Genomic DNA, 144,179 nt, shown 5'->3' with positions numbered 1-144,179 from the left:
AGGACTAGCTTTGTGACAGAGTAAAGTATCAACAGTTGAATAGTAAATGAAAGAATGACGTATAATCTGATTAATTAAGACATAGTTACAAAAAAAAATTTTAAAAAATGGTGCTAGATTTATTGGACTATAACTTGGTGTATTTTAACTTCTGGCTTAGAAGAAAGCCAGAGAGAAGACAATGGAGGTGTCAGAGAGCATTTTGATTTTAAGGGGCTCCCAGTCACAACTAACTATATAGGCAGCCAACAATTTGTAATTTCTGATAGTTTATTAACTGTATTAAGAAGCAGCCGTTTAGATAGGATGCATGAGTTAATTAGATAAAGAAAGTATATAATGTGATATCTGGGGATGGTTCATTAATACCAGAGGCCAAAAAGGCTGTTATCACAGATTGTTTTAGTCTTGTTGGAGTGATGGGGGCAGCAGTTTGCTTGCTAGCTGAGGTGTAAGGGAACTCTTCCCTGGGTTTTATATCTGCCTGATGAGGAATGCTCAATGAAAACTGTGCTCCAGGGACTGCCTGGTGAGAACTGTTGCCCACAGGGACTGCCTGATGAGAAGTCCCAAAAATAAATATCCTCTCCTCTCAAGTACCTACTGTTATATCATCTTTCTGGAGACGGGTAGCTTGCGCTGTGTCAATCTATCTGAACCTTTGGTCAATGGCCATTGGAGAGCGAATGAACTTCAGATTACCATTGTCCCCTTACTTGCTTTTATTCACAGGTTGGTTTTCATTCCTAAGAACAAACCCTTCTTATTTCCAAAACACAATGCACTGATAATTGGGTACCTTTGATACCACATAAATTGTTCAATGGGCATTGTGGTTGTGGGTATGTTCGCCAAGCTGGGAAGTTGACTCATAGATGCTTCGCCCCCTGTCTAGGTGACATCTTCAGTGCTTGGGAGCCTTCTGTGAAGGGCTGTTGTACTGTGTCTCCTGGGATTTATGGTTCCGTTCCTGCTGCTTCTGTTGCGGTTCCGGTTGTTCGTTGTAGTGGCTGGTACATTGGGTCTTGGTCGATGTGTTTGCTAATGGAATCCATAGATGAATGCCATACTTCCAGGAATTCTCTGGCTGTCCTCTGTTTAGCTTGTCCTATGATCGTTGTGTTGTCCAAATCGAATTTGTGGTCCTTGCCATCTGCATGCATGATTACTAGGGACAGCTGGTCAAGCATTTCGTGGCCAGTTGGTGTTCATGGCTGCGGATTGCTAGTTGTCTGCCTGTTTGCCATGCATGGAATCTCTGTAAATTACATTAATCTTGCACATGATGGGTTTCGGGTCTTTTGTCCTGGTGAGTTGTCTGAGCAAGGCTGTCGGTTTATGAGTTTTCAATGCAGAAATCTGGCTGTCAGTTCTGAGATGTTTTTTATATAAAGTAGTGCGGCTAGTGAGTTAGGTCATGGCATGTCTTCGTTATGTTGTTTGTCTGTTAAGCATCTGCGGATAAAGTTGCAGGGGTATCCGTTCTTGGCAAATACTCTGTAGACGTGTTCTTCTTCTTCCCTTCGTAGGTTGGGAGTGCTGCAGTGTCTTCTAGACAAATCTTTACACAAACCTTGTTCAATGGGCATCATGACATCTGCATTTCTCATATCTTTTCCCTGTTATTTTTCTGTGCAAGAATTTTGGGGAGTTAATTACTGCTATAATAGTTGTTAAATGAAATCTGGTGCATATAGTAAACACAGGAAAATTCTGTTTAAGGGGACATCAATGTCCAACAAGGATGACATCCTACAAGGCTGGTGAGTATACAACATGAAGTAACCCATAGAAGATAGAAAAGCACAGCACAGAACAGGCCCTCTGGCCCACAATGATGTGCTGAGGATTAATCCTAATGTAAAATAAAATAACTTGACCTACGCACCCCTCAATTCACTGCTATCCATGTGCATGTTTAGTAGTCACCTTTCTCCTAATATCTTCAAAATATGACCGCTCGTACCAGTCAATCCTGTCCTGGGGAAAAGTCTCAGGTTATTGACTCTATCTATTCCACTCATCATCTTGTATACCTCGATCAGGTCTCCTCTCTTCCTCCTTCTCTCCAGAGAGAAAAGTCTGAGCTTAATCAACCTTTCTTCATAAGGCAAGCCCTCCAGTCCAGGCAGCATCCTGGTAAACCTTCTTTGCACCCTCCCCAAAGCCTCTGTATCTTTCCTATAGTAGGGCGACCAAACCTGGACACAATATTCCAAGTGTGGTCTCACCAGGGACTTGGAGAGCTGCAGCAAAGCCTCGCGGCTCTTAAACTCGATCTCCTTGTTAATGAAAGCCAAAACACCATCTGCTTTCTTAACAACCCTATCCACTTGGGTGGCAACCTTAAAGGATCTATGTATTTGCACACCCAGATCCCTCTTTTCCTCCACACTGCCAAGGATCCTGTCTTTAATCCTATATTCAGCATTCAAGTTTGACCCTCCAAACTGCATCACTTCGCATTCATCCAGGTTGAACTCCATCTGCCATTTCTCAGCCCAGCTCTGCATCCTGTCTATGTCACGCTGCAGCCTGCAACAACCCTCAATACTGTCAACAGCACCTTCAACACTTAGTGTCATCTGCAACTTTACTAACCCATCCCTCAACCTCCTCATCCAAGTTATTTATAAAAACTAAAAAGAGCAGATGCCCAAGAACAGAGCCCTGCAGGACCCCACTCAACACTGACCTCCAGGCAGAATACTTACCATCTACAACCACATTCTGCCTTCTGTCAGTCAGCCAATTCTGAATCCAGCTAGCTAAATCTCTCTGTATCCCATACTTCCTGACTTTATGAATGAGCCTACCATGGGGAACCTTATCAAATGCCTTGCTGAAGTCCATATACACCGCATCCACTGCTTGACCTTCATCGACTTGTCTTGTCACCTCGTCAAAGAACTCAATAAGATATGTGAAGTATGACCTGCCCCTCACAAAGCCATGCTATGATTTGCCAAGTAGTCATAAATCCTATCCCACATAATTATTTCCAAAACTTTGAAGATGTAAGACTGACTAGTCCTTATTTGCCAGGGATTTCCCTGTTATCTTTCTTGAAAAGAGGAACAACATTCGCCTCCTTCCAATCCTCCGGTATGTCTCCCGTGGAGAGTGGGGAGACAAAGATCCTCACCAGTGGCTTAGCAACCTCCTTTCTCACTTCCTGGAGCAGCCTGGGATAAATCTGGTCTGGCCCTGGGGCCTTATCAATCTTAATGTTTTCCAACATTTCCAGCACATCAACTTCATCAATCTTGATCTGGTCAAGCCTGTATCCCAGCTCCTCAAAGTTCTCATTCACAACAAGGTCCCTTTCCTTAGTTAAAACTGAAGCAAAAAACTCATTTATGGTTTCCTCTATCTGCTCAGACTCCACACACAAGTTCCCTCTACTATCCCTGACCTTCTCCCTGATCATTCTTTTATTTCTCAGGTATGAGTAAAATGCCTTTGGGTTCTCTCTAATCCTTCCTGACAAGCCTTTTTCATGCCCCCTCCTAGCTCACCTCAGTCCATTTCTGAGCTTCTTTCTAGCAAGCCTGTAATCCTGTAAAGCTGTGCTCGACCCTTGCTTCCTCTACCTTATGTAAGCTGCCTTCTTCCTTTTGATGAGAGGCTCCTCTGTTCTCATCATCCAAGGCTCCTTAATCTTGCCCCTTCTTACCTGTCTCAGAGGAACAAATTCATGCATCACTCATAACAACTGCTCCTTGAATAGTCTCCACATGTCTACTGTGCCCTTTCAGATTCCTCCCAATCTGTACTTCCCAACTCCTGTCTGATAGTGTCATAATTTCCTTTTCCCCAATTAAATATCTTCCCTCAGTAATTGCTCCTTTCTCTCTCCAAGGCTATGTTAAATGTGAGGCAGTTGTGATCACTTTCACCACTTTCTCCCACCGCGAGATCTGACACCTATCCTGGCTCATTGCCGAGCACCAAATCCAAAATGGCCTCTCCCCTCATTGGTCTGTCTACATACTGACTAAGGGAACCCTCCTGAACATACCTGACAAAAATGGCTCCATCTAAACCATCTACACTTTGAAGGTTCCAGTTGATATTGGGAAAGTTGAAATCACCCATAACAACAACTCTGCTACACGTGCATTTTTCCAGAATCTGCCCACCTATGAGTTCTTCAAGCTCTCTACTGCTATTAGGTGAGCAATATACACCCCCTCCTCTTTTTCCACCCTCCTTGTTCTTTTTAAACATTCTAAACCCTGGAACATCAAGTAACCATTCCTGCCCCTGTGAAACCCATGTCTCCGTTATGGCTACAACATCATAGCCCCAAGTACTGATCCATGCTCTAAGTTTATCATTCTTATTTCTGATATTCCTTGCATGAAAGCAGACACACTTTAATCGATCCCTTTGTTTCATCATGTGAGAAACCTTCCCAATAAATTCACTACATCCTGTCACTACCCTATCTGCAACTGTTCCCCTCTCAGATATGTGGCTCTGATACCCACGTCCCTGCCAAACTAGTTTAAACCCTCCTGAATCACAGAAGCAAATCTCCCACCCAGGACATTTGTGCCCCTCCAGTTCAGGTGCAACCCATCCTTCATGTACAGATCCCACCATCCCCAGAAGGTATCCCAATGGTCTAGGTATCTGAAACCCTCCCTCCTGCACCAGCCTCGCAGCCATGTGTTAAGCTGCATTCGCTGACTGTTCCTCTCCTCATTATCCCGTGGCACCGATAGCAGACCTGAGATCTCGACTCTACTCATCCTGCTCTTCAGCTTCCAACCTAACTCTCTGTAGTCACTTTTCTGATCCTCAATCCGTTTCCTGGCTACATCATCAGTGTCAATATTTACCACAATTCAAATAGTAAGTGGGATAAGTTAACACCTTCTTCAAATGTCTCAAAAAGAGACATTAGCTAAAGAAAAAGTATCAAGCCAATGCGGAAATGGGTCTAAAAGAGACAAATTATAGCCATCCCAGATAAACATAGAGCATTAGCCTAGCTAGGAGCACAGCAATGAATAAACTTACATCCTTGGCAGGTTATTAAGAACTAAATTTCGACATACAACGTATGAGGCTGTGCATTTTGGTAGGAGGAATAAGAAGATTACATATATTGGATAAAAAGTGTTTAAACTGGAGTTAAGTGATCAAAAGTTACAAATCATGAAAAGTAGTGATACAGATTAATAATTGAAAATGAAAACACATTAATGGGGCTCATTTCTAGAGAAATAGAACTAAAAAGCAGAAAAGTTATTTTTAATTTATATACAACCATGGATACATGACACTTACAGCACTGTGAATAGATGTTGTGCCATTATTATAGAAAGGAGACAGCGCCACTCAAGATAATGCACAACAGCTTCACAAGAATGATAACTGAAATGAGGGATACACTTAAAATCAAACTTGGTGGGACTATTTTCCTTTTTGGTGATATAATAGAAATGGTGTTTGGGCTGATGTAGGAAAAATGTTTCCCCAAAAGTGGGAAAACATCATTAGGGGCACAAGTAAATGCTAGTTACTGACGAATCCAATAGGGAATTCAGGAGAAATACTCTTATCCAGGGAGTGAATTCAATGTAGAATTCACCACTACAAGGATTAGTTCAGATTAACAGCATGGATCCATTTAAGAGAGGAATGAATCAGAAGTTATGCTGATATGGTTAGATGAGGAACAGTAGATGTAAACTCATGTGGAGCTTAATCACTGTTCTAGGCACGTTGAAATGAATGGTCCCTTGATTGTATAGCACAGCAATGTCATTCTGTGTGACAGCAATCTTAAATTAAATAATAAATCACTACCCTCTGCTATGTAATCTATTGGAATGTATCCATAACACATTCCATGGCCCTTTCGTTGTCAGATCAAAGCTTCGTACAGGTCTTGCTAAGATCAATGTGCTCATTTATAATTCAAACTTCCTATTAGTTTTCTGAGACAAATTTGCCCACATGATTTCTGCAGGTCCTTTCTACATTTCAATGGAGAATTGGATGATATTGTTATAATGATAAACGTTTGGTTCCATTATGGTTGCTTTTTGGGTGACCAGCGTCCCCTGGGAAAGTGCTGCTGCATTCTGGGATAGGGTAAAACAGGAACGAGCATCTACGTGTGTTACATGGAATTAGAAATATAACACTAAAACTGGAGAGAGTGTCACATGCATATGCAGCAGTTACAACTGAAGCTAATATAACACTGAACATATCAACTCCAGAAAGTCAGCCTCACTCGAGTGCATCATTGAAAGATGCTTTCGTGGTGGTTACCAGATCTGAATATGGGAATCAAATACTTGTTCAAAGCCCACTAACAGTTATTTTCAAATATTCCATCTGCCTAGCTATAAGAAAAGTCCATTCATTTCGATGTCTACAATGCAATAGACTGTTAGACAAATCTCTGCCATCAATTCAAATATGTCTATTCTCTGCATGCACTGTTACCTTGAATTGACTAATGTATTCATCATTCTCTGTGCAAAAGATGAGACAAATTAACGATGTGTTCCATCTCTTCTCCTCCAAGCATTGCAGTTTTGTATTCAAATTCCTACAAGTTCTGGGTAGCTCAATTTCTAATGGGTTTGTCTTCAAGTTACATTTACTTCCTCTTCCCAACTACAACAACTTGCATTTATTTATGTAGTGCCCTTACTGTTACAAAAAGTCCCAAGGCACAAATTAAGAGTGTTCTCAATAAAACCTTTGACACTGACTCGCACAAGTGGGAGGAAAACAGGTGACCAAGAGCATCCTCAAGGGGACATTTCGACAAGGGATTGCAGATCTCTGGGCCGAAACAGCTGAAATTACTGCAGCCAATAGTGCAGCCATTAACATCAGAGATCCAGAATTGGAGAAGTAGACAGATCCACTTGGGGTATCGATGACTAAGTGGCAGCACTTCCATCACGTACTCAGTCAGCCAGAGGGCTGTATGTTCAAAAATGCTCAACACAAGATACAGGCTGACATTCCAGTGCAGTATTAAAGGAGAGTTGCACAGTCAGAGAGTTGCACACCTTAGCCATTCCTAAGGTGAAACATTAAATTGCGAACCTCTCTTCTTTCTTAAATGGATACTGAACAACCCATTTTGATGAAAAAATGGTGAATTCATCTTGACATCTTGCTCAATATTCATCCCTCAAATAAAACAGAAGACCAGGATACTTGTTCAGCGTAGATTGTGGGATCCTGAATGGTCTCGACAGGGTAGATGTGAAGAAGATGTTGTTCCTTACGTGAGGACACAGAACTGGGAGCATGGTGGGAAGGGTAAGGAGGCATCACTGCTCAAAGATAAGGAGCCACCTGATATAAACCAGAGCTGAGGTGCAAGTCTTTTCACCCAGAGGGTTCTGAATCTTTGGAACTCTTTTCCTGATAAAGGTGGGGGAGGCAGAGTCCTTGAACATTTCTAGGGCAGATGCGAGAGATATTCTGAATAAGCAACGCTGTTGAAAGGTCATCAGGGATAAGTAGGAATGTGGATTTTTGGTTATAAAACAGATTAGATACAATCTTGTTAAATGCAAAGCAAGCTGGAATTGGGGGATGACATAATCCTGCTTCTTGTTCATAGTCAGTGCTATGCTGAAATTGGCTGCCACATTTTGCAACGGTAATTACACTTCGAAAAGCTTTAATTGGCTATAAAGCACATTGGAATATCCTGAGACTGTGAAAGGCACTTTAAAAGTACAAGTCTTTCTATTTTTCTATAACAAGCTTTGAAACAGTTGTTGGTAATTCAAGATAACTCACTGAAGCAATCAAAGTCTTCCAATTACAGCAATTAAACTTGCCTTGAAGTTATTTGGTGCCTTTATGCATATATTAAAATTTATGTACCATTGCTTCTTGTAATTTTTTTAAATGCTGGGATTTAATCCATTGCTGCTTGTGGCATTTCACTTAGTTTGGTAACAGAAGATCCTATCAATTTTGTCTCCAACTTTGCTATATCATTGGGGTATCAGCTCAGTTCAGTTACTGAGTAGGGTTTACCCCCTCAATAATCTATTAAACCCAAGGCCTGTCTTCCTTTTCAAATAAGTGTTTAAAATCCCACAACACTACATGAAAAGGGGTGATGAAGGGCTTTTGTCCGAAACATCGATCCCATACCTAATGGAAGGCTTTTGCCTTAAACGTCGATTCTCCTGCTCCTCGGATGCTGCCTGACTTGATGTGTCTTTTCCATCACCACACTGTCGACTACATGAGAAACCTCAAGCAAAAAGGAAGGCTTGAACTTATTCAGCACTTTTCAAGCCCAACCAGATATTTCAAAACATTTTTGAGCATATGAGATTTTTTTTTAAGTGCAATCACTGTTGTCACTTGGAATACACAGTCAAATTGCACACAGCAAGCTCTTACAAGCAGCAACGTAATAATGACATTTTTATGATGTTGTCTTAGGCATTAATATTGGCCAGGATACTGGCATAACATCTCTGATCTTCTTCAATAGTGGCTGGATGGACAGATTTGCATAGGTTATGCCGTTCAGCAAATCCATGTTGATATTTATGCTGTACTCAAGCCTCGTTCCATCTTCCCTCAGTTAAGTCTATATTATAACCTTTTATTCCTTCCTCCCTCAGATGCAGCATGGATGGACAGACAAAAAGCCATTGTCTGCTTCCTGCTGCAAATTCTTTCTCCTTGCTACCTTCTTCATGACCATTTTCTAGAATAGAACCAAACCATTGCCAACCTTGGTATCCTCCTGAGTCATGAACCAAGTTTCTATCAAATGGACTGAGGCAGGGGAAAAATGACTCATATTATATCAACAGCTTTGTCTTCCAGACTTGATTGTTCACCTTGGTGGCTCATCACCCCTTTGCTACCCCATTGGTGGCCATAGCTACAGCTGACTACCCTGACACTCAAACATTCCTCCTCCCAAAACCATTTTTGTTTCTGACTGTCCCTTTGTAATTTTTTTCTACATTAAATCTACACAAGGGAAAGTCGTTGTGAAATGTTCTCTTGAGCAGTAAAACTCTGTGGATGAAGAGACAGTCAGGATTTATGAAAAGGATAAATCTAGCTTTGAATAGATGATGAACTAAATGTGTCTAATTGTCTCAATCATCTGGCATTGTTTTGTGTGAACTGGAGATCTCTAGGAGCACATTTTCATATTGTAGATGAAAGGGGAAATAAATGTAATTCCTCTCTTAATTCCCTGCCAGCCCTATAAGTCATTATATTTGCTCGGTTAGGTACCTTTGCATCTACTTTGAATAGTATAAATAAATATATCTTTCAGACAAAAAGGAGTCCCAAGGAAGTTACTGTACAAAGGAAAAGTTGCATTAAACTTCATTTTTTTGTGTTCTCTGAAAATTACATGTATTTCCATTCTTTAATTGTTGCTGAGTTAAAATGCTGAAACTCCCTTCTAAACAGCACTCTGGCAGCATTTGCATGGCAGAAGGCAGCTCACCATCAGCTACTCAAGACAATTAATAATGGGTAATAAATGCTGGCTTAACCAAGAACACCCACACCTTACAACTAAATATATATTTTTTAAAAGCCCTGAAACTATAGCAACTCAACTGGCGACATTAATGTAATCGACAATTATTTTCAATTTTTCCTGAGTTACATTTCCTTATTTCCAACAAAACTGGTAAAATCCTCCTCGGAACTCGGGTCAACGTTCAATCCTATACCAGTTGGAGTCATTAGGTGAACACACGAGAAGTTGACTCCTGATATCGTGCTTGACGCAACTGAAGGATCATTCTTCAATTAATTTTATGGAAAAATTCTCTGATGCGCCAGAGAAGTTCTGAGTACTAGAGAGATATGAGGTACAATAAATAGTAAATACAACTTTCCATCACGTTGTCTAGAGCAGGGAGAAGGAGAGAATGCTGGTTATATTTTTGGTTACTCTCTCATCCAGGAGGCTAGATTGCCACAAGGAACAGTGATCCTATACTTTGACCAACAACTACTACGTGGGTCTTCAATATCCTGTAGAATGCATCGCTCCTTCAACCTTTAACGTGGGAAAGCAGGAAGAGCAAATGAATAAAGTCATAAACTTCACGGCTATTGAGTGTTTCTAAGTATTCCAGCTCTTAAAAAAATCAGGAAGCGGATTCTAGGCTCAGCTAGTTCCTGCAAGAATTTCTGGAATTAAATATAAATAGTAATCACCAAGGTTTAAACAAGTCCCCCAGGAATATTATTGAGCGTGGTATCAGCAGCTGGAACATAATGAATCCCTTCTTACATTTTTAGACAATTGGAAGTAAAAATGATGAGAAATGAACAAAACTTTTTAGCCAAAAAGTAGTCCGAAGGAATTACAAAGGGATAGTGCACTTCATTTTCTGTCAATTACATGCATTACTATTCTTTAGAAAGTAAAAGTAACTTCCATGGGACTTCTTTTTGGTTAAAAAAAATTGTTCATTTCTGATGTTTTCTAGCTGTGTTGCTTCAAATTGTCTAAGGATTCTTGAATAGATTCATTAGTCTCTATAATATTGCTGATCGCATGCTCGCCATGGGAAATTACCAAAAGTTACCTCAGGGCAGTTTTCTGATCAACTCGTGGAAACTGTCAAAGTTCTTCCTTTTCAATGTTTTTATGAACAAGGAGCAGAGTTTCAAGATCTGCTGGGAGATTTTGCTCACGGAGATGGAATATGGTAGGCCCATGAACCAGTAGATTGAACAGAATATTGGAGATGACCAGGGAACTGTGCAAACTCCTTGCTCCAGCTTTCTGTATTGTAAGCCTGGAACGAGAGATAAGATTTAAAAACCTATCTCTCTCCACAGTGCTGCCAGACCTGCTGAGTTTCTCCAGCAATATCTGTTTTCATGTCTTTCAGATCTCCAGTACCTGCAGTTCGTTGTTTTGATTTGTTGGAAATGATGAAAACTATGTTGACAATTTTAACCATTAATAAAGAAAATCATGCATTTAGATTTATAACGTAAGATTTTGTATCTAAGGAATGAGAGACTTTATTCTGCACATGCAAGAAATCAAAATAACCAAAGTCTTGGTTTTGATTAGGTTAAAACAGAGAACAGGCTTACTTTTCAACAAATATAGAAAACTACTTTTCCAATTAAGCCAATGCAACTCTCCATCTGCCTGCAATGGAGGAATGAAATGTGAGAACTGAAGAGAGCTTTCCATTCTAATTATGAACTGGGGTAAAATCACATTGTCTTACAGCTTCAAGGTTACATTCCTTTCCATTGTCGTGATCAGAGATTGCCCACTCACAGCATGTGTGAAAACATGTGACCTCTAGATACAAAGCAAGCATCTATTGAAAACATTTTGTGCAGCAGAAGAAGCAATTACTCCTCAATAATAAAGGTTCTATACAACTATATTGAATATCGATTTAAATGCAATTAAAATAGCTTAAATGTGGTCAGGTCAAACGACCACCTTTCATGCTGAATTTCCAATGGTTTTGTGATTTATAAGTGTTTGCAAGTTGCAATTCTTCTCTCAGTTTACTGAAACAGCAGAAGCCAGGCTATTCAATGGCTGGCTGATCGGTGTCATCAATCATTGCCCATTCGGAGATCGATAATCTACCTGCAACTTGCAAATGGCTAGATCTCAATGAGTCATGCTAAACCTGCAATCTCACTGGGGGGGGGGGGAGGGGAGGGAGGGAGGGATGTGTTTCTCATGCACGCTACATTCAGGGAATCTATGGTTCAACCACAAATCCTGAAGTGAACAGAAGCAATTGCTGATTGGAGTAGCTGTGAAATGGTGACACTTTGAGCGGAAAAGAAAGCTAGGCTAATATTTAAATAATATCTTTTTTAACCTCAAGATACTCTAAAGTGCCTTACCATTAATGAAATACCTCGAAGTGTAGCCATTGTTTTAAATGTAGCCAGTGTGGAGGCAGGCCATTCAGCCCAAAACGGCCCTCTGAAGAGTATCCCACACAGACCCACCCCATAACCCTGCAGTTCCCAAGGCTAATCCAGCCAGACTGCACTTCCCTGGACACTATGGGCAATTTAGCTTGGCTGATCCACCTCACTTGCACACCTTTGGACTGCGGGAGGAAACCAGAGCACTCAAAGGAAACCCATGCAGACACAGGGAGAATGTGTAAAGTCCACTTAAGACAATGATCTGAGGCTGGACTGGGTCCTTGGCACAGTGAGGCAGCATTGCCAACCATTGAGTCACCATATCTTGCAGCAATTATCCACCAGTTACACCAGTTTTTCAACAGGGTGCATAGGATCTGTTCCACAATCTGAGAGAACAGTTAAGGGCCTAGCTTTAACAACTCACCTGAAAGGTAGCAGCTTGGTCACTGCAGATTTCTATCAGTGCACTGGACTTTGTGTGCAAGTCTCGAGAATGGGGCTTGATTCCACAATTTTCTGATTCAAAGACAAGAGTACCTCAATCTGAGCAACAAGGTAACATTCCTTAGCATGAAAGGAAATGCCTCCTGCATCCGTAGTACCTGTGCATAGCTTTTCTTCACAGCTTCTAATTCACTGCACCTCAATTTACTGCTTTCAAATTTATTTTATATTAGTTTTGCTACATTTGAAGATTAAGATATATCACAATCTCAGTGAAACGCAACCCTAGCTGTAAAGTTAATGGGTTTTGAAAGTATCTGACAGGAGAAACAATGTTAATAGAATAGCATTTATGATGAAACCATTCTTCCAGAAGTATTTATTTTTACTTGAGTCAGTCCACAAATAACTAATATTAAATTCTAAGATTTATTTGTCCCATCTCCAAATGATTTGACTCATATTTGATAAATACATGTCATCAACATTATTTATCTCAGTGGATTTCATTGCATTTCACAAGAATACATTATTACAGTTTAATGGGATGTATCATCTCAATACTTAAATCATTTCGTATTTAATTTTGCCTGAGTAGGAACAAATGTCAGAGTTTGGACAGGTTACCTAAGTTCAAAACAATGATCCAATTCAAGATTTGTATTTGAAAAAGTAACTTAATTAATTCAATGAAAATCAGTCAAAATCTACGGACACAGCTCATGATTGATATTCCGACAAAATTGACATGTTTAGCTGTTAAGTTGAAACAACATGTACCCTTTGCCTACCAGTTTAAGTGCTCTGGTCACTCAGTATCTCTGATTACTTATGCCAGTCAGCTACAGTGCATTGTCCCTCTCTGAGCTGGATTTCCACTTGCTTCGGTTGTTGCTGTATATCAAAGTGCTTCTCTGTGATTCTCTCGTGGTTCATCAATTGGTCAGGGTCAAGTGTAAACACTCTGGCATACCTATCAACTCCTCCAATTTACTCTACATGTCTTTTGGGACCACCCTCAACCTTCAAATGCAATTAAGTTGCCAGCTTTTGTGAGCAAATAACAGGATCCACATTCAGGGAGTGACTTTTACATTGATTTCTCCACTGCAATGATCATAGGTCAGATCAGAACCAAGCACGTATAATATTCCAAGTGTTTCAAGAAATGGCTTCAGGTAAGAATTCATGCATGGTTTTCTTTCATCAAATCAGAGATTGCCAAGAATGACATTACTCAGGCTGCTTCTCTTAACGCTAGGGAGTTCATTGATAGGAAAATAAAGAAGAACTCATTAGCTCCCTGTAGTAGGCTTGAGAGTTGTGCTGCATCTACATACCATGTGGTGATTACAGATTGACAAAAAGCCCCCAAGCTGTAAATATTGCTGCTACAGAGTGTCATCATAAATGTCACAAAAGACCTTCAATCCTTTTTTTCCCTAGCAATAAAACTATGCAGAAGATTCTGATGAAAACTAATGTCTTGAATTGATTCATAGCATCCCTACAGTGTAGAAGCAGGCCATTTGACCCATTGAGGTTGCACTGACCCGCTGAAGAGCATCCCATCCAGACACACTCCTCTACCCTATAAACCTGCAATCCCCATGGCTACCCCATTTTTTTTTACATCCCTATACACTACAGGCAAGTTTAACATAGAACAGTACAGCAGGTTTATGCCTGAGTGCAATGCAGTAATTCCAGTAATGCACTTTCCAAGATGCAATCTGAAGAGGGGGTGGCACGACGTTTCGTGCTGCTGCCTCACAGCACTAGTGACCCGGGTTCAATTCCAGCATTGGGTGACCGTGTAGAGTTTGTACATTCTCCCCATATCTGTGTGGAATTCCTCTGGGTGCTCCAGTTTCTTCCCACAGTCCAAAGATGAGCAAGTTATGTGAATTGGCACAGGAATGCAAGGTTACAGGGACTGAGGTTTGGAGGGTTGGCATGGATTCAATGGAATGAATGCTCTGCTTTCACACAGTGGGAGATCCAAAGAGAAACTGGTCATCTCCATTAACTGGACTTGTACCTCTTCTGCCAAAGTGAAGTTGTCCCATATTCCACTAAATTCATTATCAGTGTCAAATGGCTGAGGGTAACCATATGAACACTTGTTGGGGAGGAACTGTTCAGGTCAACCACAGCTATGTTTCTGCTGGAGACATGGTCAAGGGCAAAAACTCCATAAATTATTTGTAATATGCTAGCAGTCAATAGTCCTGGCAAGGTCAAAGGTGGATCACAGTCATGATAGAGCTCAGAGTGCCAGAATCATAACCATCTTGTTGAGATGAATTCAGTGAGGTTTCCTGTGTGGGCAGAGCCCCTTAACCTATATCGTCAGCAGGCAACCAGATTCAAGGGCAACAACTTGAGTTTTAAGCTCTTCACGCGTCTTGGAGATTACACACCTCAATATTTATGGCATGACAGAAAGTGGATGCTCATGTCGAAAATACTAATAATCGCACCATCTTGGATGTACCTGGACCAATGAAATTGACCTAACAAGTGTGAACGATTATTGAAATTCAGTTTAAAAAGTCCAACATATGAGAATGAGTTATCATTATTTTTCAACATTTTATCTTATTTTCTGATATCCTCACAGGGAGAGCCCTGCAGCCATTTTGTTCTCCATGTCATTGTGCTCTGAACACCCACTGAATGATGGGATAGTTCGAAGCCGCATGTCCCCTGTACCTGCTGATCTCACCTGTGACCTATACAAATCTCTGGTGCATTACAGCTAACACCACTCACCCCCAAAAGCATTTTTATTCAAACAGATGAGATACAAAAGTTCTCTGACCTTGAAATGTCAGGTGAATGCACCACAGGGGATGCCTCGACCAGTCAGTTGCCATTGTTAGGGCTGCATGGGAGGACAGGCATAGCTGAGGAGCGAAGGAGAGAATGCTGGAGAAATTTAGCAGGTCTGGCAGCGTCTGTGGAGAGAAAACAAACAGGGCTTTGTGTCCGGTGTAACTCTTCCTCAGTGGCTGGGGAGAATAGTTGCAGTTAGGGGCATTGTAACTGCAGCTGGGGTAACAGTCATGGCTAAGCAGTTGTGTTCCGACAGGGAGAAACATGGACCTGTGGACATACCACTGCAGCATGCCATTGAGAGCCAGCCATTGGTTGGTGATAAATAGCCATGTGTAGAGTTCAGCCACAGGAAAGTCAGTAGTGATTGTGATAGTTGTGGGGTGTGTCGGGTAAGAAATCAATGAAGCCAGAAAGAGGGACAATGGACATGCTAGATTGAAGTGTAAGGGGATCTGTTGCACGAATTAAATTTACTTGCCTCATTATTAGATGGGTAGACTGTCCAATCACTCAATGCATCACTGCTGTTCAATGTTCACAACCTCATTACTTTTAGCATGTATAGAACCATCCCACCGCCCCCCCTACCCACCCCCCACACCCAATGTACTGGCTGTGGAAGCTGGGGATTCTGTTTGGTATGGAAACCTCATCAACACTGATCCCTGATCTGCCATCCCCAAAAGAGCTGAACATGGGGAAGGGACCAGGGAAGTTCAGGGACAAGATGCTGAAGATAAACAATCAATTTTCTTTTTCTCATTCCAACCAGAAACACAAAATATGGCACTGACAGGTGCATACGCTGGTTGTGAAGCAAGGCTATGGAATAAGTCTTAGCCTGTGAAAGAAATGTGAATTGTTTTGTGGAGCTGTGCATCTTATAAGTGACAAGTAATGGACTTGACCTATTCAGAATTGTTGAAAATGTGTTGCTGGTTTAAGCACAGCAGGTTAGGCAGCATCCAAGGAACAGGAAATTCGACGTTTCGGGCCAGAGCCCTTCATCAGGAATTCTTCATCCTGATGAAGGGCTCTGGCCCGAAACGTCGAATTTCCTGTTCCTTGGATGCTGCCTAACCTGCTGTGCTTAAACCAGCAACACATTTTCAACTGTGATCTCCAGCATCTGCAGACCTCACTTTTTACTATTCAGAATTGTCCAAATCACTTTATTCATATTCTCAACTGCACAGGTGTTCAACTGGCAATGATCACTTCAAAACCACACCATAGGAAACATGAATTGAGATCATGGTAAGGGATAAAACTAGACTTTAAGCGAGCAAAGCTGAATCCATTAATACTGATTTATTTATACAGTTTTTCTGAGATGGGGAAGGAATTTACAAGCATGATACCTGGAGTCCAGGGTTATGAGGAGACATTAAACAAATGAGGCCTATTTTCTCTAGGATTTAGAAGATTAAGAGGTGATCTGATCAAAGTCTTCAAGGTATTTATAGGAAAAGAGAGAGCAGGTAAAGATAAAGTAAATCTGCTGATTGGGGATTCTGGAACGACGGTCAGAGACTGAGAAATGGAGCTAGATTGTTCAGGAGAGATGTTAAGAAACCATGGTGGTGGAGCGGGGTGGGGTGGGGTGGGGGTGTTGGTGTTTGGAAGTTTCCCACAAATAGCAGTGGATGCTGGATCAGTTATAATTTTAACTCTGAGATGGATACGTTTTTTTTTAAGCAAAGGATTTGAAGGACATTGGCCAGAGAGAATTAAACAACAAATCAGCCATGATCTCATCGAATGGTGGGACAGGCTGAAGGGGTTGAGTGGCCTATTCTTTTTCCTATGAATTCACTGTCCCACAATGGAGTGTAACCCCTTGGCTGGATCCCACTGCTGAACATGCCCACCAATGTGTGGCCTCTCCCACAGCTAGATAGCAAGCACCTGCAGCTCTGGGAGACTGAATAGCAAAACAAAAATTGGCCGGTCAGAACGACCACAACCTAAGCTGGAAGCAATTCAGATTATGTGGGTGAAAATTCCCACACGGGAGAAAACAGCAAGCACTCTGTTTCCACCTCCAGTCCCAGCAGCAGGCATCACTGAGTGCAGTGAGGCAAGTGACCAGGTTCCTCAGCAAAGACTGTAGCCTTGACCACCCCAGCTGAAAGGTGCAGCAGATAATGACATCCAGAGACACTCTAGCCACAAGCTGAAATGACACGGATGGCTTATGAACAAGTGTGGCACAGTAACATCCCAGCTCCATACATATAAGAGCTGAATTGTCCCTCTGTGCTGGAAATGGGGTGTGGGGACTTCACTCAATTTTTGACAAACAGCATTTGGTCAGGCTAGATTCTCATCGTAAGTTAGAGAGAGGCCAATGCTGAAGCAGGAATATCCATGGAACAACCTGAGTGGCTTTGCAGCTAAGACAGTTTCAGGTTTTTTTGAATGGGAAACAAAATAAGAAATTCTGCTCTCAGCTGCATTCAATTAGTTTTCACTGGGCCTTGGGCTTCTTTGAAGCAGTCATAGAAAATGATGTGTTTTACTCTTTCCACTACTGTAGTTATCATTCCTGTGAAAGTGTAATTTCCATGCAAGGTAGTCACAGACCTGGAGGACAAAGCTTGCATTGAGGGTAGGACAAAAAGTGCAAATTTGACAACTACATGTCCCAGAACACCAGTGCCCAGCAGGATAGTTATTCTAAAGAAAATAAGCATCCTTGGGACATGCAAGGTGACATTCCTCACTTGGAATATAGAACAGTACAGGCCCTTCAGCCCTTGTACTGGCCTTTTATCCTACTCTAAGATCAGACTAATGTGCTTACCCTTCATTGTATGATCTTCCATGTGCCTATCCAAAAGCCACTTAAATGTCCCTAATGTATCTGACCAATGGCATGGCATTGAACACAGAGGGCATACATACAAGAACAGAGTCACAATTGGGAATGGCAAAGAAGATTTGCGATAAGTACAATTCTTGGAACAAGAATGCTGTGGTTTCTGTTGTTGATACAATCACAGAATTATCTTACTGTGGCTGCATAGTCCTCCAATCAGCTGCACTGTCGCTGTATGTACAATTGCATTTCCCACCTTTCTGAACTGTAGGCAGGACTGAGTTGAACTTCTACCATTGACACATGTCCATGACCAATTAACAGTCTGTAGTCATTTGGAGAAACCATAACTTGACTCAGTGCATGTTGCACTCTGTGTGAGCATGCTGTCAAGGCGAGTATGTTTATCAGGAAGCAGCCAGATAAAATCACCAACATGGATTTCAGGGGAAGTCTTCTCTGGCGAGATCCATAATAAGTTGTTGACAATAAACACACACAGTTCTAGGACTCAGTGCTGTGGTTTCATTTCAATGCAAGTTTTAAAAAAAATCCAGAGTTGCTCATATACAAAACTTCTTTTGCAACTGTTACCAAATCACTGTGATATTCTTTCATGTATTAACCACCACCAATAATTTACTGTGTCCCCACTTGAATAATTTATATGCAAAGCCTCTTCAGGACAATGCGACAGGTGAATGAGACAGGGAGGGCGCCAAGTCAAAATCAAAATGCCATAGTCTTAAGAGTTCGAAAGGGGAGGAATTTATTAAGTGAGTACAAGAAAAAAGAGCAGCACAGTGGCTCAGTGGTTACCACTGCTGCCTCACAGGCCCAGGTTCGATTCCAGCCTTGCGTGACTGTTTGTGTGGAGTTTGCACATTCTCCCCGTGTCTGCATGGGTTTCTTCCGGGTGCTCCGGTTTCCTCCCACAGTCCAAAGATGTGCAGGCCAGGGGAATTGGCCATGCTAAATTGTCCATAGTATTAGGTGCATTAGTCAGAGAGAAATGGGAGTGGGTGGGTTACTCTTCGGAAGGTCGGTGTGGACTGGTTGGGCCGAAGGGCCTGTTTCCACACTGTAAGGAATCTAATCTAATAACTTCCTTATTCGATATGTGGATGTACCTACCAGAGAAGGAGCATTACCAGAAGTCCTGTTGGGAATTAAGACAGAGCAAGAGACTGAGGTGTTAATGGGGGAGCACTTTGGGGCATGTGGTCACAATTCTAATAGTTTTAGAATGGTTATGAAAAAGGGTAAACCTGATCTAAAAGTTAAAGTTCTAAATTGGAGTAAGGCCACTTGTGACGGTATTGGACAGGAACTTTCAAAGGTGATTGGAGGAGGCTATTCACAGGTAAAGGTAGAGTTGGGAAGTGAGAGGCCTTTAAAAATGAGAGTTCAGAAACAGTATGTTCCAATTTATGTGAAGGGCAAGGCTGGTAGGTGTAGAGAATACTGGATGACTAGAGAAATTGAGGCTCTGATCAAGAAAAAGGAGGCACATATCAGGTGTAGACAGCTGGATCAAGTGAATCCCTAGAGGAGTATAAGGGCAGTAGGAGTATACTCAAGACAAATGAGGCAAATCAAAAGGGTAAAGGGGAGATGAGATAGCGTTGGCAAATAGAGATAAGGAGAATCCAATGAGTTTATATAAATACATTAAAGATAAAAGAATACGGAGAGAACAGGGACCCTTAAAGATCAATGTAGCCTTTTGTGTGAAATCGCAGATGGGGGAGATACAAAAAGAATATTTTGCAGCAGTATTTACTGTGGAGAAGGACATGGAAGCTAAGGAACTTTGGGAAAGAACTAGTGATGCCCCAAAAAAAAAGTACGTATTATAGATGAGCATGTGATCTAGGTCTAAAACCAGGTAAAGGTGGATCAATCCCTGGGATCTGATTAGGTGTTTCTCAGAGCTTTGTGGGAAGCTGGGGAAGAGATTACTTGATCCCTTGGAATGCAGGTGCATAGTTCCTTGATAATGGAGTTGCAGGTAGACAGAATGGCAAAGGCGGCATTTGGTATGCTTACCTTCATTGGTTAGAACATTGAGCATGAGTTTGGATATCATGTTGTGGCTGTACAGGACATTGGTGAAGCCACATTCAGAATACTGCGTACAGTTCTGGTCACCCTTCTGTAGGAAGGATGTTGTTAAATTTGAGTGCACAAACAATTTACAAGGATGTTCTCAGGACTGAAAGGTTTAAGCTATAGGAAAACACTAAATGGGCTGGGCCTTTTTTCCCTGGAGCATTGAAGGCTGAGGGGGGACATTATAGAGGTTTATGAAACCATGGAGGGGCATAGATAGGGTGAATAGCCAAATTATTTATCCCAGGGTAGGGGAGTCCAAAACTAGAGGACATAAGGTTAAGGTGAGAGGGGAAAGATTTAAAACAGACCTGAGGGTTTATTTTTCACATAGAGTGGTGCATGTACGGAAGGAGCTGCCAGAGGAAGTGGTGGAGGCTGGTACAATTACAATATTTAAAAGACACCTGGATATGTATATGAATAGGAAGGGTTTCGAGGGATATGGGCCGAGTGCTGGCAAATGAGACTAAGTCAGATTTGGATGTCTAGCCACATAATGAGTTGGACCAAAAGGTCTGTTTCTGCGCTGTGTGACCCATAGTTGGAAGGGTTTCAAAGAAAGGCAGCTGAAAGGCAAGTAGTAGGGCTGGTCATCTGACATTTTTATCAGAGCCTATGGCAATAGCCTTTGTCGGCTGTAACCATATGTCCTTGTAATGAAATCTTAAATTTTAAGGCAGTTATTCTCAGATTTCTAGGTATTTTCCATAATTGCCTTATCCACTACAAAATATAACCAGTCACTACAGTCTGCACTGATATACTTCAGACACCTCTAACTTGCCAATATTCAAAGATGACCTGGTTTCTCTTGAGTTGACCACAATGTCACATTATCTTTTTTACCCTGGCTTTCCATCCCTTTGTCCACCCAGCTGTCTTGCTGTCTCCATTTACTCCAATTCCACCTGCTGTTATCAGCATAAATCCAATTTCATTCTGAAGAAGTGTCAGGGGACAATAAATGTTAACTCTGCTTTCTCTCCACAGACGCTGCCAGACCTGCTGAGTTTCTCCATAAATTGCTGTTTTTGTTTTAGATTTCCAGCACACAGAGTTCTTGGCTTTATTTTTACAGCAGATTATCTTTGCAAGGTTCATGGGTCAATACCATCAAGAAATGTCAGTGATGAGTCAGATTTCAAATACACCATCAACAATTGCTATACAAACGCATAACAACAGCCATGCAGCACATTCATTCTGGTCACATTATTGGAGGAGGGTAGCTACAGACCTGATGGAGATCCATCTTAAAGATGCTGCTTTTGGTTATCATTTTTATGCATTACTGCATTTATAGGTTGTATTGGTTGTACTACTATAACTTTATAGATCTTTGCCATTTTTTTTGCACGAAATAATCAATTATTTTAAATATTTTGTACCATTATTTCCTTGTTGTGTTTTTTATTTTGCCATTTTCAATGAGTGAATGGCTGATTGAATGAATGCAATGTTAATTGATGTCTTTTGAGAGCTTTTGATACCTTAATTAAAAATTTCTAGATATCTTTGAAGAGGCTTATTGCTTTTTGAGCCAATAAGCGTTACTCAATGTCTAAAGTGCTTACCAGCTCTTTGATTATACACAAGTGCCATCGTTCATTCCAAAGAAAAACATTAGATTAGTTGTGTTATTTCTAAGTGCATTTGAAGCATAGTCAGTGACAATATTTTCTGCTAGGGCATTTCCAATTTCACCATTAGCATTAAGAATGTTATGACTGCTTTGAAATTTGAATTCCACTTCTTTCCCCATTAATATATCAGTATTGTACACACTTTATGATTTTAATATGGCTGAGAAAAAACAATGAGATTTTACATAGTATGCATGAGTTGGTGGCTGCCACCTGGAAGTTGTACTGGGGGGGGAGTCAGGCTTCACCTGCAGTACAAACAATCTCTGACTTTGGCAGCACTGGGTAAGTGGCCCTAGAATGTGGATGTTAGGATTTGGTGATATAGGTGGGGCCGGGTGACTTGAGGTTTGGGAACACTGCAGCAAAGGGAGAAAGCCTTACACCCAAAGCAGCAGATAGGGCAAGGGAAAGCAATTTTTAAAATAGTTCCATTTAAGTGACTCTTCTCTCTAGTATGAAGAAATGCTCTTCCTTACAGCTCTTACTAATTTGAAAATGTACTTTTTTAATAAGCATAACTAGTGAAGAGAAACTGAGGCTTTCACAGGATAATATTTTCTACATTTTGTTTTAAAAAAACTTTTTATGTTAAGGAAAATCTCTGTATTTTTGTCTTCTTCTCAACACACTTTGTATTACAGATTTTATTTTCATGCTCGTAAAACATGAGTCCAGCAGTTTTATGCTAGGATTGTTGAACTGTTGCTGGTAATATTCAAGAGTTGAATTTGCTAAGATAGACCAGGCCTGGGGACCTTGTAATAGCTATTAATTGGAAAGAATTCAACTGAATCCCTTAAGGAAAGCAGAGTCACTGTGCCTTTAAACCTCTAAATCACAAGATACTTTTCGCACTATGAGATTAATTATTTTAGATCTCTCATGCCATTATCTCTTTTGCTGTGCTTTAAGTTCACTTTCTAAATTATACAAGTATTTACAAAATCAAATGGTCTTTACTTTTCAAATTACAACTTTTATCAATCTATTCATCATGACTCAGCAGTTTGACTTCACACTAAAGACCTTGAGATCATGCATTTACTCAGCTTGGTGTCAGCTATTCCTGTAAGTTTGATCAATTTAAACAATCACTGTAATTTCAAAATGTAAGGATATTTCACACACAATTGAACATGAAGCAGAATCCTGATCTTCCATGAGAATGAACTGAAATTGTGGAAGAATGCAAATGGATTATAATGGTGGAAATTAGGTAGTCACTTAAACATATACTACATATATGCAGAAATAACAGCTACTTCAAATTTTCCAATGCTTATATTTAATACTACTCTTCACAACACTGTAATCATACCTTATTAAATAAAATCTATACTAGTAACTTGTTTCCCCGACACAATTAGATATGTACTCAAAGACTGTCCAGCAAATATTACGTACACTTAATTTTAAATACAGCTGAAAACCATTCATTAGAACCAGTTTATAACTTGGCTATATTGGCAATCTATAAACTGTGAAATGATCTTCAATATTCAAAATTTTGCTTAGCTCTATAGCAATGAAAAGGGTAGCTTGAGATTTTTGAGATGACTTCCATTAAGTCTGTGTCACTGAGGCAACACTAATTACATCACAGGCACACAATGAGCAGTAAAGTTTAAACCAAATTGAAGCTGAGATGACAAGTCTACATTTTATCTTAAGCTGGCATTTCCACTTTTTGCAAAAATGGCAGCACAACTGTGTAATTCTCAGTGACTCAGACACAGTTTAATGAAAACTTTTGAACAAAAATAAACTATCAGGCAAACATGACAGATAATGCCACCACCAGGACTTTCATCACCATTCTCTGAAATCAGCATGACCAGAATTGCTCCCAAAACTAATAAGGAAGGCAATTTTATGTCCATGATTTTCAATTTTGTGTAGTGGTACTACTGGCAATTGGGATAGAGGCACCTACCTGATTACAACTCAGTCCTAATGTCCCCATTTTGCCATTCAAATATTGTGATATTCTAACAACTGGGAGATATCCTGTTATTTTGCCCCTCTCAGCTATATTCACTTAGCATTCACATATTTTCAGAGGTATTGTTTGAGTCGGTTTTGTAGCACATAATCTATTTCAACAAACTGGACTGGGTTCATTCATTCTAGTTCATGACTGCTTTGTACCTCTCCTTCCCATTCACCTACCATGGCTCCACACCCTTTCAGATCCAACAAAATTTCGTTAATGCCAATCACACATTTGTCAAGAACGATGTGATTTCTAAGTGGTAGTAACTATCCTTTATGATCTGTAGATTGAAGTCTCAAATCGCAATTTGTTCTTCTGTTGTCAATCTGATGGGTAACCTGAGGTTGAAGATATTTTCTTTGAAATGGTTCAGGGGTGAAAAACAATAAAGATGACACATTCCTTTCATTTCGCAACTTGGTAATAGATTGTAAAAAAAGCTTTGTTATAAAGCATTCCAATAAATATTATCATTTTTGTAAGGTGTTCCTGTTCAAAATGAAACAAGCCAATACAGGCTTATAAACTCACAGTCAATCCATATTGCCATACTTCAAAAATGAATGATAACTCATGATTTGTATGTTACATTTCTTGTCTAATTTTAGAGTTTGAATTTTGGTTCATGAGATGGTGAAGGTGGTGTAGCTGGTCTTGGAAGTTAGACCTGTCCAAGAATCTAAACTTTTATTTTAAAGGGAGAGAATGCATTGATTTTATTTCACAGGAATAACCAGATTTCAGATGGGGCAGAAATCTGAATGGGGAAGCTAATGCTGAAAGGTTCATTTTTTAAATATTGCATACTGGCAAAAACAATGAGGGTTATGTGCAAAGAATAAACTTTGTTTAAAAGGCTTACTAAGTTAAAATGTAACTACTGCTGATTGAGCCTGAAAGTGTTATTCACTGATAATAATACAGAATTTATTAACTCAGATAATACAATCTTTAAGTTGCAGTGACACATACATCGTTTGGTGTGGTATAATCTCATGGCAAAAAAATACTCAAATGCTCTTTTCCTGTATCCTTCACAAAAGCAGAATCAAAGTAAAACAAAACAAATCCAATAATCAAACATTACAGTATCACAAAACTGGGCGTGCCCAAGTAAAACTAAAGCACAGGGGGAGGGAACTGGGGAAGACCATGGATTGTGTGAAAGAACTAAAACCTAGAAATTATTGTTGGGAGATTTTGCAGACAAAACATGTAAAAGCATTCCTAAGACATTTGGTTCTTCATAATGTTAATGCAATTTTCCAATTTCGCCAACATCAATTGCTAGCCTATAGCTGTATAGGAGAAGCTAGAGATGAAGATTGTTCAAAGCGCAGTTATATTACTGACTATATGGATCACAGCTGCATGAACAAAATAAAACATACCTGGTAAGTAATCAGTGTAAATGTATAGTACAGCACCTTTGAATTTTTTTTCTAACTATTGAACTGAGGAGAAACTTTGGAACTTTAATACTAGCTTGGGAAGATTGTAATAAGGAATCTTGTGTCTTTTAATGTGTCTTTGTGTTTCAAAGAAGCAGCTAATAAATAACTGCACGCCGCGAAACACATTCATTCCTTTTATTCAGCCATCATTTTCAAGAAACAAAAGCACATGAAAAATAAATAGCTATTCAGTAAACATTTCCACTAAAGCCTTTAGCTTTGAGGTTCAAGCATCACGATTAGATTGGGAGCTGGAAATTCACGTTGACTTGAGCTTCTTTGGCGAGTGAAACAATTTCTGAAAGTTTTACAACCTGTTTGCAGAAAGGAAAAATGAAAATGTAGTAATTCCATAGACACAAACATTCAGTATATTATAGCAATGATAGATTTCTTCAAAAGCAAATTGAAAACTAACAAGTCACTTTAATTTTTTTTTAATAGATTTGTTCTTATAATTTGGCGTACTGAATATAATTCGGCATACTGAATACAATTCATGCTGGTAGCTATTCTTGGAAGCATATTTGTTTTCAATAAAAAAAATAACGACTATTACAATCCATTACAAATGATTACCAAAACGTGTATGAAATGGAATCAGAAAATGTGACAGCACAGGAGGTGGTCAGTCAGCCCACTGTGTCTGTACTGGTTCTCTGTAAGTTGTTCAACCAATCCCACTCCCCTGCTCGTTTTTCTGAAGTCTATTTTTAGCCCATTAAGTACTTATCCAATTTAATTTTGAGTGTTACTATTGAATCGGTTTACATCAAACTATCAGGCAGTGCATTCCAGATCTCAACAACCCTTTGCAACAACGGTTCTGAATTTCTCCTCTGGTTCCTTTGTCAATCACTTTAAATCTGTGTTCTGTTCACTGATCCTTCTGCCTTTGGGACCATAGGATAAGATTATTTTACGTTCAGTTAATGGAGAGAGGAGTGGGTCAATTTTATACAATTTAAATAACGAACATGAGGGCATGAAAGAAGAGTTGCCAAAAAGTGAATTGGGAAAGTAACTAAAAAGAATAGGTTAATAGACATTTAAGGGAATATTTTAAAATAAATAGAATACATACATTTCAATTAGCAGGGAAAATTTCCAAGAGATGGACCCATGGTGGTTGATGGCAAACATTAAAGATAGTAGTAAAATTAAAGGAAAAGGATATAATTATTCAAAGTTAGGTGACAGGTCATAAGATCAGACAGATTTTTTTAAAAAGTGCAAAGAATTGTCAAAAAATTAATAAGGAGGGAAAAATTACAGCATAAGCAAAAGCGAACCATTAACAGAAAAACACTGGTAGTAAGAGTTGCTATAACTATTTAAAGAGTGAACAAAGTGAGTGTTAGTCCTATAGAACAAGGCTAGAGAATTAATAGTAGAAAACAAGGAATTAGGAAATGAATTGAACAGGTATTTTGCATCAGTCTTCATTACAGGGAATATAAGTGACATCCTAGAAGCAGTGATAAATCAGGAGATGGGAGGGAGAAGCTCAGGAAAATCACAATCACCAGAGAAGTAGTACTGAATAAACTACAAGGAGTGTGGTTAATGTTACCTTTAGGATAAGTGGCTGTAACAGCTTCTAACATCTTTTCCTATGACAGATGTTAGCTAACTAGTCTGCAGTTTCCTGTTTCTATCTCCCTCCTTTTTTGAGAATGTTACTCTCGTTACCTTCCAAACCACTGAATAATGTGCGCTGAGGATAAGAATTGATGTACTACACTTCAATTTCCAGAAGGCATGTGATAAGGTGCCACATCCAAGATTCTTACAAAAAAAATGTTCAAGTTGTAGGGGTTAGCATATTGGCATGGAGGAAGATTGGGGGAAACTGAGGATACAGATACTGGAGATCAGAGTTAAGAGTGTGGTGCTGGAAAAGCACAGGTGGTCAGGCAGCATCCGCGGAGCAGGAGAATCGACATTTTGGGCATAATTTCCTGATGAAGAGCTTATGCCTGAAACATTGACTCTGCTGCTCCCTGGATGCTGCCTGACCACCTGTGCTTTTCCAGCGCCAACTCTCGACGTGGATGTAGACTGGCTGGTTGTAGGAAGCAGAGAGTAGGTTTAAAATGGGTCTTTTTCAGGGATTGGTGCTGGGACTTGATGAAGCAAAGACAGGTAGGAAGATAATCTGTGAAGAGAACTCAAGGAGGTTACAAAAAGATTCAGATAGATTAAGTGTCTAGAGAAAAATGTGTCTAATAGAGTATAATGTGAGCAAATGTGAACTTGTCCATTTTGGCAGAAAGAATAAAAAAAGCATGTTATCTAAATGTTGAGATATTGCAGAGCATGGAGATGTAGAGCGATCTGGATGGTCTTGTGCATGAATCACAAAAGGTTAGTGTCCAGGTACAGCAAGTAATTAAAAAAGCTAACAGAATATTACCTTATATCACAGGGGGAACTGAATACAAAAGTAGGGAGGTTACACAACACAGTGGTAAGATAACATTGCAACAATGCGCACAGTATTGGTGACATTATTTAATGAAAGATGTAAACATGTTGCAAGCAGTTCAGAGAAAGTTTACTAAACTAATTTCTGGAATGGGTGAGCAAGATTGGACTAGCTAGGTTAACATCTGCAGGAGTTTAGAAAAAGAACATGATGTGACTGTTCATATAAAACTCTGAGGGGTATTGACAGAGTAGATGTGGAGAAAGTGAGGACTGCAGATGCTGGAGATCAGAGCTGAAATATGTGTTGCTGGAAAAGCAGCATCCAAGGAACAGGAAATTCGACGTTTCGGGCATCAGCCCTTCAGCCTGATGAAGGGCTTATGCCCGAAACGTCGAATTTCCTGTTCCTTGGATGCTGCCTGAGCTGCTGCGCTTTTCCAGCAACACATATTTCAGAGTAGATGTGGAAAAGAGATTTAATCATTGGAAACTGTAGGACTCAGGTTGACAATTGAAAAATCAAGAGTTGCCCATTTAAAACAAAGGTTCACCAATTCTTTTTTCTCTGAGCTTCGAGGTTTTGGAAATCTGCTTCCACCAGAATAGAAAGATTCTTGTTAAGCAACCGTTCACCACTATTTACTCATCTCCCAGCAGCTGCATATGTAAACTTTCATATTTGCCCCTTATTTTGAACATCCCAAAATCTTATTTCCTAATTATTCTTCACTCAACTTATTTCTCCTAGTTCCCTGTGTACTTCATGTCTCCTCCCTAATGTTTCAGGTGAGTGTCCAAGAGTCCCCAGCCAAATAAGTTTGAAGTCTCCCTAACAATCTAAGGTAACATCCTTATAAGGACATTGGTCCCAGTACTGTTCAGGTACAACCTGTTCACCTTCAATAGGTACTTCCTTCTACACAAACAGGATATACAATTTTTTGTGGCTCTATTAATATACTCCTCTAACAAAATGTATACACAGGACTTAGAAGTCTCTGTGAAGCTAACGAAGAACAACACCAGTCCTGCCATCAGTAAAGAAAAAAATAATGCACAAAAACATTTGTTTGTATTTACGTTCATGTACTTTGCTGGAGAATTAGATTAGATTAGATTACTTACAGTGTGGAAACAGGCCCTTCGGCCCAACAGGTCCACACTGACCCTCCAAAGAGTGACCCATCCAGACCCATTTCCCTACATTTACCCCTTCACCTAAGACTATGGGCAATTTAGCATGGCCAATTCACCTAACCTGTACATCTTTGTGACTGTGGGAGAAAACCGGAGCACCCAGAGGAAACCCACGCAGACACGGGGAGAATGGGCAAACTCCACACAGACAGTTGCCTGAGGCAGGAATTGAACCCAGGTCTCTGGCGCCGTGAGACAGCAGTGCTAACCACTGTGCCACCCTAAAACCAATTGCATTTGTTTATAATGCTAAAATTGATTCCTATATCTTCTTGGCAAATTCCTAGAGTTTCCCCACAAGATTTTTCATGAGTCTGCTGGAGGGCTTAGTGTCATGATATGAGTGGTTTAATTCTCAATGGGGTTAGGTGGAAGAAGCAAATGTGCCCCTAGTGACCTGTTTATACTGCAATCATTGGCAATTTAGCACGCATAACAATGAATATTACCATTCGAGCTGCATCGTCCAAATCATCACAGGCAAGGATCTTCAGGCTGCTCGCAGCAATTATTGCTTTTGCATCATCGACACGTGTGCCTGAATGACAAACAATCCAATAAAGTTGAAACAATGTTTTTGTCAAAAGACAGTACTCTTGTACAATAAAGTCCTCAACTGGTAACTGGTGCCAAGATTTTTCAATGCACTAATCTCCTCATTTCTCTCCATTTTCCCCAACAACACGCTGTGGTGAAATACTCTCATTAGTGGCCAACAACTCCCATTAACACATTGCCAATTTAACTGATGGCTTAGCTTTGCCAGTGTACCAATCAATTATTAATTCTTAGTTCTGCTAACTAAGAGCAAGAGGATTTTTTTCACCCAGGGGATAGAGAAAAAGCAAAGAAAGCAATGAACTGCCACAGAGAAAAATCAGCACATTGGTTCAACCACTCTATTTCCCCAAGTCCTATGACTATATGGAGATGCAATCTAAATGGACAACTGGAATCTTCTTCAAACTACTTTGTGTTCATGCTTAAACCGTTCTGATGCAGGACCTGAACTCCAGTGGAACTTACTTGAGCTGGTACAGTAGTTCTAACAAAATGGAGGAATAGTTGGCAGCTTTTCCTTTTGCTCTTTTCCACACACTTCCGAATTTTGAGATAGGCAAGCACTGCATGTGTGGAGTGACAGAAATATCTTCCTGCAATGCTGCCTGCAGACAGGTCACTGGAAGACTGTTAAAGCAGCAGTGCACCAAACAGAAGAATGATTGATTCAAATAGAAGAAAGGGATAGATTGAGTAATTACAAACCATTCAATTTGGCTTTTGTGGTATATACGCTATCTAAAAAATTCTGAGGAACAGCACCAATCCTCACTTAAAGGTAGAGATTAATCAAGATTAAGCAACATGGATTTATCAAGGGATGATCATTTCTGAATAATTAACTCCTTTTCGAGGACGTAACGAAAAGGATTGATGAGTATTTGATGCAGTCTATATGATTTCAGCAAAATAGAGTCATAGAGTCATTGAGATGTACAGCACGGAAACACACCCTTTGGTCCAACCTGTCCATGCTAACCAGATATCCCAATCCAATTTAGTCCCACCTGCCACCTGGCCCATGTCCCTTTCAACCCTTCCTATTCATATATCCAACCAAACATCTTTTAAATGTTGAAATTGTACTGTCCTCCACCACTTCCTCTGGCAGCTCATTCCATACACCAGAATTGCACGCAATATTCCAAAAGTGGCCTAACCAATGTCCTGTACAGCCGTAACATTACCGCCCAACTCTTGTACACAAAACTCTGACCAATAAAGGAAAGTATACTAACTGCCTTCTTCACTATCCTATCTACCTGCGACTCCACTTTCAAGGAGCTATGAACCTGCACTCCAAGGTCTCTTTGTTCAGCAAAACTCCTTACCATTAAGTGTATAAGTCCTGCTAAGATTTGCTTCCTCAAAATGCAGCACGTTGAATTTATCTGAATTAAATTCCATTTGCTACTTCTCAGCCCACTGGCCCATCTGATCAAGATCATGTTGTAATCTGAGGTAACCCTCTTTACTGTCCACTACACCACCAATTTTGGTGTAATCTGCAAACTTACTAACTATACCTCTTATGCTCACATTCAAATCATTTATATAAATGACAAAATGTTTTGGACCCAGTACGGATCCTTGTGGCACTCCACTGGTAACGGGCCTCCAGTCTGAAAAACAACCCTCCATCACCACCCTCGTCTTCTACCTTTTGTTTACATTCGTAATAAAAATGTCTATTATAGTCATCTGTATCTCATGGTGCATAGTCAAAGAGACATACAGCATAGAAACAGACTCTGGGGCAGCATGGGAGCTTAGTGGTTAGCACTGCTGCCTCACAGAACCAGGGACCCAGGTTCGATTCCAGCCTCGGGTGACTGTGTGGAGTTTGCACATTCACCCCTTGTCTGTGTGCGTTTCCTCTCACAATCAAAGATGTGCAGATTAGGTGAATTGGACAAGCTAAATTCCCCATAGTGTTTAGGGATATGCAGGTTAGGTGCAAGAAAAAAAAGAAACAGACTACTCGGTCCAACCAGTCCATGCTTACCATGTTCCCAAACCAAACTAGTCTGATCTGCCCACGCTTGACCCTTATTCCTCCAAACCTTTCCTATTCATGAACTTATCCAAATGTCTCTCAAATGTTGTAGCTGCACCTGCATGCATCACATTATCTGGCAGTTCACTTCATACATGAACCACTGTGGGTTTAAAAGAAAAGACTGCCCAAGTCCTTTTTAAATTCTTCCCTTCTCACCTTAAAAATATGCCCCCAGTTTTGAACTTCCCAACCTTAAGAAAATAAAACATTGTCAATCACCTTGTCTATGCCACTCATGATGTTATAAACCTCAATAAGTTAATCTCTCAACCTCCTATGCTCCAATGAAAAAGTCCCAGCCTTTCCAGACTATTTTACATTTCAAACCATCAATGCCAATAACATCCTGGTAAATCTTTCCTGAACCCTCTCCAATTTAATAATAGCCTTACTATAACATGGCAACTAAAACTCAGCCAGTACTCCAGAACAGCCTCACTAACATTTTGTACAACTTCAATATGACATCCCAACTCCTATATAGAAAGGTCTGAGCAATGAAGGCAAGCATGTTAAGTGCCTTCTTAACTACTGTGTCTACCTGTGACGCAATATTCAAAGAATATGTACCTGAACACCGAGGTCTCTCTCTGTTCTAGGCAGACTATCAGAAAAGTGAAAGGTTATAGAATCCAAGGACATGTGGAAAGTAAGATTCTAAAGCGTTTAGTGACAGCAAGCAAAAGGTAATGCTCGAGGGATGCTTTTGCGAGTAGAAGATAATTGCCAGTGATATCCACAGGGTTAAGTACTAAATTCCCTTTTATTTTCATGGCATCTACCATATGATCAAGATGAAATAAAAATTGCTTGTGTGGTTAATATTGAGGAAGAAAGCTATAGACTCCTGACAGTTATAAATGGACTAGTTAGCTGGCCACAGAAGTGAAAAGTAAATTTAATTGGCAATAATGTGAGATAATGCCTTATGTAAGGCACAGAGGCAAAGGATTGGACAATAAATGGTAAAACACTGGAAATGCTCAGGAACAGAGATTCACAGTTGGTGCCTATGTCCACAGATCTCTGAAGGGAGCAAGACAAGTAAATAATGGGGTTAAGATGATACACAGGAAACTTTCTTTTATTAGCCAAGGCACAGAACATAGGATCAAGGAGCTTATGCTACAACTGTACAAATTATTCAGTACATTGCAGCTAGAGGATAGTTCTGGTCAATGCTTCACAGGCAGGATGTGATCATACTGAAGAGGGCACAAAGCAGATTTACAAACATGCTGTCAGAAACACAGAATTTTTAGCCATAAGAAAGAATCGGATGGGTTGGAGATTTTTTTTCCCTTTGAAATAGGGGAAGCTGAGGAGAGATTTAATTAAAGTGTGTAAAATGAAGAGAACTTATTTCCTTCAGGTAAGCAGTCAATACCAGAGTTCATAAACTTCAAGCAATGGGGAGAAAGCTTTGCTAGATGGAGTTACATCACACTGCAAATTTTTGCTATAAATTCTGTGTTACGATCGAGCCCTCCACAATCACCTGATGAAGGAGTGTCGCGCTGAAAGCTAGTGTGCTTCCAATTAAACCCGTTGGACTATAACCTGGTTTTTAACTTTGCTAGATGGAGGCATTGAGGAGAAATCTATTCTCTCTTCAGGCAGTGGGGACTGAAACTCAGCCTGGAGGGGTGATAGAAACAAATGCAAAACAAAATTGTATATTCCCTGGAAGTGCCATGACCCACAAGACAATGAAACAATAAAGTGCAAAATTGGTGATCAAGCTGGACAGCTTTTTATTGACTGGCACATGCAGGGGGATGAATGGCCTCCGGTTTCCAACATCAAATTTAAATCCTCAACTTCCCTCAATTAGTTAAATGCTTTTAATTGATAGAAACTAAGGAATAGGGCATAACTATAAACCAAAAAACAGATAGACAGCTGCACAGTCCATTTTCTCTCAGCAATGGCATGAATCTGACATATTCATTGCATAAGAAAAGAAATAACCAGAGTTAGCTGAACAAGTCCAAAGCCTCAGAGAGTAGAAAAATCAGGCAAATTGGCAAGGCATCCTAAAGAAAATCTTTTCTGACTGGCAAGTTTAGGTTTGTATTGTAAACTAAGAGCATCTATGTTTTGGCCTTAAGTTCAAAAGAAAACTCTTAAGTCAATTAAAAAAAGCACAGCTTTTATTCCTGTGGGTAACAAGAGTCAATGTCTTCAGACCACATGCATGGCCATTATTTCATCGGAGGTCCAGCAAATATGGCATTTGTGCTGTTTTCCTATTTGCTGGTTTACTGCATTTGAAGTTTGTTGGTCTGCATTTGGTAAAGACCTGCTTTTAGTACTGTTTAACTGTTGGATAACTTCCACATGTGTATACCAAAATCTATTAATATCAACAATCTAAACACACAATCACACAAACCAACGCATTCTGGTTAGCAGTTATCTGATTAATAACATAACAACTTAGATCCCCCTCGGCTTCAAAAAACTCAAGAAATATGAGTGCATCACTGCAAATTTCCAGAAAATTAATTTTATAACAATTATGTACGCGTTTTGGAAAGTAAGAGAAGCTATTAGGTATTCAAAAGATCAAGCTATAACTGCATTTTGCATATATTATATTTGTCAATGTGAAATGTCGTAAATAGTATATAACAACTGAAGTCTTTCATTCAGTTTTAATCAAAGTGGCAATTCACCACCATCTTTTCAAGGGCAATTAAAGACAATAAAATTAATCACCCTTCTGTTATGTCTATGGTTCCAGCTCTGCAGTAGGAAAAGAAATTAAAACATGAGAATGAAAATACCATTGGTCCATCCCCTGCTTATTCAATCCTTTTTCTCTCTAGAAACACACTGTGAACAATTTGTCTTGGCCTGTATATCTCTCAGCACATGTTAGTCTAACTACAAAATCCACCAAAATCATTATTTCTAGTAATTATTCTACTGCCTTCAGAAAGTATTGAATATAAGCAGCAGATTTTGCCAAGAGCCAGTAATTTTTCATTGGGTAGTTTCTAAAATTAGTGTTAAGAATTTAGAATTCTTGCCCCATCTTTCACTCTAACTTCAAACTGTGAATTCCATATTTTCTTTCTTCTGCACCCTAATGTTAACTTCAGATTTACCCTGACTGCTTTTCTAATCTGTTTCCTGTACTGGGCATCATCCACTTTTACACACAACACAGAAACAGGCCAATTGGTCCAAAGGGTCCATACCAGTGCTTGTCCTGTATATGTGCCTCCTCTCACTTTTCTTCTTTTGACCCCTTGCTGTCTGTGCTTTGTTACCACATGGAAAAGATATCTACAGAACAGCTTTATATCGAATGCCTTGATTTGGAGAGCAATTTGTAATGTGTGCAGTGGAGATAAAACTTTGTAGATTCACAGGATTTCAGGAATAACTTGTGCTGCCCACCAATCTCAACCTCTTCTACTGTGAACAAGGTAGTGAAGAGTGAGCTGAGCAGGTAGGAATAAAAGTGCCCATTTACTGTCCATTTCTGACTGTCCAAACACAGAATTCGTGTTCCCAGCAGATGAGATTCTGCCTCTCAAATGTGAAAAATGTAACTTTTGTCATCATTTTTGTTTAAATTACACACACTGCAATTTGTGAAATTGTTTGAATAGCACAATCCATGCAGCAATTGACTCAGTAGTATAATACTAGGAACTATTATTGAACAAGGCTAAAACTCTGAATTAGCTTTGTCACTGTGGATTAAAGAGTTTGTTTTTTTAATTATTGACTGGGTCATAGACTGGAACTAATTTACAAGCATGTACCCAACTGTCTATTTCCCTTCAACCTGTTCAAGGAATTGGCCACAGTCAATGTCCAAAGAAACGGTACGTGGTTTCTGAGTTGCAGTTTAGTCTTGCCTATAAAAATTGGTGGTTGCAGTTCTGGAAACAAGTTTGAGTTTGAGACGATTCTACTGTCAATTGACTTGCCCTACATTATTTTCTCATCACTTCTCTCCAAAGATGCAGTCTAGTTAATGGTCATATGTCCGGACATGCACTATTACCAAACTGATCGTTGACAAGGAAATATCGAGAGTTTTAAAATAAACTTTAGGCAGATCAGTGAAATTGCGAAGCCTAACATAATACAATAACTAAACTGTTCCTATTTTCATATGTAGATTTTAAAAAGGAAATATTATGTAATGCATTATGTACACTCTTGCCTGATAAATCTGCCAGAATTGTTTGAGAAAGTAATAAGCAGGTTAGTACAAGAACAGCCTGGACTTCATGAAGGACTTCGACAAGGTGCTGCACAGGAGGCTACTGAGTAAGATAAGTGCCCATGGTATTCAAGGCAAAATGCGAGCATGGATAGAAGCTTGGCTGTCTGGTAGAAAGCAGAAAGTGAGGATAAAAGAGTCCTTCTCAGAGTGTCAGCCAGTGACAAGTGGTGTTCTGCAAGGCTCAGTGTTGGGACCACAACATTTTACTTTATATATTAACAATATAGGTGAAGGAACTGGGGCATTCTGGCTACATTTGCAGATGATACAAAGATAGGCAGAGGACAGGCAGTATTGAGGAGGTGGATGCTGCAGAAGGATTTGAAAAGGTTAGTAGAGTGGGCAAAGAAGTGGAGTACAACATGGGAAAGTGTGAGGTCATGTACATTGGCAAGAAAAATAGAGGAATGGACTATTTTCTAAATGGGGAGAAAATTCAGAAGTCTGAAGTGCAAAGAGACTAGGGAGTGCTGGTCCAGGATTCTCTCAAGGTAAACTTACAGGTTGAGTCAGTAGTTAGGAAGGCAAATGCAATGATGGCATTAATTTTGCGAGGGCTTGAATATAAAAGCAGAGGTGTACTTCTGAGGCTCTACAAAGCTCTGGCCAGACCATATTTGGAGTATTATGAGCAGTTATAAGGAGAAACTTTTCAGCCAGAGAGTAGTGAATATGGAATTCATTGCCAGAGAAGGCTGTGGGGGCCAGAAAATTGAGTATATTTAAGACTGAGGTAGATAGGTTCTTGATAGTCATAGAGATCAAGGGTTATGGGGAGAAAGCAGGAGAATGGGGTTGAGAAACCTATCAACCATGACTGAATGGTGGAGAAGATTCAATGGGCTGAATGGCCTAATTTCTGCTCCTATGTCTTATAGTCTTAAGATAGAATGCTGAAGCCGTCAGTGCAGAGATACCCAGGAAGTTCAGAGAACTTATGATAAATACATACTATAGAGAAAATGGTGCAAACTCTTATGTTGCCAGAAGAATCCAAGAAAACTTCTAATGCACTGGCTACTGTCACAAAATGTAATTGTACTATTAAGATTAACAAACTGCCATCAGAGCATTAATCTAACATGAAGTGGGGGTGAAATAATGGTGAAAACTAAAGGAATAGCTGTGGAGCAATAATTTACTCACAGTAGGCACAGAAATAGGAGGGGAGGATTCTGCATAACAAACATCTCAGAATATTAAACACTTTTCATGCTTTTTCAGAAAATAAACTTGCAAAACGAATTCTGATTAGTGGAGCTGGGAGGAAGTCACAAATATAGTATACAAGGTCTGTACTTTAACGTGTACTGCTGCGAATCTATGCTGATCTGTGTGTCAAAACATTTTTCCAGTAGACAGAGTCTAGTCAACAACAGTAAAACTGATCCCAATTTTAAAATAAGTATTTTTGAGGAAAGATCAGGTAAATTAAATTCTATGGTAAAGAAAAAAAGACTTCTTCAAAATGTAGGTACAAGTAAATGATACATGTAAGGTTAACATGGATTATTATTTCAAAGCTTACCAACAAAATAGACTCAGAAGAATGAACATTTAGCGGAAAGTGAATTTAGAAAGACACAAAGGAAAACCTTGCCCAAAATACAAATGTTTTGAATGAATGGGGCGGCACAGTGGCTCAGTGGTTAGCACTGCAGTCTCACTGCACCAGGGACCCAGACTCGATTCCAGCCTCAGGTGACTTTGTGGAGTTTGCACATTCTCTCTGTGTCTGCGTGGGTTTCCTCTAGGTGCTCTGGTTTCCTTCCACAGTCCAAAGATGTGCAGGTTAGGTGAATTGGCCTTGCTAAATTGTCCATTGTGTTAGGTGCATTAATCAGAAGGAAATGAGTCTGGGTGGGTTACTCTTCGGAGGGTCGGTGTGGACTTGTTGGGCTGAAGGGCCTGTTTCCACACGGTAGGGAATCTAATCTAAACTATCCAAAAAGCAAATAAAGACAATTATTTTTGGATTGCTTAACCTATAATCAGATACTTGATGGGGAAGTTCACTAACTCAAGGGATGAGGCTCCGTGTGTAATAATCTCATGGATTGTGTCACCTCCAGAATTTCTACCCTAGTCCCTTCTATAGACCAAACCCCAATACATCCTTACAATTTCCCCTTCCTTTGAGTTCACAAGTCCAATCACTTTGTCCTTCAGCCTTGTGCTGTCTAAGCTTCTAATCATTCTATTGCCTCAGTGATGCAACCCTCAAACACTGCCATTAACTCTCATCAGATGTCATTTCTTTACCTTCAAAGCAGATCAAACTGCCACACTCAATCCTACCATTCTCTGAAATTTCTGCCTGTAACCCTCCCACTTCCTTTTTAAGATCATCAGACATAACGGGGGCACAGTGGCTCAGTGACTAGCGGTGCTACCTCACAGCACCAGGGACCTGGGTTTGATTCCACCCCAGGAGGGGATGGCCTAGTAGTATTATTGCTGGACCGTTAATCCAGAGACCCAGGTAACGTCCTGGGGACCCGGGCTCGAATACTGTCACGGCAGATGGTGGAATTTGAATTCAACAAAAATACTGGAAGTAAGGGTCTAATGATGACCATGAATCGGGTGGCATGGTAGCACAGTGGTTAGCACTGCAGCCTCACAGCACCAGGGTCCCAGGTTCGATTCCAGCCTCAGGTGACTGTCTGTGTGAAGTTTGCGCATTCTCCCCGTGTCTGCGTGGGTTTCCTCCCACAATCCAAAGATGTGCAGGTCAGGTGAATTGACCGTGCTAAATTGCCCACAGTGTTAGGTGCATTGGTCAGAGTCTGGGTGGGTTACTCTTCGGAGGGTCGGTGTTGGGCCAAGGGGCCTGCTTCCACACTGTAGGGAATCTAATCTAAAAAAAATCCATTGTCGATTGTTGGAAGAACCCAACTGGTTCACTAACATCCTTTAAGTAAGGAAACTGTCATCCTTATTTGGTCTGGCCGACATGTGATTCCACAGATTCACAGCAATGTGGTTAACTCTTAACTGCCCTCTGGGCAATTAGGGATGGGCAATAAATACTGACCTAGCTAGCAATGTCTTCATCCATGAATGAGTTTAAAAAAAAATTTAAAACCTCAGGCAACTGTGTGGAGTTTGCACATTCTCACAGTGTCTGCGTGGGTTTCCTCCAGGTGCTCTGGTTTCCTCCCACAGTTCAAAAGGTGTGTAGTTTAGGTGAACAGGCCATGCTAAATTGCTCATGATGTTCATGGTTAGGTGCATTAGTTACAGGAAATACAAGTAATAGGGTAGGGGAATGGGTAGGATACTGTTCTGAGGGTCGGTGAGGACTTGTTGGACCAAATGGCCTGTTTCCACACAGTAGGGATTCTAAGATGAATACCTTCCTGATCAAATTCTTTTTGTGAATGTTTGTGAAAACAACATGTTTCACTTTCTTGATTTCTCTGCAAACTTCAAAGCTTTTCTATCCACTGTTATCCACTAACAATATCCACACAAATTGATTAATAAATCTCCAGTTAACTCACAATACAAATGTAAACACCATATCAATACTGCATTTTTTCTGGCTCCCATTTCCCCAAACAGTGGCTGTGCAACACACAAGAGGAAAGGGTGAAGATGCATAACAAACAGGCACTATCAGCACAGGGGAAAGATGATTCGATTTGTTTTGATTTATTACTGTCACATGCATTGAGATACAGTGAAAAGTACTGTTTTGCGGGCTAACCAGACAAAATCTACCTTACATTCTTACATCAGGGTAATAGAACAGAATGCAGAATAGTATTACAACAACAGATCAACTGTAATACATGAGGGGTCCATTCATAAGTCTGGTAACATTGGGGAAGAACCTGTCCTTAAATGTTTCCTGTACATAACCAATTACCAAGGATTTGAAACTTATGAATATTCTCACCTTGCAATCGAACAACAATGGGAATTTTCATGTGTAGATCTGAAACAGCAGTAATGATCCCTTGAGCAATTATATCACAACGCATAATGCCACCAAAAATATTCACCAGAATTGCCTGAACCTGCAAGTGAAACAAGGAATTAAGTAATTATCTGACAGCATTTTTGGAAAGAAGCATTACAGCAAATAAAACTTTCTGATTTATTACTGAATAATAAGTCTCTTTATCATATAGTCATAAAGAAGGCTTCTCTGTGAATGAAAGATATAAATGTATTCCAATATGAATGATATTATACAATATATTTTTCAGATTATGGGTTTTAAGTTGAACAGTGTAATGGTACATTTCATGGGTATACATCAGTACAAAGTTTAAATAGTAGTGATCTGAAGTTACATTTGAGATGTAAACGGATTTATACATATATTTTCACATCATTTATTCTCAGATGGGCTTTTGGATTTTGAGTTCGTAACCTATGGGTTTTGAATTCTGATCTTAATTAATTTGCAGGTATTTCTGCAGCCCTGGTTAATTCATTTCAAAAACAGTTTTGAGGCCTAGTTTTGGACGTGATGAGTTATTGTGCATCACTATGGATTTCTCTTTATTTTAAACTGATTTGCAAACCAGCAAGGTGAATATTGAGGCCTCAAGGTTCCTCAGAGATCTCTAGAACTTTTCTTAAGATTAAGGGAAAAAAAACCTTTTTTTTCACTTTTACTTTTGAGTAGTTTTGTGACTCTGTAGATGAAGATTGCTCTAGGATTGGTGAGATGGAAAGTGGAACTAGGAAATTATGTCAGAATAAGAAGTTAGTGATAGTCCCAGCGTAGAAGTGTTGGAATAAAACCCTTAAGAGGTTACTTTAAACTGGATATATTTAAGGTCAGGTGTGTAACAGTAAACTATACGAAGTTCCAGTCTATAAGTTTAAGTCATGTGATCTTAACCTACCGAGATGTCAGAAATGGCAAGTACTGTTTGAGTGATGTTTATGAGCAGTATATAGGTGTATTTTTGGTTACCACACAAAAACCTTTTTTTCTTTTCAATTTGTAAACGAGTATTTTGGGGATTAATTGGAATACATTTTCACCATGTATTTTAAAATGTATGAATATGTGTTATAAGTAGGTAATTTGGCTTATTTTAGTTTATCTTTTCTTTGTTAAAAATCATGTTTTACTGTTAAAGCAAAATCTACAGCATTGTATTTTTATGTTTCAGTGAGAGATATCATTAAAACCAAAACAAATCAAAGTATGATCTATCAAGCCTGAGATCTGACTTGTCCAGTGATGTCAGCTATTTGTAACACATCTTCCACGTTTTGATAATGAAAACTTCTTGCTCATTTATTTCATAGGCTGAACAGTTTTGGTGCGATAACTGAATTTGCCTCAAGTTTTTTTTAAATCATAGAACCCCTACAGTGTGGAAGCTGGCAATTCAGCCCATTGAGTCCACACTGAAACGATTCTATGACTTTAAGAAGATCCTGTGAAGAGGTCATCAGAAGATTCCACCCCGACCCTATCCCTCTGCTTATCCCTGGATGGGCAATTTAACATGGTCAATCCATCTAACCTGCGCATATTTCGACTGAGGAAGGAAACCAAAGCACCTGGAAGAGAACCATGCAGACACAGAGAATGTGCAAACTCCACACAATCACCCGAGCGTGGAATCAAACCTGGGTCCCTGATTCTGTAAAGCAGTAATGCTAACCCCAGAGCCACCTTGCCACCTATGGATTAACATCACTACACAATCTGAAGAAAGGGACAGCACAATGATGGTGCAATATTTAATGTCCTGCTGGCTCAAAGTGAAAAGTGCTGTTAGGTTGCAACTTCTCTGGGCAATCCAATTATAAAGGCATTCTCAAATAAAGTTACAATCAACAATCGCTAATAGTCTGCAGTTCCCAAACTAATGCAACAAATTGGTCAGAGAGATACAAGTTATTGTATTTTCCCTCCTCAAATGAAAACATTAGAAGTTCTGTGGCTGTCAGCTGACGATGTATGGACTGGATAATTAAGCACAAATTTCAGTTTAGGCCACACAAGCTGTCAAGATGGATCACAGCCAGATCATGTAAAACAAAATCAGATGCAAAGTACAACTTTTACTTCATAATTAAGGTGGCTTTCGATACAGTAAATGAGCAAGAACTGTTCCTCTAACAAGAGGGTTAGTACGCAGAGGGCATGGATTTGAGGTAATAGTCAAAAGAACCAGAGTGGAGATGAGAATAATTTTGTTTTTAAATAGTGAGTTGATGTGATTGCAAACACACTCATGAACATTGTAGGGAGGCAGTTTTATTAGTAACTTTCAAAAGGGAAAAAACAACAGAAGTGGAGAAAGTGTGCAGTCAACTGGATAGTTCTTTAAAGAACCAAACAGTAGTGAGTGGCCAAATGGCCTTCCCCTGTGCTATAGGTTTCTGTATTTCAAAGGTGCCTCAATTCCAAGCCCAGACAAATTAAACCAGCATGAATCTGCTACCTGTATGCAGAATCTCTAAGTGAGGCTGGTGCCATTGTGGCATCAAGGTATTATAACTATAAACTGAGATAAGGATTTTTAAAAGCTTCTCCTGTTGGTTTTTAATCTTGGACATTTGTAAATAAAGGACTAAATAAGAAAGAGTAAAACTGGTATGGGTGAAAAGTCACAATGAAAAGAAAGCACACACAAGATTCTGAAATGCGCATAAAATGAAAGAGGAATGTTATAAAATTTCATAAGAAACCAATGACATAGTGTTACCATGATGGCAAAATCATTACTCACTACAGCATAATTATGTATTTTTTTAAAATGCAAGGAAATGATAAGCATTACTGGAACACTCAAGCATGTCATAGGAAAGTAAAGTTTGACCTTTTGACGAGTCAAGTTAAAAAAGATTATTTAAAACGCCAATGCTTTATCATTAGCCCTCTGGGATATTCTCCTTTCTAGAACTTCTGAATCAATTGATTCTACCTGAGATCATTTGCTGCTGAGACCATACCTAGGGTAACATCAGATTTGAATATTTCAATGTACACTAAACTGGCTTCCTATATTCTATCCACAAATTTGAGGCATCGTCTGATTTGCTCTTCACCTTGTGCTTTCTGATCTGCACTCATTCATAGTTAAACCAGACCTCAATTTTAAAATTCGAATCTTTGTTTTCAAGACCCTCCAGAGCTTCATCCCTCCCTAACTCTTCACTCTTATTTTAATATCCTCTAAGATAATTGCATCCCTCTAATTCTGACCTCTTGAACATTCCTGAACTGTCGTTGATGGCCTGGGTTCTAAGTGAATTCCATCCTGCACCAATGGTCTTTCTGAGTGCATCTGTGTAGTAATCTTGGTGAATAGGGCTTGATATTTGGAGGGGAGCCAGGATGTGATAAAAAGAGTAGAAAACAAGGAGCCAGGCAAGACCTCAGAATCTGTGAGAGTCTGAGCTTCAGACAGGAAGACATTTTCACATTCATCCATTTGTCCATGGTAAAGATTTGGCCGAGGAGTGACACCAGCTAGCCTGTAATGGGACTGGTGAAGCATTTGCTCAGTAATCAGTAGCTTTCAAGCTTTTGATAAGTTAAATAAAATCTCCATATGTGGCTCAGTGTCAAACTTTTCTTATAAGTTCCTTAAAAACATCTTGGAACAATATATTTTGGTAAAGGCATAAATAAAATTTTCCCACTCAACTTTCTGTCAAAACCCACAAGGTCTGTTGCTTTTAAAGAAGATTCGTAACTTACAAGCACAAGTGAATGACCACTATGTTTCTCAGCAACTAACTTTAAAAGAAACAAACTAAGAAAACCTTAAGCTCTGGCAGTGCTATATAGAATCAAAGTGAATCAATTTGACTTTATCATGTCGAAATTCATCCGCATTGTAATGAAACACAATATCAATTTCAAAAATAAATATCAGCTCTGCTGATAAAGTGTTGTTTTACAAAAATCTAACGAGCACTTTTCAATTATTGACAGGTTTAAGGAGATAGATGAAGATCATAAAAGCCAATTACACAAATGCCGCATTTCCACCCAATTGGATCCAAGTCTATGCAGCCTTCAGCAAACAGTACTTTAAAAAAACTCATGATTGCACTTTGAAATTTTTTTGCATGGTTATATTGAGATGTACTTAAAAATAGAACGTACTGACTGAATGAGTTTACTACCACAGTGAAGTGCTGGTTAGATAATTTGGGAGGGGGTCCTAAAAGAATGTGTAATGACAAGAAAATTACACACCTAATTTAGAAACAAAAACTGTCAGATCTGAAATGTTATTTATGAAAAAATACTATTTCCTCAGGTCCAAAGTCATTAAAAAACTCACTTGATTCCTTAAGCAAAATCAAAAGTGAATACATAAGGTATTTGTCAAGAGTATAAGTTTCCAAAATTTGAATTATGTTTAAAATGGTACTGTATTGTAATTCATTGGGTAATCTGTAACCAGCATGCAGAAATTAGTTACTACAATTTAGAGAAGGAAATTGAATTCAAAAATAAAACTTGCATTTTGATAATGTCTCATTGAGTCTGCAGGACCTTCCAAAATATCATGGTGGCATAGTGGTTAGCACTGCTGCCTCACAGCACCAGGGACCCGGGTTCAATTCCTGCCTCAGGCGGCTGTCTGTGTGGAGTTTGCACGCTCTCCCTGTGTCTGTATGTGCAGGTTAGCTGAATTGGCCATGCTAAAATTGCCCGTAGTGTTAGGTGAAGGGGTAAATGTACGGGAATGAGTCTGGGTGGGTTGCTCTTCGGAGGGTCGTGTGGCCCTCTTGGGCCGAAAGGTCTGTTTCCACACTGTAAGTCATCTAATCAAGGAGATTAATGAACATTATCTTCTCTGAAACACTATCTTTTTGGGAAGATTGAAATACTTATGTAGAGTTCCTGATTATACAAATTGTAAATGGAGCATTGGAAGGAATGTGCTTGATGTATAAACGATATTCCTTCCAAGTTGTCCTCAATTCTTGTACAACCACAGGTAGTCTTCTTGGATTGTGATTTAAGTACATAAATGGAACATTGCACAAGGTCATTTATTACACATCCAATTAGTGTCATACTTGATGTAATAAAACTAGAAGTGGACAACGGACACGAAGGTAAAATGGGCATGAACGAAATAAAAATACGCAGAAAAAAAGCCGAAGTCTAATGGGGCATGCAAAAGTAATCATATGACAATTAACCTCAATGTTGCTTCTGTGCGCTGGTTTTGAATGGCCTGTCAACAATTACAGAATAAGGGTCAGAGAATGACCAAATTCATCACAAACTCTGAAAAAAAACCTTTAACTAGAACAAAACAAGGATCATCTACCCTTCAATTTATCTTTCAGTAATCAATACCTTTGTGTGTACAACCTATACTTACATTGTAGTAAAAATCTTCACACCTAAATATTCTACTATCTAATAATATATTCTAATAAAAATCTTCTGTCCATGAAGTCTCACGTGCCTTTTTCACCATTGAAAATTAAACCTCCTTCTTACATCATTACACATTATAAGCACATTTGTTAGACGGTCTTTGCTCTTCAAGTCAATAACTCCCTTTGATGATAGACCAAATCTTATTGTGCTTAATCATATCAAATAAAGTCAGTCAAGGATTGAAGAAAGTGAATTTCAAAGAATTTGAAAGAACTTAAAAGCCATTGCTGGCATTGTCCATGTTAATCAAAAGTCGTGAGGTGTGCAAAATTAGATTTTTAAGCAAACCTCACGAATCAAAATTCTTGTATATTATTCTTTCACAACATTTTAAAACTTTTGATAAGTTCCACAAAATAAGTCTACTGTGAAATTAAAAAAGTCCACCATCTCCCTATCGACATTAAAGTTTGCTGGCTGAAGTATAGCAGAATGAAACAATTTTATATTTGACAGCTGGCACAGAATTCTAGCAGTCTGCAAGGTTAGTGATTAGGTTAGATCATAATCCATGTTTTATAATGCTAGTAAAAGGAAGTAATACTGTACTGACAGGAATTTTATTCAAACAGGCTAAACACGCTAAATATCTAAAGGTATAAAAATACACAAGCGTAGGAAAACAATTCACAGAATAGTCGAGAAATAACTCCAAAGCTTTATTTACACAAATTAGATAATTACAAAACAATAGAAAGGTTTCACAGAATTGTTGCTGTACCACAGGAGGCCATTCATGCCTACATTAGCTTGTGAGAATATACTTACTTTTGTTTATACGATACCTGACTAAATATGCATTATTTAATGTCGCTGCTTAAGTTGTCAGAGCTCATTAAAATTTTTATTTAATTCTGACATAAGCAAAAAGAATGCAGTGTCACTAACAACATAAAAGCAATTAAGCCCCTTCCAAAGCTTGAGCTCCACAATTTCATATGTACCAAACAAAGTCAAGAAACAGAAACACAGCAAGAAATGCATGGGTAGTGTATCCAGAACGCAGAGTATATTGCCTGAGATTAGCCAAAACCATAATTTGAACACAACTGCATAAATTTGAAATCTGAAATAAAAATAGAAAGTGCTGGAGAAACTCAGCAGGTCAGGAAGGTCTGTGGAGACAGAAGTAGAAAAAATGTTTTGAATCTATTGCACTAATATGCATTACATGATTGCAGGTTTGAGTGCAAACATTCTGTTAATATCACATGAAGAGGATTGATGAGGGGTGGACGTCAGTATATAGTAAATCGACTTTAATAAAATGTTTGACAAGGTTCCCCATGAGACAGTGGTTAGCAAGGTTAGATCACATGGAATACAGGGAGAACTGGCCATTTGGATATAGACCTGCCTCGAAGGTAAAAGACAGAGGGTGGTTGTGAAGGGTTGCTTTTCACACTGGAGGTCTGTGACCAGTGGTGTGCCACAAGGATCGCTGCTGAGTCACTACTTTTTGTCATTTATATAAATGACTTGGATGTGCACACAGGAGGAATTGTTAATAAATTTGCAGATGACACCAAAATTGGAGGTGTAGTAGACAGCGATGAAAGTTACCAAGGAGTGGCAGATGCGAGTTTGATTTAGATAAATGCATTTTTAGAAGGCAATCAGGGCAGGACTTACACACTTAATGGTAAGGTCCTAGGGAGTGTTGCTGAACAAAGAGACTTTGGAGTGCAGGTTCATAGTTCCTTGAAAGTGGAGTCTCAGATACATAGGATAGTGAAGGCTGCGTTTAGTATGCTTTCCTTTATTGGTCAGAGTATTGAGTACAGGAGTTGGGAGGTCATGTTGCAGCTGTACAGGACATTTTTGGAATTAGGCTACATTTGGAATACTGTGTGCAATTCTGGTCTTCCTCCTATAGGAAGAATATTGTAAAACATGCAAGGGTTCAGAAAAGATTTACAAGGATGGTGTCATGGTTGGAGAGTTTGAGCTATAGGGAGAGGCTGAACAGGCTGGGGCTGTTTTCCCTGGAGCTTCAGAGACTGAGGGATGATCTGATAGAGATTTATAAAATAATGAGGGGTATGGATAGAGTAAATAGATGAGGCCTTTTCCCTGGATTGGGGGAATCCAGAACTAGAGGGCAAAGATTTCGGATGAGAGGGGAATAATTTAAAAGGGACCTAAAGGGCAAAATTCACACAAAGGGTGGTGCCTGTATGGAACGAGCTGCCAGAGGAAGTGGAAGAGGAAGTGATTCCTGAAGAAGGGTTTTTGCCCGAAACGTCGATTCTCCTGTTCCTTGGATGCTGCCTGACCTGCTGCGCTTTTCCAGCAACACATTTTCAGCAGAGGAAGTGGTGGAGGCTGGTACAATTACAACATTTAAAAGACATCTGATTGTGTATATGAATAGTAAGGGTTTAGCTGGATTTGGGCCGGGTGCTGGCATATGGGACTAAATTAATTTAGGATAGCTCGTTGGAAAGGACGAGTTGGATCAAAGGGTCTGTTTCCATGCTGTACATCTCTATGTCTCTACATCAAGGATGTACATTTAAATGGTGAACAACAGATTTTGATGGGTTCATCTCCAGAGATAAAGAGGGGTGAGGCAATAGTGGGATTTGAATGGAAACATGATCAATTTCATCTGTACACACTGCATTAGTTCACAAAAATCCCATGCCAACACAATTGCAGTTCCATTACCAAATCACTGCCAAGTTAAAGCAATTGCACATTCAATGGAATAAACCCATGGTCAACCTATATGAGGGTAATGTGGAAAAGAAACAGAAATATTAAAGGTAATTCACATCAGTATTTACTCTGTGCACTTGCCCTGCAGGAACTTCTTCTGTCATACTCGTTACAAAATAAAACATGGGTCCAGAATTAATGACCATTTTCTCCCCGTGCCAGCGTGGGTTTCCTCAGGGTGCTCCGGTTTCCTCCCACAGTCCAAAGATGTGCGGGTCAGCTGAATTGGCCATGCTAAATTGCCCGTAGTGTTAGGTAAGGGGTAAATGTAGGGGTATGGGTGGGTTTCGCTTCGGCGGGTCGGTGTGGACTTGTTGTGCCGAAGGGCCTGTTTCCACACTAAGTCTAATCTAATCTAATCTAACCTAAATCTTCTCAGACACAGACTAAAACACATTTGCTACTAATTCAAAATCCAAGTTCTAAAATATATGACATTAATCATATCATAGCTTCTCCAGATATTCCATTTAAGTGAAGTACTTTGTATCGTTCTGGTAAATCCCTCAGGTTTAGCTCTGTATTTCTATGCTTTTTTTTAAATTGTTTGCATTGGTTGATGAATGTGGATTTGACGGTTTGCAAAGTTTTATTACACTGTGATCTTATTAGTGAATAAATCCTAAATTAGAATATCGCACTGTGTTTGATTCATTAACTTTGCGTGTAAGTTACTGGCAGTATTTAACCTTTTTTAAAAATTATCTTCTTTGAAACTCTGATTACTTTGAGTCATATCTAGTATACAATGATCAAAAGCTGCAACAGACCCACAAAAGTCTAGTCACAGTAATGATGTATCTGTTTTATAAAGCGATTTCTGTTTTGCGGCAATAAAAAATTGATTTTTTTTCAGATTTAAATATAAATGCCTTAGATTTTGGTTATCTCAAAGAACTGCTGATGGCATAATCCTATTACCACAGAGATTCATTGTTAACCAAGGTTCCTGCTACACCATGCAGGTTGTACTAGATTTTCAAGTACATAATTGAAAATAAATGAAATTATGCCCAGTGGGTATACATAAATCACATGGGACAAGTATAGACCCTGTTAATTTGATCTTTTGCTGCTGAATACATTTTGTGAAGCATTTACATTAGCTCTTTGTACAAACCCACACTCTCGGCTTATATTTTACCATCAATCTCGCATTCATCAGGACTAAGAAAGAAAGAAACAGACTTGAAAAAACAGCAACTTACACAGCATGAGAAGTAGATGCTGATTAATTATGCCCATTGTTGGTAGACTGATTGGTCAGCATGTTGCAATCAGAAAACAGAAGAAACTGGCAGTCTCCACAACCCCAATTATATCAATGAAAATGATACAACGTATGCACAAATTTCTTTGGCTTCCAAGGGTTCCATGTATTAATATACACTTTCTACTAGCAAGTGCAAATGCATCAGACTGCAAACCCAACCGATAATTTCAAGATTTACACTGGATGCCAATTTAACAGTTCAGATTATTTTTTAAAAAAACGTGTCCAATAGCAGAACTACATCTAATCTAATCAGGCCTTAAGATATGACATTGCAGAAAAAATACTTATGTTCAGTTTAATACAGGCTTTCATAATTTGTATGGTAGATGCATTCACTATTTTGCTTCATGTGATGAGTGAGGGAACAGAGACTTGGGCTAAAGAACAGTTAGGAATAGAGAAGTTTTTGAAGAATGTGAAGGGAAATAGAAATGTTGAAGACACAGTTACTTTCTAGAGAAGTAGAACCATATCTTTTTAAAAGATATTCATTGCTTTCAGATATATTTTGGCACCTGCTAGAATTCTGCCTTTCAAACCAAAGATAATCTGTCCTAGAAGGCTGATTGATATTTTAACTGTGAGGATTATACACTTGCATGGATTTGAATAACATAGATGTTAAATCCATTAATAACTTAATTCAAATGCAGAAAGCTAACAAGGTGTAGTATTTCACAATATATGTCCATGATAAAAGTAAGTTTAAGATGCCTAAGGCATACACAAGTGCATATATCAGTTTGATTTAATTAAGTTCATGAGATTTTCAGTTGTCTCAGCTGATATAGATACAAGTCCTCTTCAAGATTTCAGCGCATTAACTAGGCATAAACTTGTGGGCAGCATTGTAAGGACAATGTATTATTGGAGGGGCTATCCTTCAGGTGAAATGTTTTATACTCATGCTCCATCTGTAGGGCATTTAGAAGAACAAAGTGCTTCTTGGTGTTTTGACCAATTTTCCCCTTTCAATCAACACCAAAATATTTTAACTTTGTGGTGGTAAATTGCTATGTGCATAAAATTATACTCAAATCAGCAAGAGAACTTCATCTTTAAATATACTAGCATATCCTCTGAATCTGATTTCAATCCAGCATTTATTACTCATCCCTAATTTCCCTGCAAAGATGGTGATTGACCTTTCTGACGTTCTGCGTCTATTTCAAAATGATACCCCAACCAGTGCTGACTGTTGGGATTCCAGGATTTTGATATAAAAGAAATTCAGCAATTGCTCAGAGATAGAAGGACAGCTGGAGAAACACTGAACTGCATACAACACAACAAAAATGTGTAAATTCCTACAAGAGAGATAAAGAAGAAACAAAAAAGCCGAGAGAGAAATTTGAATGCCAAAGCAAGTAGTGCTATAGAGTCCAGCTGAACTATAGGGGGTAGATATTGCTTTGATTAAATGTTTCCTGTGAGGGATAGTACTTCCAAAAATGCATATGGGTCATGGAGATCATTACTTATTAATGTACATACTGAGCAGATCTACAAAGATTAAGGTGGAGGTTATGCTGATGCAAGCTGACCTTTCTACCAATTAGGTAGAGGAGTTAGTCAAGTGTGTTTCAAGCAGCTATATTTATTCACTCAAAATTGGCTTCACCAGGGGCAGCAGATCTACGTGAGGTGCAATATTAAGTCAGCAAAGTCATAGATGTAACATGAAAATCAATATTCATCCGAAGCAAACACAGTTCAAGGAAATGCGCCATTTTTTCAACTAATAGCCTTTTCTAAACACAGAGTTATGGAGGAAAATAAACTTGATGTTTGTAGTATCTTTTAATTCCATAGCATATTCTAAAGCATCACATAATGGGAATGAAATACTTCTGAAGTGGGTAAACATAGCTGTAATATATATGCAGTGAGGGCCTATTTTTGGTGGTGATAATTCAGGCAGGAACATGGCACTAATTGAAAAGAAGCAGGCAAAGAGATTTTTAAACCCACCTGAAGAGGCTAAAGATATGTTGGTTTATCCATACCTGTGATTATGCAGCAATTTCTCAGCACAACAATAAAGTGTCAGCCTAAATTATGCATTTATGTCCGCAGCGATGTTTGAATCTGAGTTAAGGTGAGATTAATACACCTAATATTTATAAACATTAAAATGGTGCCTCAATTCTTTCTATGCTTCCCTTTTATTAAAAAAGTAAAATACAACATTTAGAGCAAAAGTAACAGATATAATTCTCTTCAAAAATGGTCTTTATTTATATTATAAGCATGTTCCTAGTGTTTATGTTGCACATGGTTATAGTAAGGAATAAGAAGTGTAGGAACTGAATTAACAAGCAACTATTCTTTTTATTAAATACATTTGTTGCAGCACTCAGTGCTCAATTAAAAATATTTGTTTAAAACCTCCACAGGACTTTCATCCAGATTTAAAAATAACTTAGAAACTAATGGCAGTGAACCTTTCATAAATAAAAATGAAGCTACCTCATCCCGAAATATATTTTACATACTGATCATTTTTTCCTCCAAATCCCTTTGTGGCTGCATCAGCTTTTGTATTAACTATTACGGGGGCCGGAACTGTTGGTTCCCAACGCACTCACTTTTTGCACATGAAGGCAAACAATTTGGTTCCAGAGGTCAGAAACAAAGAATACAAGCAATGGCATGGTAGCCCTGTGGATCTACTCTTGGTTTTCTGCGAGGCACACAAGAGACACGTGCGTGTTTTGAGGGAGTGCTGTTATGATCCAGCACTAATTGACATACTTCTTGGATATGTCCATACTTCGTTCCCAGAAAGACTGTCAAACGCCCTGTTTGCAAATGATTAGCAATTGACCATTTGGTGCCATGCAATGGCAACCCAAAGACAGCAACTCCTTGCAGTATTTCCTCTTTTAACACTTGTGCAGCTCAGGTCTAAAATAGGCTTGAGAATGATCTCTGCCTCCCACTCTTATCGTGTTCTGAATCTTGGAGACACTGCACCACTAAAACTGATTAGGTTTTTAATCGAGCTCCAAGTTGTTTTTCAACTGTTTTGGCATGGTTCCAAGTCCAGCTGAGGTTTGACTTTGATTTCTCATTTGTAATTTGCTCCTTGAAATGACTCCTGAATTTTGCGCAAGATTATCACGAATCCTACTGCAAACAGGGTGCATGGAATTCAAGACAGACAGCCCACGGATCATTTGCCTCATAGACTAGTTGCTCAGCCATATGAGATTTGGTCCTTTATACCATTCTCATCATTGGTAACTGTCTATCAATAACTTTCAGATCTGAAATTTGAATTAATTCAAAGCCCGATTAAATCATCAGTTTCATATAAATCTCCTGTCCGTGTCAGTGGGCTCACCAAGGGAGTTAAATTAAATTAAGAAGCTGATCGAATTTAATTTGAGGCTTATAATTAGGAACGTTGGTATCTTGAATACCAATTATGACAGCTAAGCAGTCATCCTGCAAACTGTTCACAGAAGAAAAGCATTTAAAGTAAATGCAGATGTTAAAATTTAATAATTTAGCATTATTGTTGTTTAGCGTCAAAAAAGAATAGGAAATGGAGTAGGACATTCAGCCCCTCAAATGTGTACTGCATTTATAAGTTTTGGCTTCACAAGCTCTCAATATATTTCATCCACTGACAAAATTCTCAGTGCTGAAAACTTCAATTGGCTAAACTTCCACAGCCATTTCTTTATACAGAATGAAAGATGCTGGAAATTTGGGACAATGGAAGGCAGCCACATAGGAGTGGGCAAGGACAATGGAAGACAGCCACATAGGAGTGCACAATGATAATTACCAATCATCTGCACGCTTTGGATTTATAAAATTGGTCTGGAATGTTTATTTTATGTTGGTATTGGTGTCTGCATTGTGGCCAAGACAAAACTGTGGTGGTCAGTTACAGAGGAAAGATAAAATATGGGAGTGTTGATGAATGGGGAATTGATCAGGCTGTTTTGTCCTGGATACTGTTGAGTTTTTCAAGTGCTCCTGAAACTGAACTCAGCCAGTAAAGTGCAGGCTATTCCATAACACTCCTAACTTGACATGTGATATTTGTGCAATCAGTGAAAACCTACATAACACAAAAGCCTGCGATCCTAATGAAATCACAAGCTTGCTGCCCTCTGGCAAGAAAGAAACGAAGTGTCATTAATTCTGTTTGAATAGAGAGCATCAGTAATTTTCCTTACACAATAGTGGATGGCAAACTCCGCAATGTCGCAAATATATCCATCTTGCATAGCTCTGAAGTTGCAGTTATGGTTACAATGGTAGCAGATTTCTGAGAAGACGATTTTACAGTACAGATATCTGATACTGTTCTTTGCTGAGTTTCAGGTAAGACAATTATTCCCTGAATATGTCAGCGGTTCAGCCTCCTCTTGGCAGATTCTCTGCATTTCAGCCTGGGATCCCTACCCCTTGCTCTTTTAACAACTGCCCGGTTCGACATGCTCTTGGTTCAATTTCCTAATTAAGCTGTATTCCGGGGTGAATGCCTACTTGAACACTCATGTGTGAAGAAATTGGCTTGCATAAATATTGTTTCCTTCAGCATCAGCCATAAATTCCCTGCACACTTTCTTAATTTTAAGATAATTCTAGGTAACACAAAGATTTCACAACAACAGCAACAGTCAATAACAATCAATCAATCAGCAACGAGCATGAAAGTAGTTGATATTCCCCTGACATAGAGCTGGTGGGGAATCATTCCTTTCAGTCTTTAATGATTAGGAGACCAAACTTGCAACATTACTCCCAAGTGGCAGCACTGGCAACTTTTATACCTACCTTTTTGTCTGAAGTAATAAGTCTGAAGGCTTCTGTAACTTGCTGGGCTGTTGCTCCACCACCCACATCCAGGAAATTAGCTGGAGTGCCACCATGAAGTTTTATAATATCCATGGTTGCCATAGCCAGTCCTGCACCATTCACTGTGTTTAAATTTAAAAAAAAGACGTTTAATTAGCTGGAGCAATGCACTAATACTTATGCACAAAAACAGTAAGTAAAGGTTAAATTGTATACTGGTTTAGTATACTGCAAATTATGCATGATTTGGAGATGCCGGTGTTGGACTATAACCTGGTGTTGTGCAAATTATGCAATGAGTGAAAAGATTTCCTGTGGCTTTGTACTGTGACAAATTTACTTTATAAGCAATTACTTCTCAAATTATTTTACTGAACAGAGAATGGAAGAAAAAAATTGCATCTTATTGTAAACAGAAGAACTTTACTGCTGCTCAAAGGAATAAGCTACAGACACTTCTCACTATAACATCAAGAAATGACTCAAATACAATTTGCAGGGAGAAAACTATACACAGCTCAATAAACACCTGAAGCAATGGCAAGATTGCCTCGAAGAAATGATACGTTGGCATTGAAAGTTATTATAAATTAAATACAGAGAATAACCCCACAATGAAAATGACTGGAGGAAAGCGTGTTGGAGGGATTGTGGTGCAGAATGCTAAATGACACCAGACAGTCGGCAGAAGGGCACATACAAGATATATGGCTGGAACTGTTAATATCACATTTGTTCCCAGCCATTTATAAATAATAAAAATATTATACATAGAATAATAAACCCAATTATTCTGTTTTAAAATAAATAGCTGAACAGATCATGGTAAAACTCTTAGTTTGTGCTGTTCACAGACTGTCAATTGATGCATTACAGTTATTCTTGATGTTCTCAGCAGGGAGGGAGAAGAGGTGAGGTGGGGGGGGGATAAATCATCACAAGTCCCTCCTTTTGAACACTGGTTCTTTCCAAAAAGGGCTGGTTTAAGAAAGTTGAGACTTAGTTGTAAAAGTACTGTAGTCAATAGTTCACAAAAAAGTTTACATATAAGCTATCCATGAACAGCAGTTATTCATGAAAGATCCGAGAGTGATTCTAAGACAGGAATAGTTAACCTTGGCAAGAAGGGTTGCAGAAAGATTTGATGAGATGGTTAAAATCCTTCAAATGTCTTAATCAATATTATTTCCATTTCAGATCCTTTCCTACCCAAACAGCCTATGTTGCCATCTAGTCCAATGTAGTTAAGATCTGCCTTTGCTGCCTCATGGTCTCTTTCATCTTCTTGGGACCAGTCTTGCAAATCAAACACTTGTTTTTGGCGGTATGCAGCATTGGAATCAAAGGTGATCTTCGCGTCCATGCACATCACTGAAAAACATGTCTTGACATTTACTAATGTACCAAGTTCATCAGATGACAAATTAAAATACAAGCATTTTCCATTGAAAACAGGTTAGAAAAGGTAATATGAATATGTGTATATATAATTTAAACAGCCACATGACTTTAAACAACTTGAGACACTTCATGGAGGTTCTAAATTCTCAAATGGTAGTCACATGAACACATCACAGTAGTATTGGTACTACTGCTAATTCAGAAACCTGACCTAATGCTCTAGAGTCATGAGTTCAAATCATACTATAGCACCTGGGATGGGAGGGAATTTCAATTAATAAATATAGAATAACAAAAATTAGAAAACCACAAGATAGACATAAGAATACATCAATTTCATTTTGGCCTGATAGGGAAGGTGTTCTGCCACTCTGACCCAGTCTGGCTTAAAGGTTACTCTAGGCTCTCAGTAATGGGCTAACTCTTAACTTTGAAATGATCTAGCAAGTCACAAAGTTGAATCAAGCCACTCACGACAAAACAATTTCTATCCAACCAAGTGTAAGGAAGCAATGAACAGTGAAGAACAACTTACTGATATTAAAAACTATGACCAGCCCAAACCAGAGGGGAAAGAAAAACTGTGTGTTAACATATAAAAGATAACGCAAGATCAAAGAATGAATGTGTCTACAATTCATGCATGTATTCCATTACCACAATGAAAACAGTGGGTCAAGGTTCACTACTGCTTTCTCTGGGTTCTCGGGTTGGGAAACATTCCATGAATACAAACAAAAAGCTTTTCAAAATTTATTTATCCATCACCGATCATTACTATCTGCAATATAAGTGACAGACTGACTTAACACAGTATCCAGGTGTTATTCCTCAATTGAAGAGGATAAACAATAATTCTGTATGATCTACAGTGTCAATTTCCACAAGTAGTTTGATCACTAAATACATGACAACTTTGTGAATTCCTCCCTTCCAGAACTAAATACCAATTCACATATTTTCTTGCTCAGTTAATTTTACTTTCATTCCACCTAATATATCAGATAAAAGTTGAAAACAGGTATTTTAGCAGTTCAATTGGTTAGCAAATTGGTTAGCAAACAACTTATCTAAACCAGGAATCTTACTTCAAAAATAGAAAAATGAAGTGTCAGGATGGGCAAACTAATGGACACTCGTAAACAAACCATAGACATGAATGAAACGGACAAGCGTTAAATTCAGAAGTAGGCTGAGCAGCTTTAAAAGTGGATCAATCTGCAGGCCCAGGTGAGTCTATCCCAGCTGTTGAGGAAGCAATGGAAGATATATAAAGACCCTGTCAATAATTTTCAAATCTGCTCTGGTCACAGGTGACATGCTGGAAGATTGCTATCATTGTCCATTATTAAAAAAGGGATGAATCAACAACAAACAGACAGAGATCTAAGATCAGAGGTGGAAGGGTAAGAGGAGAGTTGAGAAGAATTTTTTTCTCCCAACTCAGTGGGCAGTAGGAGTTCGGAACTCACTGTCTAAAGGGGTGCTTGAATGAGAAAGTCTCATAACATTCAAGCAGGATTCAGATATTCACTTGTGCTTTCATAACCTCCATAGCTATGAGCAAAGAGCTTGAAACTGGGATTAGTATACTCAAATTTTTGGTGACCAGAAGAGAAATGATGGGCCAAATGAGCTCTTTCTGTGCTGTAAATATCCACGTTTCTACAGAGAACAGTAAGAGTTACTTTACCCATGCCTGATGAGTCTTCAACCATCGGATTTATCTCAATCAATGTGGCATCATATTTCAAGAAGAGCTCATACAAACGTACAATGACATCAGTAGCATCGTCTACCAGTGCAGCTGGGAAATCCATTTGCTGAGCAACCTAGTATATAAAAAAAACCTACTGCAAATAAAAAAAGCAAGATATTTTCTCATAAAATCATGTACAATCAAAACTAGAAAATTCTCTCAGAAGGCAGTTGACCTTATCATCTCCCCCATGAAGTAAAATCAAAGTTAAAAACAAAAATTTTGGTCAGGCTATGGCAGGAATAAACAGATGGAAAACTATTAGAAATGTAGTCATTTAAAAATGATCACACCCAACATCAAGTCTATCAGCGGTAATGTTACCAACCCTCATGTATGCGTTGGTCAACGCACAACAGAATGCCTTCACAAAATCCTGCAAATCCACTGGCAGACTAGGTATTCCAATGTCATTGTCTTCTCCCAGACAACATGCCCAACATCCAGACACCAATCAGCTGCATTTGGCAGACCACATCATCTGCATGTCTGACACAAGACTTCCAAGACATGTTCTCTACTCCAGGCTGCAGCATGTGAAGTGGCTCCTTCAAAGATTTCCTCAAAGCCTCCTGACTCATAGAAATCACTAGGCCATGATGACTCAATTTAAGAGGGTGTTCTGCACAGAAGCCAACCATTTTGAGCATCTTTGACAAGCTTAGATGGAGGTCTAATGTAGAGAGTAGGAATGTACAGAAACCTGAGCAACCCACACATTTACTTCAGCAAACCCACTAGCCCAACCTGTGGCACAGTCTTTGAATTCAGTATTAGACTACATAGTCACCAGAGGATCCACAATACTAGATTGGAACAATGTCATCCTCATTCCTAAGGAATTGCCCCAGAAAAAGAGTGGCTAGGTTCAAGTAATGCTCAACCTGGCTGCAGGAAAGGTGGAAGTGAGGACTGCAGATGCTGGAGATCAGAGCTGAAAATGTGTTGCTGGAAAAGCGCAGCAGGTCAGGCAGCATCCAAGGAGCAGGAGAATCGATGTTTCGGGTATGAGCCCTTGCCAATGCTATTATCTTAAATAATTCCATTCCTAACATTTGGAACAGGTTCATGGCAGAAATATCTTACAGGTTTAAATTTCAACCCCATCCTTTCCGCAACCTAATGAGGATTTTCTGACTTAGAATATTTCGTACTTCTTTGGCCACTGATACCTGTGCCATGCCAAGACCTCTAGATTTGTACTGATCCCCATGCAAATCATTCAGAGCTGTTACTTAGTCTTCCAAAAAAAACCCAAAAATCTTTCAAGTTGAGGAAAGCAGAAATAGGAACAGCAAATGCTAAAAATACACTACAGAGCAATCAACATCCATAGAAAGCACGGACCCATTATGGCAGCAACCTTCAAGGCGAAAAAAGGTTTGGCTTTTAAATTCAGAGATATTGATTGATTTGCTACGTGTTTCCAAAGCTTTTATTTCCTCAAGATACAGCATGGGTATAATCTTCGAGGAGAAAGTGAGGTCTGCAGATGCTGGAGTATCAGAGCTGAAAATGTGTTGTTGGAAAAGCGCAGCAGGTCAGGCAGCATCCAAGGAACAGGAAATTTGACGTTTCGGGCATAAGCCCTTCATCAGGAATGGGAGGAAGAAAGCTTCTTCAAGGAAGGCATCCTTGCAAGAGGATTCACAGTAGCTTAAAATCTGATCTTCCCCATTCCTGATGAAGGGCTTATGCCCGAAACGTTGAATTTCCTGTTCCTTGGATGCTGCCTGACCTGCTGCGCTTTTCCAGCAACACATTTTCAGCATGGGTATAATAGCATACACACTGTGGATACTGGACAAGAAATTTAGAGGCTTGTGCTAAGGATCCAGGGAAATACGTTCAAAACTCACCAATGAGTTCAATTGATTAAATAAATCTGTAATAATAAGCTGCTGTCAGTGACACTGACCATGAAACTACCAGTTTGTGGTTTAGAATTGAACACAATAGCCTTTATTGTCATGTGCATATGAATGAGTGCAGTGAAAAGTTTGTAGTGCTGTTATAATAGTGAAAAAAGGGTTAGCATGGGAACAGAGTTTAAAAAGTCCAGAATGATAGTAGAAAGTGTCTTAAGTTTCAGTCCCTCTCATGAGGCTGCGTCCACGTGCCGGCAGGGGGGCAGGGGAGTAGAAAAAGCACTACAAAGAGGAAAAAAAATTAAAAAGGAAAAAGAACTGGCAGGCAGAGGAGCGTCCTACTCTGCCACCATCTTGCCAGATTTTCCCTTTAAACCCACCTGATTCATTAATGACCTTTAACAAACGACCATAACCAGTTTGGCTAATGTGACTCTAAACAACATAAATGAGAGTGACTCTTAACTGCCCTCTGAAATTGTCAGCAAGCCACTCAGTTGTAATCAAGGCAGTCACTCACCAGCACCATTTTAAGAACAATGAGCAATAGGCTCATTTATAGGTCTTCATATTCCATAATTAAATAAATGAGAACAAATTGATTAAGCAAAGATCAATTCAGTAGCACATACTAAAAGTGGTGTTGGGAAGATTTCCTACATAATATTGTGGTGCATAAGGACTCATTGCTTCACCAATGTCCGCATACTACAGCCACTACAGGTCTCTGCAGCCTTGAAACAGACAGGAGTATGATTCAAATACAAAGGTGATTTGGAATGTGGTTGTCAAGTTCCAAATGCCATCTCTGCCTGAAAACTACATGTTATTTCTTCAACTTCATAAGAACTATACAAAAATATGTACATTTACAAGGAGACTAAGTGACTGAGAGTGATTTATAACAATGATAAATACCAATTAATAGATGCCTGGTTACAACAGTCAGACTATTCATACAATCAATGAAAAGTACAGCAGGGAAACAGACCCTTTGGTCCAATCTGTCCATACTGACCAGATATCCTAAATTAATCTAGTCCGATGTGCCAGCTTTTGGCCTATATCCCTTTAAATCTTTCCTATTCATATACCCATGCAGATGCCTTTTAAATGTTGTAATCGTACTCGCCTCCACTATTTCCTCTGGCAGCTCATTCCATACAAGCAGCACCCTCTGTGTGAAGAGGTTGCCCCTTAAGTCCCTTTTATATTTTTCCAGTCTCACCTTAAACCTATGCCCTCTAGTATTGGACTCCCCTATCCTGAGAAAAAGTGTGTCTATTTACCCTATCTATGCTCCTCACGATTTTATAAACCTCTACAAGGTCACCCCTCAGTTTCCGATGCTCCAGGGAAAATAGCCCCATTCTATTCATAATAGCTCACACCCTCCAACCCGGCAAGATCCTTGTAAATCTTTTCTGGACCCTTTCAAGTTTAACGTCTTTCCTGTAGCAGGGAGACCAGAGCTGAATGCAATATTCCAAAAGTGATCTAACCAGTGGCCTGTAGAGCCGCAAGGTGACCTCACAACTCCTATACTTAATGGACTGACCTATAAAAGCAAGTGTGCCAAATGCCTTCTTCACTACTCTGTCTACCTGTAACTGTACTTCCAAGGAATTATGTTTGTTCAGCAATACTCCCCAAGACCGTGCCATTACTTGTATAAGATCTACCCTGATTTGCCTTACCAAAATGCAGCACCTCACATTAATCTAAATTAAACTCCATGTGCCACTCATCAGCTCATTTGCCCATCTGATTAAAGTCCTGTTGCACTCTGAGGTAACCTTTTTCGCTGTCTATTTTTTAAAAAAAATTGTGTACAGTAGCATTAGTTATGCTAACTGAACAGTTATTGGATTGATTTTTAAGACATGTTTGCTTGGCACAATATTTAGCAAAATATTGGGCCTTTCTGTTCTGTTCAAGCAGGATTTCAGCTACCTTTGGTAAGTGCCTTTGGCAAGTTCCTTCGGCGCTTCTATTAAAATATTAATCATTTCTTTTTCCACAAAGGCAAGCTCATGAATAAACGAGTCAATGAGTTTCTTTTTCTCACCCAAGGCAAGTCTATAGTTAAAATAGTCAATGTATTTATTCTCTGGCCACTTAATAAAACCAGAACGATTAATTAGAATCAGCATCAGTATGGATTCTTAATGATGGGTACTTGTAGGTCTCCTAGAAATAAGTCCTTTTTGTTATGCATTTATAAGCAAGAATAAAGTTATTCTGTACAAAACCTATTAAAAATGTAATTTTATTCCACAAACTTTCCATTTGTATTGAATTTCTAAGTTCTTGAAACATCAGCCTTTGGTTGACCCACTATCTTGGGAACTAACAGTATGAGCCAGCAAAGAATGAAGACTACTAGGACACAAATATACAGGTTCTGAAACATTAAACACAGGAGCAAAACCTTGAGTTTTTTTTGCACTAAATTTCTTTGACTGTATACTGAAGCCATTGTAAGAAAATGAATGATTGGATAAAGAGAGCATTTCACTTGATTGTAATTAGCATTATTGGACTACTTGCATGTCCTGGAAACGGAGGATATATGGAATACTCTCTGTGAGAATCATATAGGCAAAAACATCATATAATAACAGAGAACTAAAATAAACAAATTAAGATGTTATAGCGAGGCGTGTTTTACCACTACCAGGCTTACTGAATTGATTCATTTAGATGTGTTAACATAAATACTGCATATTTTAGCATTATTGCATGTCTTTAAACCTTAATATAAATAAATAAAATATATACATTAAAACAGATGCACATAAATTATGTACATGCAAGTTTAAATTGTTTAAAGTGTCTTACATTCTTATCAAATATAGTGTCCCAAAATGAACACGGTTCAATATGAGAACACTTTAATTTAAGCATTGGGTCAGGCTACAATATAAATTTCAATCTTCTGATAAAGGAGGACCACAGGATAAGACTATAAGACATAGGAGCAGAAATCAGGCCATTCAGCTCATCGAGCCTACTCCACCATTCAATCATGGCTGATACGTTTCTCAACCCCATTCTCCCACTTTTCCCCATAACCCTTGATCCCCATGACAATCAAGAACCTCTATTTCAGTCTTAAGTATACTCTTATGACCTGACCTCCAGAGTCTTCTGTGGCAGTGAATTCCATAGATTCCCCACTCTCTGGCTGAAGAAGTTTTTCATCTCCATTCTAAAAGGTCTCCCTTTACTCTTAGGGTGTGCCCTCAGGTCTTAGTCTCTCCTACCAATGGAAACATCTTCCCAACATCACACTGTCCAGGCCATTCAGTATTCTGTAAGCTTCAATTACATCTCCCACTCATCCTTCTAAACTCTATCGAGTACAGACTCTCAGTCCTCAAATGTTCCTCATATGTTAAGCTTTTCATTCCTGGGACCATTTGCTTAAGCCTCAGAAGTACATCCCATATTCTAGTCCTCTCAAAATAAATGCCAACTTTGTATTTATCGACTCAACCTGCAAGTGTACCCTGAGAATCCTGGATTAGAACTCTCAAGTCTTTTTGCACTTCAGACTTCTGAATTTTCTCCCATTTAGAAAACAGTCCACATTTCTGTTCTTCTGATCAAATTGCATGATCTCACACTTTCTCATGTTGTACTCCATCTGCCATTTGTTTGCCCAGTCTACTAACCTGTCCAAATCATTTTGCAGCCTCCCTGCCGCCTCAATACCACCTATCTCTCTGCTTATCATCGTATTATCCGTAAACTTAGCCAGAATGCTCTCAGTTCTTTAATTTAGATTTTAATGAATAAAATGAAAAGTTGTCTGAACACTGAGCCTTGTGGAACATGACTTGCCACTGGCTGCCATCCAGAGATGGACTCTTTTATCCCCACTCTCTGCTTTCTGCCAGACTGCCCAGCTTTTATCCAGGCTAACACCTTACCTCTGACACTGTGGGCCCTTATCTTACTCAGTAGCCTTTTGTGCGACACCTTGTCAAAGGCCTTTTGAAGTCCAGGTAGATAACATTCATTGGCTATTCTTGGCCTAACCTGCTTGTGACCTCCTCAAAGAATTCTAACAAATTTGTCAGGCATGGCCGCCCTTTGATGAAACCATGCTGCCTTTGCCCTAATTTATTATACACTTCCAAGTATTCAGAAATCTCCTCTTTCACCATGGACTCCGAACTTGTACACAAGAGCATGTTCGGCTAATCGGTCTGTAATTTTCCATCTTTTGCCTTACTCCCTTTTTAAACAGGGGTGTCACATTAGCAATTTTCCAGTCCTCTGGGACATTCCCAGGCTCTAGCGATTCCTGAAAGATCAGCACTAACACCTCCACTATCTCTTCAGTTTTGTCCTTAAAAACTCTTGGGTGTAGTCCATCTGGTCCAAGTTATTAACCCATCTTCAGGACACTCAGTTTTTCTAGCACCTTCTCTGTGGTGATGGCCACCATACTCAGCTATGCCCCCTCAATCTCTTGAATTTTTAGGATATTACTCATGTATTCCAATATGAAGATTGATTCAAGTAATTATTCAGTTCACTAGCTATTTCCTTGTTCCCTACTATCTCTCCAGCATCATACTCCAGCAGTCCAACGTCCATCTTTGAGCCTTATATAGCTAAATAAACTCTTTTAGTCTTTCTTTACATTACTGGCTAGCTTACTCTCATATACAATCTTCTCCCTTTATATTTCTTTTTGCCCTTTGCTGGTCTTTGTAAGCTTCCCAATCCTCCGGTTTGCCACTGGTTTGCCACATTACATGCTTTCTCTTTTGCTTTTATGCTATTACTGACTTCCCTGGTCAGCCATGATTGCCTCATCGTCCCTGTACCACGGTTCTTTTTCCTAGGGATGAATTTTTGCTGTCTCCTGAATTACTCCGCAACTACCTTTCCTGCTAAGCTCCTCTCCCAGTTAATTCTCCCCAGTTCCTCCCTCATGTAGTTGCATTATTTAGCTGTAATACTGTTACCTCTGATTCTGTCCTCTCCACCACAAATTGCCTCCTAAGGGTTTCTTTATCTTAGGCTCCCTTATCAAGTCTGCCTCACTGCACAACAATAAATCTAGTATTGCCTGTTTCTTCATGGGCTCCACCAGAAGCAGCTCAAAAAGCCATGTCGTACATATTCCATAAATTCCGATGGAATACTACCTTACTTTCTGCGTTTACTTCCCTTTTCTTGTGCTCCATGCCAATTTGCAAGTGGCTCAGGCAGTATACCGGAGATTGTAACCCTTGAGGACTATACTTTAGTTTGGTTCCTAGCTCCTGATAGTCTCTGAACAGGTCCTCCTTCCTAGTTTTGCTTACGATGTTTGTTCCGGTGTGGACCACAACAACTGGATCCTCCCGTTCCTGTTCCAATATCCTTTCAAGCCAGTTAGAGATATCCCTTACTCTGGCACTGGGCAGGCAACACACTCTGTGGGACTCCTGATATGGCTTACCAAGGATACTATCCATTCCCCAAATTATAGAATCCCCTACAACTACCACCTGTCTTTTTGCTCCACACCGCTCCCCAACTTCTGCACCATGGCGTTGTGGTCAGCTGGCTCATCCTCCCTGCAGCCTTTTTCCTCACCACAAAGGAAGCAAGTACCTCGTACCTGTTGGACAACGTCAAGAACTGAGGCTCCTCTGTTCCTGATCCTTCTATCTGCCTTGCTTGCAGTCACACCCTGATGTCCCTAGCCACTGATCAAATTTGAAGTACTTAATCTACCAGGTATGACTGCCTTCTGAAATACAGCGTCCAGGTACTTTTCTCCCTCCCGGATGTGCTGCAGTGTTTGAAGCTCAGATTCCATCTCATCAATTCTGAGCCGAAGTTCCTTGGGCAACCAACACTCACTGTAGACGTGGTCACTGTGGTTTGTAATGGAATCAGCCAGCTCCCACATCATACAGCTACAGCACATCACCTGTCCAGTCATTTCTAGGACAACTTCACAATGCAATTAAAAGCTGTCTTCCATGTACTTAAATTTGATTTGAAGTCTGTAGGTGGTTTTCCAGCTGTTTGTGTAATACTGAAACAGCATTAACCTATTAGAAACAGGTGTTGTACAACATTCCAGTTAAATGAAACACCATTGCTCCTCCAGAATGCTAATGTGTGGAAAACACTAACAAATGGAATGGACTTTTCATCTCTGTGTTAAATAACATAGCTCAGCTGGATCCTATGCATTTAAGCAAGTCAATCTTTTATATCTTTCTTCAGTCTTTTAATGAAAAATCTATATTTTCTCAACCTTCCACTTTTCTTGAAATAATTATCTTGTTTACTTTAGAAATCCAAGTGTTGATAAATTTACCATCTGTTATAGGCTAACAGATGCTATTAAATCTGACTCTAAAAACAGGTTACAAAGACAGAGGAGTTTGCTAGATCTACACAAACCTCAGATTTTAGTATCATCTTTTTGTAATAGAATGCTCAATATTATATTAAAATTATTTTGGTTTTCAATTGATAATAACAACACAATGCTAAAGAACAACAGGAATTTTCTATAAACCTCTAATTATTTTATCTTGGACCAGAAGTTGTTCCAACGTTTCTGATACCTTAGTAAACTTTGATAAAGTGCTCAGGATAAAAGAGAGAATCTTTCTTTATATATTGCTTTTCACCTTGCGAAAATTAAGAAGTTTTAAATATTGTGTGCTCACACCGTGTCCATAATTTAGGGTAAAATTAGGGGGTTGTGTAAGCTCTTCTGAAGACTGCCTGACATCAAACCTGGGCGGTTTAATCTCTCAAGGCGAAATGCGGCCTGGATTGATTTACAGGCAAAACAGTACAAGAGTGGGAGACAATGATAGCTAAGTGCGAACATTTCTAGTACTTCACAGACTCAAACTATGCAAAGTGTTAAGATAGTCAAGCTGTCAACAGTTGTCTTAAGGTGCCCAGTTATGTCCAAAATAAAAGAATGAGCTCAGCTCTGAGGCATAGTTCATCTTTACCTGGATATAAGGTCCCATGCGTTTCAAATTGTCACGTTGGTAGTCTTTTGACACGTGAAGGCTACACAACGTGCACGTACACTGAATTGGTTATTTATTCCTAAAATATCAATGCATATCATAAAACAGATGCGTTTGCCAAGGTCCAGGAGTGAGAGAGGGAGAGAAAGCAACTAGAGGTCAAAAGTATCAACAGTTCACTGCACCAGAATAAAGGTGAAAGCTTGTGTTCAGATTCAAAAGGCCAGGTTTGTAAGAGGTTAGAATAAACAAGAAGACTTGCACAGTTACTCTAGAAGATGAATCTCCATTAACACCCTCACGATAAACACCAGTTCCGATGTTCAAGTTAGGCTAAGAAAGGAAAAGAACAGAAATAAACCCCTGGGAGTCAAAATTCATTTTGATGGATTTTAGAAAAACTGAATGTCTGCTCAAACGATAATGCCACATAAATCAGATGGTGACTGTTTTGGATTGTGTTAAAGCATAGGTTGCCTTCAAAAATGCAGTTTAGTTAATAACATACTTAGTTTGTCTGTTATCTTAAAGGTAACATCACTATAGTCCACAAACAAATATGGTGAGGTTAGTTCAACAATCACCACACCTCTGGTGAGGGGTGAGGTTGAAAAGGCAGGACCTTATCTGGTACAGGAAATGAACCCTCTCTGTTGATGCCACACTGTGTCACAAACCAGTTATTGAGCCAACTGAGCTAATTAATGTAAATCAGACAAAAATATTCTTAGGTTCTGCTTCCACTACATTTTCAGGAAGACAGCCTTCTCTCTTCAGGTGCTAGGCTGAAAAGACAATAATGGAGTTTCGTGATAATCACTCTGCAAAGGTGTGGATCATCTGCACTGGTGGTACGTTAATTCAATTTGAGAGACTCTTGAAAATGGTCATTCTTCGTCTACTTGGATTTCTTTAAACATCAATCTTTTCTATAATCACGAGTACGATTATGTGCCCAGAAAATTCTAAATGCTTCTTCCTGATCTCAGTCAGCAGAGTGCTTTTAGTTTCAGATTTCACCAGCACACCTTTTCACTGGTTGTGGGATTTGCCTAAGTTCTGAGCGGCATGGTGGCACAGTGGTTAGCACTGCTGCCTCACAGCGCCAGAGACCCGGGTTCAATTCCCACCTCAGGCGACTCTGTGTGGAGTTTGCACATTTTCCCCATGCATTTTCTCCGGTTTCCTCCCACAATCCAAAAAAATGTGCAGGTTAGGTGAATTGGCCATGCTAAATTGCCCGTAGTGTTAGGTGTAGGGGAATGGGTCTGGGTGGGTTGCACTTTGGCGGGTCAATGTGGACTTGTGGGGCCGAAGGGCCTGTTTCCACACTGTAAGTAATCTAATCTAATCTAACCTTATCTTCATTAATCAATTCATAAACAACTGTGCCACCTCAATTTTTCTCCACACTGCTTTGTTGATCATCCAAACATAATTCCATATGACAAAATTGATATATGACCAACTCTGTATAAATCATTGTATTCATGGTTAATGTGGCTTTGAACATAATTTTAAAAAATTTGATGAACCTTTCCATTATAAATAAACTTTGTTTTTTTTTGCTTATATTAACTAATTTGATAATTAACAAAATTTGTCTGCTTGTTCTTGATACCCTTACAGATTATAACCATTAAAATGAACAACTACAAAGTTGAAATTTGTCAAAAAGGCTTAATTCTGACACATGTTGTCAATTACTTGGATGCAAACATAGGTTTTGAATAGGCAAATAACATCAACAAGATGTTGATTCACATGTTTTTAAACCAACATATTCAATTCAATAACAATTCATCTACAAAGAATTACTGAAGGAGCTTTAAAAAGGGCCAAATTCTTATGGTCTTATTTACTAAACATCAGTTTAACAAGTTGAACCAGTGCAGTATTTTGGAAATGCACAAGTGTTTGCTGTTTAAAACAAAACATGATTTGTTTTTGAGTGGAATGTGATTTTGCATTGAAATGCCTTTCAGTTTCTCACGATTCCCATCTCTAATGCTACTTGGATCATTCAATTGTTTCTCAAGAGCCTTTAATACAATCTATAGGTCATAAAGAAGATTTGCAAAACACTGCCACAAAACATTAAATTCACTTCACTTTACAAACATGACATGGAAACAATTAAATTGCTGTTACAATTAATTTTATTTGCAGTCTTTTTTTTCTATATTCGCTTTGTTCATGGAAAATGCTGTTGAAGGTATTGTTCATTTAATTCTTTAGTGGGACGTGTGTGCTACTAGCAAGACCAAGATTTATTGCCCAGTCTTAATTGCCCTTGAGAAAATAGCAGTAAAGCCACTTGCTTGAACTGCTGCAGTCTAGCTGGTGCAGCTACACCCACAGTGCTATTATAAATCAGTTATTGAGGTCAATTATTCTGGGGCTGAATTAATGTCAGTCATAAACCAGGAATTATAGATCAATTGCACTAATATACTTAGGAAAACAAAAGAACAGGTTTGAACATTTTTCAAATTAATACCTCCCAAAGGTAGCATCAATCAAGTAAAATTTACAGCAGCACATTGACATTTTGGTAGTCAGTAGGCTTCTATTTGTGAAAAGCATTTCAAATCTATCTTAGTTTGAAAAGACTTTTTGACAGAAGAGATCTTTATGCTATGGAAAGAAGTCTGAATAGAATCATTCTGCAGCATTAAAACTTGCATCAAGCAAGCCATATCACTGAGTTAGACCAAAGCCTGTTAGCTTGGCTAACACGTATTTAAAATACCATGCTGGACTTTATTCCATCACTAAGGCTCAGGTCACATCAGTGTACAGTAGAAGGATTGTAACTTTTTTGTTTCATTGTTGCTTTCCCCTTTTGGGAGCACAGAGCATCTGAAAAGAAAATGTTCTATCCATCAGCTTAATAAGTTGCATAAAAGAAAAATGGAAAGAAAAACTGATGGTTTAAAAATAATTACACATTAAACACAAAAAAAATTTGATGATAATGAGAGGAAATCAAAGAATGTCAATCCCAGGTGCAGTGTACATTATGATTAAAAATATATCATATGAGAACTGGCAGTTTTGTTTCCTATTTATTATTTTTATTTATTTTCTGATCTTCTATTGAACCTTTCTGAAATTATTTCTAAAATTACTGTCAGCAGTTTACTTGTCAGACCCAAAGACTCATCCGTCCACTTCAGCCTCAAATTTCTCAAATGACCTTTTTAAGGGTGTGTAGGAAGTAAGCATCACTATTTAATTATCAATAGCTAAATTCATTTCAGAACAATTGCATCTGGCCATAATCAAAATAAGTGAAAATTAACAGTTCAGTTAATTATGACCTCCTGATATTTGAGATGCAAAATTCTCTGGAATCACAGTCACACTGCATTTGTTTAATAAGTATCAAAATACTTATTACTTAATTTCCTCAGCAAATGGATAAGTAGCAGTACCTTGACAGCCTGCTCTCGTTTAATTCCCTCCATAATGTCCACAGGTTCCTTGATAATGGCATCTGGAGTCTCTGCTGCCACATCTTCAATATTCACCCCTCCATGACTGCTGCCAATAAGAACAGGTCCCTTGGAGAAAAAACAAAACATACTTTAACAAAGGCTTTAACAAACTCGAGGGGATTTTTTTTAAAGAGATCATTCCTTTGCAGATTCTGTATTTTACAAATGTGGGACACAAAGTTATTTTGATTGGAAAGCTTTGGTGAGGAGGGGACTGGAATGGGTGCTTGAAAGAAAGGAGGGAAAGTGTCAACCAAGTACCACACATGCAAGGGTATTGTCAAGAGTTTCCTCAACTTTCACTCAAACTAATTTCCGATAATTGTAATTTAAGGAATCTAACAAGCTGAAAATACACAGATGATTATCTCTATCTCCATAAATGCTGAGTTAACTTTTCAAGTCAATGGCCATTCTTCTGATGAAAAATCATCCACCTAAAATACTCATTGTTTTACTCTTCACAAATGCTGCCTTAACCAGATGTGCATTTCCAATAATTTCTATTTTTTTCAAATTTTCAACATCCACAGAGTTCTGCTTTTGCAGCTAACAAGCTATTGAATCATTGACTAATGACAAGCCTGGCTTCTAGCCCTGGCTAATATGTTCAAAGTGACTGAATTAAGTACTGAATTCAGATGACAGAATGAATTGCCTTAATTTAGCAACAAATTGTATCAGTAGAAAAGTGAAATGTTTTTCCCACAATCAAATGCAGGAAGGATTTACTTTATTTTTCAAAATTATTGGGATATTCAAATTACAACATGAATATAGGCCCTTTGGACCAACTTATTTAATGTTGGTATTTATCATCCACTTGCAATCCAAAATCCACATGTCTGCCCCATTTCCAAATGCTTTCATCCCATTGTCTTTCAGAAATCTATCCAACATATTCTCGAATGTTGACTTGGTTTCTGATTCTGGTACAGATCGTTCTGCTTTAACCCACGTTAATAATGTGAATTCGCTGTAACATGATTGACAAATTGGGGAGTCAGTTTCCAAAGCACAAACTTTTAAAGCCTGTATTGGTTATAATGCAATTCCGGCCCCATTAATTTAAATGGTGCTGCTATTACATGATTTTCCTACAACACGGGATTGCATGAAAACAAAACTACTGCATTGTAGTAGAACCGACTGCATCAACTTTACTGGCACATTAGAGTCACAATTCTGTCTAACAAAATTTATTCAGTCCTTTGTTGCAAACCTTTTGTATTAATACATTCATCCTACGCCCTTACAGATAGTCCCCTTCTGGAGTCCATTCACAAGTCGATTTGTAGGCAGGTTGGAACACAATACAGGAGAAGAGAAAGCAGTTATTAGTAAATATACAAAATGTCCGTACATCACGCCTTTACAATTAAAGCTCTGTAGGGGAACGCATCTTAAGTAGGATGTTCACAATCAGGGACCAACAGTCTGGTCTCCTCCAGCAACAGTAAAGAATTCATCTTTAACACTATCCCACTCCTTCAAAATGTTAAACGACCAATTAAATCACCACTTCAGCTGAAGCAAAAGAAAGATACTGCAAACGCTGGGGATCTGAAATAAAATCAGAATTTCTTTGGAACTCTTTTTCAGTTCCAAGAAGAGTTATACTGAACTCAATGTCTTTGTGTCCATTTCCACAGATGTTGGTGGCATTCATGAGTCAAGATTTTCCATTCCTGATGAAGGGCTTATGCCTGAAAGGTCGATTCTCCTGCTCCTTGGATGCTTTCTGATCTGCTGTGCTTTTCCAGCACCACACTCTCAATTCTGATCTCCAGCATCTGCAGTCCTCACTTTCTCCAAGCAGACTTTCCAATGGCCCTACATTTCATATGCCAGACAGTACGTGGGGACCCTGTGGATGCCCATTGTAACATAGTACGAAGTAACTCACCAGGAAATTGAATTTATCTCTAGCAATTCCTCTACACCTCTGAACCATCCTAAAGTCTTCACTTAAATCAGAGACTTCAGATGATTCTGATGTAACTTAGTAAAACAGTTACTCAGGAAAAGTTAGGGATTATTAAATACAGTCAAATTCATGATTAGCTATTAATCTGTGAGAAATTGCCACTTCCCAGAAAATGTGCCCAGTAAGTTTCTCCAACACTTTCTAGCTTTATTTCACCACCTAATCTCTTCTGCTGTAAATCAACAATCCTCCTCTTGGTAAAGTCTTTCTTTTTATTTCATCACATCAGGTAGTAAAGCTGTTCTCCTTTTATTCATGTGGGGGTTGTGGCTGACCAGCACTTATTGCTCATCCCCAGTTGCCCTTGAGGTGGTGGTGGTGAGCTGTCTTCTTGAACCACTGCAGTCCACCTGCTGTGGGTTTACCCACAATACCATTAGGGAGGAAATTCCAGGATTTTGACCCAGTAACAGTGAAGGAATGGCAATATATTCCCAAGTTAGGATGGTGAGTAGCTTGGAGGGGAACTTAAAGGGTGGCGGTGTTCCCATGTATCTGCTGCCCTTGTCCTTCAGATGGAAGTGGTTGTGGATTCTGAGGAACGGTCAACCTGAAACGTTAACTCTGATTTCTTTCCACAGATGTTGCCAGACCTGTTGAACTTTGAGCAATTTCTGTTATAGTTTGTGGGTTTGGAAGGTGCTATCTGAGGATCTTTGGTGATTTCCTGCATTTTGTAGACGGTATACACTGCTGCAACTGAGCACTGATGTTGTGGGTAATGGATGCTTGTAGATTTGGCGCCAATCCTGCGGGTTACTTTATGCATTCTCTATTCCCTTAACTTCCTTTCTGAGGCGTGAATTCAAAATTGCTAAGGCTTTATTGGTACTTCATCATTAAATCGCAATCTTTATGTTCTAAGAATACAAGAGCTAGGAGTGGACTATATGGGTCTCGAACTCCACCACTAACTATAAACATGGCTGACCATTTACCTCAGTTCCATTTCCATGCTCAAACCCTTTATGTCTAGATTCCATGAAAGAACAAAAACCCTATTATACTATTCAAAAATATCTTCAACATTACATGGTTGAATGTGGAAGTTTATTTTATGCAATTTAAGACCATAAGGAATAAGAGCAGAAATACACCATTCAGCCCAACAAGTCTACTCTGCCATTCAATGACATCATGGGTGATCAATAATCCTCAACTCAAATTTTCCCACCTTTTCCGTATAACTGTCAATTCCCTTACTTATTAAAAATGTCTATCTCAGCTTTGACTATACTTAACGACCCACTTCCACAAAATTCCTCCTCATCTCTGTCTTGAATAAGAGATTATTTAACTAGGTTCACCCACAGGAGGAAAGCTCCTTTCTGCTTCTACACTCTCATGTCATTGAAGAACCTTGTATGATTCAATCAGATTGTCTCTCATTCTTCTAAATTCCACGGAGTCCAAGCACAATATTCTCAACCTCTCTTCATAAGACAGTCCCTCCATTCCTGGTAGCAGCCTAGGGAACCTTCTCTGGACTGCCTCCAGTGCCAGTGTATTTCTCCTTAACTAAGGTGCCAAAAACTGTTCATGGTACTCCAGCTGTGATCTGACCATTACATTGGATAGTTTTAGCAAAATCTCCCGACTTTTACATGATGTTTCCTTTGAAATAAAGGCCAACATTCCACTCATGCTCCCTATTTAGTGCTGAACTTGGACGGTCATTTTTTTTGTGATCCACAGATAAGGACACCAAAATCCATCTGTTCTATAGCTATCTGCAGGCTTTTAAGTAATATTTGGCTCCTTGATTTTTCCTGCCAAAGTGCAAAACCTTACATTTCTCAAATTTATATTCCATCAGCCAAGCCTTTGCCCATTTGCTCAACATGTCGATATTCCTCCACAGACTCTCTTTGTCATCCTCTTTGTCATCCTTGTCTTTCCACCTATTTTTGTATCACGCACTCAATTTCCTCCTCCAAGTCATTAAAATACCTTGTAAGTAATTGTGGCTCAGTATTGATCCCTGTGGCACTCCACTAGGTTACCATCCTGAAATGCCCCACTTATCTCAATTCGATCTTCTATCAATTAGCCAATCCTTTATCAATGTTAACGCACCAGCTAATAAGCCACGAGCTCTTGTTACATAGCCCAATGTGTGGCACTTTGTCATATGCCTCCTCAAAATTCATTTTATTTCAAACATGATACAATTTTAAACTCTATTGGAATATGACTACATACTCGCAAAATTAATTTTTTAATGCTAAAAAGGTTACTCAACAGTGACTATTACATCGTGCACTGTTAAAGCTCATACGCTCAAGCGAACATGACATAATATTTCCATTATTTTCAACAACGAGAATACTGTATAAAAATGTTGACATTCACACCAAATTGTGATGTGATTTCATTTCTAATTATTGATTCTGTGTTAAATTCATCAACACAGGACTGACAGCAACTTGCAGTTTGCTATAGTCAATTATACATGGAAGCTTGATGCTGCAAAGACTGTTCTAAACATCCTAGCTAAAACAATGAGTGGCTATAAACCTGGCGGAAATTGCTCTATGAATGCACTCTGCTGTATTTACACTATCAAAGAATACTAGAATTAGAGGAATAGCAACTCAAGTCATTACAGCAAAGATAAGGATTTCTTACAAGATGTGGTTTACTTCAAGGCAATTTGATCTGCTTTGGTTACTGTGGCTCCTGTGTAACTGGAGTAGCCAGCAGGACACTACAAATCTGATTTATATGTTTGACTACCACATTAGATATTACCTCCCACACGTGATCATCACCAACCTTGGCTCATATACTTGTGCTTAAACATTTACTGAAGTAAATGTCAGTATGTATAGTTGGGTGAAGCAATCTATAGGCATTGGACACAGAATTTCTCAAACTCAACTCACTTGGGCACGGTAAATATTTTTGCATGCTATTACGATCCCAGCAAATGGGAACACTGGACATTTTGAATCCAAAGAGAAACCTGTCTTGAGAGAACACATTTTTTTTTCTTTTTTTATTACCATTGTGGTCAAACAAAAGCATGCAAAACTATTGCATACAAAAGGAAAAAAAACAAGTTCTGTTGCATTATACAAGAACTATTTGAACCTGTTTCATTACAAATATTAGAAGAATGCAATCTTTTTACCTCACAATAATCTTGTAGATATCCAAACCTCAAAGAAGAATCACCATAATCTCCACACTAAAGCTCCTTGCTCAGCTGGCATGGCTCTAAGCAGCTTTCTTTTCAGCAAATTTCTGTGCTTGATGCTATTTTCTTTATTCAGCGCCTTTCCAGAGACTTCAAAACAAGTTACTAACTCAGCTCACTTACTGCTTAACATGTGGGTTCTTTAAATTTATGTCTTTAACAACATGGCAAGATTTCTCTCTCACCAGCCTTCTGCTCCTGATAAATGTCTCTTTATTAAGTCTTAAGTTACTTAGGATTTCTTATAATCCTAGACTGCTAGGAAACTGCTACCAACTGCACCTCTGCTGTTAGAGGCCTCGTCTTTGTTAATTAACCTACACAATACCTGACTTCTTTAGAATTGTTCTGACTTTGTGTTATTGGCAATTGACAGTTTTTTTTAGGCAATTGACAGTTCTTTGCTTCTCTTTTACTCTTTTTTTTCCCTAATGCACTGAACTGTTCACTTCAAGAGTTTAATGATCAAAATTAAACGTTCAGACACCATAGTATCACACAGAAACAAGTCTAAAATGAAACTAAAAATCACGTCTTCCCTTCTTCACATACAAAATAAAAATATAATTTTAAACTTAAAGCTGTGTGTCATTCCAGGATATAGTCAAGCTCACAAATATTTTTCATGTTATGAGCTTTCATCACAATCAGACTCCTGCCGTGAGATACAGAGAAAACTGAAAAATATATTATTTGTATGGTGTGTGCAAGATCAAGTTCTCATACCATCAGTTAAAATTACAACAATGGTCAAATACATCCAGAATGTAGAAATTAGGCTCACAAATTCTTAGTAATATCAATACTGCACCAAGACAACACAAAGAGCTTTTTTAAAAATTACTCATGCTTTGGATATGCGAACCCCGTTCAAAGGAATCACTTTATGCTCTTACCTAGTTGCCAAGAAAAGGTCATGGAGAATGAGCTGCCTTCTCTGCAGTTGGTTATACAACTACGCAACTTGCAAAACCTCCTCAGTGATCAGCGAGAAGTCACGTATAAACCAGACAAAGTCAAAATGGTAAATCTCATTCTCTATAACATGCTAGTGAACCACTTGGATTTTAAACACAATTTGATAATTTCACTGTCACTTTTAATGACATTGGTTTTATTCTTTAATTCAACTTTACAATTGACATTTGCTTGGATTACCAGTCCAAGGTCTCTGGATTATTAGTCCAGTGTGACAACCACTATTTCACCTATGCTTAACTTTGTCTGAGTGAAGGAATTTGTTTTCAAAAATAGTGATCACACAGTGCACTAGGATCACCATTTACATGGATGAACAAAGTCAGGGGCACAACACTCATTTATTTTAAAAACACATTTTGTGCCAAATGGCCTGATTCTGAGCAGTATGTTTGAAAGAAGAAATTTCTGAAGACTACTGATTTTACATGATTAATCTTAAAATTCTTACAAAGTGATTTACAACACAATCAACTGTTTTTTTTCAAAAAGGCATTTTACAGTGAACCACAATGCAGCAAATGCATACTAGATCTACAAGTATATCTGCAGTTATTTTAAGAACTGTCAAAACATGACAGCAAGTGAACTTTAAACATAACTCCAGTGCAGAGAGAATTTGGTATCGTGACAACTGTTCCAAAAGTAATGCAGCAAAGTGAAGGGATTAAGCTAACATTAACACAGTGAGAGATTTTTGGAAAGGAACAAAACTTATAAATAGATATCTGTAAGCAAAGTAAGGAAAGTCAATGCTGAAATTGAGCAGCAGACTCATCCATTTCAAGAAGCCAGTGAATAGTAAGTACTCCCAGGTTAGTGCAGCATAGCAAAATAACATTCAGGCACACACTCAGCAGATTTCTTCAACTAAACAAATATAAAATGTTTCAAATATCCTGAGGTCTGGAAAGGAGCTCTACAAATGCTTGTTTCACCTTTTGCAAAAAAAAACAGGTGATATGTCTTTAAAGTACTTGCTGAAAGAACCAGCAAGATATTGAGAGAGACATTTTATATGCAGCAGGATATTTTGATTTGGAACGCCTGGCCTAACAAGACAATCAATTATAGGTGCAGCCATTAAGGATAGGTTTACAAAAATCAGTCATTGCAGTTTAGTTGATTTTCAGCCAAGCAGGAGTTTTGGATAGCTGGATTACACAAAGGAGCAGACCCCTCTCCCGTTGGTGAAGAGAATCCCTGCTTTCTCAATAAAAAATAAACTGAGGTTGTATTGTTTTAAAATATTCAACATAAACCTCAAGCATGCTGATTACCAAGAGGAGGTTTAAAAAAAAAGTCAGAATGGCAACATAGTGCACCATCTATGCCGAACAGCATCCTATTCATGAAGGATAGCTTCCTGAAATTGTATTTTATCACTTCAAGGACAGTGAACTCAGAATTCACCATTCGAGTGAACCACCTTATCAAGAAGCATACCATCATAGAATATCAGAGCACAGAGGTCTATTTGGTTCATTGTAACTGGACTCACGCCTTGAAAGAGCTATCGCATTAGTCGTACTCCTCTTAGCTCTACAATATTTTTAGAGTCATACAGAGGTATAAATCTACAACACAGGAAAAAGTCCTTCAGCCCAGCCGGTCTGCACCGGTTACTGACAGCCACCTAACTACTCTCATCCCATTTTCCAGCACTTGGCTCATAGCCTTGTATGCCTCGGTATGCTTCCATCAAGTATTTATCTAATTTCTTTTGGAAAGTTACAACACATTCTACTTCTGTTGTCTTATTAGGCAAGGCATTCCAAATCAAGATATCCTGCTGCATATAAAATGCCTCTGTCAATATCTTGCTGGTTCTTTCAGCAAGTACCTTAAAGACATATCACCTTTTTATTTTGCAAAAGGTGAAACAAGCATTTGTAGAGCACCTTTCCTGACCTCAGGATATTTCAAAGCACGAGCCAATCAAGTTCTATGAAATCTAGATTTTGCTGATCAACCTATTCAGAGATGCTGTTAAACATCTCAGGGGCAGGTGGGTCTGAACTCAGGCCTCTCAGTCCAGAGGTAGCGGCACTACTACCGTACCACAAGAAAACCTTTTCATTTGGTTTCCACTAATGTTAGTGGAAACAGCTTCACCTTGTTTACTCAATCAAATCTATTTACGATGAGTGCTTCATCTCTTAACTCTTGCTGCCAGAAGGAATACAATTCCAGCTTTCACTGAACCGTTGCAGAATTTTAGGCTCTATTCTTCACAGTATCCATTAAGTTGCAATTCTAAAGAATGATAAAACATACAAGTGCTACAGAAATTCACAGATATAATCTAGTCAATGTCTGGAAAATAATATACTAAAGGCACATACAGCAGCAAGATGAGAATCTGGCTTTGGATCTACTCAATAACTTAATTATTTTGGAAAAATACATAGTATATCTTTGTGTTTTATACAATTGTCTCCCCAATTAAATGCCATGGACACACAACTGGAAAAAAAATTGTCCAGCCAATTCGTGTGAATTATATTTGTTCAGGGAATATGAAAAAGTTTGAGGCAACGGCACCACAAAAGCACTCCTATCAATTACATGCAATTTCAAGAACTTTCAATAAATATGTTAGCTTAGAGGATAACTACATTGTCGTTGTGCACTCTGCATTTGGCAGTTATATCAGAAGTCAGTGATGTGTGATTACAATTTTATCAAATGATTACGATTTTGCAAATTTTCATTGGAAACAGCCAAGTCATTCCACAGCATCAAGTTCCTAGTTTAGCCCATGAATCATTCCCAAGAATGAGTGCAAGCTTGAATTATTGTCGTCCCGTTTCCCCCCTCAGTCGAAGCAAAAAGCTCAGAGACACAGTATGGTTTTACCTCCTTCATCGTTATTCCAGGCCCTGGAAGGACAGAGAATGATCGCCCATGTGCACAGAGACATGAGTTCTCGGTCTTCTCTCGAACAGCAGTTTCTTAATTAATTATATAGACATTTTACAGTGAGGAGCATCCAGATAAGGCAACGTACATATTGACTGGGTGACTGTTACAATCAGCAACTGTCAATAGCAAAGATTAAGCCATCTGGTGTAAGGCAATGAATGTTCTTAACCTTAACTGGCTTCACCAAATGAATATTTTTCACCTTGTTAAACTGACCTTACATACTGAATGTTTCCAGTATTGTTCAATGGGTCTACATAATGAATGCTGAAAAAGCGCAGCAGGTCAGGCAGCATCCAAGGAGCAGGAGAATCGACATTTTGGGCATGAGCCCTTCTTCAGCTCTGGTCTCCAGCATCTGCAGTCCTCACTTTCTCCTACATATTGAATGCTTTTCCACCTTGTTAACCCATTATTCTTGCCTCCAGCACCCCATTGTTAACTGCAAGTTCTTATCTGATCTGAGTCATGCTCAGCTGAACATCGTTTCACCCCAAAACTCAGAATTTAATTCTTTCCCTCCCTGCTTATAACCAATACACATTCTCAGAATAACCTTGTGTCACTCAAAGATGATTAAAATGCTGAGGTTTGTCATTTTGGCTATGAGTAGACTCTGGGTGATTTGATAAATGTACACAAATTAAAGCATTAGACTGTGGTCCTATTGATATATGTTTCAATTTAATGAGCTGCTGGAAGTACAGGGACCAAGTGTGTAAGTTATGCAAAGATGGGCTTGGTAGATGATCAGTTGTTCTTTTTCTTGGGGTGCAGATCTTCTGACAAATGTTGACTGTCTTGTCAATATTGCTTGACCCTTGAAAGAGAGATTATAAGTTTTAAAAAGGCAGGTGAAATTCTAGCCAATGTAACCATGGTCAATGTGGTCTCCTGAACTAGCTTTACTTTGTCTAAAATGGCTAGCTTTTCCTTCTAATGATGAACTGTGACTGCCTTTGACATCAAGGCAATACTTTACAGATGTGGCATTGAGGAATCCCAGCAAAATTAGAGCCAACAGGAAAAATGGGGAAACTCTTGTGCTGGCCAGTGTCATACCTCGCACAAAAGAAATATGGTTACAGGTCTTGGGAGTCAGTCATCTCAGTTCTAGGGGCACCTTTGCAAGAGTTCCTCAGGATAGGCATTTTGTAATCTAATTTTCATTGACCAGTGACTGAAATTCCAGCATTATACAGCCTGTATGCCTGTAATACAAACCGTAGGCTTTCATGAAGGATTGGGACTCATCACTGAAATGGTTATCGAACTGACATTGTTCTTTAACTATGTGTCTCTCTCTGAAAGTGAGGGTTAATAATAAGAAGATTAGGCTCAATTTGTAGATATTAATTGGATTGCCTTGTAGTTCGTCTCTGTTGTACTAAAGTTACGTTATGAATAAATTGTTAATTTTGATTTAAGTATAAACTTAGTGTCCAAGATCAGTTAACGTGACTCTATTGCATCTTTACAAAGCTATAATACTTTTAATAAGCAGTTATTACCCTTTTTAGTGCAATTCAGTTCTTGATTTCAGATTTAAGTTTAACAATTGAGTGTGCTTATTACAGTAGCATCCACTACATCATTCTCACAAAAGGCGCCTCTGGACATATACAACTTAAGTCAGATACCACATTAATTTGCAATTAATCTATTGCTTCAGTAATTTCAAGCTTTCATGTGTGTTTGTTTGTTGACAGGTTTGAAAATATTCTCTCTTCTTTACATTCTCAGTTCCTGTGTGTTTTTTTCTCCCATACCCTTTGTAGGTTCTGTATCCTGCCAGGACAGCCTTGCAGTCACTGTTTACTCTCACAGGGACCTTGTGGATCTTATTTCCATTCACACTTATTGCATTCCCCTCGTCACTACCAACCTTTTATGGTTTTTTGCCCCCCACTTGCAAAACCACCCTCAATCAACCTTCAAAAATGTTCCTGACTGCAAAAAGGCAGCTCTCCTCTCTGCCTCATTCCTAGCATTGGCAACAAAAAAAGTTGCTCACAGCTGTGGCTCCCCCTCGTAGCATCAGCAAATCAGTGGGTAACTCCTGGACATCAGCCTCCCTCACTACCACCAATGGGACCACCTCCACTCCTGCTTCCAACCCTCAACCTCCTATTTCCCTGTGCGACTCCTTTGCTGCAACAACCTACTTACCTGGCCACCACTTGTCCTTCAATCACACGCTGATTCCTTCCTGCAGCTGCTAATGACTCCACTAGTAAGCTTATCAGCAGGAGAGGAGAAATACAGCCTATTATTGGAGCAATGGCTAGTGTGCTACAGTGATAGTGTCCCTACCAATCACTGAAACAGGAGGCCTGGGTTCCAGTGGTGTGTATTCACATCTCTGAACAGGTTGATTACAAGTATCTGTTATCAGAGAAACAGGTCTTCCCAAATTCCACCCATTCTATTTATAGGGGCATCTTTTCTTCCATTGATTAATTCCTCGAGTCAATCTTCTGGGAAATTTGGGTACTTAAGGGATTGGATACAGCAGTGTATGGTGTATGTGGCACTCCCTGCATTTTGAACATTGAGGACGACTTTCCACAAGTGTGAGAGAGATTTGAAGTGACAGATAGACTTTTCACACCTTTGCATGTAAATTAATGATAAACAAAGCCACAATCAACATTATTCAAGTTGATTTAGTAACCAGCTCAAAAAGCAATTTGAATATGAGCTCCACAGTCTATGGAGAATTCCAACTGTAATTCTGTTGAGGAATTGCCTGTAGTTCACCAGTCCTTTGTACCTGGTATTAGGCAGCCAAGCCAGCAATCCAGACTGTTCAGAAAATGTCTAAAATTTATTTTCAACATTTATTGCAGCTTACGTTAAAATCATTTAAATATTCAACAGTCATCCTTCACAAATACTGAGTGATAAATGCATAATGGCTCCTGTAAAAACATGCATGTTTTTAAAATGCCAATCTAAGTAATTTATTAATATAAGTAAACAAATGTTAAGGATTACTGCTTTACTTCAAGAGCAGTTAAATGAAGTCTTAGAAGTAACTCAAAAGAAACAATCACAACCTTCATCGGAAACTAAAAGCAAGTTAGTTTTTTTTCAACATGTCAAATATGCTAGGCAGTGAAAGAAGAGGATTTTTTTTATGAAAAAACAGATGACTTAATGTGGAGTCAAATATAGGTGTTATGAGTAAGCTTGGACAAAATATTCTTCAATGCTTCATCCTTTGAAAACTTGATCATTCCCACCTTGAAAGATACATCTTCATCCTTGGACACCACTTCCTAATTTTTACATAAATTATTGCTTTTTTGCTATAATTGTGATGACCTTTGACCTAGAAGCAACATAGCAAAGAAAATTTATAATTCCTTTAAAACACCTCTGCACTCTAAGACATTTTAAGGATTTTTGGTATTAAGATTTGGTGAAAAATAATTAAGAGTTTGAATCAATTGTAGAGGGATAGCTTTTTTTTGAGTAAGAAGGACTTGGAGAAAGTGAGGACTGCAGCTGCAGGAGATCAGAGCTTAAAAATGTGTTGCTGGAAAAGCGCAGCAGGTCAGGCAGCATCAAAGGAACAGGAGAATCGACGTTTTGGGCATAAGCCCTTTTTCAGGAATGAGGAGGGTGTGCCAAGCAGGCTAAGATAAAAGGTAGGGAGAAGGGACTTGGGGGAGGGGCACTGGGAATTCGATAGGTGGAAGGAGGTTAAGTTGAGGGTGATAGGCCGGAGAGGGGGCGGGGGGCGGAGAGATCGGGAAGAAGACTGCAGATCAGAAAGGCAGTGCTGAGTCTGAGGGTTGGGACTGAGAAAAGGTGGGAGGAGGGGAAATGAGAAAGCTGAAGAAATCTGCATTCATTCCTTGTAGTTGGAGGGTTCCTAGGCAGAAGATGAGGCATTCTTCTTCCAGGTGTCGTGTTGCCATGGTCTGGCGATAGAGGAGGCCAAGGATCTGCATGCCCTTGGCAGAGTGGGAGAGGGAGTTAAAGTGTTCAGCCACAGGGTGGTTGGGTTGGTTGGGGTGCGGGTGTCCCAGAGGTGTTCTCTGAAACATTCCGCAAGTAGGCGGCCTGTCTCCCCAATGTATAGGAGGCCACATCGGGTGCAGCGGATGCAGTAAATGATGTGTGTGGAGGTGCAGGTGAATTTCTGATGGATATGGCCCCTTGGGGCCTTGGAGGGAAGTGAGGGGGGAGGTGTGGGTGCAAGTTTTGCATTTCTTGCAGTTACAGGGGAAGGTGCTGGGAGTGGAGGTTGGGTTGGTGGGGGGTGTGGATCTGACGAGGGAGTTGCGGAGGGAGTGGTCTTTCCGGAATGCTGATAGGGGTTGGGAGGGAAATATATCCCTGGTGGTGGGGTCTGTTTGGAGGTGGTGGAAATGGCGAAGGATGATATGATGTATCTGGAGGTTGGTGGGGTTGTAGGTGAGGACCAGTGGGGTTTGGTCCTGGTGGCGTTGGGAGGGGCAGGGTTCAAGGGCAGAGGAGCGGGAAATGGAGGAGATGTGGTGAAGAGCATTGTCAACTACATTTGAGGGGAAATTGCGGTCTTTGAAGAAGGAGGCCATCTGGGTTGTTCGGTATTGGAATTGGTCCTCCTGGGAGCAGATGCGGCGAAGGCAAAGGAATTGGGAAATGAGATGGCGTTTTTACAGGGGTCAGGGATGGAGGAGGTATAATCTAGGTAGCTGTGGGAGTCAGTCGGTTTATAGTAAATGGCTGTGTTGAGTCGGTCGTCTGAGATGGAAATGGAGAGGTCTAGGAAGGGGAAGGAGGAGTCTGAGACGGTCCAGATAAATTTGAGGTCGGGGTGGAAGGTGTTAGTGAAGTGGATGAACTGTTCAACCTCCTCGTGGGAGCACGAGGTAGCGCCAATACAGTCATCGATGTAGTGGAGGAAAAGGTGGGAAGTGGTGCCAGTGTAGCTGCAGAAGATGGACTGTTCCACATATCCAACGAAGAGGCATGCACAGCTGGGGCCCATGTGCGTGCCCATGGCTACTCCTTTGGTTTGGAGGAAGTGGGAGGATTGGAAAGAGAAATTGTTCAGAGTGAGGACCAGTTCAGTCAGTCGAAGGAGGGTGTCAATGGAAGGCTACAGATTGGTTCGGCAGGAAAGGAAGAAGCGGAGGGCTTTGAGGCCTTCGTGATGGGGTTGGAGGTGTATAGGGACTGGATGTCCATGGTGAAGATAAGGCGTTGAGGGCCAGGGAAGCGAAAATTATGGAGGAGGTGGAGGGCGTGGTTGGTGTCCCGAACGTAGGTGGGGAGTTCTTGGACTAAGGGGGACAGGACCGTGTCGAGGTATGCAGAAATGTGGTCGGTGGGGCAGGAGCAGGCTGAGACAATGGGTCAGCCAGGGCAGTCAGGTTTGTGGATTTTGGGCAGGAGGTAGAAACGGGCGGTGCGGGGTTGTGGGACTATGAGGTTGGAGGCGGTGGATGGGAGATCCCCTGAGGTGATGAGGTTATGGATGGTCTGGGAGATGATGGTTTAGTGGTGGGACGTGGGGTCATGTTCAAGGGGGCAGTAGGAGGAGGTGTCCACGAGCTGGAGTTTAGCCTCAGCAATATAAAGATCGGTGCACCAAACAAAAAGGACTTGTCAATGTGGTGTAACAAACCTCAACGTGGAAGCTGTGAGAGGAAGGACAGATAACTGAGTGACCAGATTCAAAGGAGAGCGTAACAGTGGAGGGAGCAGAGAAAGTGCATTTACAAGAGTCTGTATGGTATTGTATATATGCGTGTGCAATGCAGTGAAACAGGGCAGAAAGTCAAAAATGGGGTGAGAGCAGAGTTAATGAATCGGATGATTCTACTGCTGCTGCTTCAGATTTGCCAGGGCAGGCTGACCATATAAAGTTTACTAAATGGAAGCAAATAAATGAGTCTCTTTGGACCTGTGCCACCAAGCCTGCTTTGAACTTCACTAAAAAGGTTCTGTAGGAGTGCATTGTTGTAATTCTTTCTGGATCCTCAGCTGCAATACAGATGCTGGTAAATGTGATACAAGTGACAAGTCAATTGAATGGGAAGATAAGAGTTCCTAAGTATGTGGAAAAAGCTAGAGAACTTCGGAGTTGCATGTGGTTACCTAACACTGATGTGGGTACAAAACACTGATCTTTGCTGCATTGATTATTTAAAGTGAAACTTACTTTTTACTTGAAGTATTATTGCCTGTTAATACACATCTATTTTCCATTGGTTCTGATCCATGTTAAAGCCAAAGTTAGAATATGTGAAATCTTGTTGAATTCCTAATTTGATGTTCATTTGATGAATTTGTTTCTTTTGGTTGCATTCTCCCACTCATTCATAAACTAATATCAAAATATGTGTATGGTGCCTGGGGAATATTTTGTGCATCTGGAAGTATTTTCCTGAACTTCAACTTGCTCAACCAAGGAACAGCACTCAAAAGGTCCCAGAACATCATAAAAACCTTACAGTCCTCATGCCCTACCACGTAGCTACCTCAACTTTACCTATTTCATCCACTAGCTTTTCAGTGAATAACTTTATCCCTCTAATCCATCTACATACATTCAAAATGTCAGATTCACATCGCTCTTTTCCAAGTCATATGGTTCCTCATCTACTGATTTACAAATTAAAACTCATGGGCAGCAGGAAATATTCTATGCAGTGTTTTGTGGTGAAGGAAGACAAATTTCTGACAGCTGGAGGAAGAAAATACTTTGCACTCATTGAAATACCCAAGCTAGCAGGTGTAACAAGTGGACCATATCTTGCTTATTTTGACCTGCCCAATGTCAAACTCACCTGTGGTTTAGCTCCAAGTCAGATTGTGCTTTTTTTGTTAGAATTCATCTCTACATTCTGCCTGTATCATAATTTTCTTAAAACCATATTTCATGGTTTACTTGTGCAACTCCTTTGCTCTTTTTGATAGTGTCTCCAAACATGTTCGACAAGAGGCTTATTACAGTAGCATCACCGAAGCCAACTGAACAATACCAACTCCACTTTAAGACAGACCTGCTGCTTCAAGTATATATCAGAGAGATTTCTCATGACAATCCAACAACAGAAAGCTTCCTGGAAAGCCATAGCATTGAAAAGCATGCAAACGAGCTGAATCTGAATCCCTGTATGTTTATTTAAGAACATAAGAACTAGGAGCAAGAATGGGCATTTGAGCCGTTCAAGCCTGCTCTGCCATTTGACACGATCATGGCTAATCTCATCTTCACCTTAACTCCATTTTCCTGCCTGCTCCCTATAACTGTCAAACCCATCAGAAATTACAAAATGTCTATTTCCTCCTTAAATTTACTGTGTCCCAGCATCCACTGCATTCTGGGATGTTGAATCCTACACTCATGACTCTTTGAGAGAAATAATTTCCACTCATCAGTTTTAAATCTACTTTTACTTATCGTAAAACCATGACCTCTAAAGTTAATAATAGTTCTACTTTCTTTTTTCCCAAGATTGATTCAGAAAGCTTCTTTGATCCTTTATTCAAGGTTTATGTTTCTTCTCATTCTTTATTTCAAAATTAGATGATCTCACAATATTTTTTATATTACATTACTTTTATATCCCCAATCTATTATCCTACTACTATCCTCATGATGTCACTTAGTCCTCTTCAATTAATAATACACCCTATTTTTCTATCACCTGCGAATATGATTTTATATCTCTTATATCCAAAAGTGGACATCCAACACTAAAAATACATCAGTGAAGCAGTGCTACATATGCCAATAGTTTTAACAAGCATAATCATGGAAGCATGGAGTCATGGAAAAGAACAGCAAAAGTGTCATATCTTTCACTAGCACTATATAAGGAAGGTTTTGGGCATCACATAGAGATATAGTGTCAACAACAGAAACATTATACAGAGAAGTGCTTATAAGTACTTACAGAACATTAGGAGGATGTCAAAGATTACTGATTAGATTGGATTACTTACAGTGTGGAAACAGGCTCTTCAGCCCAACAAGTCCACACCGACCCTCCGAAGAGCAACCCACCCAGACCTATTGCCCTACATTTACCCCTTCACCTAACACTACGGACAATTTAGCATGGCACATTTCTTTTGGACTGTGGGAGGAAACCGGAGCACCCAGAGGATACCCACGCAGACACGGGGAGAATGTGCAAACTCCACACAGTCAGTTGCTTGAGGTGGGAATTGAACCTGGGTCTCTGGTGCTATGAGGCAACAGTGCTAACCACTGTGCCACCGTGCTGCCCCTAAGAGTTCTTTCATTACTGCCCTTTATATTTTTGAGAACCATAAAAACATATAGAACTGGAGTTATCGTGTTTTGGCTGGATCTTTGAAAGGGCAGCAATGCTTCATACACTTGCCAGCTTTTTGTCAACAGTCCTGAAGGTTTTGCGTTCCCTTCACTTGTTATTAAAGACTTTACAACCTTCTTTACACTCAGCAAACCTAATTTAATTTTTGCTATCCTGTTCTAGTTTCTGCATTTTTTTTCTGTTATTTGAGAACCTGTATTTCCTCTAAGTCTCAACTTAATCTGAATGTTAATCACAAAGAATTCAGCATAGATCAATGGAAACTTGACTTCTAGTCTTAAACAAATGGAAAAAGGTAACAACTTCTAAATATTTGCCTTTATCAAAGCTATTTAATTTATGTAAAGTGGAATCCATACATTGTCTGAAAAATCTCAGTTCTTTAACAGTGTCCTTTCAATATGTCTGAAACACTTTTGTACCCAACCTTATCATTTTCAGCAGCATACGATTCATTAGCCACTCCAACATAACATTGTTCAATAATCACTTCTGGGTTAGTTGACCTCATCCAAGATAGTGACAGGGAGCTACAATTAGAATTAAGTGTTCTTAGGATATTGAGGAGATGGCAATTAGACAGGAATTCCACTGATGATTCAGGTAATTAAAGGAGTTCTTGAGCTGAAGTTGTAATATTTGATAGCATACACACTGCCATATCACGAAGCAATATTTCACTTGGATATAGATACTAGCATAAATCAAGTCTTCCGAACAAACATGTTAAAAATGAAAGGAAAAGAAATACACGGTTCAATAAAAGCCTCACAGTAATGTAGTAGTAGTAACTGGAAGCAGTAAATTTATTACTCACTTGAGAAGACCGGTCCATAGTGATAGCAAAGTAGTATTCTCTTCTTGGATACCTGCGCTCACAGATAAACACCTGATTACATATCCGCCCTTTCGCTCCAGTTTGTTTGGTGAATAGTTTTTTCCCGATCATCCGTGAAGCAATATCCCGAACTTCCTCTGGGCTGCAAAAAAGAAATTTATGTTTTACAGAACAGATGGGTGATAAATAAAACCCAAACTGATGATTACAGATGCAAGAAAACATTTGCTCTTCCCTTTCAAAACTCGAACGCAACACATAGCTTATATTGTTTTACGTTGTTTTATATTAATAGGCAACATCTGTAAATCTACAAGACAGATTGTTTCTCTGAATGTAGCAGAATGCTAGTGTTTATTTTTCTTATTCATTAGATGTTTCCACTTTTTCTGAACCATAACAGGCAAAATCTGATCAGTTAGGGGAATGTAAAGATTGAAAATCCTGGGGGAGCGTTGACATAACAATACTTCAGTGATTCCAAAACAAACTTTAAAATCTTGATGATTGCAAATATACAAGGTAAGCAAAGGAATTCCACAGGTTAGGGTGCAAAGAGAACAGGTAATTAAGCTGTATTACAACAAAGTAAATATTCAGGGAGGGGAAAGTACAAGTACATGCCATCCAGAACATTTGAGCTTTCCCACATTTAGATATGACAACGTAAGTGTTGTAGACTTTAAATGGCAAACCTAAAAACAGGATTCAAATCTTGTCATAACTTAATTAAAAATAACTAGGTTATTAAGTCATAGACAGAGATGTACAGCACGAAAACAGACTCTTCAGTCCAACACATCCATGCCAACCAGGTATCCCAACCCAATCTAGTCCCACTTGCCAGCACCTGGCCCATATTCCTCAAAACCCTTCCTATTCATATACCCATCCAAATGTCTTTTAAATGTTGCAATTGTACCAGCCTCCACCACTTCCTCTGGCAGCTCATTCCATACATGCACCACTCTCTGTGTGAAAAAGTTGCCCCTTAGGCCTCTTTCATATCTTTCCCCTCCCACCCTAAAGGTATGCCCTCTAGCTCTGGACTCCCCGACCCCAGGGAAAATACCTTGTTTGTTTATCCTATCCATGCCCCTCATGATTTTATAGCTGCAAATGTGTTGCTGGTCAAAGCACAGCAGGTTAGGCAGCATCTCAGGAATAGAGAATTCGACGTTTCGAGCATAAGCCCTTCATCAGGAATAAGAGAGAGAGCCAAGCAGGCTGAGATAAAAGGTAGGGAGGAGGGACTAGGGGGAGGGGCGATGGAGGTGGGATAGGTGGAAGGAGGTCAAGGTGAGGGTGATAGGCCGGAGTGGGGTGGGGGCGGAGAGGTCAGGAAGAGGATTGCAGGTTAGGAGGGCGGTGCTGAGTTGAGGGAACCGACTGAGACAAGGTGGGGGGAGGGGAAATGAGGAAGCTGGAGAAATCTGAATTCATACCTTGTGGTTGGAGGGTTCCCAGGCGGAAGATGAGGTGCTCCTCCTCCAGCCGTCGTGTAGTTGTGTTCTGCCGGTGGAGGAGTCCAAGGACCTGCATGTCCTCGGTGGAGTGGGAGGGGGAGTTAAAGTGTTGAGCCACGGGGTGATTGGGTTGGTTGGTTCGGGCGGCCCAGAGGTGTTCTCTGAAGCGTTCCGCAAGTAAGCGGCCTGTCTCACCAATATAGAGGAGGCCACATCGGGTGCAGCGGATGCAATAGATGATGTGTGTGGAGGTACAGGTGAACTTGTGGCGGATATGGAAGGATCCCTTGGGGCCTTGGAGGGAAGTGAGTGTGGAGGTGTGGGCGCAAGTTTTACATTTCCTGCGGTTGCAGGGGAAGGTGCCGGGGGTGGAGGTTGGGTTGGTGGGGGGTGTGGATCTGACAAGGGAGTCACGAAGGGAGTGGTCCTTGCGGAACGCTGATAGGGGAGGGGAGGGAAATATATCCTTGGTGGTGGGGTCCGTTTGGAGGTGGCGGAAATGGCGGCGGATAATACGTTGTATGCGCAGGTTGGTGGGGTGGTAGGTGAGAACCAGTGGGGTTCTGTCTTGGTGGCGGTTGGAGGAGCGGGGCTCAAGGGCGGAGGAGCGGGAAGTGGAGGAGATGCGGTGGACGGCATCGTCGATCACGTCTGGGGGGAATCTGCGGTCCTTGAAGAAGGAGGCCATCTGGGCTGTGCGGTGTTGGAATTGGTCCTCCTGGGAGCAGATGCGGCGGAGACGAAGGAATTGGGAATATGGGATGGCGTTTTTACAGGGGGCAGGGTGGGAGGAGGTGTAGTCCAGGTAGCTGTGGGAGTCAGTCGGTTTATAATAGATGTCTGTGTTGAGTCGGTCGCCCGAGATAGAAATGGAAAGGTCTAGGAAGGGGAGGGAGGAGTCTGAGACAGTCCAGGTGAATTTCAGGTCGGGATGGAAGGTGTTAGTAAAGTTGATGAACTGTTCAACCTCCTCGTGGGAGCACGAGGCAGCGCCGATACAGTCATCGATGTAGCGGAGGAAAAGGTGGGGGGTGGTGCCAGTGTAGTTGCGGAAGATGGACTGTTCCACATATCCTACGAAGAGGCAGGCATAGCTGGGGCCCATGCGGGTGCCCATGGCAACTCCTTTAGTTTGGAGGAAGTGGGAGGATTGAAAAGAGAAGTTATTCAGGGTGAGGACCAGTTCAGTCAGTCGAAGGAGGGTGTCAGTGGAAGGGTACTGGTTGGTGCGGCGGGAAAGGAAGAAGCGGAGGGCTTTGAGTCCTTCGTGATGGGGGATGGAGGTGTACAGGGACTGGATGTCCATAGTGAAAATAAGGCGTTGGGGACCGGGGAAGCGAAAATCCTGGAGGAGGTGGAGGGCGTGGGTGGTGTCCCGAACGTAGGTGGGGAGTTCTGGGACTAAAGGGGACAGGACCATGTCGAGGTATTGGGAGATGAGTTCGGTGGGGCAGGAGCCGGCTGAGACAATGGGTCGGCCGGGGCAGGCAGGTTTGTGGATTTTGGGCAGGAGGTAGAAACGGGCGGTGCGGGGTTGTGGGACTATGAGGTTGGAGGCGGTGGATGGGAGATCCCCTGAGGTGATGAGGTCCTGGATGGTCTGGGAGATGATGGTTTGGTGGTGGGAGGTGGGGTCGTGGTCAAGGGGGCGATAAGAGGAGGCGTCCGCGAGCTGGCGTTTGGCTTCAGCGGTGTACAGGTCAGTGCGCCAAACTACCACCGCGCCTCCCTTGTCTGCGGGTTTGATGGTGAGGTTGGGATTGGAGCGGAGGGAGTGGAGGGCTGCACGTTCTGAGGGTGAGAGGTTGGAGTGGGTGAGAGGGGTGGACAGGTTGAGTCGGTTGATGTCACGGCGGCAGTTGGCTATAAAGAGGTCGAGGGCGGGTAGGAGGCCTGCACGGGGTGTCCAGGTGGATGGGGTGTGTTGGAGGCGGGAGAAGGGGTCGTCAGAGGGTGGGCGGGAGTCTTGGTTGTGAAAGTAGGCACGGAGGCGAAGGCGGCGGAAGAATTGTTCAATATCTCGCCGCGTGTTGAACTCATTAATCCGAGGGCGTAGGGGAACGAAGGTGAGGCCCCTGCTGAGGACTGATCTTTCATCCTCAGAGAGGGGGAGATCTGGAGGGATGGTGAAAATCCGGCAAGGCTGGGAGCTAGGACCTGGTGTGGGACTGGAGCTGGAGCTGGAGGCGGGGTTAGGGGCGGGGACAGAGATCGAAGTAGGGGCGGAGTTGGACGTGGTGACGTTGCTCGACACCGCACAGCCCAGATGGCCTCCTTCTTCAAGGACTGCAGACTCCCCCCAGACGTGATCGACGATGCCCTCCACCGCATCTCCTCCACTTCCCGCTCCTCCGCCCTTGAGCCCCGCTCCTCCAACCGCCACCAAGACAGAACCCCACTGGTTCTCACCTACCACCCCACCAACCTGCGCATACAACGTATTATCCGCCGCCATTTCCGCCACCTCCAAACGGACCCCACCACCAAGGATATATTTCCCTCCCCTCCCCTATCAGCGTTCCGCAAGGACCACTCCCTTCGTGACTCCCTTGTCAGATCCACACCCCCCACCAACCCAACCTCCACCCCCGGCACCTTCCCCTGCAACCGCAGGAAATGTAAAACTTGCGCCCACACCTCCACACTCACTTCCCTCCAAGGCCCCAAGGGATCCTTCCATATCCGCCACAAGTTCACCTGTACCTCCACACACATCATCTATTGCATCTGCTGCACCCGATGTGGCCTCCTCTATATTGGTGAGACAGGCCGCTTACTTGCGGAACGCTTCAGAGAACACCTCTGGGCCGCCCGAACCAACCAACCCAATCACCCCGTGGCTCAACACTTTAACTCCCCCTCCCACTCCACCGAGGACATGCAGGTCCTTGGACTCCTCCACCGGCAGAACACAACTACACGACGGCTGGAGGAGGAGCGCCTCATCTTCCGCCTGGGAACCCTCCAACCACAAGGTATGAATTCAGATTTCTCCAGCTTCCTCATTTCCCCTCCCCCCACCTTGTCTCAGTCGGTTCCCTCAACTCAGCACCGCCCTCCTAACCTGCAATCCTCTCCCTGACCTCTCCGCCCCCACCTTGACCTCCTTCCACCTATCCCACCTCCATCGCCCCTCCCCCTAGTCCCTCCTCCCTACCTTTTATCTCAGCCTGCTTGGCTCTCTCTCTTATTCCTGATGAAGGGCTTATGCTCGAAACGTCGAATTCTCTATTCCTGAGATGCTGCCTAACCTGCTGTGCTTTGACCAGCAACACATTTGCAGCTGTGATCTCCAGCATCTGCAGACCTCATTTTTTACCTCATGATTTTATAAACCTCTATAAGGTTATCCCTCAACCTCCGACGCTTCAGAGAAAACAGCTCCAGCCTATTCAACCTCTCCCTATAGCTCAAATCTACAACCTTGACAACATCCTTGTAAATCTTCTCTGAACCCTTTCAAGTTTCACAACATCCTTCCGATAGGAAGGAGACCAGAACTGCATGCAATATTCCAAAAGTGGCCTAACATAGGAAAAGTTACAATTCAACTGGTGCGTCAGCATTCCTCAGGAAAGTCACCCCACCACTATCAGCCTGGATGCATGTAAAAGACTCAATCTCAAATATGCAGCAAAACACATTTATACAACAAATAACTGCAATGCTCAACCCAAAAAACACATTGCTAGATTTATTACTCAATGAACATGGAAAAGGATAAGTCTCTCTCAGCCAATCTGACCTGATGATGAACCTTATCCAAATTAGAAAAAAAAATGCCCAACTGGAGGGCTGGCTTCATACAAACAATAGAATGACAAAGATTGGGCTATTGAAATAAGATAACTATCAGACTTTCACATCACAGCAGGATATACCCACATAAATGCCACAATGTTATATAAGATCCTGGAGGTTATGAATCGGATCAAAGAATTCCAAGGAAACTACTAATGACCACTGAAATAACTCCAAGGACAGTATCCTGTCACTGAGTCACCTTTTATTTACACATGCATAGTTCACAACACTGATCCAAGTAGCTCAGAGCCAGCTCCCAAAGTGAACAGAAGCCCTGACATCCCTGTTTAGATGTGTCAGCTAAGACTCCCTAATTGGACCAGCTTAACAGCCTCAATCAGGGAACTCATACCCTACGAAGTCCACCTGGCTGACCTCGTTCCGATCACTAAATCCTTCTCCCTCTCAGGACAAAGGCCTGTACTTTTTCCCGTAGCTTCTCCTGGGTGTTTTCACATCAGGTCCAGCTCTTCCAACTCTGCCTCAGATATTGATGGCACCTACCAGACCATAGGTCACCTATTGCATCTGGACCATCTTGAAAGAAATCCATCTTTTTCTTCAGATACTAACAGCATTGAGGCTGTGACATCTGCTACATCCATGTTGACCTCAGAGATTTCACCAATGCTAGGTAGATGGGGAAAACCCAAGGGTTCTGGCAGCTTTGCAGGATGTTCTGAGGGGCTAGTTGGTTTTGCTCTTGCCCTGTTTGTGAGGTTGCAGCTATGATATTGTCCACGTGTTTGATCAGGAGAGCCTTTCCAAGCCAACCTTTGTACGTCATCGGACCTGAGCTCACGAGGACCATGTCTGTTACCCATGCAGGGCCATTCTCATAGCTCCCCCCCCCCTCCGAAGTGAATTGCCTCTCTCGCTTAGAGGAGTCTTGTGTCCAGCATTCCTGATGTCATTTCACCCTTCTCCTCCAGGTCCACGATGTTTAGGTTTAACTTGGTGCAGAATCTTCTCCCCACAGCAACTCTGCTGGAGCTGTCTCTATAGTTGCATGAGAAGTGGTCCTATAATCATTGGGATAGTTTGGTATTGAGTGAAGCTGTTTCTTTAAGCCCAACTTCAATGTTTGGGCTGCTCCTTCCACCAGACCACTGGACGATGGATGGCACAGAACTGTATTTACACACCTATAGCTGTTCAAATTTAGGAAAAAGTCAAATTCCCTGCTGGTAAATGATAGCTTGTTGTCTGTTACCAACACGGTGGCACGGTGGCACAGTGGTTAGCACTGCTGCCTCACAGCGCCTGTAGACCCGGGTTCAATTCCCGACTCAGGCAACTGACTGTGTGGAGTTTGCACGTTCTCCCCGTGTCTGCGTGGGTTTCCTCCGGGTGCTCCGGTTTCCTCCCACAGTCCAAAGATGTGCGGGTCAGGTGAATTGGCCATGCTAAATTGCCCGTAGTGTTAGGTAAGGGGTAAATGTAGGGGTATGGGTGGGTTGCGCTTCGGCGGGTCGGTGTGGACTTGTTGGGCCGAAGGGCCTGTTTCCACACTGTAAGTCTAATCTAATCTAATCTAAACACTTCTGTATTGCAAAAGAGGCTCGCAGTTTCTCAATCATCTTTCCTGTGTTCGATAAACAAATTCTATGCACGTCCAACCACTTTGAATGGGAGTTCACAATGACTAAGAACATACAGCCCATTAAAGAACTGGCATTGTCCAGGGTTTAGCCAGCCATTCCCACAAATGTTGGCAGTAATGTTTGCCTTTGTTGAGATTCCAGCCACTGCCCCACCAACACAGTCATGTCCACTTCCAATCCTGGCCACTAGACATAACTTCTCACCAAAGTCTTCATTTTAGAAACCTCGGGATGACCCTGGAGGAGTTCATCCAGAATCGGGTCTCATCAGCCAGAAAGGTTTACATTCTGGTTGTGATGGCCCTTTTGTTTCCATCGCCACCAGCTGTTTTAGTGTTGCCAGGACAGGATCTTTTTGTGTTCGCAGTCTGATATTGTCAGTGGTGATGGGAATGGTGTCCAGAAAGTCTGAAAGTAGAATAGAATCTTCTATCACCGGTGGTGTGTCCGCTAGTGGGAGGAAGCTCAAGACATTCATATTTTCTAACAACAAAGCCATTTGTAGGGCCTGTTTGAAGTCCAGTTGGGCTTCAGCCAACAGGCACTTTCGCACGGTCACATCATTAACCCTACATACCAAACAGTTTCTCAGCATCTCATTAAAGTTAAACGAAAATCACAAGCCCCTGCCAGTTGCCTTAATATTGTCCAAACTCCAAACACCAATTACCTTGGTTCTCAACCAGTTGAATAAAACCAAATGAATCTCAGAATTACAGGCCGCTTGGGGTCATAATATTTATCAGCTAAATCCTTGAAAGGATTTAATATCTGGGGCCTCAAGCCTTAGGCTCCTAATAACCTAATAGATGAGAATTGTTGCTTTTCGTTTGCCCCAATGTCATCTGCCTGGGAAAAAAAACACATTCTTTCCACATACTGGGCCCCCAGCATTCGATGGCAGGATCAAACAAGCCAAACTTCCTTGATAGCGGCATGATGCCAGAAATGCTTACCTCAACTCAAAGACGACTGTTGCAAATTAATCTCATCAGGAACATGTTTTTCTCGTTGTCACTGAAATAACTCCACGGAGGCTGGTTGCCCATTGCCAAGTCACCTTTTATTTCCATGGGCATAGTTTCATTACACTGATCCAACTAACTCATAGCTGACTCATAGGACGTCTGACACTCCTGTTTATATCTGTCAGCCAGGGCTCCCCGATTAAATCAGGCCAACAATACCAATCAGGGAACTCCACCTGGTGGGCCTCAATTCCAATTGCTATAGCCACCACAAACATCCCCACTAAATAAAACCCATGCATGCGGATCATCCCTCGGAAGTAGTACCGGATACTGGTGTCCAGGCCAGGTTGTGTGGGGACACGTCCTAGAATGATAGAATCCCTACAATGCAGAAAGAAGCCATTAAGTTAATCTTATCTGCACTGATTCACTGAACAGCATCCCATCCCCTTACTCTACTCCCATAACTCTGTACTTACCATAGCTAATCCACCTAGCCTTCACATCCCTAGATACAACGGGTAATTTGCATGGCCAATCCACCGAAGCTGCACACTTTTGGGCCGTGGGAGGTAATTGGAGCACCCAGAGGAAGCCCACACAGACACGGGGAGAAAGTGCAAATTCCACTCAGACAGTCACCTAAAGCTGTAATCAAATCTAGGTCCCTGGTGCTGTGAGGCAGCAGTGCTAGCCACTGAGCCAAGTGATACGATCAGCCCTTCGACTGAAAGATTCAAAGTCATTTAGATTAGATTAGATTAGATTAGATTACTTACAGTGTGGAAACAGGCCCTTCGGCTCAACAAGTCCACACCGACCCGCCGAAGCGCAACCCACCCATACCCCTACATTTATCCCTTACTAACACTAAGGGCAATTTAGCATGGCCAATTCACCTGACCCGCACACCTTTGGACTGTGGGAGGAAACCGGAGCACCCGGAGGAAACCCATGTAGACACGGGGAGAATGTGCAAACTCCACACAGTCAGTCGCCTGAGGCGGGAATTGACACTGTGAGGCAGCAGTGCTAACCACTGTGCCACCGTGCACAGTTAAGAACTTGGAATTATATTCAGAGAATCATATCAATTAAAGCAAAGTAGTCTATTATCTATGGTCTTCTTCACTGCTACCGGTAGCTCAACTAGACCTCATTAATCCAATTCCTCTTGCTTGTTCCTCCTTTTGTCTTTTGCTCTTTAAACACTTACAAGTGTTGTTTTAAATTATGCTTACATTTATCTCATTTAAGAAGATTCACCACCTGTTCCCACAATTTATATCCAGATAGCTTTCTCCTTGGCCTAAACCCAATAGTTTCCACACATTTTCTCAACTGACAGTTTGACAACATTTATTGCTGTTACCAGCGACTGCAATTGTTTTGGGAAAACTCATTCAAAATATTTCAAAATAAACATCTGAAAGTTGAAAAAAAAATGAGTGTCAGGTCACCACCCAGCGTTCCCTTCACTCAGAAGCTTCTTCGATTCAGAAGGATCTGTCTGTTTTATTTTGGATAGAGTCACGTTATTTAGAGATCCTTGACTCAAGCAGTCAGTGTTAATGAACCATATGCATTATCTGCACATTCATAATTGAAAATGGTGAATTCAAAGCAGGAAAGTCGGGGGGGGGGGGGGGGGGGGGGAGGAAATCAATGAGCAAAGGGAGGAGGAGGAGTGGAGAATTATGTGCATTACTCTAAGATGCATTTAAGCACACAATTTTGATTCATGGCAACAGCATGGCATCTATCCCATTTCTGAATCAAAAGACTTATATTTTAAGCACTACTAAAAATGCTATTGTTACTGACTTACTTCTGCATTAAAAATGTCAAAACGTTGACATAAACTGTCACCTAATAGCCCTGTCATTAAAAACTTTACACAATAAACTATTAAAATATCAATAACACAGCCACTTAGAATCACAATGGCACAGAAGTTGGCAATGTTGTATAATCCTAAATCCAGTGTTTCAATTGTGGGGCCATTTTGATGCTTAATGCTGCTTTGAGCTGGGGAATGACAGAGGGAGTGGAAAGAGGGTAGTGGGGGGAGGGAGCAAAGGGCTCTCGCCAGAGCTTCGAGAATGGCAGGTAGAGTATACCTAGTCTCGTCATTCAGGGAGGGAGAGAGGTTAAGTAAAAAGCAGCTACTGGATTTTTCCGTACAGGAATTGGGCCTCAATGTTTAGTCCATTAGGCCACACCCACTATTTAACAAGGTGTGGATTTAACAACTCTTGGATTTTAGCATGTAATCAAAACTCAATGCAGGTACTGCCGCCTGATGACTTTAATATTTCAGGTCACAACCCCACTGGAGGTCACAACCCACTCTCACCTTAATCCAACTTGGAAAATACAAGTTTAGTACTGATACCTAAATTGAAACAACAAAATCCTCATACTACAAACCGGAAGTTTTGACCTTTCTTATCACGATAAAGAGGAAACGCGGTTTATTGAGTAACAATTACAGGAATGAAACAGATTCAGTAATTTTATGGTCAATATATTTTACAAATAACAATTTTATGCCATCTGTTCAAAATACAAAGTAAACTCCACCTGGTGTTGTGTGACTTTTAACTTTGTACACCCCAGTCCAACACCGGCATCTCCAAATCATGTTTAAGAATCCTGACTTTTTTTATAGCAACTTTCAATTCCTTTCAAAAGATTTTGTCCACTATCTTAAAAATTTAATTTTACAGAAACTCGCTTGAAATTTCTTTGCAGTAGTTTAACCACCAGGTGTTCTGTATAAACTAATACTACTGTAAAGTAGGTCTAGGGGTGGTACAGTGGTTAGCACTGGTGCCTCACAGCGCCGGGGACCCAGGTTCAATTCCTGCCTTGGTTGACTAACTGTGTGGAGTTTGCACATTCTCGCTATGTCTGCATGGGTTTCCTCCCACAATCCAAAGATGTGCAGATTAGGTGAACTGGTCATGCTAAATTGCCCATAGTTCAGGGGTGAATATGGAGAATGGGTCTGGATGGGTTACTCTTCGGAGGGTCGGTATGGACTTGTTGGGCTGAAAGGTCTGTTTCCATAATGTAGGGAATCTAATCTAAAAAACATTTCGGTATTGGAGAATTAGAATAACACTGAGGAAATGTTATATGGCAGTACAATAACTGATAGCCGTGGAGACAATGTTTCAAGTCTCAATTCTTTCCACAGTTTGACAATTTTAAAATATACAATAGCATAATGATAACAGAGTAGCCTGTCAGCCCAAATTAATTCACAAACTGAAATGCTGCTGCGGCAGTAACTTCTGTGTAAAACTGGAAATAAAACTCTGGCTTCAGTAATGAAGAGCTTGGATTCTCATAAAATAACACACTGGATTACAAATATCTTTCAATAAAGGAAGCCAGCCACCCTTACCTAAATCTCATTATGGGACTGCCCTTTGAAATGAGCAAAAGCGTACCAAACAACTAAGCACCTTTCCCTCATCACACTGATAGCAACAATGCAAGGCAACAACTCACCAGCACCATCTTCTCTGAGCAGCTAGGTGGTAAGTGTTAACACAGGTAGCAAATTATTAAAATATTCTAGTTTACTTGACTAGCATAAGTCAAGATGAATGAATTCCTGAGATTAAGACAATTATTACATGAACAATCCATCTCATAAGGCAACACAATTTATTTATAAATCAAAAAATGGGTGAGTCAAAGAAATTTGCATTATAGGATATGACTAAAAACCCAGCCAAAAATGTGGACATAAATATCATTAAAGGAGTTCAATAGAACTGAGATTTAGGGAGAGAACTCGAGAGCTCAGACAGTTCTTGAAATGAAAATGGAGGGGGCACACAACTACTCAAAGTCAGGAATAATGTGTTCTTGGAGAGTTGCGTGACATTTCAGCAAATACTTAATCTGTACTGCAGTAGTGAGTAGCATGTTTCATTAGTGACACAACTTCACTGCTATGCGATACCACAGACTGCCAGTAATTGCTTACCATAATAGAATACCATTCAATTGTAAGCATTTATTACATCCAAACCAGTGGAAAAATCAGTTATTACAGCAGTTTAAAGGTTCAGCAGCAACTGGTGGAAATAACATCGTTAAATTTACAAAAGTAAAATACTGTGGATGCTGTAAATCATAAATGAAAACGCCGGAATTACTCAGTTGGTCAGATAGCATTTGCGATTTCCTTCCATGTTGATGACCATCTTGAATTAACTGTCACATCTCTTCCTGGTGAAATGTCACACAGCACCAGGTTAGAGTCCAACAGGTTTAGGTGGAAGTACAAGTTTCCAGAGGACTGCCTCTTCAGCAGGTAGCTATCATAGAATTTATAACAAAAGATCAACGTGTCATACAATTAATGCAATGTATTGAACAAACCTAGATTGCTGTAAAGTTTTAATCACTTAAAATGGAAATGCAGGTTTCAATTCATTAATGTGTTAATTAACAGATCATATTTCCATGTAACTATCTGTGCATGCAACTCATATTTCCATGTAACTGTCAATACCTGCAGCTCACAAATCTAATTTACAATACAATGTATTCATGTATATACACAGGAACCTAACTTAGAACCTGTAACACCTCACATTTATCTGAATTAAACTCCATGTGCCACTCCTTAGTCCTTTGGTTCATCTGATCAAGGTTCCCTTACCAAACTAAAAAACTCATCTCAGCCGAGCTTCTTTTAGGGGCGGCACAGTGGCTAGCACCGCTGCCTCACAGCACCATGAACCCAGGTTCGATCCCAGCCTCAGGTGGCTGTGTGCCATGTTTGTGCATTCTCCCCATGTCTTTGTGGGTTTCCTCTGGGTGCTCCAGCTTCCTCGAACAGCCCAAAGATGGGCAGGTTAGGTGAATTGGTCATACTAAATTGAGGGCGGCACGGTGGCACAGTGGTTAGCACTGCTGCCTCACAGCGCCTGAGACACGGGTTCAATTCCCGACTCAGGCGACTGACTGTGTGGAGTTTGCACGCTCTCCCCGTGTCTGCGTGGGTTTCCTCCGGGTGCTCCGGTTTCCTCCCACAGTCCAAAGATGTGTGGGTCAGGTGAATTGCTGCAAATGTGTTGCTGGTCAAAGCACAGCAGGTTAGGCAGCATCTCAGGAATAGAGAATTCGACGTTTCGAGCATAAGCCCTTCATCAGGAATAAGAGAGAGAGCCAAGCAGGCTGAGATAAAAGGTAGGGAGGAGGGACTAGGGGGAGGGGCGATGGAGGTGGGATAGGTGGAAGGAGGTCAAGGTGAGGGTGATAGGCCGGAGTGGGGTGGGGGCGGAGAGGTCAGGAAGAGGATTGCAGGTTAGGAGGGCGGTGCTGAGTTGAGGGAACCGACTGAGACAAGGTGGGGGGAGGGGAAATGAGGAAGCTGGAGAAATCTGAATTCATACCTTGTGGTTGGAGGGTTCCCAGGCGGAAGATGAGGCGCTCCTCCTCCAGCCGTCGTGTAGTTGTGTTCTGCCGGTGGAGGAGTCCAAGGACCTGCATGTCCTCGGTGGAGTGGGAGGGGGAGTTAAAGTGTTGAGCCACGGGGTGATTGGGTTGGTTGGTTCGGGCGGCCCAGAGGTGTTCTCTGAAGCGTTCTGCAAGTAAGCGGCCTGTCTCACCAATATAGAGGAGGCCACATCGGGTGCAGCGGATGCAATAGATGATGTGTGTGGAGGTACAGGTGAACTTGTGGCGGATATGGAAGGATCCCTTGGGGCCTTGGAGGGAAGTGAGTGTGGAGGTGTGGGCGCAAGCCATGCTAAATTGCCTGTAGTGTTAGGTAAGGGGTAAATGTAGGGGTATGAGTGAATTGCGGGTCGGTGTGGACTTGTTGGGCCGAAGGGCCTGTTTCCACACTGTAAGTCTAATCTAAATTGCCCTAAGTGTTCAGGGATGTGTATGCTAAGTCAGGGGTAAATGTAGAATAATAGGATAGGGGAGTGGGTCTGGGTGGGATACTCTTTGGAGGGCCAGTGTGGACCTGTTAGGCCTAATAGCCCCGTTTCCACACTGCAGGGATTCTATGATTCTAAAACCCCCAAGATTACAATGTATAGGAAAATACAGACTTTAGTTCCATATCCCCATTACTTAATTTCAACTTTACCTTTGATCAGATTAATTGAGCACTGATTTCCATTGCAAAAATATTCAGATCAAAGTTAGTTTGCAATTTTTTAATGATGAATTTTTAATTTATTGTAAATACAGATTAAAATCAAAATCTTACTGTGCAATCACCTTTTGTTTCCCCACGTTCTTTTGAACGTGAATCAAAAAATAGTTACAACCCAGAAGGTGGTCATGTCTGTGCCAGCTCTCCGCAACAGCAGCTCAGGGAGTCATGCTTCCCTGCTTTTTCTTATGATTCTGCAAACTTTCTTGCTGTTTTCACCATACACTCAAGCAGTCCATTATAGATTCTGACTACACACTGTAATTAAAAAAATGTTTGTCATGCCATTGCTGATTCTTTTAACAAGCTTCATCAATGTCCTGTGGTTCTCAACCTTTGTGCCAACTGGGAACCACTTTTTATCTATTTAAACTTTCAAGCACTTGAGAACATTTATCAAATCCCCTCTCAACAATTTCTTCTCCAAGAATAAGAATTCCAGTTTCTCCAATCTCGCCATATAACTGCCCCCTCAGCTCCGCAACTATTCTCATATCTCTTTCTACATGTTTTTTTACAAATAAGATTGCCTTGATGTTTAGAAAGCCTACCAATAATTTACTTTCAGGAAATGGGAGATGAAGAGAGAGAAAATTGGTCAGGAAATCAGTTAACCTCAAACATGCGCTGGCAAGGTAGGCAACAGTCAGGCTCCTGGGACTGTCCGGTGCAGACCGGTCACTTCCTCTCTTTGTTCCTTACCCTTTTTGTCTTCTTTCTTTTTCTTTATCTTCTTCCTGCCAGAAGTAGCGGTGACATTGCTGAGTAGGGCAAGACTCTTGGTGAGGTGGCAGCAGACCCAGGGATTCCTGGTTGTGGTAGAAATGGAGTGAAGACTCAAGACATTGGCGAGACAGCATATGCAGTGGAGCCAGGGGCTCCTGGTTGCAGTAGGCCCACAGCGGGAACTCCTGGTGATGACCGAGGTGGGCCTGGCAACAAAGAGGTGGCGCCTGAAGAGTGGCGACTCCGACGTTGGTGGGTCCAGTGAAGAAGGTGGTGAAGTGTGGAGGTGGGATAGGGGTGCAGCGTTGTTGATGAGTCAGCTCTGGGCTCAGGCGGCAGACTCTCTTTAAGCTATACCTTTCTATTGTAAAACTATTCAAAATGGCACCAGATTCAGCAACAGTTGAAGTATTTCACTGTACTTTATTGTATTATTCACTGTAATATTCAAGTGACAATAAACCATCATATTAAACTACTTCTTTAGGAATCATAAATTTGTTTTCTTTCACTCTTGTATGGGATGTGGGGACTGTCAGTAAAACTACCATTTGGTTCCCAACCCTAATTGTTCTGGAACTCAGTGGCTGTATTGATGTTCAAAAATTGCTTACATGTAGTTTTTTGGACAAAGTGCATTTTGCAACCTCCCACAGATGAAATAGCAAAGCTGGAGGAAACGTATTTTGTTATGTATTGTAAAATCACAAATTGCAAATAATAACTCAAGCTCTCAGTAATTATCCATTAAGAGTTCTCTAGAATCAGATATGTTGCAGGGAATATGCAATCACACACCTGAAAGGTTCATACTCCTTGCATTGTGAAACTTATACCATACTAACTTGATCTGATAGGTCATAATAAATTTCTCAAGACTGGACCACATTGTTCAGTGTTGTATAATAAATGGTTATTCAATCCTTACCCTGGATCAAATTAATTAAATACATAATATAAAGAAATCTAAACATTAAAGAAATTGCACAGCTCACTTATAAGATGACATTCAGATGTATTAGATCATTATAGAACTATTCCTCAAACCCAACATAAAGAAGCATTGCTTTTCTCTCTAGCATGATTGCTGTTTTAATACTTTTACTTGTTAATCTTCATTACTTTCTAATTCACTCTTAGTGTTGGACAAAGCATTCACCAGAACTCATTTTCACGGTCATTTTTCCCTCAGCGACTGTCTCTGGCTCTGCCTTACCCTGAACAGATTCCGATTAAAGTTCCATCCTTCACATTTCAAACCCAGCCAGGATTACAGGCACCGTGGAGATATTACAAAGCTCCTCAGACTGCGTTGTCTGCTGCATCCTGAGATCTACCTCAGTATCACACAACACCAAATGTACACACTCAACTATCTCTCTCCATACTGCTTCACAATATCACAATGCCGTTCCAGTCCCCAGTTTCATTCTTAGTCTTATTCAATGCTTTATCAAAAAACTATTTTTTTTCTTCCTTTCAGGTGTTATGGAATGCAAACTCCAAACATTCAAGGGCACTTGCACCCCTCAAGATTCTTTTTCCCCTCCCTTTCCCTCCGATTCCACCTCTTCATCTATTCCCACTTCTTGCCATATATTCACCCTGCCCTCTGACCTTTTTCTCTGCGTCTGAATGATTTGTACTCAGCAAAGATGTGGAGGCGTCGGTATTGGACTGGGGTGGACCACGTCAGAAGTCACACACCAGGGTTTAGTCCAACGAGCAGGCAGCATTCCGAAAGCCTGTAATTTCAAATAAACCTGTTAGACTATAACTTGGCATTGTATGACTTACGACTCTGTCAGCAAAGGACATGGCTTCAGCCCTTTATGCCCCTCCCTCAATGGATTTTATGCATGATGCGACACTGAACTCTTCTTCCATTGTCTTCACCTGTGACAATTCTTTGGACAGGAATACTTTCTCTGCCACATAGACATTTCCACTGGTCTCCAATAAATTCCCTCCATCCGGACCCTATCCTCTACAATTTTACCCGTATTCAATCTTTTCATTCAGAATTGCCATCACTATATTGACGTCCTAATTTTTTTGTTCACCTCCCCTACTGAGCAGTCTCATAGCATTATAAATCACAGAAATAGACTGTTCGTTCCAACTCTTCCATGCTGACCAGGTTTCCCAAACTAAACTAGTCCCATTTGCCTGCATTAGCCCATATCGCTTTAAACCTTTCCTAATCTTGAACTTGCTGCACTCTATTCCTCAGATCCTACCATGAACTTGTTACAAAACTAGCCAAGAAGCACGGTGCAGTTGTTATCCTGCATGCTGATCCTTTTAGAGGGATCCAGGCGCAGGAGAATTGCCCAGCAAAGTCTTCAATTTCCCAGGCAATTCTTTCAGAGACTGAGAGGATGGGAATTTCACAGGAACACCCATACAACTCTCACCTATGCTTCAGAGAAGATTATCTGCCCTTTATTTCCAAATCAACTTGTTTGAGATGTTATCACACTCTGCTGGAGCAGGAGGGGCTTCAGCCTGGAACGCCTGGTCCAGGGGTAAGGACTCTACCACTGAGGCACAAGAGGGCCCTTCCATTAGAAAAATGAGCCAATGAATCTTACAACGTACTTAAACGGATAAATAGGGTAGGTGCAGAAACAATGTTTCCCCTTAGCTATCAGGCAAAATCATTTATGATTGAAATGGGAAATAATTTCCTCATTCTAAGAATGGAATAGAATAGTCTTTATTGTTACGTATACTCAATGAGAATAGTGAAAAGATTATACGTTGCCAACTACAGCACTGACTTACGAAAGTACTTAGCCACAGCTTCTTCAGTTACAAGAAGGTAGAGAAATAAAATGTCCAGCATTACAGAAGTAAAAGTTCAGTACAAGAGACCACGTTGGCACTTAGTTACCAGTCCACACCAGGCCCTGTCTCCATATGGCATGCCAAGTGGCCTCTGCAACAGGTCGGGAGGTCGCCATGCCAATAATGGGAGGCGGCTGCGCCAGGTCAGGAGGTCACCATTCCAACATGAGGAGACCACTGTGGGAGGCTGGGAGGTTTGCCACACCACACCGGGAGGCTGGGAGGTCACCTCGCCACACCACACCGGGAGGCTGGGAGGTCACCTTGCCACACCACACCGGGAGGCTGGGAGGTCACCTCGCCACACCACACCGGGAGGCTAGGAGGTCACCTGGCTACACCACACTGGGAGGCTGGGAGGTCACCTCACCACACCACACCGGGAGGCTGGGAGGTCACCTTGCCACACCACACTGGGAGGCTGGGAGGTCACCTCGCCGGGAGGCTGGGAGGTCACCTCGCCACACCACACCGGGAGGCTGGGAGGTCACCTGGCTACACCACACCGGGAGGCTGGGAGGTCACCTGGCTACACCACACTGGGAGGCTGGGAGGTCACCTCGCCACACCACACCGGGAGGCTGGGAGGTCACCTTGCCACACCACACCGGGAGGCTGGGAGGTCACTTCGCCACACCTTTCCGGGAGGCTGGGAGGTCACCTGGCTACACCACACCGGGAGGCTGGGAGGTCACCTCGCCACACCACACCGGGAGGCTGGGAGGTCACCTTGCCACACCACACCGGGAGGCTGGGAGGTCACTTCGCCACACCACTCCGGGAGGCTAGGAGGTCACCTGGCTACACCACACCGGGAGGCTGGGAGGTCACCTCGCCACACCACACCGGGAGGCTGGGAGGTCACTTCGCCACATCACACCAGGAGGCTGGGAGGTCACTTCGCCACACCACTCCGGGAGGCTAGGAGGTCACCTGGCTACACCGCACCGGGAGGCTGGGAGGTCACCTCGCCACATCACTCCGGGAGGCTGGGAGGTCACCTCGCCACACCACACCGGGCGGCTGGGAAGTCACCTCGCCACACCACACCGGGAGGCTAGGAGGTCACCTTGCTACACCACACCGGGGGGACTGGGAGGTCACCTCGCCGGGAAGCTGGGAGGTCACCTCGCTACACCACACCGGGAGGCTGGGAGGTCACCTCGCTACACCACACCGGGAGGCTGGGAGGTCACCTCGCTACACCACACCGGGAGGCTGGGAGGTCACCTCGCTACACCACACTGGGAGGCTGGGAGGTCACCTCGCTACACCACACCGGGAGGCTGGGCGGTCACCTCGCTACACCACACTGGGAGGCTGGGAGGTCACCTCGCTACACCACACTGGGAGGCTTCTGCGAGAGGCTGTGGTGCCAGGTCGGGACCTGTCACTGGAGGCTGGGAATCGTTGCTCGCTGGAGGGCAGGAGTGGGAATGAGAAAAAAGGAAAGAAAGCACCAAGAGGAAGAAGAAGAAACAAAGTAAAACAATGATGGGTGGAGCTTTGGGATTTTCTATCTCAAAAGGCTATGGAAACCCAATCACTGAGCAGGTTTATGACATAAGTCTAGATACTAGTGATATGAAGGGATATGGGGATAGTGAGGGGAATGTGGTCCTGAGGGAGATGATCTGTCACAAACTGTATTGGCAGAGCAGGCTTGAGAAGCTGAATGGCCAACTTCTGCTCTTAGAACAGTCGTGGCCTTTTACTCCATTCCTGAGACATCCTGAAGGTTAGGCCATTTCAGTGAAGCTCCCATACTCTGCGCCATGAAAGTACATCGAATCAGTATTTCAGTGGCAACCCTGAAGATCTCTGGTTCAGTACCTCTAAGCAAATTCAAAATTAAGTGTGAAAGCAATCAACAGGCATCTGTCTGTGTGGAGTTTGCACATTCTCCCCGTGTCTGCGTAGGTTTCCTCCAGGTGCTCCGGTTTCCTCCCACAATCCAAAAATGTGCAGGTTAGGTGAATTGGCCATGCTAAATTTTCCGTAGTGTTAGGTGAAGGGGTAAATGTAGGGAATGGGTCTGGGAGGGTTATGCTTCGGCAGGTCGGTGTAGACTTGTTGGGCCGAAGGGCTTGTTTCTACACTGTAAGTAATCCAATCTAATCTCTAATCTAATCTAATCAAACAGTTCTCAGAAGAATGCTATGACTTTTTTTAAAAATAGCCTGTTCTGATGTGTCAAGTCACACCTCTGGAGTATACTGTAACTGACCCAGGCTTTCTGGTCCAAAGGCAGAGACGCTACCAATGCATGAATAGAACCCAAATAATTCCTTGAGACGCAGATATTTTCAAATGAACCTGCTCAGAGATGTTGTTATTCAAATCTGGAGTAGATGGGATTTGAAGCTGATGCTCCTGGCTCACAGCAAGGAACGCTGCTACTGCACGACTAGAATCCTTAACACAACACAATAGTAATGATTTTGCAGACTTGTAGGCAGGTTTGTCTTAATAGCACAGCACCTGTTTAGCCCACGTTTTAAGGACTCTCAAGGCACCGTGCCAGTGTCAATACCTCTGAACCAGGATCAAATCCCACCTTCTCCAGAAGTACATCTGAACAGATTGACAAATATCTTTGGCCCATATTCGTTGGGGGCTTTTGTGGCATAGTGGTAGTGTCTCTATGTCTGAGACAGGAGACCTGTGTTCGAGGTCTTCCAGCTCCAGAGGTGTGCAAATAACATCTCTGAATAAGATGATTCGAAAATATCTTTAATCCATGTTTAGTCCTTAAACTGTCATCAGACACAGCTCAAGAACTGAATAACTTTGCTGAAGAAAAAGACCTTGGACTGCAGGTACATAGTTCCTTGAAAGCTGATTTGCAGGTCAATAGGATAGTGAAGGCATTTGCTATGCTTTCCTTTACTGGTCAGTGCATTGAGTTTAGGAGTGTAGGAGTAAGGAGGTCATGTTGCAGCTGTACAAGACATTAGTTAGGTCACCCTGCTATAGGATGCTGTGAAACTTGAAAGGGTTCAGAAAAGATTTACAAGAATGTTGCCAGGGTTGGAGGGTTTGAGCTTTAGGGAGAGGCTGAACAGGCTGGGGCTGTTGTCCCTGCAGCATCGGAAGCTGAGGGGTGACTTTATAGAGATTTACAAAGTAAGGGACATGGATCGAATAAATAGACAAGATCTCTTTCCCGAGGTGGGGTTGCCCAAAACTAGAGGGCATAGGCTTAATGTGAGAAGGGAAAGATTTAAAAGGGATTTAGTGGGCAACTTTTTCACACAGTGATGCATGTATGAATGAGTTGCCAGAGGAAGTTGTGAAGGCTGGTACAATTACAACATTTAAAAGGCACCTGGAGGGGTACATAATAGGAAGAGTTTAGTGGGATATGGACCAAATGCTGGCAAATGGGACTAGATTAGTTTAGGATACCTGATTAGCATGGATGAGTTGGACCGAAGGGTCTGTTTCCATGGTGTACACATTTCTATGACTCTATAACATTACATCAAAAGACAGCATCCTGTATTGGGTCTGATTAGCTCCTCACCTAACTACCTAAAATCATTGGACCAGCTTCAAATCATCTTAAATAAAAACAGAAGTTGAATTTGATACTCCAAAACATTTGTGCATTGCATCCTCCAGCATGTGTGCAATTGTACTGACATCCAGTATTCGAGGAAGGATCACCGGACCCAAAATGTTAACTTTGATTTCTCTTCACAGATGCTGCCAGACCTGCTGAGCTCTTCCAGCAACTTCTGCTTTTGTCCCCAGTGTAATAATGCCAGGGCAAAACCGTAGCAAATTAAAAGCAATCATTCAGAACTACTTTAGCAGCTTTTGGATGTAGATTTGACAGACAGTACAAACCAAGTTTCTGTACTTTACAAGAATTGCTCCAAGCGACTAGGGTCTAGTTACAAGTAAAAAGTTAGAAACCATCACTACTTAAAGCTCCGAACCATGGTAAATCTCCTGTTACACTCAGGCAGACACACACACACACACCATTCCTCCTCCCCTCAAACACTGGATGGAAAATCTGGGAGCGCAGTTCAACGGTCCCTGTTCACGTGATTTGCTAAAAGCTTCTTTTGACTTGCCATGACTTGCACCTCATCAATCAGCCTCTTTTCCAGGTATTTCACAGCGTTGGCAACTTATCAAAGTTGTTGACAAGAGTACAAAGCAGCAGCTTAAGCAACTGGTGAGAGAAAATAATTTTTCAGGCTTTTGATGGTCTTTTTATTACAGAAAAAAGATCAGCGCCTTCCTTCCTTCCTAGAGGACCGATGGCTTCTGCTATCTTATTCACGCCAAGAAGCTACTCAGCTACCTTGGAGCCAGACATCCTGTTGTTGGCAGGTAGGCTTTTGCTATCGACAACTGGTTATCACTCAGCTACTTGCTACCAGCTGACTCTCATTTTGCAGACACTTCCTGGTCATAGATCATCTGCTACTAAATCCCTCCTACTGGTTAAGAAAACTAACAGTGTAGCAACATTTACAATGAGAGGTGGTAACCTGCTTTTAAAAAGCATGGTAATCCTTTCCTCATCCTTGGCTTTTAAAATAGTAATTCTCCCTTTCAATCCACAACACGATAAAAAAGACGACACGATCCTTATTTAACAAATATGAAAATGCATCAAGATGCTGCTTTCTGTCTTGGCAAGGTCTTTGGAAAGCTATCAGTGAATAGAAGTGACAATTCTCGTACATCTGTTTGTGGACATATTTGTAATTAAACATTTGACCAAGTGTACAAAAGTATACCATGTCTCTACACTGATACTGATTTGCCAAGGGCAACACTTTCTGGCCACACAGAGAAGTTGAAATAACTCCAGAGGCCAGTATCCCTTCACCAAGTCACCCTTTATTTACACGGGCATAGTACATGACATTGACACAGCTTCCTCACAGCCAGATCTCAAAAGTTAACAAAACCTCTGACAGTCCTGTTTATATCTGTCAGCCAAGGCTTCCCAATCAGACCAGGTTAATAGCTCCAATCTGGGAACTCATATTGTATGAGGCCCACCTGACTGACCTCATTACCATCACTACATCACTCACCCTCGCAGTCTGAGGACTAGGCCAAGTCTTTTTTTTTGTAGCTCCTCTTGGGGCGTTTTAGCACCAGGTCAGGTTCCTCCAAATCTGCCTCTGATACGAATGGCGTGTAACACACATTAGCTCATCTCCTGCAACCAGAGCAGCTCAGAACAAATCCATTCTCCTCTTCCGGCAGTGAATAGAATAGATTGGAATAGAATAGCCTTTATTGTCAGATATACTCAATAAGCATAGCGAAAAGTTTATATGTGGCCAATTACAGGGCCGACTTAGATATACAATTACCTGAGCACAGCTTCTTTAGTCACAAGATTTGTTAACAGAAATAAAATATCCAGCATTACAGAAAAGAGTTTGGTACAGCAGACCATGCTGGCACTTAGCTTCCAAACCACACCATGCCCTGTCTCCATACTGCGTCAGTGACACACTGGGAGGCTGCTGCCAGAGGCCAGAAGGCCTCTATGCTATGTCAGGAGGCTGCTGCGCTGGCTGGGAGGTCACTACGCCAACACCAGGAAGCCAAGAGTCATCGTGGAGGCAGGGAATCCTTGCTCCTCACTGGAGGCCGGGGTGGGGGGCGTTGTTGAAAGCCAGGATTGAAGGGAAGAAAATAAGAAAAATGTTAAAAGACACTAGGAGGAAGAAAAGGAGAAGAAAAAGAAGAACGTGCAGAGCAGACGAGCTCTGACCAGAGCGTCTTGCTCCAGCACCACCTCCAGCGGAAATCATTGAAGCAGCGACATTCATTGCGTCTATCACAGATTCCAAGGAATCTTCAACACTTGACAGCGAGGGAGAACCCATGGGACCTGGAACAGTCAGAAATGCAATCAAGGAGCCTGGCACACCGTTTGCGAGTTTGCAGCTTTCATATGCACCCCGTACTTACTCAGGACCTGACATCACGTTGACCATGCCTTATTCCCATGCAGGGCCACTCCCATGGTTCCAACACCAAATGCTGTCCCCTGAAATAAACTCTCTCTCTCGCTTAGTGGAGCCTTGTAACCGACATTGGCATTCCTGATGTGGTTTCACCCTGTCACCCTGCTGCCTGTGAGAAACATGTAAGAACTATGTCCATGTGCTCTAAGTGCTCCTTGCTGGTCTCACCTGTTATTAGCACATCTTCGAGATAAATGGTGGCCTGGGGTAGATCTTGTAAAATGTTCTCCATTATCGGCTGAAAAGCAGTGCAGGCTGATGACCTCAAACTGCAGTCTTGTATATTAGCACAAGCTCTTATGAGTATTAATTGCAGCAAACTTCTAGGCATCCTCATCTAACCACAATTGCAAGTACGTATGTTCACCTCTGTGAAGGACAACACCCACACCCCCCACCATTGTCAGCTTCGCGTATAAATCCTCTGTGCAACGGATTGGATATTTATCCAGCTGTGAAAAGCAGTTTACTGCTTGTTTAAAATCCCCACAAGAGTGAACCCAGCTGCCAGCTTCACAAACGGCACAACTGGTGCTGCTCATTCTGCAAACTAGACAGGTTTGATGATTCCTTCACTTTCCAGCCTTCTGCCCTTTTGACTATAAGGTCAATGGCATGGAGCGGGCCTCGCAGAACTGGGGAAACATTTCCGGGTCAACATACAAGATAGCTGTTAGCAGAATTACTCGATGGGGCAGAGGAAAAGCAATGCCATTTTGCTGGAATTAATAACGGATTCTTTGCACATACCGGGCCCAGTCTTCGATGGGAGGATCAAACGGGTCATGCTTCCCAAAAAACAGCATGACACCAGAAATGATTACCACAATTCAAAGACAGCTACTGTGAGTGAATTTCTTCAGCAACATGCTTTTCTCTCATCACCACTGAAATAATTCCACAGAGGCCGATATCCCAAAACCAAGTCACCTTTTATTTTCACATGGAAAGTCCAGCTCCCTCAGTGCCACAATGACCAAGATTCTGACACTCCTGCCGATATCTGGGCTCCTTGATTGGACCAGATTAAAGGCCCCAATCTGGGAAGTCATATTCTATGAGGCTCACCTGGTTGATCTCTTTACAATCACTGCAGAAGTAACTATACATCACATAACACAGTTAAGTGCTATATAGTTTTGGAGGTAAAGCACACACTAATTTCCTAAAATTCAAGTTAAATTTTCCAATGTATTCCCCTTTCCAAGTCAGCTGGAAGCATTAAATACTTCAATACATTTGTTAAATATCCTACTGAGTTCCATTAATACTTTGAGAAGTCAATAAAAGTTATCAGACATCCAATGAAAATGGCTTGGTGAAAACAAAGTTGAACTGCATTGTGTAGCAGGTTATTGTTGTGAGACACTTAAGTTAGGGACTTAGGAGCAGGAGTAGGCCATTCAGATCCTTGAGCCTGTTCTACCATTTGATGATAACATGACTGATCTGTGGTCTAATTCCACATACCTGCCTTTGGCAATTCCCTTAATACCTTTGCTTGACAAAAAAAAATCTATCTCAGATTTAAAATTAACAACTGACACTGCATCCACTGCCTTTTGTGGAAGATAGTGAAAGAGATTTTTAAATATCTACCATTCTGTTTGGTAATAAGCACTTGCTTTTTTAGTAAGTGTGAGCAAGTAGACTAAATAAAGGTTACTGCATTTAAATACCATCAGCCATCATCATTTTTCAAAAGAATACATAGTACAATAAGTCAAGATTCTGATTTCAACAGACAGATTTTTCACCAGGCCATTTGCTCAGTCTATCCTGCCACCAAGTGGCATTTCAGGGAGTTAACAAATTCAGTTTAAACAAAAGATATATCACAATTTCCTCATAACACACAATTGCAATGTTACCATGGCACTAAACCACACAAAGGAAATCATAATACTGAAGCCAATTTTATGCTGCATAGAGCCTAGACTATGTACTATCCTCAACTTTGCCACAATTCTCAGTTTGGATCAATATTCCTGAGAGTTCTGTTAGCAAGTGAACATTTATGAATTTTTGGTCAGAATACACCTTAGCTATTCCAGGTCTGCTCTGAACATTCTTGGGTTAATTCTCACCAGTCTCTTCTGGGAATGGATTCCATGAATCCCTGCACCATGCTCCCCCCTGGTGAACCTTCACTGGATTCCCTCTATCGCATGTATATCTTTTCTGAGGTAAGGAGACCAAAACTGCACACAAAACTCCAGGTGTGGTCTCACCAGGGTCCTGCACAGCTACAGGAAGACCTTTGCAAATTGCTCTTGTACTCAACACAGTCTTTCCTTCCTAATGCTTGCTTACAATGACTGGTGTGCAAGGACACCTAGAGCGGGCTCTTGTGAAGCAGTGGGACCTTTGATCAAGTACATCCAGGTTCAAATCCTGCCTGCTACAGAAGAATTTCGTAATATTGTGATCAGGTTAATTTAAAATATTTATAAGTCCTTTTGTACATCAACCTTTCCTAACTTGTCACCCTTCAAATATTAAATTTCCATTTATTTTTCTACTGAAATAAACAAATTCACATTTTCTTGGAAATTACGTTTCATTTCCTTTTCCAAATCTTTGATATACATTGTGAACAGCTGGGTACCAACATCTGGTTTCTGTGGAATCCCATTTGTCCCCATTTCCTCTCAGAAAACAATCCATTTATTCCTGCTCTGTTTCCTGTCTGCTAATCAGTTCTCCATCTGCGCCAGTATATTACCACCAATCTGATGTGTTTTAATTCTACACAATAACTTGCAGGAAATTATCAAAAGTTTTCAAAATATCCAAATACATCACATTCCTCATCTATCCTACTAGTTATATCTTCCAAAAAACTGAGCAGGTTATTAAACCCTATTTCTGCTTCTAAAACTGTTGGTTTTATGAATCCATACTGGTCAAAACAAAATGTTCATTACCCTGCTCTCATGTAACACAAACCATGTATCATAAAATGAAACACAAATCTAACTGACTAATTTTACTCTCAACAAGAAACTGAACTTTTGGTGGGTAAATACTGGGACTGGATGAAATTAGAAAGAGAGAAGGGATGCCCAATTAAAGATGGAATCAGATTATTTTGCCAAAGCAAGAGACAATATTTGAAATTTAAGCTGTTTTTTATTGTTTAAGTTAGTAATGGAATTTGGTGGAATGCCATATCTTTGGTTCAATTTTGTAGGGGCTCAACAAACTCAATGTCTACTTTGCTGCCATTGCAATTCAACAGTGCTACAGTATTATGGAATATTAAGGAATGTGCTGGTAGCCATAATCACTATTTACAAGTAGTAAACATACGAAACAATATGAATGCTGGCATTCATAACTGAAGTGCTGCTGTGATTCTGCAATTAAATCAGTTTAGTGAAAGGATCATCACTGAATTATATTCTATATCAAACTACTCAACCCTTAATTAGTGAATGCTTTATGCACATACTACATGCCTGACATTTGAACTACTTTGCTCTAGCATCATCATTCCTCAGCCCGATAAGCATACAAGAACACTTTAAAATTGCTGCACCTAGAAATCTATAAGCGAATTTGTTGGGAAGTAGATTCACAGAAAAGCAGATATGCTTCCATTTGCTGTTTAGGCACCACAGTAGCTCAGTGGTTAGCACTGCCGCCTCATAGCACCAGAGACCTGGGTTCAATCCCAGCCTCAGGTGATCGTCTGTGTGGAGTCTGCACATTCTCCCAGTGTCTGCGTTCCAGTTTTCTCCCACAATCCAAAGATGTGCAGATTAGGTGAACTGGCCATGCTAAATTGTGTTCAGGGATGTATAGTCTAGGTACATTAGTTAGGGGAAATGTAGAATAATAGGGTAGGGGAATGGGTCTGTGTGGGTTACTCTTCGGAGGGTCAGTGTGGACTTGTTGGGCCAAATGGCCTGTTTCCACACTGTAGGGTTTCCAATTCTAACTCTAGTGCCATTAAATTTACAAGATATTTCCAAAATTGTACATTTTTTGTGGTTATTTTGCCAATAGTACAATTGAACACATCTGTGCTATATAATGACTGCTGACATTAACTCTGTAAAGAAATACGCTTTAAAAAATAAGCCTTAAGACTTCCCCATGCGAATGTACATTATTTGATTAATCCTATATAATTAAAACAGTCATCTTCACTTAAACAGCTAAACACTGCTAGGTACCTGGTCTCAAAGTGCTGTCCTACCTATCTATGGATTAGGCTATCTTGCTCCAGTAGGCTGGTTCTTAGCTGCTTATACCATTGGCTTCAGATCTGTTGTGAAGTGAAGCTCCTGTTGGGTCAGAGAAGGAACCAGAAGTTTGTAATACATGTCACATCATCTTAGATAGTGTGAATTGTCCTGCTTTCCATGATGAAATCTGTAAGGAATGATGATTGGTTAAGAAAGTTCAAGGACTGGCCACATACCATGAACATAGGAGCTGGTATATTAATTCAGGCCAATGATAATTACCATAGGATAACCATCATCTTGTTCAATATTCACATCTAGTTTAAAAATACCTTATTTATGCTTGTAAGCTTTAATTTTTTTTAATGAATTAAACATACTTGAGTTGGGTTATCAAATGTTTCAGAACACTTATTAATCTTTTCATTAGTGTTTTTTCATCTTCCTTTCATTTCTTAGAAACACTTCCATCCACACTTATACCATTGGCTTATAAAGTGGTTTACTTTGTGTGAACTCTACAACAGTAATAAATGCATACTTTGATGGCATTCCAAGATACAACAGCCCCAGAATTTATTGAACACATAGTTATATTTACCTAAGCAAAAATTAGGACTAGCAAACTGTGTGTGAACGTGATTAATTGTGCACTCTGATTTTTTTGCATATTACCTTTAATAACAGCAAACAATCCTCAATGCGAGATGGAAGCCTATAGTGAACTGGTTACTATCTCCTTGCTAGTTTGCTCAAAATTCAAATGCATCTGAATTCTGACAGCCACAAGATAAAATATTTGGAAATCCGCATGTATTTTCTAAAGTACTCATGTCAACTCTGTTATTTCTACTCTCAGTGCATTTTATTTAAAGACCTCAAAATTATTTCCTGGATCATTTAAAAATCATTTGATTCAGTGAATATCTTATAATATAATACACAATGCATTATTATTTTAACTCTAAATGCTAATGATGTGAAATTAAGTGTAGGAAAATGGCAATCACAATTAATTTCAATGGGGACCAAGCCATGATAATTACTGTTTCACTGTTTTTGAAGATAATGGCAGGGCTATACATAAATATGGGCAGTCACAAGAAATGGTCATTTACTCTACAACTTCCCCCTCACACTGCATTGTTCACATATCCCAGTGACAATGATGACGCAGAAGAATATTGACCTTTATTATCTTTCATGCCATAGTGTTATGGGTTTAGATGGAGAGGAATTTGTTAAGTGCATACAAGACAATTTTCTGATTCAGTATGTGGATGTACCTACTAGAGAAGGTGCAAAACTTGACCTACTCTTGGGAAATACGACAGGGCAGGTGACTGAGGTGTCAGTGGGGGAGCACTTTGGGGCCAGCGACTATAATTCTATTAGATTTAAAATAGTGATGGAAAAGGATAGACCAGATCTAAAAGTTGAAGTTCTAAATTGGAGAAAGGCCAATTTTGATGGTATTAGGCAAAAACTTTCAATAGCTGACTGGGAGCAAATGTTCAGAGATAAAGGGACGGCTGGAAAATGGGAAGCCTTCAGAAATGAGAAGACGAGAATCCAGAGAAAGTATATTCCTGTTAGGGTGAACGGAAAGGCTGATAGGTATAGGGAATGCTGGATAATGAAAGAAATTGAGGGTTTGGTTAAGAAAAAGAAGGAAGCATATGTAAGGTATAGACAGGATAGATCGAGTGAATCCTTAGAAGAGTATAAAGGAAGTAGGAGTATACTTAAGAGGGAAACCAGGAGGGCAAAAAAGGACCATGAGGTAGCTTTGGCAAATAAAATTAAGGAGAATCCAAAGGGTTTTTACAAATACATTAAGGACAAAAGGGTAACTCAGGAGAGAATAGGGCCCCTCAATGATCAGTAAGGCGGCCTTTGTGTAGAGTCGCAGAAAATGGGGGAGATACTAAACAAGTATTTTGCATCAGTATTTACTGTGGAAAAGGATATGGAAGATATAGAAAGTAGCAAAATAGACAGTGACACCTTGCAAAATGTCCATGTCACAGAGGAAGACGTGCTGGATGTCTCGAAACGCATAAAGGTGGATAAATCCCCAGGACGTGATCAGGTGCACCCTAGAACTCTGTGGGAAGATAGGGAAGTGATTGCTGGGCCTTTTGCTGAGATATTTATATCATTAATAATCACAGGTGAGGTGCCGGAAGACTGGAGGTTGGCTAACATGGGGCCACTCTATGTGCAATGATTCACTGCAAATTTTCCTGGAAAAGTATCATTAGATTATTGATATTTTATATTAGGGTTCTAATATATTGTATGTAACACATTCTAGCAGACTCCTAAGATTGGTTATCTGTATAAATTTCAGCAGGTCTCATTAGACTACATTGTACTAAGCCTTGCCACTCTTTAAGAAGGGTAGTAAGGACACGCCAGAGAACTATAGACCAGTGAGCCTGACCTCGGTGGTGGGCAAGTTGTTGGAGGGAATCCAACAGGATGTACATATATTTGGAAAGGCAAGGACTGATTAGGGATAGTCAGCATGGCTTTGTGCGTGGAAAATCATGTCTCACAAAATTGAGTTGTTTGAAATAACAAAGAGGACTGATGAGGGCAAAGCGGTAGATGTGATCTATGTGGACTTCAGTAAGGCGTTCGACAAGGTTCCCATGGGAGACTGGTGAGCAAGCTTAGATCTCTCAGAATACAGGGAGAACTCGCCATTTGATACAGAACTGGCTCAAAGGTAGAAGACAGAGGGTGGTGATGGTGGAGGATTTCTTTCAGACTGGAGGCCTGTGACCAGTGGAATGCCACAAGGATTGGTGCTGGGTCCTCTACTTTTTGTCATTTATATAAATGATTTGGATGCGAGCATAAGAGGTATAGTTAGTAAGTTTGCAGATGACACCAAAATTGGAGATGTAGTGGACAGCGAAGAAGGTTACCTTAGATTAAAACGGGACCTTGATCAGATGGTCCAATGGTCCAAAGACATTTCAAATCTTTAGAACATGTTGACGTGGACCTTGGCTTTAGTAATGCTGAGATTGATCACTTTACCATTAAGATCAGTTCATTGACCTATTAAGGCCTATTTTTGTATGGCAATACCCATATCCTCCTTTTAAATAATGAAAACTCCTCATAGGTCCATTCCAATTAACTGATTTTAGAGGCATGAAATTCTGAATGTACTACAGCATGCCGATCTTTCAACTTGATTGTGTATAATAAATCTTCTAACAGACAGAATGCAGACAAATCAGATTTACTTTGTGCTAAGAAAATTCCCAGATGGACTGGAAGCCTTTTAACCAATAACACAATATACTATCGCTGCACAGCACATTCAATATTTTCTGTTTATATTGTCTCCTCTACTAATATTAACAGCCTTTGAAATTTATTTAGTTTAACAACAAAGCTCCAGACAATTGTACTAATAAACTTGCCCATGTTTTCAATGGGCAGCAATATTTACAATATCTCCTTGGAATAATTAATGTTTATTGTGCTTTCTTAGATAAATTTTGGCATTATATCTGATGTCTGTCATGGCATCATGTCATTATCCTAGATAATCAGTCCTTGCACATATAAACCTCAGACAAATACAAGTACAGTGAGAAATCTTTTACCGACTCAAAAAAGGAGCTAACGGGTTATGACGCAAATCACTTTGCCGTCTAGACTGGTACCAAAGTGATGTGCACCGTAGACCCTACTGGGACCATTGTGGGGGGGAAGGTTGGTAAAGTAAACATTAGAGCTCTGAATATCAAATAAATATGAGGGATCACCCAAACTTACGAGTAAACGATTTTCACTCCTCCCTTCAGCCCACCTTCAAATTCCCCTTTGCCTCGACCGCCAGCAAGAACCTGTGCTTTCACTACTACATCTTTCGACCCTATAGGGACAAAATGTTTAATGATTCAGTCAGTTCTGTGAGCACAATAATACCTGGTTTATTTGAAATGTGAAATCAGTCACTCACTCAATCCAAAGCGAATGTAAAAAAGGATACCAAAGAACTGAGAATGGCATTTTAAATATAATGTATAGCAAGTACTGCACAAATACAGAAAAAAAAACTCATACTTGTATTTATTGCGCCTTTGACAGTCCTGGGACATTCAAAAACACTTTGTAATGAGTTAAGTACTTTTGTTGTGAGATACAAAGTAACAAATATCTATGGAGCAAGATCCCATAAATAGAACAAGATAAATAACTGAATAAAATGTCCTGCACGATGTAGGTCAAGGATAAAATATTGGCCAGACTTTGAATAAACTCATCATCCCTCCTTCAAACAATGCCACGAAACTCTTATTTCAACACAAATAAGACGGATAATTTTCATTCATTTTAACTGCTTTGCACATGTCATCCATTGTGTTATCTGGATCTAATCTGTACTCAAAAGATGTTTTAATGAAGTTCATTTAACAAATAATTCTGCATCATCAACAAAAAACTGAAATCAAATTAAACTATGCCTCCCGCAGAAAGTATTCCTTCCACTATTTGCTAGGTTCATATTTGAAATCAATAACCAGTCAACATGTAACTTAAGGACAAACAGACTGAGAGGGGAACATTGCATTCACGGTCAATGATATTGGGTTTCCATGGGATAAAACTGTTGACATTCAATGTTGCGTGCATTAATTAATGGAACAAAATTTAAATCAGAATTATACTACAGAAAAAAACTACCAAATGCATTGACTTCCATACCCCAGTCAAAAACGATTTTGTGTTAATTGCTTTTAGTTTAAGTATGAACAGCGAAGATGTCCTCTCTCTGAATTCAAGGATAAGCTACATGTGTGTGCAACTCTCTATCGCTGCACACTTTACATGAGGCAGAGCTGAGTGATCACTTCCTTACAAGCACAAGAATTAACCTAAACTATCACGATGGACACAGCAGCACAACACCAGAGCTTTACTCAGTAAAGACTTAAACTCTCGTTTGAGCTTAACTCTCGTTTAACTCAAGAAATCTCCAACTCAGCATAATTATAAGAGTTGTATCTTAAATCACATTAACACTTTGGAAAACTAGGTCCATTTTCTGTCAAATTTACAAGCATTTAAGAGCAAATGTTTTCAATAATTTGCTTGGTATGGACATTAGATGTCAAAGAAAAAAATTTAAGGGAAGAGCAATAATGGGCCATCTCATCCCTGATCTGCATACTTGCACATGCATATCTCACTGCTCTGGTATTTTACAGCACACATTGTATCCTCCTCACTCAGGTTACAGTGACACCATTCGACTACATACGGCATTTAGGAACTCTAATAAAACTGGAGTAATTAGGAGTTGGGAAACATTTTCCATTGGCTGGAGTTATAACTGGCACAAAGGAAGATTGTTGGGGTTATTAGACATTAATCATCTCAGCCCCAGGTGACTACTGCAGGAGTATCTCAGGGTAGCATCTCTTAGACCCAAACAAATTCAACGACTTCATCAATGATCTCCCCTCTATCATAAGCTTAGTAGTACAGATGCTGAAAGATAAAAAGGGAAAAGTGGCCTAATTCTGCTCCTACTTTCTTTAATTGCACACTGTGCAGCCTGATTCACATGTCATCAGGTACTGATGAAGTCTATGTCCATACTCTGCACTACCTGGACAAAATCCAGGCTCAGTTTAATAAGTGATAAGTAATATTCATGGCACATGATTGTCAAGCAATGACTCTCTCCAACAAAAGCGAATCTAACCACCACCTCTTGACTTCCAGTGGCATTACCATTCATAAATTCTCCGACTATAGACATCCTAAAGGTCACGACTGACCAGAAACTGAACTGGCCCAGATAATAAGTAAAGTACAAAAGCAAAATAAAGTACAAAAGAGGATAAGAATTCTGCAGTAAGTAACTCACATTCAGTCATCCAAATGCCCGTCTACCATCTAAAAGGCTCTCAGTCTCCATGAGTAGAGCACTCAAGAAGTTTGATACTTCCATGACAGAGAAGTCTGCTTGATTGCTATCTCAACCACTTACATCATCAGTCACTCCCTTCACACCATAACAGTGGCAGAAATCTGTACAATACGTATTGCAGTAACTTGTCACGGTTCCTCCAACAACACCTTCAAACTCACAACTTCTACTACCTAGAAGAACTAGGGCCACAGTAAAACCAGCAAGCTCCCTTCCAAGCCACTCACCACGCTTACTTGGAATGATATCATGTGCTTTGACTGTCAGAGGATCAACATTGTGGAACTCCCATCCTAATAGCACTGCAGGTGCCCTTGTCACTGAGATCAATTAGTTCAGCACTGCACGGATTGGACCTGCAACTTTCAAGTGTGAATGGGTCAACATGAAGTTGTTCTTCTATTTACTTTGGGAGCAAGTGAGAACAACAAATGCTGGAGATCGCAGTCAAAAAGTACGATGTTGGAAAAGCATAGTCGTTCAGGCAGCATCTGAGGAGCAGGGGAGTCCTTTATCATCTGTGAAGTTGTGGATATCATTACACATGAATAATGAAATCCATCAAAAAGGCAAATCTCGATGGACAAAGTCTAACACTGGAACATAAAGCTCCTTTGTCAGCTTGTCCCAATGATAATTGAACTGTAGTGAACAATAGTGAACATAAATTGACATGGCAAGGTCATTCAGCTCCTCAGGTCTGTGCTGCAACAGATGTTGGCCCACTATCTAAAATCAGACATAGGTGAAGGGTTTGCTACCTGAAGGATAGGAAAGCAGAAAAGTCTGAAATACTCTGCAATTAATTAGATTGGGGTTTCCAAGTTAGAGGACACTGAAGTCAAACTGTATAGGTTAACAAAATGGTAGAGATCAATTCTCACAATACTGGTTCCGCAGTCTAAATCACTTGTTTTTAAAGCTTGAAAATGCTTGAAGATGGTAGCACAACGAAATCTTTAAAACAATGCTGGATTTTCACATCAAACTGTCACAATCTGCATACCTATTGCTTTGGCAACTTTGAAGGCTTCATCAGCTGAACTGGCAACTTGTCCTTTTGGGATACTTATGCCTGCATCTTTCAATAAACCCATACTCAGATATTCATGTAGGGAGAGGTTCCGTTGTTGTTGTTGCTGGATTTCACTTCCACCTGGATTTAAGGATCCACCAAAAATCTAGGAACAGAAAATAAAGCTGATATAGTTTTTTTTTCCCTCAGAATGACACTTTACAATATAATGTTTTAATCTGAAATTGGAAAAACGAAAATTCTCAATAGGTCTGGCAGCAAGCAAAACAAATTTATTTGTTTTCAGGTCTGTAACCTTTTGTCAAAAGATGATAAAGTAAGAAATGTAGCATGCCCTGAGAAAGGGAGGCGGGGTGAACAAAAGCAGAACAAATGGTAAGATATTGAGAAGGGTTGAAGAACAGGAGAGATGAAACGACAACACATTTTGGCCAAAGAGAGTGGAAACGGTACAAATGAACAAAAGTGTGGCTCAAGGTGGTGTGAAAACCGGGATCCTTAACAGTTTCCATTTTAAAGCAAAGAAAATGAGAGAGAAATGTGCGGCGTAAAAAAAAATTAAAAGTGAAATGAACCAAAATTAGGGAGAGAGATTATTACTTAAACTGTCAAATATAACACTGAGTCCAGAAAACTGTAAAATACCTAGACAATAAACTAGGTTTGCTACTTCAAACATGTGTTCAACTTAATTGGAACACAGCAGCAACCTAAGGGCTGAGGGGTCAGTGGGAGAATGAAGTGGTGAATTGATATGTTTGCAAACTGAAAGAAGGTTCACAGAAGCACAGGGTGGTTACAGTACGAAAAGAGACCATTCGGCATATTGTGCCCACAAAGAAATTACTGCAAAATTACATGAATCAAATTCTCAGGGAAACCACCTCCAGCTTAGTGTTAAGCAAATTTTGACAGCCAAAGAAATCCCATTACCGCAAATACGCGTCTGTGCAAACTGAAGAGTATTAGTGTAGTGTATGCCTAAAACACGAGTTTCAAACGCCAAATAAAAACACAGTGAAGCAATAAATATGTGACAAACTCTTCATTCAATATGTTTATCTCCTATAAAGTTGAAAAAGGTCGACATCGCATTGAAAAAGCTAGCTCTGGTAAATCTCCACAACCTTGTTTTGTTTGGCATGCTATTTTTGACATCTGTGAAAAAATCCACCATGTCCTCAATGCAGCCAAATACATTTTTGCTGTTTCACGTTATAGTGAGAAACCTCAGAGCATTATTACAGCTGTGGCTAGGTAAACAAGCAGGCATTCATTGGACTCGTCAGGGACATCAGCCACTTTGAAGTGAAGAGCATATGGCGTTTATGACAACATTCCCTTCATGTTGAAATCTTGACATTAAATTATACTTTTATTGATAAAGTTGATTTTGCATTTTTGTGTGGTCAAATTCTGCTCTGATTGGCAGCACAGTCACGTGGCAAGTTTAGACAAGTTTGGCTAATCCAGGGGGACGACTGTGGAATTTCAGCTAAGCACCAGTGATCTATGAGCAAATGTTTTCAGTGCTCACAAGTGTATCCAATGTTCTGAAGAATGGTCACAGGAGTTGAAATGTTAACTCCTTCCAAAGATGCCACCAGACGTTTGCTTAGATCTTCAGTGCCTGCAGTGGTGGGGGGGGGGGGATGAGGGGCGAGGGGAGGGGGGGGGGGAGTAGGGGCGAGGGGAGGGGGGAGTAGAATCGAGGGGAGGGGGGGAGTAGGGGCGAGGGGCGGGGAATAGGGGAGGGGGGAGTAGGGCGAGGGGAGGGGGAGGGAAAGGTAGGGGGAAGAGGGGGAGGAGAGGGGGTAGTAGGGGCGAGGGGAGGGGGTAGTAGGGGCAAGGAGAGGGGGGAGTAGGGAAGGGGGTGGGGGTGTAGGGGCGAGGGGAGGGGAGGGGGGTGTAGGGGCGAGGGGAGGGGGGCAGTAGGGGCGAGGGGAGGGGGAGGGGAGGGGGAGGGGAGGGGGGAGGGAAGGGTAGGGTGAAGAGGGGGGGGGGGGGGAGGGGGAGGAGGGGGAGGGGTAGTAGGGGCGAGGGGAGGGGAGGAGGTGGGGAGGGGAGGGGGAAGGGGGAGTAGGGGCGAGGGGAGGGGGAGTAGGGGCAAGGGGAGGGGGAGTAGGGGCAAGGGGAGGGGGAGTAGGGGCAAGGGGAGGGGGGAGTAGCGGCAAGGGGAGGGGGGCGAGGGGAGGCGGAGTAGTGGCGATGGGAGGGGGAGCAGGGGCGAGGGGAGGGGAGGGGGAGCAGGGGCGAGGGAAGGGGGGTATGGCAGGCGGGGGGAGTACGGGTGGGGGGAGTACGGGCGAGGGGAGGAGTAAGGGGGAGGGGGGAGTAAGGGGGAGGTGGGAGTAAGGGGGAGGGGGGAAGTACGGGGGAGGGGGAAGTACGGGGAGGGGGGGGGAAGTACGGGGAGGGGGGGGAGTACGGGGAGGGGGGGAGTACGGGGGAGGGGGGAGTACGGGGGAGGGGGGAGTACGGGGGAGGGGGGAGTACGGGGGAGGGGGGAGTAGGGGGCGAGGGGAGGGTGGGGAGTAGGGGCGAAGGGAGGGTGGGGAGTAGGGGCGAGGGGAGGGTGGGGAGTAGGGGCGAGGGGAGGGTGGGGAGTAGGGGCGAGGGGAGGGTGGGGAGTAGGGGCGAGGGGAGGGTGGGGAGTAGGGGCGAGGGGAGGGTGGGGAGTAGGGGCGAGGGGAGGGTGGGAGGCAGGGGCGAGGGGAGGGGGGAAGTAGGGGCGAGGAGAGGGGGGCAAGTAGGGGCGAGGGGAGGGGGGGAAGTAGATGCGAGGGAAGGAGTACGGGGGGAGTACAGGGGGGGAGTACGGGAGGGGGGGAGTACGGGAGGGGGGGAGTACGGGGGAGGGGGGGAGTACGGGGGAGGGGGGGGGAGTACGGGGGAGGGGGGGGAGTACGGGGGAGGGGGGGGGAAGTACGGGGGAGGGGGGGAAGTACGGGGGAGGGGGGGAAGTACGGGGGAGGGGGGGGAAGTACGGGGGAGGGGGGTGTACGGGGGGAGTACGGGGGAGGGGGGGAGTACGGGGGAGGGGTGAGTAGGGGGCGAGGGGGGAGGGGAGTGGGGGGGAGGGGAGTAGGGGCGAGGGGAGGGGAGGGGAGTAGGGGCGAGGGGAGGGGAGGGGAGTAGAGGCGAGGGGAGGGGAGGGGAGTAGGGGCGAGGGGGGAGGGGAGGGGAGTAGGGGGGAGGGGAGGGGAGTAGGGGCGAGGGGAGGGGGGCAAGTAGGGGCGAGGGGAGGGGGAAGTAGGGGGAGGGGGGAGTACGGGGGAGGGGGGAGTACGGGGGAGGGGGGAGTACGGGGGAGGGGGGAGTAGGGGCGAGGGGGGAGGGGAGTAGGGGCGAGGGGAGGGTGGGGAGTAGGGGCGAGGGGAGGGTGGGGAGTAGGGGCGAGGGGAGGGGGGGGGCGAGGGGCCCCGTCCGCCTACAAACACGGGGCATTCCCCTCACTGCGCTGCCCATGACCACTCCTTGGTGTGCACCCATCTTCCCCGGCTCAGTCCTTACCCTGGAAGCGGAGCGGGCCGCGGCCCTGCCGCTTGACCCGAGCGACAGGCGATAGAGGACAGAAGTCGCCATGGCTCTCTTGCCGAAGGGCAAAGTGCGCAGGCGCGCAGACAACCGGGCGGGAACAGTGCGCAGGCGCGTAGACTGCTCGGCGGGAGCAGTACGCAGGCGCGGAGACAGCTGGGCGGGGACACTGCGCAGGCGCCAATTCTGCCCGGCGGGAGCAGTGCGCAGGCGCGCCGATGTGAACAAGCCTGAAGTCTGGAACGAGGGGAGGGTCCAGACGCAGAGAAATGTACCCACTTCAAAAGGGTGTCAAGTTACCCTCGCTTCCAACCTGTTCTTGTGGGCACTGATGAACCCAAGCTTGAATGTTGCCAGGTCTTGCTGCACAGTGGAGTGGTACCGAACGTTGTGCAGTCATCCTACTTTCTGACTATGTGCTGCAAGGAACCAGCACCACATTATTCTTGACTATAATTTCAGACTATAATTTTCACTGATTTCAGTTTCACTAGGGAATGGTGGCAGTTAGTCAAATGCTGTTTTGATGTCGAGTAACCACTCGTACCTCCCCTCGAGTTCTACTTTCTTTTTGCCTTTGGATCAAGACTGTAATGAGGGGCTGAATCCTCCTTCAAAACCTAAACTGAGTGACAGTGAGCAGGTTGAAGTCATACAAACACGATTTAATAGCACTGATAATATCATCTTTGGATACCAAACTTGGGTTGATGGGGCAGTAATTAGATATGATTTGATTTTTGTATGGATAGGATATTACTTGAGCTATGTTCCATACGGTCAGGCGATGCTAGTTTTGTAGCTGCACTATATAACTTGACAAGATGTTCAGAATTTTTGCAGCATCCTATACCTAGAGTTGTATCAAGTGGAGTGAATGTGAATGTGAATTGGCTGAAGATTGGCATCTGCAATACCGGGGACCTTAGGAAGACGTCATTAAGTTGGGGACAATAGAGGGAAGGGAGGGTGCCCTCATAGCCCAGTGGTAATGTTCCTATCCCTTGACTGGGAGACCTTGGTTCAAGTCCCACCTGCTCCAAAGATATAATAATAACGTCTGAACAGGTTGATTTAAAAAATAGGTTCATAAAAACAGTACAAGGAGGAGAGGTTCCTGTGGCACAACTTTCACTTAAAGAGGAAGAGAACAACAACAGACTCCCTTCTCAGATGTCACAGGGGAACAAACAGTCAATGGAGAACTGCAGACTATGGTCTACAGGGAAGTAATACACACAGACCAGATACTCAACTACAAGAGCAATCATCCCAACACCCACGAACAGAGCTGCATCTTGCATTATTTAAACAGGCTACAACACTGCAGCACCCAGGAACTACGAGCTGTAGAAGAAAAATACCTATTCAGTGTATTCAAGAACAACGGGAAACCAATAAACACAGTCCACCAATTCTTAAACAACAACCCCAAACAAGACACAACACACCCAGAGACTCTAGCCATATTGTCATATATCAAAGACATCTCAGACTCCTTGGCATCATGGTAGCCCACAAACCTACCACAATATTGAAACAGCTATCGAGGAACCTAAAGGACCCTGTACCAACAACTAGCAAAACGAATGCCATACCCAAAATACCCTGCAAGGACTGCATCAAACACTACATCGGACAGACAGGCAGGAAACTAGCCACTAAAAGACATGACCAACTATCACTAGTATCTTTACACACAGTCGAAGGAGAATGGGACAATACATCCATCCTCGGGCAGGCTAAACATAGACACGCACAGAAATTCCTAGTGGTCTGGATTTCAAACTGGAACTCCCATTAATAAACACATCAATGTGGACCCCATTTACCAACCTCTGAGAAAAAGAACTGCAAATGATATCATGCATCTTAACAGACCAAGACACACAAATACAAAGTGGGACAGAACACCAGCACTTCCAACGGAAACTCACTGATGATGTTACCTACTATGGTGATGAGAATCTGAGAACAAATCTACCACCTCAGCAAGCAAACTTATAACCTGAATCTCAAGCTAAGCTACAAAATTTCTCTAAAATCGCAAATATTTCAAACTGATCAACAAATTCTTTGCACTAAGAATAATGGATATCTGGAAATCAATTCCCTGTAAAGCAATAAATCTCTTAATTCAAAGTCTTTTCAGAAACAGTTGTGGAAGATTGTATTTTATATTGAGATTGGACAAATAGCCTTCCTTATTTATTTACGCACATTATTTATTCCAGGATTACATTTCAATGTACTTGTATAGTACTTCTCATTACCTCAGGTGACTGCAATGTAGATTGCTATCAAGTGAGCCATGACTAATGATCCAAATGGAAGACCTGTAAAGTCAGGGGCAACCTCTTTCCAATATGGAGGGTGTGTGTGTATGTGTGGGTGTACAGATGAAGTGGCTCAAGCATCAGGAAGTTTACCCAGCACCCTGGCTATTTTTCCCTCAATCACCAAAAAGAAAAGATCAGCTAATAATATTGATTCAGTGATGAATTACAAGTCATTATTAACTAGAGCAGTCACTTTGTCCTAAAACTTACAACATAATTAATACATTTTGAAAATGTAAGATGATATGTAATTGAATCCCTTTTTTTATGTGGAAAAAAATCCTTCCTGGTTCCAAGGTAATAATCACATTGGTACAGTGAAGAAGAAGACATAACTTGACCTAGATAAGACCAAAGACAGCTGAGCAAAAAGGTGTGATAATGCCAACTGGCAATTTCTGATTTATTAGTTCTTGGACATTGTTTGAGGCGTAATGTTGTACTCTGCACTTAGTCACATTTCACAATGATAGGGGAAAAACTCTGCTCTAATAAAAACAATAAATATTGGGATGTAAGGAGAATGGGAAAAAGTGAGGACTGCAGATGCTGGAGTACCAGAGTTGAAAAATGTGGTGCTGGAAAAAGACAGCAGGCCAGGAAGCATCCAAGGAGCAGGAGAATTGACATTTCAGGCATAAGCCATTCTTCAGGAAATGTAAGGAGAGTGTAAGATCATTGTTTTGAAGTCTAAGTTAACTAGAAATGGTCGGTATGATATACCTGACAAAGTATTTTCCAAGCTTAACTACACAAGAACAAAACAAATACTGTAATATATTGTGCCTTAAACTGTGGAACAATTTTAAACACGAGGGTGACATAATAAGAGAACAAAAGAAATCCAGTACAGCACTATTACCCAGAAAATGGTTCATGTTTGCAGTTACCTCACAGAGCTCAAGTTTCTTTGTCGAATATACACTATTGAAGAGCACAAAGTGTAAGGTACGCTTGGAAAAGCTGTCAAAAATAATTGTTTCATGAAACTCAGCTAACAACAAAACCCCACAAGAGGTCCCAACTGCAAAGAAGCCTGTTTATCCAATATGTACAACTACAAATTGTTTCAGGAAAACCTGATCAATGATACAAAATGTCTTAAAATTACAACAGGTATTTTTATGAATAATTCTACAAAATAACACAAAGATGCAAACTTAATTCTGAGTTTGTTATTTGGACTGAGCTTGACACAACACTGGCAATCTCTAAATGTTCTGGTAAACATACGCAGAAATAAGTACATCAATCAGTGGTGAGAGAAACTGAATGCAAATATAACATTTGCAGAAATCACAGAGTCCATAAGTACTTCATATACTGTGCATTCTACAAATTGAAAGGAATTACTAATGTATAGAAAATGTCTTGAAAAGCAACTTAGAAACAGCTCCTGGTATGTAGGGATCCCAAGCAGATGATTGTTTAAAGAACTAAAATGGCACATTTATTTAATACAAACACAAGACAGAGCTTACACCTCATGCTCCAAATTCACAAGTGGCCAGACAAACTATAAGCACTTTTACATATTTGCCTCACAATGCTGGATTTACAGCTCAGCTGTTCAATCTGGATGACTTGCAAACAATGCCAAACTAATATTGGCAGATGTTCATCATTCATATCAAAGTCTCAATAGATAGAATTTATTCTAAAAAGAATAATGTTTCAAATGATAGTCAGATCCATTTTTAGGAAGCATCATAATCATCATCGTCATCGTGTTTCCGTTTCAATGGATTTGCTTCATTGTTACTTCCTGAGGTAGAGACCATGTTAGTCGTGATAAGGATATTTTTTGAGCCAATCAGAGATGGATTGATCAAAACATTTTGGACTGAGGTTGTTGAGGAGATTCCTGCAGCTGTAAGAAAATAAAAGAGCAAAATATTTTAGAAATTCGGTCATAGAATCATAGAGATGTACAGCAAGAAAACAGACCCTTCAGTCCAACACATCCAAGCCGACCAGATATCCTAATCTAGTCCCATTTTCCAGCACCCGGCCCATATCCCTCAAAACCCTGCCTATTCATATACTCATCCAGATGCCTTTTAAATGTTGTAATTGTACCAGCATCCAACACTTCCTTTGGCAGCTCATTGCATACACATACCACCCTCTGCGTGAAAAGGTTGCCCATTTTATATCTTTCTCCTCTCACCCTAAACCTATGGCCTCTAGTTCTGGACTGCCCCATACCTGGGAAAAGACCTAGTCTATTCGTCCTATCCATACCCCTCATGATTTTATAAACCCCTATAAGGTCACCACCTCATCCTCTGTTGCTCCAGGGAAAACAGCCGCAGCCTATTGAGCCTCCTCCGACAGCTCAAACCCTCCAACCCTGACAAAATCCTTGCAAATTTTTTCTGAACCCTTTAAAGTTTCACAACATCCTTCCAATAGCAGGGAGACCAGAATTGTACACAATATTCCAAAAATGGCCTAATCAATGTTGTATACAGCCACAACACGACCTCCCAACTTCTATACTCAATGAACTGACCAATAAATGAAAGCACACCAAGTGCCTTCTTCATTATCCTATCTACCTGCGACTCCACTTTCAAGGAGCTATGAACCTGCACTCCAAGGTCTCTTTGTTCAGCAATACTCCCTAGGACCTTACCATTAAGTGTACAAGTCCTGCTCTGATTTACTTTTCCAAAATGCAGCACCTCACACTTATCTAAATTACACTCCATCTCCCACTCCTCAGCCCAGTGGCCCACCTGATCAAGATCCCATTGTATTCTAACGTAACTTTCTCTGCTGGCCACTACAACTCCAATTTTGGTGTTATCTGCAAACTTACTAACTATACCTCTTCTTATGCTCACATCCAATTCATTTATATAAATGAATAAAACCAGTGGACCCACCACTGATCCTTGTGGCACAACACTGGTCACAGGTCTCCAATCTGAAAAACAACCCTCCACCACCATCCTCTGGTCTTCTACCTTCAAGCCAGTTCTGTATCCAAATGGTGAGTTATCCCTGTATTCCATGTGATCTAACCTTGATCTAATCAGTTTACCACGAGGAACCTTGTCGAATGCCTAACTGAAGTCCATATAGATCACATCCACCACTCTGCCCTCATCAATCCTCTTTGTTACTTCTTCAAAAAACTCAATCAAGTTTGTGAGACATGATTTCCCACGCACAAAGCCATGCTGACTATCCCTAATCAGTCCTTGCCTTTCCAAATACATGTAAGTCCTGCTCCCCAGGATTCCCTCCAACAACTTGACCACTGATGTCAAGCTCACCAGTCTACAGTTCTCTGGCTTTTCCTTACCAAATTTCTTAAATCCTGTCACCACATTAGCCAACTTCAGTCTTCTGGCACCTCACCTGTGACCATCGATTTTACAAATATCTCAGCAAAGGCCCTAACAATCACTTCCCTAGCTTCTCACAGAGTTAGACGTTACACCTGATCAGGTCTTGGGGATTTATCCACCTTTACACGTTTCAAGACATCCAGCACCACCTCCTCTATAATATGGACATATTCAAGATGTCACCATCTATTTCCCACATTCTGTATCTTACATGTAAACACTGATGCAAAATACTCATCCAGTATAGCCCCATCTCCTGCGGTTCCACACAAAGACTGCCTCATTGATACTTGAGGGGCCCTTTTCTCTCCCTAGTCACCCTTTTGTATTGATGTATTTATAAAATCCCTTTGGATTCTCCTTTATCCTATTTGCCAAAGCTATCTCACGTCCCCTTTCTACCATCCTGGTTTCCCTCTTAAGTGTACTCCTACTGCTTTTATACTCTTGTAAAGATTGACTCGATCTCTGCTGTCTATATCTGACACATGCTTCCTTTTCCTGGACCAAAACCTCAGTTTCTCTAACATTCCTTACAGCTACCAGCCTTGCCTTTCACCCTAACAGGAACGTACTGTCTCTGGGCTCTCATTATCTCATTTCTAAAGGCTTCCCATTTTCCAGCCGTCCCTTTACCTACAAACATCTGCCTCCACAATCAACTTTTCAAAGTTCTTGCCTAATACTGTCAAAATTGGCCTTCCTCCAATTTAGAATTTTCCCTCAAGGATGCGATTATTGCAAACAATTGCGAGCAAACTCTAAACAAAAACAATTTGATTGTATATTAATAGCCTGTGTTAAATGTAAAAATAAAATGAAGTCACTCTTGGTCCAATGTCAAAACCAGATATTTCAATTTCAAATTGTTGCTGTTTAGATATTACAACTTTACTTTAAGCAGTATTATTTTGAATTATATTCTGACTTAATAACCAAAGGGAAGGAAGGACAGACAGAGAAAGAGAAAAGGAAATTAAATCCAAAAGTAGATTCCGCTATATACCATCTTTATGACCATCAGATATCCCAAAGCATTTTTCAGCCAATGAGGTATTTTTGAATCTCAGTCATGGCTGTACAGATTGTACCCATCTAAAAGAGCATAACGGTCTCCATCTTCAATGCACTGTGGCAGCAGTGTGTAAAGTCTACAAGACGCACTGCAGAAATTTGCCGAAGATCCTTCCAAACCCACTACCACTTCCATCTAGAAGGACAAGGACAGCAGATGCATCGGAAAACTACCACTACTTACACATTCCCCTCCAAGTCAAGATGGTGAGTGGCTTGGAGGGGAATTTTTAAGTAGTGGCAATTTTCCAAGCCAATGACCATCTTGACTTGGAAATATTGCTAGCGCATCAGTGTCACTGGGTCAAAATCCAGGAACTCCATCCTTAACTGTATAGTGGATATACCTACAGCACATTAATTGCAGTGGCTCAACATGGTAGCTCTTCACCACTTTCTCAAGGGCAATAAATGTTGGCCCTGCCAGTGAGGTCCACATCTCAAATATTTATCGAAAAAAAAATTCTGAAGTCAAGTAACTCTAGTCCTCTGCTGCTTTCCTTTTCATACAGCAAACCTTTCAATGAAGGTAAGTGGCACAAGATTAGATACTGGTTGGTCTATCAGCAGAACTGGGTGACATGGTGGCTCAGTGGTTAGCACTGCTGCCTCACAGCACTAGGGACACGGGATTGTATCCCACCATGGGCAACTGTCTGTTTGAGGTTTGTATATTCTCCCAGTAGCTGTGTGGGTTTCCTCCGGTTGCTCCTGTTTCCTCCCACAATCCAAAGATGTGCAGGTTAGGTGAATTGGCCATGCTAAATGCCCACAGTATTCTTTAATGTGTAGATTAGATGCATTAGTCAGGGGTAAATGTCGAGTAATAGGGGCTGGGGAATGGGGCTGAGTGGGTTACTCTTCAGAGGGTTGGTGTGGACTTGTTGGGCCTAATGGCCTGTTTCTACACTGTAGGGATTCTACGAAAATTGAAATTACTCTTGTTGGAGTACAATAGTTTCCTTTCAAGAGAGTGCAGAACAGTCAGCATGTTGGGAAATCATGTTTCATCATAATTGATCATCTATCTTTGAGAATATAATCAAAACTTGTCTTTACAACTGTGATCACCACAGTTATAACATTACCTTTGGTTATATTGTCGTCCATTCCTGGGATACTGTTCCTGAACTCTCCGAGTTCAGAATCTAAGCATCAATCTTTCACAGCATGCCATACATGCAGCTCATTAACTTAAGAGATACACAGATACATTAGGCTAATGTCAGCTCCTCTCTCTTGTAGAGATTTAAGACTAAACAAAATTCTTGCTAAAAACAAAAACAACTGGACAACATGCTAATTTTACCACACAAGGAATGGATTGGTGTACTGTGAGAATTGGGAGGGCAAAACAACAAGCATTGGGACAGAAAAGAAAGAGAGCACTCAGGTATCCTATTCCACGACCAACACATTGTATCTCTGCTACCGAAATATATTATACCAACATTAGACATTATCTTTCACCGAATGAAAGGCAGAAAACTAATTTAATTGGTAATTTATCTAATTTATTAATCTTTCTTTGGATGTGGACACCATTGTCAAAAATGAGTTTATTGCTGATCCTCTCATTTGGGGAGGTGGTAGCCTAGTGGTTTTATCGCTGGACTTTTAATCTGGAGATCCACGTATTGTTCTGCGGGTCTGGAGAGTTAGGGATGGACAATAAATGCTGGTCTAGCTAGTAATGCCCTCATTCCGTGAATGAGTAATAAATAAAAATCCTAAATTGTGCTGAGAATATGAAGTAACCATATAGTTTGGAGATACAAGTTAGGGATAAATATTAGCTAACTAGTTTGCAACAATACAGAAGCTATCATTTTATATAGTGCCATCAATAAATCATTAGACTGTTCATAGAGTCATAGAGATATACAGCATGGAAACAGACCCTTCGGTCCAACCTATCCATGCCGGCCAGATATCCCAACCCGGCCCATATCCCTCCAAACTCTTCCTATTCATATACCCATCCAAATGCCTCTTAAATGTTACAATTGTATCAGCCTCCACCATATCCTCTGGCAGCTCATTCCATACATGTACCACCCTGAAAAGGTTGCCCCTTAGGTCTCTTTTACATCTTTCCCTTCTCATTCTAAACCTATGCCCTCTAGTTCTGGACTCCCCGACCCCAGGGAAAAGACTTTGTCTATTTATCCTATCCATGCCCCTCCATAATTTTGTAAATCTCTATAAGATCATTCTTCAGCCTCCGACGCTCCAGGGAAAACAGCCCCAGCCTGCAGCTCAGTTCCTCCAACCCTGGCAACATCCTTGTAAATCTTTTCTGAACCCTTTCAAGTTTCACAACATCTTTCCGATAGGAAGGAGACAAGAATTGCACGCAATATTCCAACAGTGGCCTAACCAATGTCCTGTACAGCCATAACATGACCTCCCGACTCCTGTACTCAATACTCTGACCAATAAAGGAAAGCATACCAAATGTCTTCTTCATTATCCTACCTACCTGCGACTCCACTTTCAAGGAGCTATGAACCTGCACTCCAAGGTCTCTTTGAACAGCAACACTCCCTAGAACCTTACCATTAAATGTAAGTCCTGCTAAGATTTGCTTTCCCAAAATGCAGCACCTCGCATTTATCTGAGTTAAACTCCATCTGCCACTTCTCAGTCCATTGGCCCATCTGGTCCAGATCCTGTTGTAATCTGGGTTACCCTCTTCGCTGTCTACTACACCTCCAATTTTGGTGTCATCTGCAAACTTACTAATTGTACCTCTTATGCTCGCATCCAAATCATTTATGTAAATGACAAAAAGTAGAGGACCCATTACTGATCCTTGTGGCACTCCACTGGTCACAGGCCTCCAGTCTGAAAAACAACCCTCCACCACCACCCTCTGTCTTCTACCTTTGAGCCAGTTCTGTATCCAAATGGCTATTTCTCCCTGTATTCCATGAGATCCAACCTTGCTAATCAGTCTTCCATGGGGAACTTTGTCGAACGCCTTACTGAAGTCCATATAGATCACATCTGCTGCTCTGCCCTCATCAATCTTCTTTTGTTACTTCTTCAAAGAACTCAATCAAGTTTGTGAGACTATTTTTATTCAATTTCCAAATTTACCTTGGTAGTCAATTTTTGCATTGTTAAGCTAACACTATAACAATTAGGACATTGTATCCCAATAAACACATTTATTGGTTTCACTAAATATTTAAAAGACTCAGTGTTAAGACTGAACCAAAAGGTTCTGGATTGAACCATGCCCTAGCCCATCTTAGCTGCCACTTCAATGCTGAAGGAATGCTCTAAAAAAAAGATGCACCACTCCTCACAATATGTTAAATCAATCGACTGCCTGTTCAGGCACTTTTGAAAAAACAGCTCTTGAGGGGACCTGACATTACCTTCTACAGCCACACACACTTGCATGACATTAACATGTCAAACCTTATTTGCGATATGTAGTACTTTGCTTGTGTAAAGTGCTGCCTGAAATACAGTAACTGTGTGACAGAAAATCACCAATTGACTTATGGTAGTTTTTACGATCCCTGCATTATCCACAATAGAAAGAAAAACTTCTATTTATGTCCTATGATGATAAGGTGGAAATAGTAAATGTAAAAGCCATGTGGTCCACAGGCCCCATTTCCAAGATAAATAGAATACTCATTTTGAGTAAGACTGATATTAATATAAGATCAACTTATTAATTAACCCACTGTTCCATAAATCTCAAATTTATAGCTTACCTGGTTTCACATTAGTTTGTGAGGAAGGGATTTGCACTGTAAACCTCTGGCCAGCTAATGATACAGGTGTTCCAACTTTCGCAGTAACAGCCACTGTTTGAGATGATGGAGTACCTACAAATGCAAAGTGCAAGACATGAATTCCAAAAACTTTCAATATGCCTTGCCGATTACATTAAAACTAATCCAAAATCTCCAGAGCATTAATAGACTACAACAGAGATCACAACCATTGAAACTGCAAAGAAATCTGCAATTAATAGCAGCATTCTATTTAACAATAATTATTCATTTCCTGATGGAATTGATGGGCAGTCAGTTTCACCCCCTCAATTGTTGTTCTTATTTGTTTGAGGGAACGCATGCAGGAAGAGAACATTTATCCCCCCACTTATGATTAACAAAATCCACTTCCAAAAGAACTTAAAAGCAACCAATGTTGTTAGGAATTAAACTTCATGCAGATAAAACAAGATGAGAGTACAAGTTAAAACAGATTCAACAACAATAGTGATTGCATTCTGTGAAAATTCTTTTCCCATCACACTCACTGCCTGCCCCGCCCCCATACTTCCATACAGTGTATTATCGTGGAGACAGCACAAATATGTAGATTTTTAAGTAGGGACAACATTTGAAGAGCTGAAGCTGAATGCCATCAATCCCACCAGGAAATGAAAATTGATCAAAACCAAAATTTAGCACAGTCACAGTGGGAGCTGAGACTAATGTTTCAACCATTATTATAATGAGTGATGAATCTCAGAAAATACAGCATTACAGCGGAGGATGCCAGGTGGCCCGAGGTCCAGGACACTGTCAGTTGAATAATCCAGTCAATACCATTCCCTCAATCTAACCCCATGCCTCTTCAATGTACTTATCCAATTTTCTATTTGAAATTATTCATCACTTAATCTTCTAAACTGCAGAGAATGCAAACCTCTTCGATCCTCTCTACATTTCTTGGCACTCACCATTCTTAATTGTTTTATGACAATTTCATATTCCCATTTATATTTATTAAGTAGATTTAATTTATATACAGATTAATATTTTTTAAAATTTGGATTTCAAAATATATGGTGGATATTGATTGCTTCTGCAAAAGGTTTTCTTTTAAAGAAAATTGTCAGAGAATCCTTCTGGAAGAGTGCTTTTAATCCATCATCTTGTCAGAAAGCAGGTAACAGTGCTGAATTTATGACAGGTGTTCATGTGCTGAATTTATGACAGAGTAAATTCAAAAGGCACATTAGCTTTGTTTCTAAATCAGAAGAAGTTGAGATGAATAATTTTTTTAAAAATTCAGTTCAGAACAGGTTTTGTGGTTTTGGTCAGAAGATAAATATTGAATAGTAAGTTTATCTTCTCTGTTGGGAGGAGGATTCAGGATAGTTCAGGACTAATATACCTCAGCAAAAAGATTGAATGTGTGCAACTTGCAAAGCAGGGGAGTTTGGTTAGAAATTTGCAGGTTATTAAAACGGGTACACAGATTTGTGGAGAAGTTCACATCGACAGATTTGGAACGAATTCAATGAATTGTCTTAACAATCCAAGACTGAGAAATTGTCAGGAACCAGCTAAATAGAAACCTAAAGATTTAAAATATGGATATAATTTATCTGGATTTGAGTGTCTGTCATGCATAGTGATGGGAAAAGGGTAGAAACATTGCTTCACAGTGTTTTAGATATTGCCAACTGTCCTCAATATATGTAAAGATTGGTTTTTCTTCTATTTCTTGTCTAATCAAATTCTGTTCTGTCTTCAGTAAATCTATAGCCTTGTGTGAATATGACTCCATGATTAGCCAGTGCTAACTAATGAAACACAAAAGAAAATCCAAGGAGGTTGGGCTTGTACTCATCAGAATTCAGAAGAATGTGAGGGGAATTAAAATATAAAAGATTCTTAAGGGGCTTGACAGAGTAGATGCAAAGAGCTTGTTTCCCCTTGTGGAAGAGTCTAGGACAAGAGGGTATAATCTCAAAGTAAGGAGTCACCCATTTAAGACAAAAGATGAGAAGGAATTTTCTCTCTCAGATGGTAGTGAATCTGTGGAATTATTTATCACAGAAACCTGTCAAGGATTGGGTCATTTAGTGTCGTCAAGGTCTGGACAGACAGATTTTTAAGTCAGTAAGTGGATCACAGTCATGAGGAAAATGCAAAGTGAGTTGAAGATTGTCAGATCAGCCAGGATTTCAATGAATGGCAGGGTCAAATGGCCTACATCTGGTTCTGTGTCTTATGTCAATCAAGCCACCTTTCATTTTGGGATCTGACTTGTCTAGAGGTACCATCAATGGAATCATAACATAAGGAACTCATTGGCAAGAAACACAATTCCTTAATCCCCCAAGGTTGTCCATCATTTACAAGACAAAAGTGAGCACTTCAGATGCCAGAAATCAGAGTTTAGATTAGAGTGGTGCTGGAAAAGCACAGCCGGTCAGGCAGCATCCGAGGAGCATGAAAATCGGTGTTTCGGGCAAAAGCCCTTCATCAGTCCTGATGAAGGGCTTTTGCCCGAAATGTTGATTTTCCTGCTCCTCAGATGCTGACTGACCGGCTGTGCTTTTCCAGCACCACTCTAACCTTAACCATATCATTTACAAAAAACAAGTCAAGAGGAGGGTGATGGAATACTCCCAATTTGCCTAAATGACAGTTCTGCAACACAAGGTGCTCAATGTCATCCAAAGTCACTAACATTTAGAAGAACAAGGACAGCAGATATATGGGAACATTATCATATACACATTCCTCTCCCAGCTATTCTCCATCCTGAGTTGGAAATATATCCCTTTTGAGGCAAGGATCAAAATCCTGGAACTTCCTCGCTAACACCAAGTAGGTTTTCCAAGAAGGCAACTCAACACTACCTTCTCAAGGGCAATTAGGGATAAGTAATAAATGCTATCTTAGCCAGCAATACCAATTTCCACTGAATGAATTTCAAAACGTTGCAAATGTTAAGGGTTTGGGCAGGGACGACTGCAGTATCACACAATTACGAGCACTAACTCAGACTTGATGTAAATACTAATTTGCAACTTACCCAACGTTGGAGTGCTGGGCCGACTGGTAACACATGTGCCAACACTGAGCCTTGGTACAGTTATTCTTCCAGTGGATGATGTCACCTTTAAAGTTGAGAATGCAAAATAAAAAGTTAAAATCCAGCCAAAGCCTGATTTCTAAGGTTCCATCAGCATCAAATCTGATAATACTATTATAAAACATACCTTCTTATGTAGCGACTTCAGCTTGTAATTTGGCGCTGTTAGACAGTATCTGTCTGGTGGCAGCCTAGGCCCAGCATATGGTTTAATCAGTGGTAACGGGTTCTGATTCTTCTGACGTGCAATCTCCAGCAGAAACTAAAGACAGGTAACGTACGTTTTTTAACACCATCTTTTTAATTAGTGTTTATCATGAATAAAAATGGTTTTGATCAATACTTACATCTCTAGGCGGAGGGGATGTAAATGAATGGTCCATTCGGCACTGAATAGCCAATCTGACATCATCTGCATCAACACTTGCTTTTTTAGCATGGCTTGAATATATTTTTGCATCCTCCAGTATTGTGGTAACATATCCTGAAAGGTAAAAGAATAATCAAAAGGCTATTTACCAAAATTATTCTTTAGAATACTGCCCAATTTAAATAGTGTACCTCACTGAAGCACTTTAAGACAAAGGTGGGTGGGAGGTTAAAAACAAGAGGAAACCTGACCACCTCCAGTTTTAACAAAGGCAACGTGTGGACTGGAAGCACACCTGTCATCAAAGGAGACTGAATGCCTGCATTTTAACTCATTTAATTTTGAAGTGCTTGCAAACATTGGAAACCCAAAAAACCTGAAAACGTTGGAAAACAGAGAAAACAGAATCTTGCCACACTGTGTTGCCTGGGGGCCTGGAGCAACTGGAGTGCTTTCCCTGGCCCATCAAGCTTTTTAAGCACAGCACAATGCACAGCTGCACTTAGCGGTTTCCTACAACCTCCAAACAATGCTTAATTAAACATACCCAATATCCACTTCCTAGTTGCTTTCCACCACACTTAAAGGAATCCTATCAATCTGGTTGGCTTTTGGACAGGAACTTGCAGGGACGAAAAGATCCAATTTGAAGGACTTACAAGAAACCCAAACTAATGGCCTTCCCTTCTGAAATTCATTCCTCTATTTCCTTCCAGCTCCAATTTATTGTCAGGCCCCACACATTTACTTACGGTAAGTAAACTCCAACATCTGATTAATAACTCTTGGTTCATATTCTGAGACACCCATATCCTTTAAAATCTGTGCCATGACCTGTTAAACATGAAACAAAATGAACAAAAACATTTCAGTGTACAATAATTATTATGAAGGAATTCAGCCAACTCTTCACATCACCCTACAGATAACATTAATAGGTGGTCACAAAAGAGCAGTGAAATTATTGCATGTTGGCGCAACATCGAGGGCCGAAGGGCCTGTACTGCACAGTAATGTTCTATGTTTTGGCTCTTGTTACTAATACTAAAACACTTCTTGCCAAACTCTGACAATTGAAAAACAATGATCTCCCTCTTATCCAAATGTTCATTATCTGCAAATTAATATGGGCAAAGCTACTCACCTGTAAGTTTCAAAATGCTTTGGAAATTTCTCTCATAATCTAGCATCAACAAAGTACAGAACAGACAACATGAGACAGTTAGGCTGGAAAGTTTGTGGTAATCATGTCTAATGCCTACTATTCCATGTTCATAGTATGTTTAATAGGGGATTGTTGAAATGAACAACTATGATGTTCATCATCACAAACCATCATAAAATGACTATAAAACCTACTTTCCAAAACAATATTATTTTAAACTACACCAGAACGGTGAATTACACATTTTAAGAATGTGCAATTTACTTTGATTCCAGGCACAAGTCAAGCTGTTTTATAATGTAGTCCATCAGCCAAAAACACACTCTCTTAATTACTATCTTCAAACAAATCAATGTTTACACCCAAATAAAATCATTTTTCACACAATCATGGCAGAATAATCTTCAGCTTTTAGAAAGAACATAACATCTTCAAATTTTGCACAAGACCATGGTAACAAACCTAAGAGTGAAACGGTGACTGGTGTACCTGGCCCATACAATCAATAAAAATGAAGACAGGCTGATAAGGCCGAAAGGCTAACAACCAAATGGGACACAGGGTTTAAATTCTATTTCCAGTCAAACTAAATTTTAAGCAAAATAATTAAAGAACGTTTAACTTTTGTTGTAGAAGACACATAAAAGTGGCTTAAGAGAAATGACATTCCAAGCCCTATTTTGAAGTTCAAATATTGAAACGAAGATGGATATTTCATTTGCACAACTGTTTCTCCAGCCACTTCCACACAACAAGTGATATTCCTGCCACTCAACACATCATCCACTGTTGCGGTGGCCACTATGTCCCTTTATTGAAATTGATTAATTGTTAAGGGTTTAATAGTATAGTTAGTTTAAAATCCCCGAAAAATTCAGGATCTGTTTGTATCACTGGAGGTGAAGAAAATCAAAGAGAACAGCCAGGCAGCTGTCACCAGAGCAGCTGAAAAGTGCTAAAATAAAACAGACAATTGCAGATGCTAAGGATCGGAAACAATAACAAATTGCTGGAGCAACTTAGCAGGTCTGGCAGCATGAGTGGAAAGAAAACAGAACCAATTTTCGAGTCCTGTAGAAGCTATCATCATCAGAACAGACGCAACAGAGGCAAAGCAACTGGGAGAATGGAGTCCTTACAGGAAGCAAGGTGTGTAGTCATATAGCCCAGATAACCATGCGAGTAGTCCAGAAGTGAGGGTCTCAGAAACATACACCATTTTCCTCAGCCAAGGACTCCCCACCACTGTGGACTTTGCCACATCCGACCCATTTCTCACATTTCTATCCTCACTAAAAACAAATAGGTTCCATCTCGGTCCTCAATTTCCACTCCGCTAGCATCTGCATCCAAAGCCTCATAAGCTACCATTTCTGCCACCTCTTGCAGGATGCTACCCTGAGACCCATGTCCCCCTCTCTCCCCTCCTTCATCAGCATTTCACAGAGACCATTTCATCTTGGACATTCTGGTTCATAACTCTCCACTCCCTACACCTCCCCAAACAATCAAAATGCACAACATTTACTTGCTTTCCACACCCCCGCCACCCCACTCTTCACGGTTCCAGTCACACTTTCAAGAGAAGCAGACATTTACCTGCACTTCACTCAATCTAGTCTACTGTCTAGTCACTGCTCACAATGTGGTCTCCTCTACACTGGGGAGGTGAATTGCAGATTTGGTGACCATTTTGCAGCACATCGATATCCTGTATATAAAAACAACCCTGACCTTCCAGTATACCCTAAGTTCCCTGGCCAAAATTTCTGTCTCGGGCCTGCTGCAGTGCTCTAGTGTAGCTCGGCACAAGCTGGAAAAACATAGTCTCATTTCCCAGTTGGGGAGCCTGTAAATTTCAGGACTTCATGCTGAGTTCAATAAACATTGAAAGCATGAACAGCATACTGGTGTGGACATGGACTGTTTCCAGTACAGCCAACCCATTCTCAACTACTCGGTCCCAGCTTTTCTTCTGTTCCTTCCCTGGTTTGCTGGGGACAAGGTTTTTTTTCAGGTTTGACCAGTCGGGTCCAACAGGGATCAGTGACGGAATTGCAGAGTTAAGAATAATTATTGGAGGAAGTAAGTGAACTCTCTGCAGTCAAATTTGCAGACAACCCAAAAAGAAGTGGAAAGGCAGCTTGCGAGAGGTTTATAGATATTGACGTGGATGAGTGTGAGTGTGAAGAGCGGCCAATGGAGTATAATGTGGGTAACGGGAAGAGAATAACAAAGAACAGAATATTACTTGAATGGGAGAAACAGGCAGGAAGCTGCAACAAAAACTGGACTTGGCGCTACTTGCACATGACACACAGGACGCAGCACACTCTCTATCCTCCATACACTCCCCATCCTACACGGGTATGTGTGTTACTGTGCCAGGATCTCTCTCCGTATCCCCCATGCCGCTAGCTACCTGCGCATCCCGGGGCACACTCTTCGCCGCCGCCATTTTCCGCCGCCCTCATAGCCACTTCCGTCCGCCCTGACGCGTTTCCTGCAGCTGACACGAGGCCACGCCCCTCTGGGGGAACATGCGTAGTTTGACGTCACATAGGACGCTACTCATTCTCACAACATCCCACCACGTGCCCGTCAGTTCAGGCAGGGAGTGGGAGCTGAGTGTGTGTACACACAGGCAGTGGGGATAGAGAGTGTGTGTACACACAGGCAGTGGGGATAGAGAGTGTGTGTACACACAGGCAGTGGGGATAGAGAGAGAGAGTGTGTGTGTATACAGGCATTGGGGATAGTGAATGTGTGTATATACAGGCAGTGGGGATAGAGAGTGTGTGTGTGTGTGTATATACAGGCATTGGGGATAGAGAGTGTGTGTACACACAGGCAGTGGGGATAGAGAGTGTGTGTACACACAGGCAGTGGGGATAGAGAGTGTGTGTATATACTGGCAGTGGGGATAGAGAGTGTGTGTAT

The 144,179-nt window shown here is 41.1% G+C and overlaps 2 protein-coding genes across 2 annotated transcripts; both read right to left on the bottom strand.

Moving 5' to 3' along the window:
- Positions 1–25,357: 25,357 nt before the first annotated feature.
- Positions 25,358–126,138, bottom strand: LOC132820214 (succinate--CoA ligase [ADP-forming] subunit beta, mitochondrial-like). The gene is made up of 11 exons (XM_060832205.1): positions 126,048–126,138; positions 122,505–122,679; positions 119,335–119,434; positions 87,695–87,857; positions 69,420–69,548; positions 57,039–57,177; positions 55,154–55,315; positions 53,924–54,066; positions 39,637–39,757; positions 29,313–29,401; positions 25,358–25,550 (listed from the first exon to the last, which is right to left on the bottom strand). The coding sequence occupies exons 1-11, from the start codon at positions 126,117–126,119 to the stop codon at positions 25,476–25,478; spliced, it is 1,368 nt and encodes a 455-aa protein (XP_060688188.1). The 5' UTR covers positions 126,120–126,138; the 3' UTR covers positions 25,358–25,475.
- A 3,297-nt stretch (positions 126,139–129,435) lies between these two features.
- taf9 (TAF9 RNA polymerase II, TATA box binding protein (TBP)-associated factor) lies at positions 129,436–143,741 on the bottom strand. The gene is made up of 7 exons (XM_060832204.1): positions 143,662–143,741; positions 140,827–140,908; positions 140,052–140,188; positions 139,832–139,966; positions 139,645–139,729; positions 136,578–136,691; positions 129,436–130,280 (listed from the first exon to the last, which is right to left on the bottom strand). The coding sequence occupies exons 1-7, from the start codon at positions 143,695–143,697 to the stop codon at positions 130,108–130,110; spliced, it is 762 nt and encodes a 253-aa protein (XP_060688187.1). The 5' UTR covers positions 143,698–143,741; the 3' UTR covers positions 129,436–130,107.
- Positions 143,742–144,179: the final 438 nt, after the last annotated feature.

Source organism: Hemiscyllium ocellatum, chromosome 11 (assembly GCF_020745735.1).
Source record: "Hemiscyllium ocellatum isolate sHemOce1 chromosome 11, sHemOce1.pat.X.cur, whole genome shotgun sequence".
In the NCBI taxonomy this organism is placed as follows: domain Eukaryota; kingdom Metazoa; phylum Chordata; class Chondrichthyes; order Orectolobiformes; family Hemiscylliidae; genus Hemiscyllium; species Hemiscyllium ocellatum.
This window is presented reverse-complemented; position numbering and strand designations above follow the sequence as displayed.

Excerpts from the sequence above, each read along its gene's own strand:
- LOC132820214 (XM_060832205.1), bottom strand. The coding sequence starts at position 126,119 with ATGGCGACTTCTGTCCTCTATCGCCTGTCGCTCGGGTCAAGCGGCAGG. Across the intron at positions 57,178-69,419 it reads AACGAGAGCAGGCTGTCAAG|GTTGCTCAGCAAATGGATTT; the intron begins GTACTGCTACTT and ends TTTATATACTAG. Across the intron at positions 25,551-29,312 it reads TGGACGATGCAGCTCGAATG|GTTGTAAAACTTTCAGAAAT; the intron begins GTAATATTCATT and ends TTCTGCAAACAG.
- taf9 (XM_060832204.1), bottom strand. The coding sequence starts at position 143,697 with ATGGCGGCGGCGAAGAGTGTGCCCCGGGATGCGCAG. Across the intron at positions 140,909-143,661 it reads GTGTGCCCCGGGATGCGCAG|GTCATGGCACAGATTTTAAA; the intron begins GTAGCTAGCGGC and ends CATGTTTAACAG. Across the intron at positions 139,967-140,051 it reads CATCCCCTCCGCCTAGAGAT|TTTCTGCTGGAGATTGCACG; the intron begins GTAAGTATTGAT and ends ACCTGTCTTTAG.